This window comes from Pezoporus wallicus, unplaced genomic scaffold (assembly GCF_028554395.1).
Source record: "Pezoporus wallicus isolate ANWC-B61680 ecotype Strahan unplaced genomic scaffold, APGP_CSIRO_Pwel_v1 scaffold_7402, whole genome shotgun sequence".
NCBI lineage: Eukaryota > Metazoa > Chordata > Aves > Psittaciformes > Psittacidae > Pezoporus > Pezoporus wallicus.
The window spans coordinates 2,402,197-2,545,306 of NW_026641037.1; the positions used below are offsets into that span (position 1 = coordinate 2,402,197).

Here is a 143,110-nt window from a genome sequence, read left to right on the forward strand (position 1 = left end):
GTGTGAAAATTAAAAGTACACCAAAGAAGCAATGGAAAAAATATTAATTATTCCAGTGAATTAAAGTGATGACTTTTTTTCATATTACTTGCCTGTCTTCTGTGTCTTTACTTCATATGCACAAATCTGAGCATCCTGTCCAACAGCACTTTGAATTATTGAATTATTCAGAATATCAAATTATTTATTAACTATATATAAATAATAGGGCATAGCAATGCTGTGTGGGGGTTACGTGCAAGATAGCATTCTGCCAAAATACTGCTTGTCTGTATTGTGTGTTGACCACATAAGATTGTTGATAGAAGAGGGGGCCTTTATTAGGAGAAACAAACTCTTTGAAAAACAGATCCGAAAGTATGTGTTTTCTTAGTAGCTTGGAAAAATGTCAAGACTGGTACAGCCACTAATGAGGTTATACCATGCCGAAGGTTGGGATTCTTTTCATTGTCATATTCTGTTAAAACAACAAGCCACTGATGTACTGCAAGCCTAAGAAATATGCTGAACACTAAAGGCCATGTTTGCTGTGTTGAGTACAGTTACAATCAAGAAGATTATTAAAGCTGGAAGTTACTCAAAATGAGACTAAAGAAACATCTAAATTTAGGATGACAGATTTAAAATATTCCTAAGTAATAGTTAGGTCACTGGAAAACAACCAGCCACAACTTAACTAAACAGTAGGTAATACCACCTTGCCTGGCATAGTGGCAAGTTAACAGTCACATTTTTCTGTTCTTTCTTCCTGCTTCACCCTTGATCAGAGTTTCTTTTCACCATCCAGATGACATAAGCAAATCGTCTGCAGGAAAAGTAAGTTCTGTTTCAGTGTCACAGATTAGCTGGCTCCACGTCCCTGGACAATGAGATAATTTGAACAAAGTCCATGACTTAAATGTCTCTTTGGTCTTTTCTTAATCCCAAATAACAAAGTACAAGGCTTGTGTAACATGACTACTGTATAGAAAATGGGGAGGAAAAATACCCCCTGACACTGGACTTTCAGAGCAATGTGAAAGTTGTCCTGTTCTGAACCATCCTTTTGTCACTTTGAATAGTAGTGAGAGAAACTGCGAGAGAAAACTAATAGTTTTACCTAATGGTTAGGTTAGGTTTTCTACTTTAAAATATGAAAGGGCAAAGCTGTATGCATAAATCTGAAAATAGGAAACCTAATCATGTTCATTGTCTTGGTGAAGTCTTGTCTTGCCTTCACTAGACCCTGTGGCAAATCTTCTAGTAACTCTCATCAATGAGATCAAGCCCAAGGGCATCTTTCTGCCCTGAGAAAATGGGCCATTTAGTTGTTTGCTTGTGTGTGGTATTTAGTTGCATGAAGTACAGTTGCAGATATCTAAGCATACATAAAATTAAACATGTATAACAAAAGCAAATACCTGTTCTACATTCAGCTTAAAAGGCATCATCAGCCTCTGCTGGCTGGAGTTTTGCAGTGATGTGTACTGATGCGCAGTGACTGACTGCAGCCCCTGCTGAAACAGCAGAGACAGGTCTGGTCCTGTCTCTTTGTTACCCTGAGAGGTGGCAGGACATCTTAACTTCTTTTCTTAGTTTACTTGCACTCAGCTAAGAGGGAGCTTGTACAATACAAGCATTGTTCTTTTTCCTTTAGCAGAAAGTCGTCTTCCCTTCATCTTGGAGTGTTCTTTCTCTTACTGCTTACTTAGGTTTTTTTTTGATGGCCATTTGCCTTTCTCCTGGTTTTAGTTTGCTTACTCTCTGATCCTATTTTCTCTTTAGTTTCCTGTTGGCTTGGTCCTTTTTTACTCTTCTCTGTTTCACTGAAGCTATTAGTGTGAGGTGGATCAGATAATTCAGGGTTAAAGTAGACCCTTGAACTCACAGTATTTAATGGATTTGTAATTAGGCCATGTATCCCTGTGAGAATGGGCAGTCTGGGAATTTGCCAGGATTTACAGGGGGATTTAGTAGCCTACTAAGAGTTTCCAGACCTATTAAATTCCTTAAGAAGTTTTAAAGGCACCACTGATTTAGGCAAGGAAAGATTTTGAACTAGGGCATCTCTAAATGCACATGAAACTGAGAGATGAGAAGTAGAAAAATGCTTATTTTGCAGAGAACAAGGAAAACTTTCAAAGATTCTATGAATACAAGTGCAGAAGTAGATTTTCAAAATTATCTTGGTAACACATGGCTGGTTTAAACCATATGGTATGTGTTTTCTCTGAGAATTTATATTTAAGTATTTGATAAGACCTGATTAGTAGAATTCACATTACCCAGGCACTATGCATGTGTTATACTAGGTATATATGACTATTGCTATTCTCTGATCTTTGAATACATAATTGTGATTTGATAAATCATGAAGTGTCTTCGGGGGAGATCAGATAGTATCTGTTAAATGCCACATAACCTTGTTATGAAGTCCTGGTTTATTCTTGCTTATAACTGAGAACAAGTATGAACTTCTGTTGTTGTTTACTTTCCAGAGAAGAAGGGCAAAATGCATGCAACCTAAAAATACTTCTTCTATTTCACGTGTCGGTGCTTTGGATTAAGCTTTTATCTTGAGCACGACAGAGCGTAAGGGAAAGGAAAGGTAGAAAACAAATGGTCATTTTTGTCATACTAACACAAAACTGCTATTTTTTCCTCCAGGTTAAAGAGATCCAAAAGACAATTAGCTTTCTTCTGTTCATTCAATGACTACTGTGTAAAAAGACCACATAGCAGTAAAAATTATTCTGCTTATGTGTACAGCAAAGTGAGTGTATAACTTTCTTTAAATTTGACCTGTCATCCATTTTTGGAGTAGCAATGGATTTGACTTGTGAAAATTAGCACTAGGGTCAAATTCAGATTATTTTAACTGTAATTATGTATCAGCATCTCTGGTTTGGATCCAGACCTCTTATCTCCTGGCTGCAGCAATCTGCATGCACTTGTTGATGATAAATGGATTAATTCCTGTGAAATGTTAGTCTTGAAACTGCAGTGAGTTTAAGTTTAAATACAGTAACAAATTCAGCCGTTTCTGTAACCAGTACAACTACTAGCTCTGTTACCTCCCCCGTTACTTGACTGATGGCGTTCTGAGTACCAGAAACATGTGTTCCTAAAAAATGCTGACTGTTCTGAGTAGTGGGATAAACAGAAAAATACTAGAGACTTCCTTGGGCCTAATAGCTTGGGTTTTGTCTATATGAAGAAGAACAGTGAACTTTTATTCTCTTATTTATACAACCTCAGGGTAGCTCTGTCACCTGCGGGTAAAGTAATTCCATTGCATTCTTTGGCATAACACTATATTTATACCACTCATCATCCAACTTAACAGCAGAGAGTTTGACCTTCTTTAAATGGTATCAGCAGTTGGAGTTGATAGTTCATTGTGTTATGCTGTGAGTTCTTAAAATATAATCCAAACTATCAGTCTTGAGTTTCTGGAAAACAAATTTGCAGTTTAAACATCAAGCAGAAACTGCCCCTGCCTCTTTCTTCACTGAATTAGCTTTTGAAAGGCCAAGAGCTGCTGCAGAGATAACAAGGACTGAAGAATTTACAGCAGGTGGTACCAACTGTGCAAGTACAACTCCCAGCCAAAATTATCTGACACCCAGCTGTGGAGAAGCCTGGGGGATCAGAGAGTGACTCAGGCAGAAGTGAGAAGAGAGAATCCGGCTGAAGGACCAAGCCCATAAGTGTGGTGTTATTCTCTCTCACTCAGTGAGATAACCCCAGAGAATGCCATGTTAAAATTAAAAGAGACTTATGGTTTGTTGACCATTTGAGTATATTACTCTCATACCCCAAAAGAAAAGAAATAGCAAACAGCAAATATGAAGTTCTGTATCTGATGGTGAAGGATGCCTGGTGTAGCATGAGTGAGAGAGACTGGTAATGGTAGTGTGGGGCTCAGTGCAGCACCATGATAAGGCCCTAGTAGCTCCAGTGAGACTTTTAACTAAAGATACAAGTTAAAGGGGTTCAGGGTAAGACTTGAATCCAGTTCTGTCACAGCCCATGCTTTTCTGCATGTTCTCATATGCCTTGTAAGTTTTTATTGATGTAGAATACTGTTACAATTACCTTTTGACCTTCATTCCAGCAAGACTTCCTTCAGAAAAATATTTTCAAATGCTCAGAACTAGTATGATTGTTTTCCTTATTTTCATACTTAAATATTTTTGTCAAAGCTGTTATTCATTTATGTGAGTAAATGGTGCAAAGTAATCGTTACAAAATAATACAGGCCCTCACTAAGTGGCATGCTTTGTTTATTCTTATTCCATGTATATGTACATATTCTGTGTATTTTTTACAGCGTTCTGAATCTTTCTGCAGTTTCAAAAACAGCTTTCTCTAGTTAGTTTTCTCTCATTTTATTTGATACAGGGATGGTGTTTCTCTCCAGCAGTTTATTCTTTCTGTGGATGATCCTCACCAAGTACAGATGTTGAAAGGTCTTCCTGGTAGAAATCCATATTTGCCCTTTGGCAGTCTCCTGTGCAGCCTCTCCCAGGCAGCCAAGGAAAGACAGCTTATTAGCCAATTTGTTCCTGTTGTTAATGGCAGTGAAACCGGGGAAGACCTTGGAGGGAAGAGCTGTGCTAATCTTTCAACACAGACAGTACACTTCTTTGATACTTATGTGGGGTTTTTTTTTGGTATGCAGTACTGTAAAATGCATCTTTCAGGTGAACAAGCTAAGACCTCATTTTACAGAGCAGTACCTCTGAGTTGTTACGCTCCTGTTTCTGTCTCAATTGGTCAGGCTGTGTGTTGTAGTAAGGTGTATTTAGGTTAGTGAGTGAGCAAAGATTAATTTACACCATATCTATGTTCATTTGCGTTTGACTATCTTAAGAGCCTAGGGCAGTGTATTTGCCTGGTGTATATTTACACAGAGTTAGCTTTCCTTCTGAACACTAATGAAAGACCCTGCTGTATCTTGGATGGCTTAAGGTTAGATATCTCGGATAATCATTTTAATCGTTTTAGCTGATGTGGGAAGGTAGTGATACAGAAAAAGGATTTTACCTTTTATCTTACTGGGTGGGTTTTGGTTGTTTGAGGGTCTTTTGGGTTGCTTTTTTTTTTTTTTTTTTGGAAGACTGATTCTGAAGATTCTGAAGAAGCTGTCAAAGACAGTTGAATCTGCTGGAATGATAAATGAAAACATACTGGATCTTTTATAAGATCGACTATGTAGAATGAGATTAAGTGTGTGCAAGACAAGATTTAAATATGTGCTAGTGTGATCTATTTGGGATTTTGGCTTTGTTGTTTGGGGTTTTTTTTTGATGAGCTTATACTCGCTGGAAAAAACTTGCTAGCATGCAGATAAACCTGGAAACATCCTATGATAATTGTGACACTGGCTGCAGCTTCCCTATTGATAGTGTATTTAAAGTTGGAGAGGCTCATATTTTTTGACAGATACAGCGAAATCATTGCAGATACAGTAATCCTGATAGTAAAGTTAGGTGGAGATTAAAGGATAAGATTTCTCTTGTCAAGATAGTTTTTTAATTGTCTTTTATATGATTTAATGCAGATTAAAGGGAATAATCCAATTTGGGGGGGGATTTAAAAATTAACCAATTCTGCTTGAGCATTTTAGGAGATTAGAAGTCTGAATCAGCTGCTATCCAGTTAAGACTTTCACAGCTTTTGGAAGATGAATTCTGACTTTCCAGCTTCAGTTATTTTAAAAGTAATTCACAAGTTGATACTTTGTTTTTAATTTTCTTCTCATCTTGTGATGGAGAAGCACAGTAAGGTTTTACAGCATAATAATAATGTCTTCTGTATCAGGCTGTAATAAAACAAGAATGCACCTGAAGCTTACTTGTTTGAGCTAAGATACACAGAAAGCTTAGAAAACAATGAAGAGGGGAATATAGATATAGATATATATGGATATGTAATATTTTTCTAATGTTGGTAAAGCTCAGGAAGAGGTGTAATTCAGTGCATTTATTCCTCTTTGAGCTGTGTATGTCCCACACAAGATCGCAGCTGAAAGAAGTTGTGAAACTTTAAAAGTTCTGAAGAAGTTCTTTCTGAAGTTTTAAAAATTCACCTTCCAGATCATTTGCTAAATTTAAAAGAGTTTAGTTGCTGGAGTAGGAAAACCAGCTTGACTAAATAAACACCTGAGGAGATGACACCTTACCTGAATGACACTGATGATGCTGGCTTTCCTGTGTAGGTTTTGCTAAAAGAAAGTTAATGAATATGTTTATTGCATTTATTGCAGCTGTAAAAAAATCATGTAGAAAATGACAGTCATAATGTGTTAGTTACATATGTACTTACTTTTCATTTTGTTAAGCTGTGACCTGCTTTGTTTGTATGTATCTGTTTCAACAGAAAACTGCATTAGTACCTTGCAGTGAAATTATGTCTTCCTTGTGATTAGTTGATTCTCAGGAATAACTTAAAAATACTGTGTTAAAGGATCCTGGCACATTTCCATTTTAAATACTAAGAGCCCTCCTGAGTTATAGCCAAAGTAAGATATAAGATGGCAGCAAATGGAGCTTGTACATTTTTGGAAATACAGTCATTGTTATCTTTTGTTTTGAAATGCTGATATTTTACTCTTGCCAGAAAAAGCCTTTCTCCATTCTAGCTTTTGTGAAATTGTGCATGGTCACTGTATAATAAACACAGGCACTGAGAGACCAGCCAAGCTGCTAAACATCCAAGAAGTGGTAGGTGGGCAGAGGTATCCTTGAAGTCACATGATTGCCCAGAAAAGTTTTTAAAACAAAACTTCTAAGTTTGAAAATATTGTTCATAGTGGTTTTCAACATATTTTCTTTGTATTCAGCATGACATATGTTTGGAAACATGTCTCTGATTCTACCCCTGCATGTGAGCTTTTCTGCGTGTGTCCAAGTAAGTCTCACTTGAGCTATTTGTTTTTTTTTGTAGGGGTTGTTTTTTTCTTTTTTTTTTACATTAAAAAGAAGTAGTGCAAGAACGTTTAAAGTCTTGCAGAAGGTTCTAACATAGCATATACTTACACCATTTGTTCCTGGATGCCTGATCAAGGAGAACCTGCGGATGAAGCACTCCATAGACAGGTAGGAAAAGCCTCATGCGCACAGGCCCTTGTTCTCATGGGTGACTTCAACCACCCTGACACCTGTTGGAAGGACAGTACGGCCCAGCACAAGCAATCCAGGAGGTTCCTCGATTGTGTAGAAGACAACTTCCTTCTGCAAGTAATAGAGGAGCTGACAAGGAGAGATGCCATGCTTGACTGTGCTCACCAACAGGGAAGGGCTCATTGGAAATGTGACTCTCCAGGGCAGCCTTGGATGCAGCGATCATGAGATGCTCGAACTTGAGATCCTCAGGACAGTGAGAAGAGTGTGCAGCAAGCTCACTGCCCTGGACTTCAAAAGAGCAGGCTTTGGCCTCTTCAGGAACCTGCTTAGTAAGGTTCCACGGGATACAGCCCTAGAGGGCAGGGGGGCCCAAGAGTCTTGGTTGATATGCAAGGATCACCTGGTACAAGCTCAGGAGTGTTGCATCCCAACTAGAAGGAAGTGCAGCAGGAGGGCAAGGAGACCTCCTTGGATGGATAAGGAGGTGCTGAGAGAAATTCAAAGGAAAAAAGAAGCTTATAAAAGGTGGAAGCAAGGACAGGCAGCCTGGGAAGAATACAGGGATGTTGTCCGGGAAGCTAGGGATCAGGTTAGGAAAGCTAAGGCTAATTTAGAATTAAACTTGGCTAGGGATGTTAAGGATAACAGGAAGGGATTCCATAGGTATGTAGTGAATAAAAAACAGACTAGGGAGAACGTAGGCCCACTCAGGAAGCTCTCGGGAGAACCCTGGATTTGGAGAAGGCTGAGGCTCTGAATGACTTCTTTGCCTCGGTCTTCACTGGCAAAGGCTCTGACCACACCACCCAAGTCTTGGAAGGCAGATGCAGGGACTGTGAGAATGAAGACCTTGCGCCCACTGTAGGAGAGGAACTGGTTCGAGACCACCTTAAAAATCTGAATGTGCACAAGTCCATGGGTCCTGATGAAATCCGTCTGCGGGTCCTGAAGGAGCTGGCGAATGAAGTTGCGAAGCCGCTGGCCATCATATTTGAGAGATCATGGCAGTCAGGTGAAGTTCCCGACGACTGGAAAAAGGGAAATATAACCCCCATTTTCAAGAAGGGGAAAATGGATGACCCGGAGAATTACAGACCAGTCAGTCTCACCTCTGTGCCTGGCAAAATCTTGGAGCAGACTCTCCTGGAAGGCATGCAAAGGCACATGAAAATCAACAAGGTGCTTGGTGACAGCCAGCATGGCTTCACTAAGATAGAAATCCTGCCTGACCAATTTGGTGGCCTTCTATGATGGGGCTACAGAACTGATGGACAGGGGTAGAGCAGTTGATGTCATCTACCTGGACTTGTGCAAAGCGTTCCACACTGTCCCACACGACATCCTTGTCTCTAAATTGGAGAGACATCAATTTGATGGATGGACCACTCAGTGGATAAAGAACTGGCTGGATGGCCACACACAAAGAGTTGTGGTCAGTGGCTCAATGTCCGGCTGGAGACCAGTAAGAAGTGGTGTCCCTCAGGGATCCGTGTTGGGACCGTTCTTGTTTAACATCTTTGTCGGTGACATGGACAGTGGGATTGAGTGCGCCCTCAGCAAGTTTGCCAATGACACCAAGCTGTGTGGTTCGGTTGATACCCTGGAGGGAAGGAATGTCATCCAGAGGGACCTTGTCACGCTTGTGGGGTGGGCTGATGCCAACCTCATGAAGTTTAACCATGCCAAGTGCAAGGTCCTACACCTGGGTCAGAGCAATCCCAGGCACAGCTACAGGTTGGGCAAAGAAGAGATTCAGAGCAGCCCTGCAGAGAAGGACCTGGGGGTGTTGATTGATGAGAAAATGAACATGAGCCGGCTTCAGTGTGCGCTTGCAGCCCAGAAAGCCAACCGTATCCTGGGCTGCATTAATAGGAGCGTGACCAGCAGGTCGAAGGAGGTGATCCTGCCCCTCTACTCTGCTCCTGTGAGACCTCACGTGGAGTATTGTGTGCTGTTCTGGTGTCCTCAACATAAAAAAGGACATGGAACTGTTGGAACAAGTCCAGAGGAGGGCCACAAGATGATAAGGGGACTGGAGCACCTCCCATGTGAAGACAGGCTGAGGAAGTTGGGGCTGTTCAGCCTGGAGAAGAGAAAGCTGTGGGGAGACCTCATAGCAGCCTTCCAGTATCTGTAGGGGGCCTAAAGGGGTGCTGGGGAGGGACTCTTCATTAGGGACTGTAGTGACAGGACAAGGGGTAACGTGTTAAAACTTAAACAGGGGAAGTTTAGACTGGATGTAAGGAGGAAATTCTTTCCTGTTAGGGTGGTGAGGCACTGGAATAGGTTGCCCAGGGAGGCTGTGAATGCTCCATCCCTGGCAGTGTTCAAGACCAGGTAGGACGAGGCCTTGGGTGAAATGATTTAGGATAAGGTGTCCCTGCCCATGGCAGTGGGGTTGGAACTAGATGATCTTAAGGTCCTTTTCAACCCTAATTATTCTATGATTCTATGATTCTATTCTATGTTATTTAAGATGATGCAGTTTAACATGCTAGAATTACACTCTGCAGAAAAAAGTATTTCTATTTTTTTTTTTATTGGAATAATTTAAAGTACAAGTCCCACCTGCTTTCCATTAGAACTTGAATTCATAAATCATTTACCTGCTTTTGGAAAAAATGTATCTTCCTACCTTGTAAATTCTTTCTTCCTATTTAAGGCACCAGAAAATGGGTTTAATTAGGGCCTTATAAACATACTGGTTCTTCATCAGTCAGCTGCTGTTCTTACAAGGGGTTTTTATTTTGTTTATTCAATTTCACATGTGAGCTGCTGAAATAAGACTGAATGAGCTGACCATATATGAGGAAATAGTGTAATGTCATTGTCTGAATATACCTGGAAATCAAGACTGTCCAAGAGCAATGCCTATGATTAAATGGATGCTTTGAAATGTGGGGCACTGCCACAATAATATGACTGTCTGTTAAAGGACATACTTGTGTGGTAAAATTGTAAGTTACTTGATTATAGAAGAAAATGGAGAGTGGGATGCAGAGCCAAGCCCATTAATGGTTGTCCTGGGTTCAGCAGTAGCAGTCATTTTTCTCCTTCTTAGTAGCTGGTGCAGTGCTGGGTTTTTGACTCTCAGCCTGAGATCAACGCTGGTAACACCAGTGTTTTTGGTTGCTGCTCAGTAATGTTGGTTGCTGCTCAGTAATGTTGGTCAGTAACTCTGACCAAGCACTTTCTGAGTCTCATGCTCTGCCAGGGAGGACGGGAAGCCGAGAAGAAGTAGGGACAGGACAGCTGATCCAAACTAGCCAGAGGTATTCCATACCACAGCATGTCATGCCCAGTATATAAACTGGGGGCAGTTACCCGAAAGGGCTACATCACTGCTTGGTCGGGCTGGGTATCAGTTGGCGGGTGGTGAGCAGTTGTGTTCTCTTCCCTTGTTATTTCCCTTATCATTATTATTATTGGTGGTAGCAGTAGTAATTTGTGTTACACCTTAGTTACTGGGCTGTTCTTATCTCAACCCCTGGGAGTTACATTCTTTTGATTCTCCTCCCCATCCCTCGGGGGGGGGGGAAGGAAGGCGGGGGAGTAAGAGAGCAGCTGCATGGTTCTGAGTTACTGGCTGGACTTAAACCACAACAATGGTGTATCTGCAACACATATCTAGGATAAATCCCATTAAAGGCCTTTCTTCAAAGCATGTCTGGCATAGTTGGATTCGAAATGTGAAAACTTGATCTCAGAATAAAATTCTAATAAATTTTTAAGCAGGAAGAGTGGTTTGGGACAGGAGGTGTCGTGCAGCTCCTCAACCAGAAGAAATCCAACACTTAAAAGCTGAGTCTTAAGTCAACTAATACAAACTGAGAAATTAGCTCTTATTTACACGGTCCATTGATGAATTAATGAGATGGAGTTTTACTGATTTTTCTGCATGTTCTAGACACAACTATTAAAATACTGACTTGAGCCTTGAGTCTTGCAGTATGATGGAGAAGTAAACGAAACAAGCTGTACTTTGTTTAAAAAAAAAATCAACCAAAAAAGCAAGGTTTACATGGGAAAAAGGGTGAGGAAGCATGCCTCTAGTCTGTCAGGTTACAGCCTTCCTCAGTAAGCTGGAGGGAATCCTGGAAACTGCTCTTCTGTTTCACATACTTTAAAGTAAGTATGTAAACTGTGATTTCTGTATTGCAGCTTCCACCAGATGGAGAGAATACTTTTCAGAACCCTTTAGTGTTGCTACTAAATGGAGTGAAGATGCTCATCAAAGAGGTGGATCATTAAGAAACTACAGAAAGCAAAATAGTGACTGATCTGGAAATCTAACATGAGTGTTCCCATTCTTTCCCCTTCTAAGGTTATGAATACATATGTTTGAATACTAACCAGAGTTTCAGTACTATCTCAATTAGGTAATAAATAACACTTTTTCTTCACTTTTTGCCATGTGCATAATACAGACCACTTGAACAGCATCAACAAATTGAGATTTTTAGTACATAAAATAACTTCAAATCTTGTTTTCTTCAGTACCCACTTAACCATTTGGGTCTCTTGGTTTACTTAGCAAGAAAACGGCATTCTTTCAGAACTGCTTTTGTAGAAATGAAGGCTGCCGCTGAACTCTGCCATGCAGATAAGGCAGCAAGTGTAGAATTGTGATGTCCTGATGGATGGATATTATGGATATCCACATGGATATTATGCTAATAACTTTTCCAGGTAATTCAACTGCTCAATGGCTCCTTCAAAGAAATGTAATGAGAGGAAAGGCCAGTTCATTATAGTAAAGGAAGTTTTCTCAGCTGTGCTGTCCTAGTGATGACTGTAGAAGTAATCTTGCTGTGCAGCACAGCAGCAGGAGGTTTGGGAGAGTTGAGAATGTCAACTGTACCTCCTGAGATGAAACAGGTACATCTGAGTATACTTAAACTTTAGTCTTTGTAAAAGAGAGAAGGATTGTGTGCTCACAAGGGGAAGAGTTGGGTTGTTTGATGAGCTAGATCAGGGTATGGTGGAAGATGTACTCTGTCCAGTTAAATGAGATTTGCTTTGATCTGAGTTCTTGGGGGAGTTTACAGAGACTGCATGGGGGGAATATGTCTGAGAAACTTTCTTTTGGATTCTGTCAGTTGAGTAAAGCCTTTAAAACAGGAAAATGTAGCAAGGCTGTGTTTCAGCCTGGAGTTTTTAGCACTTTCTCTTCTAGCTCAACTATGTTAGGGCAGGTGGGCAGGAAAGTAAACTAAACTTTAGGGAGACAATACATCAGGTAGTAATTATACTCAGGATAAGAATGAATAAGAGTCTCTTCATGAAAAGTTGTTTGGCAAGTGATTTCACTTAACAGCCCCACTGCTTTATCTCCAGTATTTTGTATCAGTGTAGTGATGTACTGGCATCTCTCTGCCACTGATCTGTGCTCTGCGAGTGAGTTGTACTATCCAGGTTGCAGATTAAAAGTCATTTTCTCACAGCTATACGCCTACTTGCCAAGTTGCTTGTGTTATCAGGTGTTACTCTATTGAAGCTTCAAGCACAGTTCCTGTTCTCCTCTCCAGGAGACGGGTGATTAATTTCTGGTAGATTTTGGATGGAAAAAGGGCCCAGTGGGACATGAGGCGAGTTGCATCAATAGGAGAGATGCATATACAGTTGAGAAGCTGTTTAAGATTTTCTGTATGTAAACTTGGAGAGAAAACAAGGTGCAGTCTTGTGTTGCTCATGATCAAGTTTGAGGAATATAAAGAAATAGAAAACTTCATAATCTGTCCACATCTGCCATTCCTAATGAGCCCACTCTCCTAAATTAAAGGTACTATGTATGTAATTTGAATATATCTTATAATAATAAAATCTTCTTTTTGTTGTTCTTAAGTTTAGCAACAGTAATTTAGATTTCATATTTCCATCTGAAGTTAATTGTTATTCCTCATAGTTCAGGAGGAGCTGCCAATGGATGCCTAATCAAGAGAACTCAAGCTAAATTATGCTTCGTGGCAGTTAATCTTAAATTTTGTGCCAGTGTTCAGTAGAGATCCATCCTGTCCCATAAATAAGAACAGTATTATTCCTTTGGAGAAATTATTGTGTATATGAAACAAGATTTTTTTGGAGTGAAAATTTCTTCTGGCCAAAAGCCACAGTACTTTGCTTCTGCCCTTATTACTTGAAAATTGTGCACCTTTGGCAGCCATTTAAATGCATGTTCCCAACATAATAACTTTCCATACACACTTTTCCCTAGAATGACAGTTAGGGATTGGTAATAAAAAGTGCTATTTTAGGACATGGTGGGGGAAAGAAAGAAGTACTGAATTGTAGAGGAGTTAAGCAAAATACTGGTGCATTACTGTGCACACAGAAAACAAATCCAAAGCATGATAGCCGGTATTGGCACCCATCAGAGAATTCCAAACCCCCTTTGTAAATGACCAGGACTGTGTTTGCTCTGGTAACAGGCTTGGAGCCACACAGAAAATAAAAAGCTGTAAGGTATCCTCAGCACTCAGGCAGACATCTCCTGAAGAAAACAAAAAGTGTCTATCTTCCTGTGGTGCATTCTCAGTCACCTTTGTTACAGCATGTGTGCCTGATCCACTATGTGCAGGAACACAAACGTGCAATCACAAATTCATGTCAGAGGGCAGGATGTGTTTAAAAATGTAGGCATTCCAGATGGTCTCCAAGGAGTAGATGTAATCCATTTGACAGGAGAGTAAATAATAACAAGTAAATAATAACAAATAATAATAATAGCAACCCCCAAATAACAAGATCTTCTGGCCATTATTAACTTGAAGGGATTTGTACCAGCACTTCAGAGTGGATTTGAAACTTTTATGTTAATCATAATGAAAGAGCACAGCATTGATCCTTTTCATTGTCACAATGGCTTAATGTGACAAGTGTGTGAAAATCTTAATGAACTGCTGAGCATCAGAGTTCAGAAACCTGAGGAAGTCACAGAGTATAAACCACAGTTGTGCAGATAATGTTGACTACTGGTTCGGAATGCAGAGGTTTCAGAAAAATCAATGTCAGGCTTCAAAAACCAATTTGAAATCTTAAACCAAATGAGATATATTTGATGCTCTTATAGAAAGTCAAAATTACTTCTGATGCCCTTTCCTAGTCTTTTAGATTAACTCTCAGTGGTGCATGGCAGACGGTTTACCTTTGAGATGACAGGTACAGGTCATTATGGCTCCAGACAGGCCAAGTACAGAATTCTCCTCCTTCAGAAAACTCCATCAGGAGCTATGTTCATTTTGATACATAACTGTATTATGTTTTTCTGCAGTATTCTGTTTTCCATCTGGCAAATTACACCATTTAAAGCTGATAACATTTGGTCTAGGATTGCAGAAAGTTGCTTTGCAGTTGCATGAATTCTGTCAAAGCAGGAGGAGGTGCCACACAATTTGAAACTGTTCTTAGTGCAAGGAATAACTCTTAAAATCCCAAAAGGTAGTGCTAAGGCACCACAGAAATTCCTGAATGATTCTTGTGGCTGTGTAATCCCCCAGCATCACAAGGCTGAGACAGGAATCTGAGATTTTTATATGGCTGCTTTTTTGACTCTTCCATCCCTCCTCAGCCCCCAGTGTGCATTCTAGTGTATGGAATATGATCTCATTGTCGCTTTCGTGCCTCTGTTCTTTTGGGCATTGCAGAGTAACTTTTCCACTCTCAGCTGCTGTGGTTTTGTGGTGTTTATTATTTTGTTTGTTTAGCATTTATACTGTAGGTATCATAGCAGCTTGTTTATAATTGTCCTACATATTGTACACAGTTCAAGTAAATGGTAAACCCTCTTTTCTTGGTATTTGATGGTCAGACTTGGTAGTACCACTATGACTATCACATGAAAGACAGATGAAAAGCCACAGCGACTTCATCTTTGTGATGGATATTCCTGCAGCATTTTGTGGTTCCTGGGAGAAGGACTCAGACTACAATTTTTGGCTGCCATACACCCTGTGTTCTCCCTGCCACAGAGGACAGGATTTAGTTGCAGTTATTAAACCCCTGCTTCTCCATTCTTGTGTCAGTGATATATGGATCAGTGTACATATGTCCCAGATAGCAATCTTAACTGCCTTGCTCAGTTGTGGGGATGAGTTCATGTCCTAATGATTATCCTGCAAATAGTCCATTGGTTTCAGACAAATCATGTGGCTAAGGAGGTTGGGCAGTATGTAGAGTAAATGAAAGTTCTTTCCTTTCTGGTCACATTAAGAGAACTTTAATTCAGTGTGCAGGAAAGAACTGAGTGCTTTGATGGTAGAAACTGTTCCTCTAGTTGCCTCTGGTCGGGCTCATGGTGATGCTGTTTGGCAGAATAAATGTAACCACAGCTATCACCTCAGCTCCTTAGAGGTGGTGAAAGTTAGTGTCTTAAACTGCATCCTGTCAGTCACTGGTTTTTGCAAGGAATGTTCTGGTTTGAATGTCCTCATCTTAAAAAACAGCATATTTTATTGTATGACACTTTCATTTGCTAGTTGGTCCAGGGATTTAGATTATAAATAATAAAACTGTTTTGAGAAGACATACCTCATTATAAACAGCTATTGTATCAGAATAGAAATAGATGTATACAGATGAAAAGCTCTGTGGTACAGTTTGAACAGCAGATGCCACATGTCTGGATTGTTAAAAGCAAGCTTGTCTGGTAGTTACTGGGGAGTGGACTGTGCCTTCTAAGTGTGTAGTGAAGGTGGCCATCAGCCTGCATGTCCTGTGGAAAGGATGTGTAAACTCAGCTTCTGTGAGGAAAACCGTAAAAATTTTAAAGAGCTGAAAGAAATCAGGAATATAACATTCAGTTTTCCAAAATACAGTTGAAACTACTATATGCTGTGCATCCTGATTCAAGTTGGAATTACTCATTTTGAGTCAAATTCAGGATTAATGCAAGGTGGACATGCATTTGTTGAAGTTGATAGACTTGCATTCATTCTCACGCAATTTATTTTAATCTAGCAGCTCCAGTCATTGTAGATGTTTTATGGGGATTGATAACACTTAAGTCATAAATCTAGATTAAAAGCCCTAGGGTTGCTTGCAGAAATTTGTTTTGTGGCAGTGATGAAATGGCTCTGCTGTTGCTTTTTTAAGGGACTTCTTTTAGGGCTGACCTAAGCTAGTTACATCCCTTGTTCAAGTTATTTTCTAATTTCACATGCAATAGAGAAAGAGTGACTGAGTTGGAGTAGCTCTTAAGGAATCTCAGTGGTATCAGTTTGACTGACTGGCTTCTTGCTGTGAAGAAAATCTCACCTCTCTGTTCTAATGCCACTGGCTAATACTCGTCACCTGTAGGCCGCTGTGCTACAGCTAATAACTGCTGCTGCACGGTTGCACTAAGATGTGTTGGAAGAATTGTTCACTGCGTCAGCTTTTCTACCTCAGCTATGAATTTTGTTATAAAGAAAGATGTGCTTGGTGTCACTGCCATGGAAGAGCTCAGCTGGAATTTCAAATGCCAAAGGACATGATGACCTGCAGCATAACTGCTACTCCCAACTGTTTTACAGGAAAGAATAGCTTAAGATACACATTCACTCCTGTGCTTCATGTCTATTGCCATAGATGAAGAGAATGTTTTAGTATAGAAGACCTTGAGAAGGCAATGCTGATTTTAATTTTTTTTTTTTTTTTTTTTTTTAGAACTTCTGGTATTCTAACTAAACTGCTAATGACCCCTGGCTGCTCTTGTAGGCATGGTGCACAACGCTGGTCTTTGGAAATGCTTCTATTAGTTTTTCAGCTGATAAGATAGCTTCAGTCTGAACAGAACAAGTCAGATGAAATCTTACTTTTAAAATACACCTATAGATTATGTTATCTGCAATCATAAAATAAATAAAATACACCACTAAATAGAACCAAAGGGCAAATGTGACTAGTCAGATAAAATTAAGTGAGTCAGGACTGACATGAAAAATATGAAAGAAACAGCAAAACTGAGTAAAGTGTCTGAATTATGCAATATATTTGCTGATGCAGAATTGCCCTAATATTGACCTAAATGGATTGCTTTTTGTTACTCTGTTATTCAGACTTGCCATACAGTGAAGAATTCTAAAATGCAAAACTGAAGCAGACTTCTCAGTTTTCACAAGTTACCTTGTTGTGGTCAGTATCTGACAACAGAAATATGAATCATAAAGTATGATTCTTAAACAGGGGAAGTTTAGATTGGATATAAGAAGGAAATTCTTTCCTGTTAGGGTGGTGAGGCACTGGAATAGGTTGCCCAGGGAGGCTGTGAATGCTCCATCCCTGGCAGTGTTCAAGACCAGGCTGGACGAGGCCTTGGGTGAAATGATTTAGCGTTAAGGTGTCCCTGCCCATGGCAGGGGGTTTGGAACTAGATGATCTTAAGGTCCTTTCCAACCCTAATTATTCTATGATTCTTTTGCACATGTCTGAAATAAATGCAGGTGTTTGGCAGCAGGAGCATCACAGACCCCCAGACATACAGGCACAACAGAACATCTTTTGTTGAGCAATAAACGAAACCCTATTTCTTCCACATGCACCAGACAGAACAGCTGCAGCTGGTGTTGCAGTGTTGCTGACCTGGGCCATCGTTCAGCAAAAGGAAGCAAGTGTTTTTCCCTTTTTCTAGGTGCTGTGCAGCCATGAATGGGCAGCTCTGCTTTATAAGCACATGCTTAATGCAGGTCTCACAGTAAGAGGGCTCAGTGCTCTGTAGATGAGAGAGGAAGTGTTGAGCTTATACAGCACACACACATTTGTTTGCCCTAAATGATCACCAAAGGCAGGTTTTATACCCTAGGGAAAAAACTTTCCTGGATTCTTGGTGTTAGACGTCTTGTGCCATCAGAAAGTTTATTTTGTTCATTTAAGGAACTAATCTACTAATAGGTCTTGGAAAAAATTCAACACAGGAGTGATATTTTCTCACTGAATATGGATCACTATTCATACTCATTTTAGTCTGAAAATTTAGTCTGAAAGCTGAATTATTAACTTTTGCTTGGTGATTGCTTTGTACCTCAACATAAGAGATTCTTCCTTTGCCTTTCTTCTTTTTTCCAATGAAAAGACAGTGACATTGATAAATGGCTATGAACACCACAGTGCCAGTTTTAGGATTGCCTTTTTTTTTTTTTTTAAATCAGTACTCCATTTTTCAGCTATTATGGGGCAGTTTTCTTTATTCAGTTTGTGCAGTTTAGTTGGTGGTGGGGATTTGTTTTTTTTTTTCTAAAGGAAAAAATTTAATATATTGGAGTGGATTTCCATAAAGTCAGAAGCCCAAGGCTGTGGAGGAATGTGCTGAATTTTCATGTGCACACTACATTTCCATGCATAGATCAAATTAATTGTGTGCGTGTTTTTGCTTGGGGCCTTGTGCTTTCTCTTTTGGAACAGAGGGAGTATTTTATTTTGTTTTATCTTGGAACAGCTTTACATACTGTTGCCTACGGATCAGTTGGACCCTCTGCAGCTCATGTTTGCTGCGGGATAGTAGTAGAGACAGTGGGAAAGTCGCGAATTAGACTGTATTTATGCTCTGGGACTGTAATAAAGCTGAAGGTGCAATAGAGACTTGGTTCTACTGAGTTGAAAGTGCCTTTACAGCCAGACTGAACTCAAGCTGCCAACAGATTTTGCCGTGTCATCTTGGACCCCTTCTAAGAAAAAATGAGAGAAAACTGCAGCAAGGGTAGATGAGTTGCGTCACAAGTGATGCTCTTCCTCTAACCAAGCACATTTCACCTGAGAATGTAACCAAACAGTCCTAACATAGAGTGGTCCCAGGGATTTTCCCTCTTGTATTTGAAGGGCAGTCAGTCTCTGAGCTAGCATAGGTGTTCATGGTTTCTTGGCTTTTCTTGAAACACAGGCGTAGTCTGTCTTAACTTGTATCTGAAAGTAAGACCAGTAAAGAGTGTTTGAGGTTGAGTTAGTTTAGCAGAGGTAGAAGTGAGATCATAAGAATTGTTATACTGTTTTGGACTGAGTTCAGCATAGAATATAGCTATGAATGGAGAGACAGTTTCTGGTATTTTTTTGTTGGCACTGCAACTTTAATGGTAATATATCAGATGTATAAAAGGAATCTGAAAGAGCTACGTGAGAAACAAAGAGCATGAACTGCAGACACACCTGACCTGGGAGAAAAGGAAAGCTAGAGACATAGATATGGGGTGTCCCACATTGTAATTACGTGACTGAAGCTAGGCTGATTCTCTTTGCTCTCAATATGGTTTATTATTGTTATTACTGTCACAGTTACTGTCATCCAGTGTATTTTGCCAAGTTTAAACCACAGCATTGTTGGTAACAGAATTCAGCATGTTTAGATTTCTTTCTACTCGCCCACCAGGTAAATCATAGCTTGTACTCAAGGCATCCATGCTTTGGCCTTTTCCTCCTCCCTTTGACCAGCATGGAAATGGCCCTAGTGGGATTTGGCTGCTGAGCAGCAGGAGTTTGGAGAAGAAAGTGGTTAGTGTAAACCTGCATATCCTGTTTATCCTGACAGCATGCGCCGCTGAGAAATAATGATGTGGCCAAGCTGACCATAGAGAATGCTAGTATTTAATCACCCTTGTTGTTCATAGTGGAGCAGTGTTTTTCAGTGCTGGCAGACAAAGGTGGCTCATGTGTGGGCCATGGAATTAATAATTTAATGCAGATGCTCCATTGTTGTGCCTTGCCAGTAGGTGAGTGTGGTCTGAGTAGCATCATGGAAGGCAGAACACATCATCAAAGCGTGTGTTGTGTTCCTGGCTATATCCTGAGTGTTGGACTTGGCAGGCAATTTTACAAAATAAGTAGAGGAAGGTAGAGGCCCATAAAGTGATGCTGACATGTGTACTGTGTTTCAGCAGGCACCCTTGGGAAGAGACATTCATTCAGTTCCCAAACTTTTGAGATGTTGTGTAGAAGGAAAACACACGCAAATGACTTCTAAGCTTCCAGCTACATGCAGCAGTTACAGCAGTACTTGAATATAAATGCCAGATACAAACTCAAGGACAGAAACATCCCTGAAATTCTACCTACATAAACTGATGAAATCAGTGTATTTGCTTGGGCAGGAAAGAATTTCATGCACTTTTCTAAAATAAAACTGACTCTTCCAAGGCCCCAAGCAACTGTCCCTTCAGAATGTCACTGCAGCTGGAAAACTCTGAATCCCAGAGCCTTCCAATTTGGGTAGCTGTGAAATAGCCTCAATCTTGCTATTTGGTCAGGAGATTGCAAAGAGAACTATTGCTGTTATAAATAAGGTTCTACAGAGAATGGTGCTCTTCTCTTCCAGCTCCATAGGGTTGTGCTCTGTCGGGCAGTGTTACAACTAAGCAACCTGAAGGACTGGCACACCTGATGCATACCTGATGCATAAAGACACATGTTAGCTGTGTGTCAGGGCAACACTGTTCTTTGGGAAACAATACTTCCAAGTGATAAAAATGCAGGGAGAAGAGAGTTTTTTTAGCTATTTGCATTAGGAATGGCCAGTTGCCAGTTAAAGTAGTTGTATGAGAGTAAGAAATAGTTTGCATGCCATGTGTATATACGTTCAGGTTTAGTGTTAATCCCGACTTTGTTGTTTGTAGAAAGTTCATCTGCAATATGTTGAAAAATCACTTACACCTAGTATCCACCATTGGCTGGCATGATACCTGTATGTATCTTACAGAAAAAGGAAGTGGAAGAAATCAATCAGGATTAGGAATGGTCCTTTGAGAGAGAGAATTGTATTTAAATAGTGTAATAATTAATTTGGGAAGACTGCAAGGGGAATAACTGTAACTGTTCTTGGATTGTAAAATTTAAATTCCTTTCTTGGTTACACAGATAATGCTCCTCTCCTCCTTCCCACTTTCATTGTTACCTTCAGGGACTACAGCAAGTTTTTCTCGTTATTAGCTGATAATCTTACTTTATCTGGCTGAGGGGAATGCACTCCCTTCTTCTCTCCCTCCCTCCCTCCCTCCCTCCCCCCTTCCCTCCCTCCCCCCTCCCTCCCTCCTTCCCTCCCCCCTCCAGTGCTCTCTGGCTACAGAAAATTTGTTTGTCTGTTAATTCTCATTATTAGCTCCCCTATGTACTATGCAGTCTTCCTCTTTTAGCCTCCTCTATTACTACATTTTCTCTTGCCTTTGCTATCTCTTTCCATATACATACTCTGAAAAAGTTTGCCAACCCTGCTGTTGTTAATGTTTATACAAGCTAGTTCACGTGAACAAAATTAGGATGTTGTTTAGCCAAACTGTCTCACTGCACATTTTGATTTCCTAGATTTATGATAGAGCAGCTGTGGCTGAGTCCCATTTGAAAAACTTTTGGGATTTTTTCCTGTAAGTGTGAAATGATATAAACCCTTGGAATGGGAGAAAGGTTTTCTCTATCTAAAGCAGTAACAGTAAAACCTGTTTATGTTCAGGCTATTTGTAATACAGGACTGATGTATTCTTTCACCAATGGATTTCTACCTAGAAGAATTGACTTTCTGATAAGAATTAAACCTGTAGCTTCCTGTTTTACTACTTGCATATGGGCCATATTTTGCAATAAAACAAGCTTAGCAGTGTCATTCTACTTCTTCCCTCTCTGCCAAACTTCATCTGGGAAGAGTAGTGAAATAGAGTGGACACAGGGAAAAGTGATACAGAATTAATGGGAACGTGCTCTTCAGGCATTGTCAGCAGCAGTCAGGGCCTGGCTTGTTATCTAGACATACTAACCTGAGCTTCAGTTCAACAATACAGGAAATGGGAATGGGTGCTCTTAAAAGGAAACCCTTCTGACTTCGCAAACGTAGGTCTGTATTGAAACAAGCAAAGAATATACCAGGGAATATCACATCAGCTTGAAATGAACAGAAACAATAAATAGGGTTGATGATAAAGTAAAACTATTCCACCTCCTCACGTCTTTTAACAACTTCAGCAGCCATCCACTTATTTGACATCAGTCCTAGCAAACATGCAATACGTTTCTTATAATAAAGATATGTTTATCGCATGTTTTTGACAGTTTCTGGCATTGTCCCAGAATTTGAGACAGGTTAAGGCTCAACAGTGGTTGAGCAATTTCTGCTGATTCCTCAAGAAGGCAAGTGGAGGGAGTATTGCTGGACAGGCAGCATATAAATGTGTAGTTGCGTTTTCGCTGCTCACATTCCTGTGTTAGGAATGAGGGCTGTGCTCTAATCTAGAACATAAAGCTCACACAGTGGGTTTTTTTTACTTTCTTACGTGCTGTTATTTTCTAACCTGTCATTTCCACTTCCAAAAAGAATCAAATAAACACAGGCAATAGAAACCCACTTCTTGGCACAATCAAGTCTTAATTGTCATTGCTGGTGGTGGAGAATAAGAAAATAATACAAATATATGGTGAAAAGCAGAAAGTTCTCCCTCAGGATCAGCCATCTACCTACGTTACTTGTGAGTGCCAGTTTGTTTCTTAAGCCATTTGCCTGTTTGGTTAAAGAAACTGGAAACATCCCAAAATCCTTTGGTTGCTAGCAATCCCAGGAAATTCTTGGGAAGTTAACTTCAGAGGTGAGAGCACTGGGCCAATTTCCAGTAAATAATTTTGAGCCCAGTTGTTGTAAGGATTTGTGTCTCCCTAAAAACTCCCCAAACTGCCATTCTTCACCAGAAATTATACCTGATTATTTTAAAATTAGCTGAAAGAGGGAGGTCACAAGCAGTTCAGCTGCATACCAAGCAGGCCTGAGTGCTTGTGAATTGTGCATGTGTGTGGACAGTTTGCGCACAAGCCTGATGTCACAGTCACCATCTGACCAAAACTAGTCAGCACTGAATTCTGCCCTCAATTAGTTGAAGGAGGTTCCCTCTAGAAAGAGTTCAGGAGTGGACAGTCCAGGAAGATTTGATGTAAAGGACCATTTGGGGTTTTGTAGTCTTCCTTTGCCTAGCAAAGCATACTGTTGATATCTAGAGTAATTTAGGTCCTGTTAGAGGTCTGTTTTCAAGAAGAAGAGGTCTTAGAGGCTCCACGACTCCAAAGTGTTGACAGAATGACTATTCAAATTTGAAAATGAAAACTTTTTTTCAAAACTCAGTGTAACAGTTGTCATTTGAATCATGATGCCACATGTTCTGGTACTATTAGAGCTGTAGTTTGCATTAGTTTTGTAGCTTGGAGAACTGTCTGCTTTATGATACTGCATCATTCAGTTCCAATTTCTAGCTGTGTACAGACTTTTCTCTATAGCCCTCTCCCCTCCAGTATAAATGTGTGTTTGTATTCTGAGTGTGAAGGAAGGCAGGACTCAGCCAGAAGGCCTCTGAAGAGATTGAAAGGGTAGGCACTGCAGCTTCATTCCTTGTGAAATAGAGGGAGTGAGAGAGGGAAATTAAAGAATTTGGGGAAGAGGAGAATATGAGTCGTGTCTGGCTGGAGAAGGGAGGCTGACAGTGTTCTGAGTGAGATTGGGTAGAAAAAGGAAATCAAATTCTCAGATTACCTGGAGAGGTTTGTGGGGAAAGGGAGCACCAAACATTCTGACACTGTGAAGTTTAATTTACTACATGGACCAAGGGAGAGCTGGGCTGTGCTGGAAGAAGCTTGGCTCAGCATGGACCTAAGAAGGTAAGTAAGTTTCTGTGGGAATTCATAGAATCATAGAATAGTTAGGGTTGGAAAGGACCTTAAGATCATCTAGTTCCAAACCCCCTGCCATGGGCAGGGACACCTTACACTAAACCATCTCACCCAAGGCCTCGTCCAGCCTGGTCTTGAACACTGCCAGGGATGGAGCATTCACAACCTCCCTGGGCAACCCATTCCAGTGCCTCACCACCCTAACAGGAAAGAATTTCCTTCTTATATCCAATCTAAACTTCCCCTGTTTAAGTTTTAACCCATTAACCCTTGTCCTATCACTACAGTCTCTAATGAAGAGTCCCTCCACAGCATCCCTATAGGCCCCCTTCAGATATTGGAAGGCTGTTATGAGGTCTCCACGCAGCCTTCTCTTCTCCAGGCTGAACACCTCCAACTTTCCCAGCCTGTCCTCATGCGGGAGGTGCTCCAGTCCCCTTATCATCTTGTGGCCCTTCTCTGGACTTGTTCCAACAGTTCCATGTCCTTTTAATGTTGAGGACACCAGAACTGCACACGATACTCCAGGTGAGGTCTCACAAGAGCAGAGTAGAGGGGCAGGATCACCTCCTTCGACCTGCTGGTCACGCTCCTATTAATGCAGCCCAGGATACAGTTGGCTTTCTGGGCTGCAAGCGCACACTGCCGGCTCATGTTCATTTTCTCATCAACGAACACCCCCAAGTCCTTCTCCACAGGGCTGCTCTGAATCTCTTCTCTGCCCAACCTGTAGCTGTGCCTGGGATTGCTCTGACCCAGGTGTAGGACCTTGCATTTGGTATGGTTAAACTTCATGAGGTTGGCATCAGCCCACCCCACAAGTGTGTCAAGGTCCCTCTGGATGGCATTCCTTCCCTCCAGGGTATCAACCGAACCACACAGCTTGGTGTCATTGGCAAACTTGCTGAGGGCGCACTCAATCCTGCTGTCCATGTCAGCAACAAAGATGATAAACAAGAACGGTCCCAACACCGATCCCTAAGGGGCACCACTCGTTACTGGTCTCCAGCTGGACATTGAGCCATTGACCACAACTCTTTGTGTGTGGCCATCCAGCCAGTTCTTTATCCACTGAGTGGTCCATCCATCAAATTGATGTCTCCAATTTAGAGACAAGGATGTCATGCAGGACAGTGTCGAACACTTTGCACAAATCCAGGTAGATGACATCAACTGCTCTACCCCTGTCCATCAGTTCTGTAGCCCCATTTTAGAAGGCCACCAAATTGGTCAGGCAGGATTTCCCCTTAGTGAAGCCATGCTGGCTGTCACCAAGCACCTTGTTGTTTTTCATGTGCCTTAGCATGCCTTCCAGGAGAATCTGCTCCCAGATTTTGCCAGGCACAGAAGTGAGACTGACTGGTCTGTAATTCCCCGGGTCATCCATTTTCCTCTTCTTGAAAATGGGGGTTATATTTGCCTTTTTCCAGTCATTGAGAACTTCACCTGACTGCCATTATTTTTCAAATATGATGGACAGTGGCTTTGCAACTTCATTCGCCAGCTCCTTCAGGACCCGTGGATGGATTTCATCAGGACCCAGGGACTTGTGCACATTCAGATTTTTAAGATGGTCTCGAACCAGAGTACAAAGAGTACTAATTCATAACGGATACAAAAGCCAAGCTGAACTGATGCAGCAGGTATGGTGTGGTCCCCGATGACAGGATCTTTGCTTTAGGATATTTCTGCTTGAAAATTTGGAGATGTGAAGGCTACAAGCAGGAACACTGATAGAGATACTTACTTTTTTTACTATTTAGGCTTATAAGTAGAGATGGACAATAATAGTTTCCAGTTCTCATTTATTTATAATTTTATCTTAATCATGACCCCAAATAATAAATCTCTGTGTTACGCAGGAAAGGAATTCAAAGTTCAGAGAAGCTCATTTGGGCAAAGTCTTGCAGTGTGGAAAGTCGAACACTTGGTGAACTTTTTAATCGCAGCCTGATGCCTTAAGCCCAGGCCATTCTTCACTTTTCTTTTTGAAAGAAAGAAGAGCTGAAATGATGTCATACCTTCCTGGGCAAAAGAGCTGTTAGACTGCATTAGTGTCAGTTTAGCATGAGAAACGCTTTCAGAGCAGCTTGCCAGGAGACAAAATGAGTTTGATGAGCATTGTCTTTGGACAAATCAGCTGAGATCACCTTATTAGAGCAAGATGTCTGAAACATGCCAGGCTTGAGCAAAAACTAGAAGATGGGCTAGAGCAGGAGGAGACAACACATCAAAACAAATGAGTGTCGATGAGTCAGGGAAGGCAAAAGAGCTTTGCGTTGTATTGAGCCAGTTAGGCCCCTTGTGTGTGCTATAGAGGAGAGAATCTGAAGTTCTATTTGGCAAACTCTGTGAGAAGCTATTGTTATAGTTAGTACTACCACTGATAAAAATACAAATCATACTGTTTGTGTTCTGTGAAGGGGAGATGTCAATCCTGTCGGGTTCTCTTTCTCTGCCTCTTTCCACTCTCTGACAAATAGGCATGATTATAGAAAGATGCTGGAAGCTGCAGTGGGCTCAATCATATTTTGGCAGTGCTTCTAGGACATGTGACTTTCCCCTACATTTCTTTTTCCATAATGATCACTCTGTATATTCCTGACAGAAGTTTTTGGGCTCTGTGTTTGGTGTCACAAATTGAAACTGCTGAGACTGCCAAAATGGAATTCTTCCTTCTGCCCAGGTTCTGTGGTCAAACTCAAAATCCCTTTACACCACAAACATAATACTGTTGGCAGACTAAATTACAGTGCCGTTGCTTCCCAATTGATTTGAAATGTAGTTGCAATTTGTAGTGAAAGAAAGTGGGCAGACAGATCTGTAGTGAAAGAGTAATGTGGTCAAAGCACTACATGACAGTGGGGCATGAAATGTCATTTGAGAAGTTACTGAGAAGGAATGGGGGCTCATTAGGTGTCTGAAAATATTATGTGATCCTTTAAACATCTTTTGACCTTCAGAAAACACTTGAGTTCTCAGTGAGACTGGGAAGGCATTATTTTGTTATCTTCCTGTACCAGATACAGAATGCATGTGACCTCGTATCCTTAGGTGAAGATAGGCAATTTATCACTGAGGAAGATCACAAATTCGAGTTTTTCTTCCAGGCTGTACTTCTTTGCTTCTCACTGTGGGGACTAAAAAACACAGGGATTGAAAATAGTTCAACTGGTTTTTATCATTGACATACATGAATGCTCTGTCCAAGCTGCTGTTCAAGCTGGTATCGATTTCTTTAACAAAACCTTGCTGCCTTACTGGAGAGGCTCTTATCTGCACTTCCATGACTTCCATCATTAAAAAGTCGTGTTTCAAGAGCAAAGCTGCCTTCAACAATATCTGCTTGCATATATTGACAGCTATATACTGAAGTGAAAGGCCCTGTGAATAGTTTTACATATATTCTGACACTCTGGATAGGATTCACAATTTACTGCCTCAGTGATCCGTAGTTAAAAATAAACTCAGAACTGACTGACTAAGATTTAAATAAAAGGTTACTGCAACATAGCTAAATGAGTCCAGTTTAGTTTAGCATAAACAAAAAAAATTAACATAAACTAAGACTGTGACAGCCTAGCTTGCCTTGGAGCAACTTGTCATGTTGCCATAGCCAGTACTCCTCTTCTTACATTCCTGTTGCTCTGTTAAGTCGTGCTGCCCTTGGGGAGATCAAGAGGGTGCAGCCTGGCAAGAAGTATCAGAATGTCATAAACTCTGACACGAGGCAAATGTAGATAAAAAGGTGGAAGAATCATTTTTATTAGCAGGAGGCAGCAGAACCAATGTTGTGTTCTGTCTACAGCTCAGAGAAACACGAGGACATGCAGCACATGATTACCTGCAAGATGTCTTTTACTTCAAGTTTATCACTAGGTAGAAAGAGGCATAAAACAGGTAATGACTTAAGGGTGTTAGGCTGATCCTCCATCAAGGTCATCCTCTAAAGTTTTCAACAACCAATAGGACAAAATGTTATTTTTCCTTTCCTCTTTCTGTGCACCCTACAATGAAAGTAGGGGAAGAAAAGGAAAAACACTGTAGAAACTAAGTGTAAAGGAAGTGTGAAAATAAAATAAATACAGTTTCCATGGCTGCTTCAATGTGATTTTGTAGAAAATGCACAAATGTTTTCCCAGTATATCAGTATTTGACATACTTCTTTCTACATAATATAATGTTAAAAAATGGAAGAATTAAATAATGAAAGAGAAATTTCTAGTGAGGATGAGCAGAGTAGTTTCCAATTTAGCTCATGTATCTGTACATTCATGCTGGACCTTTGTCAACACACATTAAAAATACCTCATCAGTTTAACCCATTTACTTTTCTAAGAGAATCCTGGGAGATCGTTGCTGTTAAATGAATTAAGAGACACAGCCAGTGTAGAAAAGGAACCTTTAAATGTTTAATTTTTCTGTTGCATAATATACTGGGTGACACACGTGTTGTCTAAGAAGACATCTTACAAAGCAGTCACACACTGACAGTTGAAATGGAGAGTGATTTATGTGCTTGTGTACTTTCCATTGTGGGCATCCAGGTTTGGACTGAGTCTTGCAAGTGACTACCTGTACAGGGACTGCTCAGTGCAGGGAGTATTTATAGCATCTGTGCTGCCTTATTCTTCTGTGGTTGGTTGGTTGGTTGGTTGGTTGGTTGGTTGGTTGGTTGGTTGGTTTGTGGGAGTTTTGGCATCTGATCCAAACTCCATTAAAGGCTAGAAAAAGAGTTTCAGGCAGCTTTGAATCAGCCCATCGATGAGAGAAGTCTGCATCAAGCATCAAATTTTTGTTCCTAATCCTCTGGGAGTTCCATATATTGCAGACTTCTAAGCTGATGAAGGAGCAACGCTTCAGCTCTTTTGTGTTGCAGAGGGAATGCTCTTATGAACTCCTGAAAATAAGTGAGGCAAAGACCATAATTTTGTTACCACCAGAATCTATTTTAAAATGCCTAAATAAATGTTTCATATGCCAGTATAGCAAAATTATTTTTGTACCCAAGTACTTAAAAGGAATATATGCACTTGCATGAACTGGACATTTAATAATTTTCTTATATGCATTTTAAATTTGACAAACAGCAATGTTTCACTGTACGTTTTAAGGATAATTTTACTAAAAAACGTATCTAGGAAAGAAAGAAAAAAAATGTCCGCCAATTGTTGCAGCTTATAGTTCTTGGCCATTTTCATACTGCACTTAAAAACATCATACAGGTGAGCAAAATTATCTTAAAATATTATTTTCTTTAGTTTCTTCATTTTGATGTTTTTCTGTGCAGAGCTGCACACTGTATGGAAAATGGCACAAGGTATTCATCTGAAGAGGGAATGAAAGACTTTCTGGGTATGAACAGTGCATTTCTGCCAGCTGCTATTTAAGACCTACTTCAGAAAGTCTGACTGTATGAGACTGCTGTGGGCTGTTCTATTTTGACCCAGTTTGCTGCACTTTTGCTTTGGTTCTTCCCTTCAGGTATAAGTAAATACTTTCCTGAGTTTATTTGGGGTGTGAAAGAGTAAAACTGAAGTACTGACTGATGGGTGATCCACCCAGTCGTTCTGGTAATCACTGATGTCATTGGCAGGCAGTTTAAGAGGCATCACATTATGCTTGCTTCTACTTTATTTGAACTATAAATAGAGAACTTGAGCCCTTCTGAGTGAAATACTCCCCTTCACTGCCATTAGGTAACAGGTTTGCATTCTCCCTCTGCCACATGTCTGTCATAAGCAATATGCTTGTCCATGTGGATGTCTGTATCTATTGCAGACCTTTCACCAAAAGCTGAAGGACATTGCTCAGTGGGTGTTAATTACGTTGTCATAATTCTGAAAGTTAATCCAGTGCTTTCTTCTCTCCTTTTCTCTGTTTTCTCTGCCATCTCCCCCCCCCCAAAAAAAAAAAAAAGAATTCTAACTTTTGAGCCCTCTTCTACTGAAATCAGAAGTAGCTTTGTACCTGGAAAAGGTGAAACATCAGATCCTGAATTTTCTTGAGGAAAAAAATCCTAAAATAAACTTGCCATAGAAATCAGAGTGCATGGTAGTCCCACCTCTATAATCCTGCAAAACATTTTGAAGTCTCATGGTTGGTACCCAGTCACGGTGACACTTTCATTCTTTGTTGTTTTTCCTCAAGCTGGATGTGCTTGGCTCCTATAAAAATGAAAGAGTAATGAAAGTAGCTAATTGCAATGTAAAAAGCTTTCTCAGAGAATTCTGTTAACATATTTAAATCCTGGAGATCTGAGTAATGTCCAGCTTTCTTTCTTAATCCTGTGGAATAAGAGCTCAGACTTCCCAGGGTACACACAGTAGGACTTGAAGTTATATTCCAGTGACTTATTTTCAGGCTTCATCAAAACCTCAGTGTTTAGCTCACTCTTGATAAAAGTTTTGCGAAGCTTCATGAATGTTTTCTGTTCTTGAGCTCGACCTTAAGTAGGCTCCAGTAGTGATCTTTCTCTGGAAGGCAAAGACATTACATACTACAGAAGTGCATTTATTAAACCAGGTGTTTTATGTATGTTAGAATGATGCACATCATATAATAGAAAACTGGATTCTGTAATATGTTCTCATGGGAATTGGAGGACAATAAGTGGTATGGTATATAAATTATTATCACATACTTACAGAAGTCCAAACAGTACTTTTGCTTTACAACTATTGCCAAGAAGATTAATCTTGATTTGTGAAATACTTCCGACTTCCATTTTATTAGATTTTGGCTGATGAAGCTGATGCATTTGATATACTCCTGAACAAAGTAAAAATAAAAATTAAGGATATTTTTTGTATTATTCAATAAAAGACCACATTTCCACTAGTTTATATCACTGCAGTGAGATACTTTAAGAGAATAAATGGTTTGGTGGGCCTTGGTTATGTCATATTTTTATTATTATGAAGAATGGATTTTTATTAAATAAATTTTCAATTTTATAAATAGAGTATTGTAGTAGCGGTCGTGTAATACAACACTGTTCTGTATACTTTTCAGTAGTCAAAGTTCCTAATTCAGATATGTTTTCGTCGGGCTAAAATTCAGTTTGATTCCCTTACTGCTTTTATTTTACACTCAGTGGGACATGAATGAATATGCTTCAGGTTTTAGGGCAAAGAGGGAGCTAAGAACATCCACTGTGTATTGGGTGTTTCGGAGTTGAAGCAAAGCTTTTTTTTTTTTAATTGATTTGTTTTTCCACAATCAAGATTCAAGCCACAAAGGGTTGATTCTTCATTAATTCACTGAAATTTCAGAATGTAATGTCAGATCTAAACAAGTGAAGCCAGAAATCCTAGGAGGGGTGGGAATGGAATGACAGGAAAAGGGATGGTGATTGTGGAAGCCCCTAAAGAAGCACTTGATCCAGAAAGGTTGTGATTAATTTGAGGCACTGCTATTGTGTCATGACTGACAGTCTGAACTGAAGAAAGTCCAGGAATGATATATTCACAAAAGTGTGCATAAGATTAAGGAGAAACCTGTCTTCTCCTGTGAATTTGACCTCAGGTAACATCATGTCTCTCTTAAGATGTCAGCACTTCACCATCCTGCATGTGTCCTCCAGCATGGGGTGGCTGGCTGAGGTGTAGTCCCTTCAGCTGGCATGTACCTTCACTGGCAAGAGGTGCCAGGGGTGAAGTGATCTGTCAGGGCAGCCCTCTGGCCAAACACCAACAGCCTCTGCCTAGGAGTAATGAAGAGCTGTTCATTGTAAACAAAAGAAATTACTTGAGATGCCTCGAATAGTTAAGTGTGGGGAGGTTCAAATGCTTCCCATAAGGAGCCAGCTGAGCTAGCAGCTCTTCCCAGGAAGTTCAGTCTTCTCCCAGGATATGTAAACTGCCCCAGATTAAATGCATGGATCCTTGGGGTGAAGGCTTTGAAAAAAAAGAGTGCTGAGGAAAGAAGTTTTCTTGATTTTCCTTGTCTTCTGCATCTGCATATAATCAAGGGTTACTTGTACTGTGACGTTATGAAATGTGGGGGTAACTGAGCTGGCTTAGGTATTGGTGACAGCAAGATTGGACTGGAGGTTGTGTGGCCTCTCTGCAAGTGTGTTCCCACTTTTCTGTAGTGAGGTTGTGATAGAAACTCTAAACCAATCCTCTACACAATAGTACATTTTAAAATCAGAGCTGTGATCACAAAACTGTGAAGGTGAGCTGTGTTCCTCACGAATGTCCACCAGTCTTTGTGTTCGAAAGTAACACTTGTGAATGCTCCTTAATCAGAGAATGACTGGCGCTGCCAAGCACAGCAGATTCAGCAGACAGCCAATGCAGTATGCTCCAGGGTCTTGGCTGTGACATGGCTGGTATGCCAGTTAGCCCACAGTTGTGACTAACCACCGTCTGCATTCTTATGCAGCACAGATGTTGCTTGAATCTTTCATTTGAGGTCTTAAATTATTTAGTGTTGGATTCCTGTGAGGCCTCTCACTTGCATTATCATGTTTTTTAAGTGTTGCTTTATGTAGAGGAGGATGGTCTGCATTTCTGCTTTCTAGATAAACAGCAACCTACATGCAGACACTTAATTCTGACATTCCTTTCTTCTGATAGTTTTCTTTGCTGACTTCCTATTCTTGTAGGCTATGTTGATGGCACTCTTGAAGTGCAGATAGTTTGGCAGAGAGGAACATATTGTCTTGTCACCAAAGTGCAGTAATCACACTTAACTGTTTTTCATAATTACTTGTTAACTGTTTTGCATATATATCCTGAAGAGAGGACTTCTTTAAGAGTGATGTAAAAAATACAGGCGTGTCTGAAAGAACTGATTAATGAGGAGAGCAAAGAAGGAAATCTTAGGGCATAGTAGAAGGTGAGTGTAAAACTACAGTGCTGTAACTCAGCTGGTATGAATGTAATTTCCCCACTTACGCACATTTGCTTAGTGAGGTGTTGCACTCTTACTGAAAATAACATGTTGTGGAAAGTTTTAATTTCATTATGTTTCTTTTAAAAGAATTTGGGACAGTGTGATTGCCCTGTATTTTAAGGGAAGTTATGATACAATTATGGTACTGACTGTTCAATTTGATACATTGTCACGCAAGGTTCATATCAAGCCTAGTGATGTTTGAGTTGTAGCTGCCATGTGGACTACTACTACGGCTCTGACAGCTGTAACTGCAGAGAGGGATGATATGAATAGTTTGGCTACAAAACCCTTAATTTTGCTGCTCACTTGAATCTGTTCAGACAGTGTCAGTTCATCTTCTCTGCTTACCTTCCACAATTAGCTGTCACAGAAATTCTGGAGTGAATTTTACAGAGGGAGCAACATTCCCAGTGCCAGAATATTCTAGTCTTGTTCCAGAGTATTGCAAAAGGAATGTGGAAGAATTCCTGGAGAAAAGCTCTGTTGTCCTTATGGCATTTACTTACAAAAAGTTTGAACTTGTCCATTTACAAGGTTTTAATGAAGATGTGTATTTTTGCAGCGTTTGTATCGTAAATCAAGCATTTACTCACAAAATGTCATGATGCTTTTATTGGTAGCCATAAGCAGACATTGCTCGTTCAGTTTTGCAAAGGTGTTTATTTGTATAGCATTCTGCAAAATCTTTGAGAAAAGGAAAAATAAAAAATTATTGCTTGATTTGGGGCTTAACATAAGACTAATTCATTCTAGCTTTCTTTAGAAAAAATCTTTGAGTAAATAGATGCAAATATTGAAAAGCTACTGTATGGTACAACAAAGATTTACAATTCTAATTCTATGATTAAGTGTTTAATATTTAGAAAAAATTCTTTGCATATATTCTCACAATATATGTGAAGGAAGGAATCTTACTATTAAATAAGGAAACTGTAATGAACTGAGAAAATTCAGCTTTGCTGAAAGTTGATGGTAATGGTGTCACAGAATCATTAGGTTTTGAAAGTGACCTCTGGAGATCATCTAGTCCAGTCCCCTGCCAAGGCAGGGACACCTAGAGCAGGTTGCACAAGGTACTACAAATCACAGAGCAGACTGTAGCTCCTATTTAAATGAAATATGTATCACCAGATTTCATATGGGTACAATTACAGGCAAAATATCCACCAGTCTATAATTCAAATAAACACAGCTAACAGAAACTTAACAAAATAACTACTATAGGTAAAACAAATTTTCCCCAAATAGGGACTAGATTATCCCAGAAATCAAAATTTTGGGACATTATTTAGAAACAATGCAGAAGTGAAAGGCATCAGTACTATTTCTGTGATCCAGTAACCCCATTAGGACTGACATATGAATGAGCTATTTGTGGTGAAAACTATTACTCAGTTCCCTTTCTTTAAGTGCTGTATTACTGCATCCATAATATTCTGTGTTTATGGGCCACTATACAGGAATATTAACCATAGAAGAAAACACACATTGTATACTGACATTCTTGTGAAATAATGATAGCAGACATGCAAATTCTATCATCAAGGACGTTAATTGAAATGGACAGTTCAGTGAATTTGAGTCTTGAAGTGTCTTGGAATCTTGAGAGATTTTGCTTTTTTCCTAAATTATTACGTTCTTTTGAAAGGGTCAGCTGAGGAGAATAGGCGTAGTATGAAAGAGTGAACGGAACCTTGGCAGAAACCAAGTCCATATCTCTGATAGCAAAAGAGATTGTCACAGAATGCTGAAAGGCACATTTCTGCCTGATTATCATGGTTTTTACTGAAACTAAAATAATTATTCTGGTAATATTTCTAATAATAATTCTAAGGAATGGGCCAGATTCCTGTTTCCAGGCTATTTTTATACCTCTCCAAATGGAGCTCTAAGTGGGTGCAAATTACCTCTGTAACTTAACAGATGTAAGTGTCTGCATGCCATTATTAGAAAAATAATTTAAAAGAAGGGTTGATGGAGAAGCACTTGCACTACTAGCAGAGCTCACTGAAAAATTAATTGTTCCCAAATTTTTACTTTTTTCCCTTTCTAGAAAACAGTGGAGAGAATTTGATGCTAATGAAAGGCTGATTTCACAGCACTGGAGCCTAGAATTCTGTTAACATGGTGAACAGCTTTGGTGAGTATTTCTCTCACAGTTCAGTCCACATGCCTCTGAATTCTGAGTGTGTGTGGAATCTCTGTTCACAGCCCTGAAGTCCTTATTTAGCTTCTATTCCTCAAACAGTTTAAGATCAAAATCATCAGAAATTCTTTTGTGTAATATTTGAGTGAAAAATTCAGTAGTTCCTACTTCCATACACAAGATTTCTGAGCATCCACTGCAGCTGCCAGTGAGGGTCAGGCACGTAGCATTGGCAGTTAGCATTGTCAACATTGGCTAGCTTGAAATTGCCAGCTCTTTTTTATTTGGGTTGTGAAACAGCTGTTAAGGGGCAATGTTTTCTGGCAAGTTGTGATGAGCTGGAATTAAAAGGAAAGTCAGGTCATCCTGTTTTCAAATCTGCATACGTTCTCCTACACTCCAACACCCACATATGTACACATTCTTGAAGAAACCTCTGTTTGAAGTAGAATTAGTTTGCAGCAGCATGGAATATTTAATCAAAGTCAGTACTCACTCAGGCCACACATAAATGGGTCGAATTGCAGCTTGAGGTGCCTTCTCCTAACTGCGACCCTTGTGCAGAGGCATTCCCGCTATGGATAGTTGCTGCTGGAGCTGTCTGCACTAGTTCTTTGGCTCTCATTTCTGCAAAGCTGCCAGGTGCAGAAAGAAGTACATGGTGTAACTCTGACCTTGTCTATGTAACAGTGAGCCAGAGGGTTTCCTTTTAAGTCACTGTCTGCACAGAAAGGGAATCAGAAGGGCATGTAAAAGTTTTAAGTTTGCATATATTGGTAGGTGGGGTAGAGACCTTGGTTACTTATAGCTGGAATCCCACCAAAAAAAAAAAAAGCTGTGAGATATGATCTCTTTGCAGCGTAGTCTAGGGCACTGCTAAGGTCATCTGGGCTCATGCCTTTCTCTGTGTGATGCTGATCAGAATATGAGGAAACAGAAAATAACACGCAGTTGTCATCAGCAATTTTTCTGTCCTTGTAAACTGAGGACTGAAAATGCATCAGTGTTGACTAGCGCTGACTGCTCTTAACTCCCTGTTGGAAAATAACCTTGTGTAGCCAAAATGTTCATGGGTGGGTGAATATAAAAGAGTTTCCTTAACAATTCTTTATTGTCTTCCCTGTCATCTGTCCAGAAATGCACATCCAGCTGTCTCAAGTGGAACTACTCCCCCTTGGAAATTTGGGGTTGTAATGGCAGTGAGGCATTACTAAAGAATAGCTACGATACTTTAGAAGTATTGAATCCAGTCCTTGCTTACAAGCTTACAGTTTCTGTTTGCACTCTGCTGCACTGACCTCATCATCATTCTGGAAGCATTTTCCTGACCTGTTGATGAGGATTACAAAGCTTTGTCTTCCTTACAAACAGAAATGAATTAATGTCTGTAAATTTTGAAATCCAGTGATGGGAAAGACACAGAAACATAGATCTTCATTAATGTTGCTGCAACTGGAAGCTGCATATTTAAACTTGTAACACACTAATGGGTATCTGTGAAAGGTGACTAGAACCCAAGGACGTTTTCTCAGATGAGCTGGTGTTACATACAGTCTTGAAAGACGGAGTTCTAGAAATCCAGAGATTCTTTGTAGTGTGCTGCCAGGGCTATTAATTTCAAATAAGACTTTCCAGAGCTATCAAACATGAGATTAAAAGTCTTGTAATTGAGAGTATTCCTGTGATTCCAGCTGATTTAAATGTACATGGATACAATGTAGACCTTGGTGTTGCTAGTACAGATATTTGCAATGAATGGGCAGACTGCCTGGGGACTCAGGTGATTTTGCAGTTCACGCTGAATTTGAAGATGCTGTGACTGCAGGGCTCATAGTACTGTTTCAAAGTCAGGGGATGCTGCAGTCACCACAGTTTTCTACTTTGGATACTGGAAGATGAGAAGACTTACTTGAATGAGTCAAGTCGCGTGAACTTCCATTCAAAATGTTAGTGGTTAATTTTAGACTTCTTTTGAACTCCGGAAGTGAACTCAGGGATTCTACTTCTGCATTTAAGTCTCCGGTGAACCAAGTCCTGAGGTTTTGATTCAGTCATTGTTCATGTGTGATTCAGTCAGGCTCCCACAGAAATCGGTGAGAATCTCATAAAAATTACTCAGGATACAGTGTGTGTGTGCGCCACAGTTAAAGATGTGTTCTGTTTAAACCAAACTACGCAAGTCCAAGTAACTCCTGAGCCACTATGAAACAGTATGAAGGTATTTCAGGGAATGCTGACCACTCAGCTTACATTACTGTTATTCACACATTAGGGCTTTAAACTCATATGGAAGACAGGTAGAATCCTTCTTTGGAGAGGTAATAAGGAGAATTAAATCTTACTGTCTGGTACAGAAAATCTCTGTGGAAGAGAGGAATTATAATTATGTCACCTAGTCATTAGGATCTCCTGGAAGTACCTTTATGGGCTGTGGAAATTAATGAAAGGAAATGAACCTCTCCAGCTTAAGCATCAAAGAGCCCCCAGCGGCACTGGCAGACATCTTGCCATCCGCTAGCAGAGATACATAAGTCAGAAGCCATCTCTGCTTCCTAGCTCATTGCTCAGCAATGGTAGGATTTCATCCTGGAGCACCCTCTAGAGAGGTAATAAGCACTTTGGAAGTAGAGGCTTAGCTGAAGCCCTGTAGGGACATTATGATCTGTGAACACAGATCATGACATAAGGTGTCTGTTATAACTCATGACCTTTGGGGATGGGACGTTACTTTTGTCCCTTCACCAGTTACAGCCACTTCTTGCCTCCTCTCTTGCCATCCATCTGTTAACTGTCAGTTTTTCATCTGTTTCCCAAGATGGTCTCTCCAGCGGTGTCACTTCTGTGTTCATCTTTCTCCAACATGCTTGGTTCTTCTTACTCCATTTCCCTTCCATTTACATTTTGCGTTTACATGCCATTATACATCTCTTTTATAAATACTGAGGTGAATACATGTTAAACAGCATGTAACCCTGTTTGCTCCTTCTCTCCATTTGTTTTATCTGCTTTCACCTTTGGAAGGTTGTGGACAATCTGAAGGATGTGTTTGTGCAGTCCAGGAGTAACTGGGACTATTGGAGAGAATGAGAGGTTTCTTAGACCTCTGACATGATAAGGGCAGTTTTCTTCTTTTTTGAGGCAGTTGGCAGCAATGATCTGTGTGTGGATGAAATGCTGGAAAATATATAAGGGCTTTTAACTAGCGGTGCAGTTAAAAGTCAATTTGTACCAGACTTGCTTTATGTTTAAAGTTCACAATAACATGATTCAGTTTAGCAGCTTTAAAAATTGCTTATACTTCTGTTTTCTGCTGAATTCAGCAGAGGTGAGTATATGTATACCTGAGGAGCCCCCAAGTGCACACTGAGAAAAGAGCAGAGATACAGTTACTGTGCATTGTGAGGTGAATCAGCCACTCTTCTGGAACATGTCCACCTTATGTCTGAATCAATTTCCACACAGGAATTCACCAGAGATTTCTTTTTGCAAGACTGCCCCTCTAGGGGCATAGTACCCTCTAGGGATAGTAGTACTATCCTGTGCAATGCTACTTCTCCTGTAAAAGCAAATTTTACTGTAATTAAATTCCCAGGTGAGAAATACACAAGAGAGAAGAATGTGAAGAAGACAAGCAGGGAAGTGTTCCAAAATCCTTCTGAAAGCTCTTAGATTGCTTTTTTTTTTTTTTTTTTGGTAAAGCAGACGCTGACTAAAGACTGACAAATACTTGAGAAGAATTGCTCCACAGGCCACCTGGAAGTGCCTATGAACCACTGATGGTCTACAAAGAATTTAGATATCTTTACTGAGTGTTTATTGATTACTGCAGATGAGGAAGAATTATTAAGTTAGAATCTGGATAAATTTTATTTCTGATAGAACACACAAAAGAAGTTCTAGGAGATGTTTTTCATATATATATATATTAGCCTCTACCAGTTAAAATGTTTCACATATTTAGCATTTAAATTAGACATGATTTAATAACATGGCTTAGAATATCATTTGAGATAAAAGATGCAGTCTTTGAATCTTTTATCATCCTTTTTAAATCTCTTCAAATCCTAGTCAGTGCTTTAATAACTGTTATGGCTAGGTTCAAGCACATGCACAAATTTCCAAGGTTTTATTAGAAACAATTGCTCGTTTTCATAACAAAGTATAGAAAAACTAACAGGGTGGCCTGTAAGTGAATGAGAGACCATAAGATTCCTTGTTAAAAAGAAATAAACACACTGAATTGTTAAGAAAGCCTGTGTAAACTCATAAAGTTGAGATTAGACAAGAAAAATACTGACTGAATCACAGTGGCAAGTACTTCATCTCTCCAGTGGTCAGGGGATATTTTATAAAGAAGAGTGTTTTTTTCTCATTATTAAGGCCATTGTCTCTGTCTTGCTGCTTCCTCATGGAAGAGGCAGGAAAAGCCCTGCTCTATTCAGCCTGGTGTTGAGAGGCAAGATACTTAATCTGTCTTTAACTTTCATGTTGCAGCTGTGTCTTTTAACTGCAATTTGCAACTGATGTTTTAGTTAGGAAGAATATTAATATGACAGTATGTCCTCTTGGTGAGGAAAAGGTGACATGAGGCAAACAGCTGTTAAAAATATTTTGCTAGCGATCATGTCAGTAGATTTAACCTGTCAGACAAGACTATTTCTGAAGGAAAACTTAAGGGCATCCAAGCCAAATACCTTCTACTTTTGGCACTATTTCCTCGCTGTTTTGATTTTATGCTTAACAGTCATGATCACCAACCTAAAAAAATTAAGCTTTTAAGAGCAAAAATTGTGACACCACATCCAGTCTGGATCCAAACATTTTACGTGTCCTATGTGTTAATCCCACCACACAGAGTTTTCTTCATAGTTCCATGACAGCAGGTGAGAGTGGGAACATCCAGAGTGTTGTCTTTATTCCTCCTTGGGACTTGGAGGAGCACAGAGGCTGCAAGAGGAAGCTCTATGAGATACCCGAGAGCCATAAGGCAAGGAACTATGCAAATCCAGCTTTAAAAGCTGTCATTCTCCCCTTCTTCTTCCCATTCTCACAACAGGTTTAGCTCAGGGTTAAGGTTTATGCCGGTAGCATGTGAAGCTTCTCTGAAAAGATGAGGAAAAAACATATTAGTGAATAGTAGGTATTGTGCCAAAAGGTGGAATAGTTTCTATCAGACAAAGATCAGTGTGATTTCATCAGACAAAGATCAATGTGTTGCTGCAAAAAGGCCCAGAAAATTACCTATCGCATCTGCTTATCCAGAAGAATCAAAGCGCACCACAATAAACAAACATAAAGTAGGCAGAACATGCTGGTCTTAGACAAATTTCTTGTACTATCCAGGCTTATTTCAGTTCTTGCTTATGCTTAAATTTTGCCACAAAATATCCTCTGTTCTGTGTTCCCAGGAGGAGGGAGTTCATCTTGAAGTTCTGACTTTAGCAACTGAAAGACATGAGGGGTCTCAGAGACATCTCTGGGACACCTCCATTTGAGACATTTGACACTTCCCCTGGGCATCATTTATCTCCTGCTGAGCACCAAAAGCATGAGAAGCTGTTTCCCTTGTCAGAGCCTTTGGGGACAGGGAGGGAAGAGAGGTCCTTATTGACATTGTTCTCTTGAAACAAAAGGGAGTGCATTTAAAACAAATACTTTTTTATATTGCTAAACTCCCCCAGCTGCCTTCAGAACTTGCACAATACAGGCATGTCTTGATTTGGCAGAGATGATTTTTTAAGAATTGACTTCACGAATTGGTTTTGTTTTGCTCTTGCTAAGGGATGAGCAGTATGAATGCCACAGTGAAACAAAAGAAACCATGCCTTCAGCCAGATTGTCTTCTAACAGCCCTGCAAACCCACTCAAGCCAATGCAATAGAGCAGCAGAACTGAGAAAAAGAATGCTTTAACTCCACAGATCCCTGAAGTATATGTATGTATATATGTATAGGTATATCTGTTGTCAGGATTAGAGGGACAGAAGGTGGTTCACTGATCAAAGTATAGAGGGGCAGCATTCAAAAAAGGAGGGGGGTGGTTCCTAATCTTCCCATTCCACGTTTAGTGATCTTCCTTGGTATGCAACTTTATATAATGAGTCTCTGAGGAATTAGATCTGTTGCTCATGCAATAGTAACCTCGTAGAAGCTTGATTTTTGTTGCTTTGAAAATTCAAGTTCAGGAGTGAGAGTGAAGTTCGGTGTTTGTCGTATCTCATCAATGTATCAGTGAAGATAATGCACTGTGGAGTAAACCCTGTATGGTGATGACAGACTGCCTCTGACCTCAGAAAACCCACATCAGAACAGCTGGCACCAGGTCTTAGAATACAGGTTGAGAAATAAGTATGGAAGTTTGTTCTTTTGCCACTCAGTTATGTGTTTGGAAGTCAAAGAAGCATCATACTGGGCAAAGGAACTAGTCCCTGTGAAAGCATCTTTAATAACAAAATAAATGAATTTTTATAACTTTAGCAGTCTTGCTGACCTTAAGTGATGTACTTGGCTTGCTTCTTGTCCTTTTTCATTGTTGGAAATGACCAATATATTTCTTTAGTGTCTGTAGGGTGGTTTACCTTTCACTGCTTTGATTTCTTGCTGCAATGGAGATGGATCTGAGTTTAAGCATGGTTTCTGTGTACGAGAGGGAGGGGAAAAACTGAGCTACAGAAAATACAGTAATTAGGAAGATGTAGCCTCATATGTTTAGAAATATTTAGAAATGGACTGATTTATTTACATTTTGTCATTATGTGCTGTCCCTTGTGGTACCTGGGCACAGCACACATGAGAATAATCTGTAACTTTCAAGGGAAGACAGCCATGGTACCTTGATTGCTGCTAAACTACACAGGAAAGACATGAGGGGCGAAAAAAAGCCAAACCCCAAACCAACACAGTTTTTACCTTCCTAAAGCCTCTTTTCAGTCAGCGAACATAAACTTTATCCTTTGGCCTGTGAGTTAGCTGGGCTTTGTGAACCACAGTGTGACTTTCGATTAGTGAAAAGATCATCATCCCTTGTTTTCTATCAAGTGTTCGTACGGGTGTTAGTGTATTAATACAGGAAAATAGCTCCCTCTAGTGATAAGAAACATTAATAATTTCCATCTGTGCAACGCAGATGCAGTTGAATAACAGAAAGTTTGGAATCTGTGACATTGATTCCATGGATGTACCTATAGCTCATTCAAAGACACATTGACTTACATGGATTACTTTCATGAGCTTGCTTACATGACTTACTGATCTGGAATCTAGGAGTTCACTCATTGTTAATTAGCACAGTAGTGTAGTGCTTATGGATTTTTTAAAATAACTTAAATAGAATTTTAAATTTTATTAACATTAGGACAGGATTTTTAATGCTTTTTGTACTTTGTTTTCTTATATTTCCATGAACTCAGTTCCCTAGTTTTACTCCCTCCTACTGCAGAAGTAACCAGTAAATTTTTGCTTGTTTGCTCACTCAGTGTGTTGCTGTGGTTGAAATTGCCTGTAATTTTCATTCCTTCTTTTCCATGGAGCAGAGAGCCTAATCTGTACTCTTGGAATAGAACCACAGAAGCTTTGAAGGGGTCATGCTGAAAAGTACTGGGCATTCTGTGTGGTTACAACAAAGCAGCTAGGGGCACATAAAGAATCTGGATGTGATTAATAGTAACAATAATGGACAGAGTCAGGATCTTTTTTTCCACGGTCATCTTCCCTTTATGCAGAAAATCCTAGTTATTCTTAAAATGCCCCGTAATGCTGACTTTTAGGGGCCTTTGTTTAAAGCTCTCTGAGGGGTCAAAAATAATTTGCACAGGAAGTTTCACCCTTGAACATTGTAAGCTCAAATCAGTGTCACTTGTAAGGAATGTGTAAGTTTACACATGAGACTTTTTGGTTTTATTGTTGCTATTTATTTTTTTTAATTTCTTTTTCATATGCATAGATACAGATGTTGGTATGGTATTATGAGCAATACTTGTATGCTCATTCTCTATGATAATGGTACTTTTTGTCTTGTTTTTATTACTAACATAACAAGAATTATCACTGCTGGTGGTACATGAGGAAAAATATTGTGCTTGTCAGGCCCCTTCTGTGTGTCATGTCATGGATATTGGTTGTGTTATATCTGAAAAAATGGCTGTCTGCAACCCACAGGGGCGGATCTGTACTTAATTTCATTTCTTCCAATTCAAAGTAGTTTTTCATACTGCGTATACTTATTAGCAGTTCTTTAAAGCACCGTTAGTCTTTGTTGAGATTGCTGCTCTACATTTGTGGCGTGCCAATTGATTATTCACTGTTAAAGAGCAGGAAAATCTACAGGAAAAAAACACGATCAAACACCCGCTCTGGAAAATTCACAGAGGGACTACTTAAATTGAGCAGACACTGAGAAAGAAGGCATTTTACATTATACTGTGTCAAAATGTCATTTTTATTTCATTATATAAAGACAAACATAAGGAACACATGGTAAAATCACTTAAACCACTTCACATCAGCTATACTAACACTAATTCCAGAGGAAGCATTTTAGTAATCCTGTTGAACTTATTAGGACAAAAATTAACAGTGATTGTAGTTTTGTCTGAAAATAAGTGTACCTGACTCATTATGGTAATATAATATGTGGTAAGAAGAAAAATCTAGTTCCTGTGTTGAGCTAAGGAATATATTACTTAGTTACTGAACTAAGCTGGAGAGAGGGCATGTTTACTGCTTTACTGACACCACTTGCTATTTCTCAAGCCAACTTCTATGAATCCATCATGTGTGCTACCTTTTACACTGCTGCTGAGACAGGGGTTCTGTGTTTTCCCATCAACAACTTACATAGTGCAATGTGAAAGTCACTTTTATCCACATCCCTTTATTTGTGTGGAAATATCAGTGTGTTTAGGCCAACCAGTTGATCTGAGCAGCTTCTTTAGCTCTGTTGCTACTTGTCTTTTTTCGAAGTTGTTCTTCTTCTCCAGGCCTTTGAAGTAAAGCTTCTTCATTGAATATACATCCAGGTTTTGTAGCATCATTCACATGATATCACAGGCAGTTGTTCCATTTGTCTTGGCTGTATCACATGAAAGGTTTTTTTACCTGGGGAGATGATAATGCGTACAGGGTGTCAGATGACCATGACTGACTGGAAGTCTGCAATTGGAAAATTAGCATGTTTCTTTATTAGGAACGTTTTGTTAACATGACTATTAGCAGTGTTTATTTTCCACGGTAGTTTACCAGCTTCAGACCCTGGTTGTGACTGGAGGATTTAATTTAAAAAAAAGATGTCTCCAGCAGAGAAATGAACCAAACCTCATTCTTACCTTACTTACTGAGCCACATCTGTTCAGCCCAATTTTACTATTTAATCATGAAAATGAATGTGAGCTCCATTGTATCCAGTAGTGGTCTAAGACCTTAGTTGGGGTTACTGTCACTCCTGCAAAGAGCTGACTTACAGCAGAACTTGGCTTTTTTAGCACAGGACGTGAGCAAGATCTGTTTTGTTTTGTGAGTCATACCTATTTATTTTTCTATGTACGTGCCATTATCTAACATACTTCTGGTGCCAGGCTTTCTGCTGAAAGCAGCTAAGTCAGCTCAAGACATTTAGAGTAGAAAAGTTATATCAGCAGTATAAATTCACAGATTTATAAGATTAAGAGATACAAGAAGTTGGAAAACGAGCCCATATTCTGTGCCAGTAGTCCTGGCAATGCACAAAGAAAAGGACAAATGTGGCAATAACCTGATGCTCACCAGCTACCAAACTAGGAAAGAAATTCAAACAAATTGGAAAATGGCCTGTTCATCTTCTCACACCTCAACCACTATCCTGAATGTGCAACATTTACCTGTATATCTTCTCCCTGTGCTGGAAAAAAGAGAGCAAAAACTTACACCAAAATTTATAGACCACCTTAATAGCAAATTTAGAGTAGTTCAGGGTTACATTTCGTAAAGGGTAGTCATTCAGTATTCCAATTACAAGTTGCCAAATGCTTCCCTCCATCCTTAGTTTTTGCCCTTTTTTGGTTTGTTTTTTTTTTGTTTTTTTTTGTTTTGTTTTAATTTCCTAACAAAACTTAGTTAATTTAAGGAGTCAGGTTTTCCCTGTTTTGAGAAATCTCATTGCCTTTTCCAGATTCTGTTACAATTAGTTCAAGACTATCCCAAACTGCTTCCGGAGAAGAAACCTTTCTTTGGCTTCCGGCACTTTGGCTCCACTTCCCTGAAATGTTTTTAACAGCATTGTATCTCTTGACAGGATATAGGTTTCTAATTAATTAATTTATACATTAGTATTGCAAGATAGCAAGTCTAAAAAGCCAGTTTCTGGCATTCTTGCATGTACTGAGGAGCTTTTTGCAAAGACTGGGTTCCTTGATTTCAGTGGCTAAACTTTGGCTACAGAAGTTGTTTTGATGTTCTCACTCTGCTTTTAGGGACATTATCCTATGTTTGAGTAGATAAAAATAGAACAAAGCTACTCAGTATTGTCAAGAAAAACTAAACTCGATATATCATGACTCAACAAAGCAGAAGTAAAATATGCGTATATCTCACTAACCCTCACATGATCTCCAGCTTTTTGGCAGAGAGTTAGCTGTATGCAATGAAAATTAATGTTTCTTTAATTGCTCTGGTCTAACTTTCACTTAGAAATATACTGGGCTTTCTTCTCAGCATGTGACATCAACCTTGCTGTCTGCAGTCATGGAAATTTTGTGTAAGTGAAAATAAGAAGAGAGCTGTGAACCAGTCATCCCTGAACCAGTCATAAAAAGCAACAAATAAGGTACATATGAGTAGAATAAGAGTTAAAATTCTTAAATGTTGTCAAAAGAGACACTGTAAAGCTTTGATTTTCTTACTTTTGTCATACCAGAACCTCCTCTCACATGCTGCAAATTCTTCTATGTTGTCTGAACAATCACATTTGAAATGCCAACAAAATACAGCTGTTGAAACAGATTTGAGACTGAGTAATGAAAATTTACTCATCTTGTCCGATTATAGAACAGTAAGCTTATTCTGAGTACTAGTTTTGAGCTTCAGTCAGCTCTGAGGCTGTATGAATGAGTCACATTGGAGAAGAAACCCAAATATTCTTTGTCTGCTATGTCTTTGTAATTAACAGAAGTGTCATACTTGCTAAGGTGCTTTGAGAGCTCTTGTGAATTCCACAGAAAGGTGTGACTTGTCAGAGGGGAGAAAAAGTGTTTAATGCTTATCATTATGTGAACTGAGCCTGAAATGTTTACTTGTGATTGCAGTTTCCTTTTAGAAGGGATTCTTCACAGAAACTTCGCTTTAGTCACTCATTATCCATTGTCTCTGTGTCTGTGTTTTCCTTGGTAGCAGTGCCTGCATGTGCACATGATATCTCTGCCATTCCTTGTCTTCATTCTCAGTGGCACTAGAATATGCCATTCATTGTCCTTGCCATGCCAATGTCTTGTTCTCCCTCTGAAGCCAATGCTGTCTGCTCCAAGATGGTAAGAATGGTGTACCCTCAGTTGGAGACTGCTGCTTGATTTGCTGTGGCTGTTCTGCACCTTGTTTTTTACATTCCTGAGCACTGGGGGACACTGCTTGCTTGCCTGTTTCTAGCTGCACTATTGAATACAGTACATACTGTTTCTCTTAAACTTAAGGACCTGAATTCATGTTTTATTCCTCCAGGCAGTCCACAGCTTCTAAAATTGGATTAAAAGGAGACAGAATTATGCACAGTATGATCTTAGTTTATTAATAAAATTAGTGGGTCAAAGGTAGGATTAAATAATGTTGCAGTGATGCTGATGAGAAGCTAACACTTAGTTTCCTGTAGGCACTACTATTAGAACAACTGAATTTAGCAGCTGTATACCTAGACGAGATACAGGGACATGAGAGTAAGCTGCATTTATATGCAGTTAACCAACTGTGCCATACAACTTGTACCTAGTGCATAAGGCACAAGAGTTTTCTGCATAATAGAGCTGACCACCTTGTACTGTCAGTTGTTGTCAAACCAGACCATGCAGCTGGAGATAACACTCCTGTTTCTTTCAGAGGACCTTAAGGTTCTACTTTGAAGTGCAGAGCAGCTGTGAAATGTGAAGCAGAGGAAAAGCTAAGGCCTTGTGATAGTCAAGTAAGTTTGGTATGTTAATAGGATGTAAAATACTAACCAAATGCATTGGAACAAGTAGGCCAAAACTTCAGACCTTTGGTGTGTAGGTTTGGTTTTTCTTTTCCCCTCAGCTCACTTAAACCAAACACAAGTAGCCAAAACCAAAGTTGCAAGGAAGAAGGTTACATATGTGTATATTAAATAGCATAACTCTGACTGGCTGATGAATCTAATTTGCAGCAGATTATGCCTTGTTTTTATGAGAAAAGGAAATGACACTTCTGCTTGCCTTTACATAGTCTGCATAGAAGCAGTGTGTGACTGTCAGTAGCAACCAGTATTTTACCCTGCAGGAAGAGGGTAGAGAATATACAGACTGTAAGACCTAACTAGGAGACAAATGATACTCAAAAAACTGTGAGTTAAACTGAGAAACACATTTGGGATGGCAGCTAGTACTGTCATGGTACCAGGGCTGTGAACCTGTGTGTCCGTTCCTTTGTTTCAGGCCCTATTCATTTTTTCATTAGATTACTCAGCATATTATTCAAGCAGGGACTGAAAAATAAGGGGTTGCTTGTAAATAAGCAGCTGTGTGGTATTCCTACATTTTATTCAAGTGAGTCATTGCTCCTCATAGAATCATAGAATAATTAGGGTTGGAAAGGACCTTAAGATAACCTAGTTCCAACCCCACTGCCATGAGCAGGGACACCTCACACTAAACCATCTCACCCAAGGCTTCATCCAACCTGGTCTTGAGCACTGCCAGGGATGGAGCATTCACAGCTTCCTTGTGCAACCCATTCCAGTGCCTCACCACCCTAACAGGAAAGAATTTCTTCCTTATATCCAATCTAAACTTCCCCTGTTTAAGTTTTAACCCGTTACCCCTTGTCCTGTCACTATCGTCAGTAATGAAGAGTCCCTCCCCAGCATCCCTATAGGCCCTCTTCAGATACTGGAAGGCTGCTATGAGGTCTCCACGCAGCCTTCTCTTCTCCAGCCTGAACACCCCCAACTATCTCAGCCTGTCCTCATGCGGGAGGTGCTCCAGTCCCCTGATCATCCTTGTGGCCCTCCTCTGGACTTGTTCCAACAGTTCCATGTCCTTTTTATGTTGAGGACACCAGAACTGCACACAATACTCCAGGTGAGGTCTCACAAGAGCAGAGTAGAGGGGCAGGATCACCTCCTTCGACCTGCTGGTCACTCTCCTTTTGATGCAGCCCAGGATACAGTTGGCTTTCTGGGCTTCAAGCGCACACTGCCGGCTCATGTTCATTTTCTCATCGACCAACCCCCCCAATTTCTTCTCTGCAGGGCTGCTCTGAATCTCATCTCTGCTGAACCTGTAGCAGTGCCTGGGATTGCTCCGATCCAGGTGTAGGACCTCACACTTGGCATGGTTAAACTTCATGAGGTTGGCATCAGCGCACCTCACAAGCATGTCGAGGTCCCTCTGGATGACATTCCTTCCCTCCAGCGTATCAACCAAACCACACAGCTTGGTGTCATCAGGAAACTTGCTGAGGGTGCACTCAATCCCACTGTCCATGTCACCAACAAAGATGTTGAACAAGACCGGTCCCAACACCAATCCCTGAGGGACACCACTCGTTACTGGTCTCCATCTGGACATTGAGCCATTGACCACAACTCTTTGTGTGTGGCCATCCAACCAGTTCTTTATCCACTGAGTGGTCCATCCATCAAATTGATGTCTCTCCAATTTAGAGACAAGGATGTCACGCAGGACAGTGTCGGACGCTTTACACAAGTCCAGGTAGATGCCATCAACTGCTCTACCCCTGTCCATCAGTTCTGTAGCCCCATCATAGAAGGCCACCAAATTGGTCAGGCAGGATTTCCCCTTAGTGAAGCCATGCTGGCTGTCACCAAGCACCTTGTTGTTTTTCATGTGCCTTTGCATGCCTTCCAGGAGAGTCTGCTCCAAGATTTTGCCAGGCACAGAGGTGAGACTGACTGGTCTGTAATTCTCTGGGTCATCCATTTTCCCCTTCTTGAAAATGGGGGTTATATTTGCCTTTTTCCAGTCATTGGGAACTTCACCTGACTACCATTATTTTTCAAATATGATGGACAGTGGCTTAGCAACTTCATTTACCAGCTCCTTCAGGACCCACAGATGGATTTCATCGGGTCCCATGGACTTGTGTACATTCAGGTTTTTAAGGTGGTCTCGAACCAGTTCCTCTCCTACAGTGGGCCCAAGGTCTTCATTCTCACAGTCCGTGCATCTGCCTTCCAAAACTTGGGTGGTTTGGTCAGAGCCTTTGCCAGTGAAGGCCGAGGCAAAGAAGTCATTCAGAACCTCAGCCTTCTCCAAATCCTGTGTAGCCAGTTCTCCTGAGAGCTTCCTGAGGGGGCCTACATTGTCCCTAGTCTGTTTTGTATTCGCTACATTCCTATAGAATCCCTTCCTGTTATCCTTAACATCCCTAGCCACGTTTAGTTCTAACTGGGCCTTAGCTTTCCTGACCTGGTCCCTAGCTTCCCGGACAGCATCCCTGTATTCTTCCCAGGCTGCCTGTCCTTGCTTCCACTTATTATAAGCCTCTTTTTTCCTTTTAAGTTTTCTCAGCAGCTCCTTATCCATCCAAGGAGGTCTCCGGGCCCTCCTGCTGTACTTCCTTTTGGTTGGGATGCAACACTCCTGAGCTTGTAGCAGGTGATCCTTGAATATCAACCAAGAGTCTTGGGCCCCCCTGCCCTCTAGGGCAGGTTTCTGAAGAGGCCAAAGCCTGCTCTTTTGAAGTCCAGGGCAGTGAGCTTGCTGCATGCTCTTCTCACTGTCCTGAGGATCTTGAATTCAACCATCTCATCATCGCTACATCCAAGGCTGCCCTGGAGCATCACATTTCCAATGAGCCCTTCCCTGTTGGTGAGCACGAGGTCAAACATGGCATCTCTCCTTGTCAGCTCCTCTATTACTTGCAGAAGGAAGTTGTCTTCTACACATTTGAGGAGCCTCCTGGATTGCTTGTGCCGGGCCGTACCGTCCTTCCAACAGATGTCAGGGTGGTTGAAGTCACCCATGAGAACAAGGGCCTGTGAGCATGAGGCTTTTCCTATGAATGTAGAGTGCTTCATCCGCAGGTTCCTCTTGATCAGGCGGTCTGTAACAGATCCCCACAGTATTGTCTCCCATCACTGTTTTCCCTTTAACCCTGACCCACAAACTCTCTACTGAGTGCTCACCTGTCCCCAGACAGAGTTCCATACTCTCCAGCCTATCCCTAACATAAATAGCAACTCCCCCTCCCCCCCTGCTGGGCCTGTCTTTCCTAAAGAGCCTGTAACCTTCTATTCCAACACTCCAGTCATGGGAGCCATCCCACCATGTTTCTGCGATGCCTATTGTATCATACCCCCGTAGATGTGCACACATCTCTAATTCCTCTTGGTTGTTCTCCATGCTCCGGGCGTTTGTATAGAGGCATCTGAGCCGAGCTCCAAATGAAGCCAGGTCATTGGCTGGAAGTGGCTGGAATATCTCTACATTGCTCCGAGCATTTATTATAGGTTCTGGCAACTGACTGGGTGTGTTGGGATGGAATGATGCCCCCTCTTCCCCAACACATCTAGTTTAAAGCCTCCTTGACCAGTCTGGCAAGCCTCCTACCAGGACTGCTCTTCCCCATCAGACCAGCTCCACCAGCCCCCACTAGACCTGGCCTACAAACTTGGGTCCTGTGTTCAAGACTTCTGGGAGGGACATTTCTGACTGAAGACATTCTAAATGCATTTCTGACTGAAGACATAATTCTAAATGCTCCTTACACTGAAAGCAGCGCAGATGTCTTGCAATGTGCAACACCAAAGCTTATCTTGGGACTGTGTGCAGATGCAACACAGAACATGAAAAAGTCTTGTGGCATTTCAGCTTCTCCTTGTCTGATGATATGGAACATATATTTAGCAGTTGTTAGAGGTTGTCACTCTGGTCTGCTGAGCAGTTCCCTCTCTTCTCCACGAAACACCTGAAGTAATTCTTTTTCTCTAGCAATGCAAAAGTCAGAACAGTGCTATTCTTTTTTTCTTTTCTCTCCCCTCTTCCCCCCAGGACAACTTACAATAAACTGCAAATTAAGTGATTTAATTGAAATAAATGTTTATTAGTGGAAATAATGGTTGGTGTCACCCAGCACTGTGCAAAGCCTGGCACTGCAAAAGCCCGGAGACATCTTTCTAGTTGTACTTTTCTGAATGGAATTACTGTGTTAGTAAATGTGGGAGTGTTTGTGCTCAAGAGCACACCAGAACAATAAAGGAGTTTAGGAAGCATTATACCTCTTTTTCTCTTAGACAAAAATAGTTTATGTTTGTTAAGCTGCTTTTAGGAGACATGCTTTACTAAGCATTATGATAATCTGACTTTTGCAAATATTTCCATTACAAGTGGTGGAAGCTCAGTAATTCAGGAATATCTTAAGTGGCCTATTATGGACAAAACAGATAAGAAAACAGAGACAGTATTGGAAAATCAGTGGGGGCAAGTCAAGTAGAAGTAAAAATGTCCCCCCATATTATGTTTACACTAATATAAGCCCTGCTCAGTGTGTTTGTGTTAATGTAGAGAGAGACTATACAATTTACTCCCATACAGCTTGTGAACAGATGAGGAAAGATAAAAATATCCATCACAATTACTTCAGTGTTTCCTATCTGCAGTATAAGGGTAGTAAGTTTAATCTTGGTCTTAGAGAATGCAGGACTTTTTTCCTAGGGAGACAGTAAGGGAAAGATCTGTCTTTTTCACGAAACAGTAACAAATAATTACTCTCAGGGAAAGTTTCTGGTTTTGGAGTTAATTTGCTTTCTTTGAGATAATGGATATTCATAGAATCTATGATTTTTGATACATTTGCATAGAGCCATGAGTTCAAGTCTTTTGCATTCTTTCTTAATAACACATTTTCATTGCATGAAAAATTCAAGAATTTCCTTGGTGTTTGGACAGAATCTCTGTACATGTAGATCGTATGAAAACGTTTTCACTGAAACGACCTTGTCTTTCCTGGCACCTCGTTCATTCTAACTGTTAAATTCTGCGCTTATGTTAGGCTGTCTTTCTCTGTTGGTACAGCATTTATTCCTTATAAATGAAAATAACAACCTTCGCTATTATTATTATTCTCTTCTAGAAGGATAATTACTCAGGTCTTTTCAAGTATGGTGTTGAGAGAAAACTCTTTGACCTGCTTAAAACTGTATAGTAATTCCATTCCAACAATGTAAAACAATAAAGAATGGTATAAATACACAGTTACCATGGTATTGACTGTGTGTCACCCATACCTCACCTCTTCCCATGAGCCAGTTCTCTGATTTCCTGCCTGTTCTTTCCAGAACATGGGACAGGGGAGGCAGTAATGATGATCTGTATATGTGGCATTGCCAGGGAGGGACAGCTTTCCAAGGGCTGCTGTGTGTATAAACACCTGCTACTAGCAGATTTGATGAAGTGGTCAGCATATTCAAAGCTGTTGATCAAAAAAAAAAAAGAAGAGAATTACTCTGGAAATTACACAAGAAGAGTTTGAGAGGTGTCTGTGATATTTAGGATATATTTTGTGTGTATGAAAGCAACAAATGAGTTGGAACAGTATCTCCTCTGATGCATTTTTCTCAGCAGATACTTTGCAACATAATAAACTCCTATCAAAACTATTGAAGAATTGCATTATTGTCAGACTGCCTTATGTGGTGGCACAGAACAAGCCCAAGTTTGCTTCTCCTGTAGTGAGAGGTACATCATCTGACCCTAATATCTTTGATCTGCTAGTGTGCTGTTTCTGTGTATTTAGGCATCACTTGTACCAATGCTATGTGCCTGTATTTTGAAGGCTCTATTTTGGTGTTTAAATCCCTACCTCTCACAGTGCCACAGCCTGCCTTTGTCGATTCTTCAACTTCACTGAAACAAATGTCTTCAGCAGCTCTCAAGTATATAAAGCTATTAGGTCTTCTTGTTGCCAAGTAACACTTGGCACAGTGTTAGACCTGAAAGGTCTTGAGGTGTGTCTGCAAAGGGGGAGATGGGGCAGAGTAGCTGGAGAGTACTCTCTGAAGGAGATCTTAGTATCTTCCTGTTGCTGGCAAATCACACTTCAAATACACTACTATAGGGATGGTATGCAAATAGCTTATTCCCAGGGATATTGCTACAGTTCGTAATAGCTAGTGATAAATTATTTCCTGTCAATGAATGTTGAAGCCCAAAATGCAGCCCAGCACTTTCACTGACTGTGTTAGTGCAGCATATAGTACAACTTTCTTTTGATCTGTTTAACCTTGAATTGCTACCTAAATATTAGTATTAAAGAATAAAAGTGGAGTACCTGCCAAAACACAGTGTATGATTTTGGTACCAGGAATGTGTTTAATGACTCAGAATAATTTCAGTGACATTTGAGTGAGAAAATAATGGGCACTAAGATGTGCCTTACTCAGGCTTCGAAGAGTGCACAGCTTCTCAGTTCTAAGATCAAAAGGAAGTAACAGATAAAAGAATGCCAGTTACTTTAGGTTGGGAAAGGCTTTTCATCACCCCATCAGATGCTATTAGCATCTACTTCAGGACTGCTTCGCTGTTTTATGAATACATTTACCATGAATTTTTACATCAGAAAATAAACTGTGATTCTTAGAGATGTAATTATGTTGAGTAATCTGTGGGCAACATAAACTCCAGTGGCAGGGCTTGAGCTACTGCCATCCATTAATTTTGTGCTTCGTTAGATTGTTCTGCCAAGGAAGGAACCATACATTTTATGTAGATGGCTGAATGCTAATTTTATACTCCATCACACTGCAGATAGTTGTATTTTGCTACGGTGTAATCCAGAAATGACTCCAGCAGGTTCTCTGTAGTTATTCTTGGTACACTCAAACCCTGTGTTTCTGCTTGATTCTGAGAAGGCTTCTCAGAGGCTGTTCTCAGAATGCTGTAGAAGTTATTGAGCCATTGCTGAAAATTTAATTTAATCCTGAGTTCTTCTGAGGTCTTCAGTCTGACTAAAGGCCCCAGAATCAGTCTCAATGGGTAGAGCTGCCACACTGTGCATGAACTATGCTCTCTCCATGTTCTTTTATTAGAGAATTGTTCTTGTGAAGAAAAACGGTAGTATATTAAACAGCAGATGCCTGTGTGTATTGTGCAGTGTTACATCCTTCTTGTGTCCTGCAGATTTCCTACCTCATAGATTTGAAAATAATATTGATACACCCTAAAAGCAATTTTAACCACCATTCCGTGTTTCCATTCTGTGTTCCCTTGCTAAAACACAGCTTGATGTGCAATGAACAGCACAGAACATTTTTGGCAGTCATGTAAGCAAAGATGGAAATGCCTGCACCCAAGCACACAAACACACTGCGACAGATCCTTTGCACATTTTAATCACTGTAATTCTGCTGACCCCTGGGGATCTTTGCAGATTGGTCAGACAGTTTCTTACCTTAGTTTAGATAAACCTAGCACACTTCGTTTTAACTAAAATCTGTCACTTGGTATGCCTTTCCTGTTCTGATGTAAGAGCTGAGTAGTAGTATTCTAGTGTCATCTCTATTCTTAGTTCAACACTTCTGTAATGTATGAATTTCTTTAGTTTTTTTTTTAATGCTAATTGAAACATAGTTCTTCCTTTTGGTTGGAAATGTGTATGTTTCTCCTGAAGTTCTGTTAAAAAGCTATTCAGCAGTTTTTAAGTTGGCTGAAAAATTATACAAAAGATGCTCATAAGAAATGGAGAATAGTTTGGAGAGCCTTCTTCTAAAGTCCATTGTAACTGATGGAAAAGATTCATGTTAGCTTATGCTGTAAGGTTTCAACTGGCTTTTTTTGTAAGAGAAAATTGATTATAATTCTTATGCATAGAAGCAGGGTGAATTTAAGAAAAAGTTGTTGTGAAAGGAGAAGGCTTGCTTCATCTTAGAATTTCTGTTAGTAATATTTCCTTCTGTACATCTTCTTCTGCTCTTCCACAGGTAAGATGAACTTTCAATGTAGGGGAGTCTGTGTTTGAGAGAAGGCAGAAAATTCAGAAAGTCATAGCCAGAGGAAATATTATCTTCAGTGCATTTACCACAATAGCCATGGTGGAACTGGGCCAAATATTTGGCTTTGTGTGTAGAAGTTTCCAGTACTGGCTATGTTTGACCAAATTCACCCCAAAATCAGGGATGAAGCGTGATTTACTGGAATGACCTTTGGATCTGGAAGGCTCTTATGAGGTCTCCACGCAGCCGTCCGGTCTCCAGGCTGAATGGCCCCAACATAAACCATTTCAAACTACTTCCCTTCCTTTCTCCTCAGAAACTCACATGGAAAATTTTCTGCCACTCCTACATCAGAATTGAAACTCTAATGTTTATTCTTCCAGTCTTCAAGTAATCATTTATTTCTGATCCTCTGATGAACTCAAGTGAGAGGCCTCTTGTGCTGAAAGATGTTCTTTTTATCTATGCTGGAATACATCTTGTGTGATTTCAGAGGCTATGGACTTCCATTGTGATAATCCATCTCTTCCAATATCACACATAATGTGGTGTCTGTGGGAGGAGGAAGAAAATGTTACTGTGACACTTATCTGTCAAGAGGATTATTTGTCTTTCTTGATTACTATATTAGCTGTAGTTAATTATAAGTTAATAAGATTTTACATGTTTTGGTTTTTGTTGTAATGAAATAAATGTTTTTATACATGAAATAATTATGTTAATAATTATGTTAAATAGTGAAGCATGAATGAAAACAACATGAAAACCAACCACTTGGTCCTTCTGCCACTGGAATAAGTAAGGAAGTGAGCATGGAATATTGTGGTAGTTAAGTAGTGGGCTTGCAAAATAATCTGATTTGTGATTAGACAGAAGAAAAGTAATTTTCTGAATGAAATCAGAAATCAGTAATTTTCCATCATAGGCTTTTTTAGGGCATTAGGAAGCTAACTGAGAATTTGGTATTCTGCCAGATAAGAGAAGTAGAACTGCCTTGAAGCCCCTTAAATGAATAAAAGATGTACGATCAGGCCAAATGTGAAGAGCACAGTCCTGCTTTCCCACAGTACTCACACGCAAAGTACCATATGTTTTCTTAATGCCTTTTTCACAGGGTTCTGGTGGAATTAAGAGGGCAGTGCTGTCAAGGCTTTTTTAGCTCAGGGGCATTGTAATAAATTGAGAACATGCAGCTCCAACAGGTTACATGGCAGTGCCTTGCAGGAGCTCAGATGTGGGTCAGTACTCTGCCTTTACAGGCACCCTGTCATACCTGTCACAAGTGTACCCAACCGTGTCCCAAAATTGACAAAGCTTTTTTGATTCCTGTGTTTTCTCACAGTGAATGGAAGACTGCTGTAGTGCTTCCAGGAACCAGAGTCTGTCCATCTGCTGTAATAGCTATGAACCGCCTTCTAACTTCTGACACAAATTTATACTCCTTTCAATTCACTCCATGTGCTTTTTTATCTTGTATGTAAGTATTCAGCACCACATTCCTTGAATGTTGTCCTGGGTTCAGCAGTAGCAGTCATGTTTTTTCTTTTGTGTTAACTGGTGCAGTGCTGTGTTTTGACTTCTAGCTTGAGAACAGTGTTGGTGAAGCCGATGTTTTCGGTTGTTGCTAAGTGATGTTTACCTTGACCAAGGACTCTGTGAGGCTCATGCTCTGCCAGGGAGGAGGGGAAGCTGTGAGGAAGCAGAGATGGGGCGCCTGACCCGGGCTAGCCGGGGAGGTATTCCATACCACAGCACGTCATGCCCGGGGTGGGGGGTAACTGGGAGTTACCCGGAAGGACAGGGGCTTCCGGGTGGAACTCGCTTTCTTGGCCGGTGGTATCGTATTCTCTTCCCTTGTTATTTTCCCTTATCATTGTTTTAGCTGATAGTAGCGGTGGTGATTTGTTGCTGGACTGTTCTTGTCTCAACCCGTAGGAGTTGCACTCTCTCGATCCTCCTCCCCGTTCCTCCGGGAGCGGGGAAGGGGAGAGCCCCTGGGGGGGGGGGGGGGAGACGGACACGGACCTTGATTGTTGTCAGCTCGGCACCACACACGGGGAGTGAGTGAACAAGTTACCTGACTGGGTTTAAACCACGACAAATGTGCATATTAGTAATTACACCTTCTTTCAGCCTTCATCTTGGTAGGCTTAGTAAGCCAAGCTTCACTAACCGTCGTTCATGAAGTAGGCTTTGGATGCACCTGACCATCCTGTTAGCTCTCTTGCATGTATTCCTACAGGAGTTAGCTGTACCTGAATGTGTGTAATCAGAGCACTGAAGAGAGACAGTTGTCATTTTGCAGCAAAACCTCTTTTCCAATCCATCTTCTAAGTTACTTTGATTTAAACCTACCTCTGGTGATCAGTTCTCATTTTTTGACAGTTTATCACATGGAGAGTAATCCTGTCCCCTTTCGCCTGTCTTTGTCTCTTCTGAAAGATTCACATCCTTCTGTGCCTTTGCTGAATAACCCCAGTAGTTCATGCTGCTTCTACTGTCCCTGCAGTACTCGTTTCAGAACTTGTCACAAATCCAGTTTATATTTGTTCAGAGGTTTTTTCACAAAAACGCATACATTATTGTTCCAGATCGTATCCATAAGGCCTGGGGTTCAGCTCACGTAACAATAGGTACCCCATTAAGTCTAAGTGAGACTTGGGATCTCCTCATACTTTGAAAAGAAAGAGAAACAGGACAGAATAGAAAACAAGTTGATTGAATAAATGCATTCCATCCTGTCCTGGGTTCAGCAGTAGCAGTCATTTTTTCTCCTTCTTAGTAGCTGGTGCAGCGCTGTGTTTTTGACTTTCGGCCTGGGAACAGTGCTGATAACACCGATGTTTTTAATTACTGCTCAAATGTTTAGTCTGTATCTCTTGCACTGGGGAGCCCAGCACTGCACCCAGCACTCCAGGCATGTCTCACCACTGCTGGAGGGGAGGGATCACCTCCCTGGCCTGCTGGCAGTGCTTTTGCAATGCAACCCAGGCTGCTGTTGGCTGCATGTACCATAAAGGCAGCATTGCAGAGCTGCTTTCCAGCTAGTCAGCCCCCAGGTGTGTACCTATACCTGAGGACATTCCTTCCCAGATGCAGACAGGAATTTGTGTTTTCCCTTGTTGAACTTCATGAGATTGCTTTCTGCTCAGTACTTCAGCCTGTCAAGGTCTGTTTGGATGGTGGCACAACCAGCTGGTATATCAGGCACTCCTCCCAGTTTCGCATCACCTGTGAAGTTCCTGAGGGTGTAGTCTGTTTCAGGGTCTAGGTCATTAATGAAGAGGTTGAACAGTGTTTACCCCATCATTGACCCCAAGAGTACTGCACTGGTGAGGTGCCTTCAACTGGACTTTGTGCCACGGATCATGGCCCTCTTGGTCTGGCCGTTCAGACAGTTTTCTTGCTGGTCATGCATATAACCTGTACTTTGACAGGTTCCTTATGAGAATGTAATGAGAGAGAGTGTGAGGAGGTCAAGGGAACAGACATGCATGGCTCTCCCCTCTCCCTCCAAGCCTGTCTCTTAAGTGTAGAAGGCTATCAGGTTGCTCAGACTTGATTTCCCTTTGAAAATCTACAGTGCCTGCTCCCAGTCACCTTCTTGTCCTTCATGAGGATCAGAACAGTCTATAGTGAGATTCTGCTTATCACCTTCCATGGGCTTGAGGTGATGGACTAGACTCAACATTGCCTTCTCTGAAGAAAAGGGTAATTCTGTTTCCTACACAGAAACAAAAATTCCTTATACATAAGTTTCTTGTTTGTAGATTTCAGAGTGGTTGTTCTGGGGGTTGGAGTTTTTTTTTCCTTCCATAAACATCATTATATATGAACGTTCTAAAATATTTAGAAGCAGCAATTTGCAAGGAAGACTATTGCTAAATGTTGAAATTTTTACATTTTCTTTCTGCATTTTCAAGTGCTTTGGAAAGATTAAAAATTCATAAAGTGAAACCAAAATGAGTGGCAATGTAGTATGATATATTGCTTTGAACAGCAGGGCTCGAAGAAAGTTGTGCTATTAATATAGCTATTCTGTCTTCAGTCCATGAAATCCTTATGAAGCTTGAATCATGTGATTTTTATTAGTTACTTATAGAAGCAACATTTTGTTCAGGTTAATAGGCTTAGGCTATTCTTCAGTATAACAGGAACAAAAGCAATCATGGCTCATATTCACTTTTAAGTTCAAATTAATGAATTTCCGGGATGCTATTCCGGATCGTATTTGTTTTGAAACTGTAACAAGTGTTTAGAAATTCAGTGCATGCAGCATGTAGTGAGATGGTACAACCAGTTGGTCCCTCAAGGCTGGTTTAGGTTACTGAAAATCTTGTTTCATTTTCTGTTTTTTCATAGACTTTATTTATTCAGAACTATTTTCTTACAGATTTATTTGCATAAAATGCACGCCATAAAAGTTAGTAGTTGAGAAATTCATATATCTTGTCAAAAATTTGTTTTAGAATATTTTAAAAAGATAAAGCTTTTAAAACTCATCAATGTCCTTGGTAGTGTCCATAATTCTCTCATCATTACCAGCTGCTGGAATAGTACCCTCCTAATAGAAGAGGAATGATTCAAACCCAATGTTTTTATTGGAGGAACTCTATAGTAGCTCCTATTTTTGTGTTAATCTCTAGCAGTATTTTGATATTTCTTTTTTCTGTTAGTTTCTGGATTTTCTGTTTTTTTTTTTTTTTACCCTCATGATGGAAAACAGGCAGGCAAATAAAAAGAAATGCCAAATTAATTATTTCATTAATAGTCTCATTTTTTTTTTAAAGGCCTTCCCCACTACTCCTTAATAACTACTGAAATTTTACACAGAATTAAATAACTCGCTAGAATTCTTTTCTTAGTAAGTACCAGTGTATCTGAACAGTTTTTCTTTCTGCTTTTAAGTGTAAATTTGGAAAAAGGAAAAGAGAAACTGCTCACTGATGTACAGAGCATATGGACAATTTTTATTTGGCAACTGGACAAACAGCTGATGCTGAAATAGTTTTCCAGATACACTTCTATAGGCATTTACCATTAGACATCACTGAAAACAGTTCATATTTCTTTGTTCTGTATACATTCAACTTGGTATAATGTTCTGTTGGTGCACATAATGAAGGATTTTTTTGAATTATTTTTATTTTTAAATCTGTGGTAATTTTAAGCAAGATGGAAGCAGATGTTGATTCCTGTAAAGTAGCTATGGTAATTTTTACTGCGTTTTGTAGTATACTGGACTGGAGTAAAAACAAATAAATGAAGTAGGATCCACCTTATAGAATATTGTGATATCCCAGTAAATTAAACTTTGGGTTTTTTTTTTCTCCTGTTGGTCATTTGGTCAGTCATTTAGTTTGTCAAATTTCTGAAACTGAGAAATTATTTTGATTTAGGCTTTGTTTAGTTATCCTGTCTGATATTACAGATCATCCATCCGATAAATGAGTGCATCAAGGAACTGTTTATTAGGTACTCTGCCAATAGCAGATACAATTGTTAAGTATTCTAGATAGTTTTGCTTTTCAGTGGTGAGGTTGTGATTGTGTATTGCTGAATGTTGACACAAAAAGGTGAAATACTGTGGCTTCAACCAAGCAGCATGTGTAGGTAATACACAGAGGATAGCTGTGGAAGATAGAGCTACAGGGATGAAGTAAGACCTGGTATAAAGGAGCAGCACAGGTGGTCTTTCAGGACAAGGTACCACTAAACAGTGCGTGTCTGCTAAAGACCACTGCATCAGGTATTCTCTTGATGCTAACTCATTTTGTTGTATTGTCTGTATCTTGGTTACATATTCAAGAGCTGGGCCCTTTCTTTTGTATCCATGAATGTTAGAAATGCCCTTTTTTTTTTTTTTTTCTTTTAGTAGAGAATTAGACTGCAGGGCAGTCACCATAGATTTTCTACTGCCTGTCAGCTGGGCTCCGTCAGACAGATTCTACCACTGTGCCTTGCTCCTGTGAAAGAACACACAAAAGGGATGTCTGTGCAGTTTCCCTTAGGTGAATGGGCTGGCCAAGGTGCATTTGGGAATGTTGTGGTTTCAGGATGTGCACAGGATCTCTGTATTCCTGACACTGATGCTCAAAGGGAAGTTAAAGTGTCCATTTCACTGAAGACTCCTTATGTCTTGCCACAAGTAGACGTAAATGTTCACAAGAGCTTCAATAAATCCCTTGGTGGTGGAAAACAGTATTCCACAGATGACTATAAAGCTTCAGAGACTAGTTGCAAATTATACTAGATGTGCAAGGAGGAACAAAATGCCTGAGATCTCTGAAGAGGCTGTTTTAGATTAATAAATGGGACAACTGTTTTCTTTTTCTTTAGAACCCAGGTCTCACCCTGGTTGCAGTTGTTGGTATCTTTATTTTATTTATTTTTTTTTAGTGTAAGAAAATGAGATATAAAATAATTCTGTGCCTGATACAGCAGTTCTTGCTGCTGTTTGGAACTTGCTGTATATTTTAGATTCAGGTACAAGCAACGCACTCCAAGAAAAATAATTGGATCCTTAAAAATATGAGTACATAAAAAGTACAAGGTAAATGTATTTACTTTTGGCTGAAATACTGAACAGCGCAGTAGTGGATCTAAGGGACTGAGGCGGCTATTATCATACATTATCGTCTTGTGCTTAAAAGCAAATTTTTCTAATTGCTTTTCCCTGGTGTGAATGCTGATACTTTCAGCATAAACATGGAGTTGATGTTCCTTTACTGTGGTTGTACTTTATCACCTTATGTTCCTAAATGCAGGGTAAGCTACAAACCACTCCTGGACAGTGACTTTTGCCAGGCAGAGCAATTTCAAGATGAAAGCTTGTTAGGAGTAAACCAAGTGTTTGCAAGGAATGGAAAGAGGAATTATTTACAAGAAGATACTACTTCTTGGAGTTCAGGAAATCTAGGGATAAAAGATAATTGCAAAATTCGAATTGAGCTAGGTCTGGCAACAGAGACTGCTATTACAGTCCATAGTCATGTAGATGAGAAGAGCATAATGGGAGAAATGAGGCCATGACCCCAGTAGGAACTGAACATAACCAACTACATGATTTTAGTGATGTTGTGTATAGGGACAGAACAATGGTATAACAGGAACAAAATGTAGTAATACAGCATTGGAGAGCACACTTTGGTTTGGCTGTAATCTGCTATAAATCTAATTCTGTGGGATTTGTCCAGAACTTGTGCTATCAACTTTAAGAATAATGTAGCATACCAAGGCATGAAGGATTTGCTCTCTCACTACCAGTATCAATCATATGATCATTCAACAGACATTTAAAAGTATTTATGAATACTGAGCACTAATCACCTACCACCTACAGCTGCCTGTGGTGGACTTGGTCAGCAATACATTGTTTTCCTATTACTCTTTCGGCAGCTTATGTGAAAATGGCAGTGTTTTTAAGTTCAAGGATGGCAGATAGCCCTTTGAAGCCTGATAAAAAAGCTGTTTCAGACACCTCCTCTTGTGTCAGTGACACATACTGCTAATGCTTGTAGTACTAATGCCATTTCATTCCTTTTAAGATACTTTGGGTCCTTGCTGAGGCCCATCTCTGTTTAATTAAAGCTTTACAAAATGAAGCTGCTCTGATTAGCAGTTAACATTCCATATTGATTGAATCTTTGCTAAAATCAGTGTAGCAACTATTATTCAGCCTGCTGCTGGATATAAACAGTGTAATAATATTGGTTGTAATGCACAGCAGTGATGTGTCACAAGTGCTCCGGTATCATCAGCATTAGGTTTAGCCATCAATGTTTTTTTCTTTAATGCCACATTTCTTTGTGCTTAGGGATTTACAGAAATTATCACTACAGATCATCTCATATTTGTTTCAGAAAATGCTGTTTGGTTTCATGTTCATACTACTGTTTTATTAGTCTGTGTGTATTTAAGTGCAATTAAATATATGATTATTTTGTGATTTTATGTCAGAATATTCACATAAATTGGAATTTCCTGTCACAAAAAAAATGCAAGGTGATAGTAGTATAAATGAATTAATTACCATTTTTGTTTCATAGTGAACATCTGCACATGAATCACAAAAGACTTCTTCTGATCCTACTATTTCTGTAGAAGGAGTATTTTATGAGGAGCATGAATACAAGAAATAATTTCCTAAGCAAATTTGTGACTTTGAGAAAGCAGTGTATTTTGTAAATTCATAATGGACAGTTTCTCTGCTGGTGAATTTCACAGTACTGGAAATAAATAATAAGTTGCCAGTGGAAATTTAGTTAATATACAGCTGTAATGTTCTTACTTAATCTTATCCATGGGTCTTGACTGTGTACTTAGGTTGGAATACATAATGGCATCCTGAATCAGACTAATCTCACAGCTGTCAGCGTTTTCTTCTTCCCTCCTCCCTCATACCTGTCAGCTCTTTTATTTGCATATTAGCACACTGCTTGTGTTAATTATGATATTTGAAACAAGGAATGAGGTTGTGCAAGGGTAATGTTTGTAAATACTGTGTGGTAAAATTGGTGATATATCTCTGCTCTGGTTTTGTGGAAGAAGTACCTTCTGTAATGAATGGAAAGCATTGCAAGGTCAGAATCAAAACCAAGGATTGGGACCATATTTTGCCAGAGATGAGTCTCTGTGCCCTCTCAGGGGCATTCAGACCACATTATCATCCTCAGTGCTTTACTAACAAAAGAGCTTTGGGACTTTGCAGAGCTAGTTATTCTAAGAACTCGCTGTCCTCATACGCATTCCTGCCAAAATTTAAAGGCATAGCTGTAAATGTTCGGCACATAGGCTGCTTTCATTAAGGGTTGTGGTACAAAGAGCAGCGTAACGTGAAGAAGCTTGATTTGATGCTGAGACTGACTGCTGCTCACCTCCTGTTCCACTGCTTATCCCTGCTCCCTTTGTGCTGTGGTTTGCTTCAGCCAGTCTCGCAGCTGGGCTGGGTAGACATGTTAGCGTCGAGACAAACACATAACCAGTGGGATGGTTATATGAGGTGCTTTATTGAGGCGCCGGGAACCAGGGGTACGCACCCAAATCTGGTTCCGACTCCCGTCGCATCGCGTTCGCAATTTATACACTAAAAATTTCGTAACTAATACATATTCAACACAGATTACATCATTGACTAATACATATGCATCAAAGATTGCTACATCAATCTATTACGACATCAGCCTCCTTTGCGCTTGTGCAGCCCCCTCTGGTGGTCGCCCTGATGAAGTAAGGAGTCTTCCTCAGATGAAGTAAGAAGTCTTCCTCAGGTTGTCCTCTTCACCTTTTCTCTACTTGGCTAGGTCCCAATTGTCTTGTGGACGTTAGCATTCTCTTATCTTCACCAGGATGCTTCTGGTATGCCCTTTTTGACTATCTTAAACTTAGGTTCTGCTTGGGTAGAGTTTTACAATACATACACCCATACTCCCCTCACCATATACAGTTATGTTAGCTCTTGCTACCAAGACTACCATTGTAACATTTAGTTACAGAGTAACTATGATACAAAATGGCAAAGTTACAATGTCTTCTAATATACAAAGCCTCACTATTGATTTGTAAATTTCTCAAATATAATCATTTTACTATTTTATATGATTATTTTATTGTAAAAACTTCACCCTCTCTAACAGACAGACCCTATGTGCTGAGAGACTGAGGAGCTTAACTTTGGTTTTATTAACATGGAGGTTTTTTCATTTGGGAATGCAGATTTCTCGGCCTCATTGTCTTCCAACAATCATTACCCCTGCTGAAATAATCTCAGGGACCGTGAGCCATGAAGTACACATGCAGTTTTACACAGATGTACAGTTCTTGCTGACATTATTTGATGCTAATAGCTGCACAGTAAATAATATTGTGCTGGAGTGAATCTATAGTCTCATATTATGTGAGTGTGAATGTGTACACACACATGTAACTTGCGACCATGAGCTAATCTGCCACAGTAACCACTAACAGGTGTCAGAACCATCTGGAGCTGCATAGTGTGTTATTGGAGCAGGGAGAGGTATGGACAGAGGAGGAAGGGTATTTTTTTTTGCTGTTTAGAGTCATACCTGTAGGCTGACACAGGTTCAAACATCAACTGTAAAGGTATGTTTTTTTCATAACATTTACTTCTCAAATTAAAACAGGAAATTGTTAAAACAGCCATCTGGCCATATTCACTTGCAAACTCTCTTAGAGCCAACTCATAGCCTTTTCCACTCATGAATTATTGTTAATAAATTTTGCATCAGCGTAGTCCAGCATCAGTGTAGTCCAGCTCCATACGTCCCGAAGGATCATGCTTGCCGTTGAAGTAAAGCTCTTGCTTTAATATTCACTTAAATACCAGTTGCTTTGGAGGTGCGTCTCTTGGGATGTGTTTGGTGCTCATTGCAGCTGATCCCAAACGTCACTTTAGGCTTCCAGAGTTACTGTTGTTAGAAGTAGTCATCTTCTTGGGCTGTCAGTTAATAGTTTTCTAGTTTATCTCTCAGGTTAATAAATGTAAGCTAAAGAAAGTTTCGGATTTGCATTCATTTTTGCAGTGAAGTTAAATTTAGTGCTGCTTAAAAAAAAACAAAACAAAACAAAAAACCAGAAAATACTATATGAGCATACAAATCAGGCAGGTTTTATGAAGCTCAGTAAACATAAAGGAAGCAGCATTTTAATCAAAATGAAGAACTGCATCCTAATCAAATCTCGACACATGCATATTTCATAAGTACATTTTCTACAAGGCAAATACCATGTAAGGGATTGCTGTTAATTCAGTTGTGGATCTGCTTAACTTTTGCATTGCAGACTAGGCCCATCAGTGATAATGTGTGCATTTTGGTATTATTTTCCCTTGTCATTTTTCAACAGATAAATCAACTATTTCCCGTTCAGTTTGGTGGTGTGCTTTTGAAACAAGTCCTTGTTTTAACCTTTAGTTACTGAAACCATGCTGATTTCTGAGGATGAGATAGCACTATATGATAGGTAAAAGGAGAAATGAGAGAAAACAAAGCTTTCTATCTCTTGTATTACACACAAGAATTAAGCAAGACAAGTCTTGTAGACTTTCCATCAAACTACACAGTATCTGTGTGTGTGAGTAGAGGGCTGATCTATAGCAAACATTTGACAGGCTGTAGTAGAAGGCTTTAAAAAGGTAGAAAAGGACAATTGTTAGAGACGTTCTAAAAAAAACACTGGGAAAGCCCATCCAGTAACTCAATTCAAACTATGGAATATGGTCTGTCCTGCTCTATGTTATGTGCTAGCCAAGTGCAGGTAGGCTACAACATCATCTACAGCTTCAGATCTTCTGGAGATGGGTATCAGTCTGGACTTCTGTTCTTTCAGTTCTTCCTCATATCCCAACAGAAATGGGAATAGGCTGTATTGTGTAGTTTTAAGGTACATCTTTGAGAAAATCCACAGTTCACCTCGTGCACAGGCTTGTTTGAACTCTACACACTGCAGGGGATTTTACTTCCAAGTACCATCTTACCGGCAAGGAGCAGCAAGCAATTTTTTTCGAGCACTAAAAATGGATGTTCTTGCTACCATTCTTTTAACATTCCTGTCATTTGTCCACTCCTTCCCACTGAAACTTGGCCATCAGTATTTGTGTCTGCCTAAAGCCTTCTTAAGATGTTTGCTATGAGTAGATGCCTATGTAGTATTTAAAGAAAAGAAATTAAATATTTTTCATCTACTTTGTTGCTGAACTAGAACACCCCAGATATGGGGCTACTAAAACATTTTAAGAGACCTGTATGAGATCCTGAGGAGAGACAGTGTATGCCTGCTTGTGGTTTAAGGCTCAGCCAGCTAGGTTTTTGAGAGAATTAACTTAATTGAGAGAATTAACCTTAACAGACAGCTAGGTTTTTGAGAGAATAACAAATTTCCTAAAAATGAGGCTCGGCCCTTTCACATGAGTGGAGTCAGGCCAGATTCACTGGGCAGTTTAGCTACAAAATAATTTGCACGCTAGGAAATGGAGATTAAAGAGTAGCAAAATGGTTGGAGAAAATGGAAAGTTCAAAATTCCAGTTATCACTTTTACTGTTGCTTCACATTCCTGTAATTTTGGGTGATGTCTTGTTGACTGTGATTAAAGAGGATTTTCCCCTCTTCTACCTTTCTCACAAAAAAATTACTGACTGATGTAAATGAGAGGACTGGAGTGTTTCAAAGCTTGCTACTGGTATGCCTTGCTTCGTGTGCGAAGCAAAGTGCAGCTGCCTGGGATTGGAACTGTGCATGGCTCTAGCCTTTGCCCTGTGGAAAGACGAATTTAGAAAAGGCTCTTGGGTCTTGGGATTCACTGCATATCACAGCAGGACACCTCATTTATTCCTGGACTTTTAAAAACAACTGTGACTTTAAGTTGTGCATTAAGGCATTGTAATTAAATAAGACTCCATTTTTTTTTTTAACTAATGTTTAAAATGTATGTATTCATATGTATTCATATCCTTTTTTTCATGTATTCCTATCCTTTTTTACATGTATTCATATCTTTTTCACAGATGTATTCATATCCTTTTGCCATTTTGGCATCACAACACACTCTCAGAGAAATGTCCGAGTAAGCTTCAAATCCTCAGTCGTAAGTCTCTGCAGTAAGTTTGAATTTTTCTGTTTTTTTCCTCTTAATCATCCTTCTATGAAGCCTGACTATCTTGAATATTTCTCGTCTATCCACATTAGAAAATCGTGTTTACTAATATAAATCTTGTACCTTTTCTTACAGTTTCTATAAACAAGTGTCAGGGTTAGGAAGAACTTACCTCTTTGTGGAATGGTCAATTTTTGGTATGGTTGTCACACAGTTTAATTTCATTAGCAAAAGAGAACTGTATTCCTCCTCCCTGATGCACATACGTGAAAAACAGTCCAAACCTTGCAGTGTGTACTGAAATTAGTAACCTTGTTTATCTAAAAAAAAAAAGAATTCAGTAGGATGGTCCCTGAATCCAGGGTTGCAGGATAAGGCTATAACTAATTTAACCTAATATCTCTTTCTAGAATTGTATATATTGCATGATGTTGGATTGTAGTATTGTAATACTTTGTTATAAATTGATCTAATGGAAGAAGAATGTTACCAGTTACCGACCAAAGGTAACTGGAGGATCTCTTTGTGCAGATGAGCGTGTTTAAATCCAATTAAGGTTGTTCAGTGTCATGAAATATAGATTGAACTGAATGGAACATGGAAAACTGGAAAAGAGAGGAAAAGCTAAACAGAATAGGGAGAGGCAAGGGAATAGCAGAGAAGGTGACATAGTTTAGTGTGAGGTGTCCCTGCCCATAGCAGGGTGGTTGGAAATAGATGATCTTAAGATCCTTTCCAGCCCTAACTATTCTATGATTCGAAGGTGAAAAAAAGAGTAACAGGAAACAAAACAACCAACCAATGAACGCAAAAAAAAAAAACAACCAAAACTCACCCCCAAAAAACAAAACCGAAATAAAACCAACCCCAAAACAACACACACACGCGGGGGAGTGAGTAAGACCAAAAATCATTCAGAAGTAATAGAAAATCTCTGAGAGAACCACTGTAAAAAGGTGAAAGGAAGTGGAAGGGAAACAAGTCTGTTAGTAGATAAGGCTGAGAATAGTTTATTTTTCTTCCTGTTTCCTTTCCTGTTACCTTCCCTGTCTTCTAAAGGTTCCTTTTACTACATGGTGATGTCTTCTGTTTCTTTTTTCTCTATACCCCTTCTGTATTGTCTTCTAAGACTCAAAGTGCTGTCTGATCAAGGCAGATAGCTAACAGTAGCTTTTTCATTGCAGAGGTGAGCTGGGAGGGTGCAGAGTGGGTGGAGCGAGGCTCTTTCCAGTGGTGCCCAGTGACAGGACCAGAAGTGATGGGTGCACACTGAAACACAGGAGGTTCCCTCTGAACATCAGGAAACACTGTCCCAGTGAGGGTGACCAAGCACTGGCACAGGCTGCCTAGGGAGCCGATGGGGTCTCCATCTCAGAGACATCTGGACATCCACCTCTGGATGACCCTGCTTGAGCAGGGGACTTGGACAAGAGAGACCCCAGAGGTCCCTTCCAACCCCCACCAGTCTGTAAATCCTGGGGATGAACATGTCATCTGCTGTTGCTTTAAGTAAAGGTGTTAAATATTTTACTATTTTACATTAAAAATTAAGAAACAAATTATGAGCTTGACCTCGAGTTAGTTCTTACGTTGATTACAGTGTATTGTTTCAGCCCTGTGAGCTTACTGAAGAGGCACATGATGACCAGACGGTGAATGTCACGGGTTTTCCTCATTACGTCTGAATGAGTGTTTGCACACAGCTGAATTGGGGGAGTTTTTTAAGATTCCTTCAGAATTATTTTAGCAAACTGAAATTAACAGTAAAATGAATATAAGAAAAGCAAACTGCTATCAATATATGAAGAGCCTTTAAGCAATTTCTTGCACATCACTAACCATCAGACTGGGATATTTATAATATATCAGCTAAACCTCAATATTTAAGGCATTTAATTGGCTGAAAATCACACTGTGGGAAACTACATGGCCTAAGGGACTTCTTAGATGAATTATCACTTTTAAATTCCATGTATTTGCAGGAGAGTTTTCCTAGGTTGCTTACTGCCTTACAGTCAATATTATGAATTTATCTAGAGTGTTTTCTTACTTAAATTAATTAGTCTAAATTCTGTGTATTATGAAAAAATGTTTGCATAGGTGTGACTGTGGTTTTGAACAAACAGACTTTTTTTTCCCCTGTTACCACTGTTTCCAAATACTTACACTGGTTACTATTTCTCAGTATTTGTACTGGTTTAATTCACAGCGTTTTCTTAAATGATTTCACCAAATACGGTTTATATAAAACGACTCTTGGAAAAAATCTTGATATTCATCAAGCATTGGAGTGTTACCACGATGCTTTTTTGAATCTATGATGGTATGATACTGTGCTGTATATTTACAGACAGGTAGAAAAGATACGCTCTCTGATTTCTTTCATCTCAAAAATCTGGGTTATAAAGTAGGCTAACTACTACAAAGCCACAGGCTGCACAGCCATAAGAACTTGACTGCTTATAGCTTATTAAATAATACTAGATTTTCAGTAGTATCAAATGACTGCCTGTAGGTGTAAAAAAGAATAATTTCTCTGCCTACAGACTGAAAAATTCTGTGATCAAAATTATACTTCTAAGCAAAATGTAGTAGTCAAATAGTTAAGAATTACCAATTTACAGATTGGATTTTAATCAATTTCTGTTTCTATGGTGGTTTAAACTACCAGTTTTTAAGATGACTAGTGAGCATGCTATACTGTGTGGAGCCTTTCAGATTGTCTTGGCTGGATTTTTTTGTCTTAACACCTTCAGGGAAGAGAGTATCAAACATCGCATGTTGAGAAATAAAGAACCATTCCATTTCCAGAGTGACTGTTGATACTTTTCTGGCATTTGCAGAGCACAAGCACTTGTGGTCTGTCTTTGTCAATCAGATAATGCTGACATGAGACCATGCTGGGCATTGAGCTTACTTGAAGGAATAAGTATTCTCTCACTTGGGCATAATATGCAAGAATCTCATCACTTCATTTTGTGTCACATAGGTACAAAAAGAAGCAGCAGACTCTTCAGGTGCATGCATAATACATTCAACAAACATACTGAACTCTAGGCATGTGCTATAAATTGGATGTTAATCTGAGAATCTGTGATGTGAATGAGAGGACATGAGTGAACAAAGTACAAAAAACACTTTAAAAAGAAATACACAGTTCTCCAGAGGTTAAATCTGACACCTGAAAACTCTTCATGATGATTTAACACAAGGGAAGAAATGAGAGACTACAACAGTTTAGGCCACTGAAAAAAAAAAGTATTTCTGTCATACCAGGTAATGTAAGTGTTCATGGCATGATTAAGTGAAAATAAGTCTTGTGAGTCTCTGTGGCTCAAGGATCGTTTAGGTTGAAAGTGAAGCTGATTAGTCCTCATGATACAGATGTTATCTTCTGGTGCATGTTCATTTATTACCTATATGAAGTTTAATAGGAAACAAGACCTAGTTTAATACATGGTAGATAGGTTGATATTGCTATTGTAAAAAGCACTGTCAGTACTGATGGTGGCTTCAGGAGAAAAAGCAAGGGTCTGGGTAGATGCTAATGATACTGATCTCTCCATCTGCTCTTAGGTGCTGACCTTTCAACAGTCCCCTCTCCTTATCTCATCAGAAATGAGATGTCCCATTACTGTGTAAGGTCAGGGAAATAGAAGTCAAGGTTTCTTCTGTTGTTGCAAGACTAAACACACTGTGTCATGACTTAAGAAAGTTGTGTACTGTTATTGGAGGCTGCTACTACTCCTGGGTGTACTTGGGTTGCTAGGAGAGCCTGTGGTTAGCAGAGCTGGCCTGAGTTCTTCCAGGACACAGTGTGGGTGCAACAGGACAGAAACTGTGACTTCTGGTACTTTGGGACAGATGGAGCTTGGTAGCAGCCAGATTGTAAGCAGAAGTTGCTGGCCTGCTGCATTCCTGTAGTCTTGCCTTATCAGTCTCCTGTCAGTGATTCTGCTCTGATTTTCAGTGGTCACATACCCTCAGCAATGTGTAGGGGATTGCTTGACAAAATGACAGCCACTCTGTTGCCTCAGCAGGAGGATATGGTTTTCTGTAACATGCCAGGAATTGACCCAAACCATTGAACACTTCAGAGATGAAAAGTAGTAGTCACCAGAAAAAGTTCCCTTGCACACCTTGAAGTACTTTGCTTTCCTGTTGATTTCCCATTTTCTTTCACAGTAATAGGAAGGGTTGTGGTGCTTTTTCTTCTCAGAACAGGTAGACATTTGAATTTGATGGAGCTACCAGAACCTGATCCTTGCTTTCTGTAATGTGTATCTTAGTAGATAGTGGTAAGTAGAGTCAGTTATTTTAGAGACTTGACTGAGCAAATCCCATGTGTATTTTACAGAGATGTATACCATTCATGTTCATGTATAAATCTGAAACACACAGGAGTGTAGAACATAGCATTTTTAGCTTGTGATTGCAATCATGAATATGTTTGATTTTTCCATTAAAATTACCCACTGATATTTTAAAAACTGCTGAGAATGCAAGATTGATTTTGGAGGGAATTGAGACAATTTATTCTTATGTTACTATTAAATAAGTCAACCAGAAGTCTGCTCAGTATACACCTGATTAAGGGGCTGTGTACTGAGATGGAATACGGTTGTTTAACCACAGCTGTTTTCACAACATCTTGAAATTTGACTTTTCCAAGTTGATCACAAATATCTGTTCACTACAAAAATACATGGTTTGTGTGCACTTTCAGTCTGTGTTTCCCAGCTCTTTGAGTGTCACATGGTAGAAAAAGTATTGACAATACCTTAAAGCTCCAGATGCAATACTTTGCCTGGGCACCATGGCGAAGTGATTGGGATTTGGAGCATCTAGATGAGAGGCCTGCATTTAAATTCCCGTTGTGGCTGGTTGCATGAGTAGGTCCACTGGTGTTTTGAATACTTGGTCACTTTTGGTGTATAAATGCAGGCTTCAGAATTTTTAGCTCTTCATGCCTGATGCTTCCCCAGCTAGCCAGGCTGGCAGGACACAGGGCACAGGTTTTTCAGTGGCTTAGTGGGAGGTATTCAGACTTCCATCAGAGTTCAGAACGGCCCAGCTTGGTTTATGTCTGTTCTCTCCAGCATCTCTGTGCAAAGCTCAGGGGACTTGAGCAAGAATGAGATCACCCAGCTGCAGTGTTTTCTCTTGTATTGCGAGATTGGCTGCACTGAAATACGCTTTCCTGGGCTCAAGCCAGTGTAGGCAGAGTGTCGAGTGTCCAGTTATGGTTGTTACCAATAGCAGCATTAACAGAAACTCAGAACAGAAACCCTGAGAATGCGTAGTAAAGCTCTTCATCGGTCCCAGGGGGTTAGATAAACATGTGAATTGAAAAGATTCAGTGTTTGAAAATAATCGTTCTTCTCAAGCATTTTTTTTTTTTTCTTTTCTGAAACCTTTATTTCTAAGGGAGTAACGCACTGTTTCCATCTGGCCCAACGAATTAGGATTATTGCAGCAAGACTTTCCATAGTATCTTAGTATCTTGCTGACACACTGTGCCTAGTTTATATTGGCACTAAGCCTGAGTTCTGCAGTCCCTTTATCACAATTTGAGTCTCAAAAATTGCAGATCAGAGACTGGACCTGGCACTGCATTTGAAAGACGATTTTCTAAGTGTGATTTTATCTTGTTTGGAAGGTTTTTGTTCACAATCCCATGAAAATATTCATGCATTCTTTCTCTTGACCAGAATAATTAAGAAAATGCTTGATGCTCAGTGGTGTAGCTCTGCACTTCCCTTCTTGGGGGATCTTTTATTATTTCACAGTTTCCTAATCTGATAAGTTTTTTTATTCCTGTAAACTAGCAGTTTTAAATACCATCACTGGGAAAGACCAAACTGCAGTATCATAAGAAAGCTGCGTGATAAGTGCGCTGAAAATTCCAGGAAATACTTATACCTTTGTTGTCTTGTTTTAATTTTAATTATGATTTCTATAATTTGGTAGTAAAAATGGAGTTTTAAAAGCCTGCTGGGCTTTCCTGGCTAATATTTCACCAAAGCCAATAAACAAAGCCTCCCTGCTAGAACATGTTCAGAATTAAGCCAGAAAAGGAATTATGACAAAGAAGGTGGAATTTCCAAACCTAAGATTAATGTATTTTTATTTATTTGCTTTGTAATTTCTATAAACAAAGCTACCTTGCTTTGAGCAAGACAGAGAAAAAAACAGCTCCTCACTAATGCCATCTTCTTGAGGACACCACAGAAATATGCTGTTTTGTATTCCGGATGTTCTGTTTGAGATATACAAGTCAGTTGCAACATTCAGGTAATGAGGAGGTTTCTTACCTGAGACTGGCACTGAAAATCCTGAAGATGAACCTTCCCAAGATTTGTGTGCAGATATTCTGCAGCATGTATTAGAACTGGAATTTTTTAGTATTTGTTATATGTGAGGTGTAGCACATCTTTAGGGCTTATTGTAACTGGGACTAAACTTACTGCAGTTCTGAAACATTCGTAAATGCACTTCCTTAATTATGTCCAGTTCACTCTTTGAAAAAGTTTGCAGAATCAGCCTGTAACTTGGAATGTGCATTTGGAAATACCTGCTCCTCTTCCTACAATGCAAAAATAAGTATATGTTTTAGGGTATATCTTTATTGCCTATACGATGACTGTATGATTAAAACATCCACATAACCTATCGTTTTCTAAACTGGTGATAAAATTATCCTGCTAGTTTAGTCAGACTATTCTGAAGCCTCTGAAGCTCTTTTAGTATTCTTGTGGTCATTATATAGTAGTTACATGCAAGACTTCATAGTTTGTTTACAGTATTATCGTTCATTATTTGGCTTTATGGCTGTGTTATGAATTCTCATAAAAGGTGTACTGTTTTCAGAAATACAGAAGTGATGTAGGATCCTGTTACCTTTTTTCCTGTGTTTTTACTAAAACTTTAAAGTCATTCAGATACCTTTTGAAATACCAAATAAGATATAAAACCTGCATAATAAAGTAGTAAGCTCTTCAGTATCGCCTCCTATTAAGTTTGCTAATTTTTTATTGAAGTAGGCTGAGCAGATGGGCTTCACTGACTTTTGTATGGTTTCAGCTGGTGCAGTCTGGTAAAGACAGCAGGTTTACTGTGCTGAAGGAAACGAAGTGCTTCTCTCCTTACAAATGAAGAGGATCTCAAAAAATATGAATAGATTTGTGCCTCAGAGGTACAAATGTTAACTTTTGCAGATTTGAAAACTACTCTGAACTGTTAGGCAGTTCTCCATGTCTCATTCATTGCAGGTACTATGAGCAGCAAAGCCAATGAGATCTGACTGGGGGTGGCTACCGTCAGTAAAAGGATGAGGATCTGTTGTGATTTTATAGCCTTCTTTGCTGTGATGAATTTCAGTTATGATTCTTAAATGGCATTTAGCATGTTGTGTCATGGCCCACACTTTCTACAGATACTGTAGCATTTAAACTGACTCGCTTGTTACATACATTTTAAGGTGCTGATATAAATGATGGTATAAATTGACTTGGTGAATACACTGGTAGCCTTAATTTCCTGGTTCACTGGAATTACAAGCTTCCAGGGAAGCAAGGATACTGGTTGCTTGTCTTGTGTTCTGTGCTTTTATTTCCAATGGAATATAGTTGTGCTTGCCACCTAGGAATGAGCTGTCTGAGTAGAGCCCTATGCTGACAACGTCCCAAGTCTTGCAGCAGGAGCAACTCCTTAGAGCTGGGCCAGGTGAGGATTGGAAGAGTCAGAACAGGTAATTGTCTTGTCCCTCATTTTTGCTGGGTTACTGTGTCTGGCTTACTTAAACATCCTTAAACATTCTTACTTAAATAACTGTATCCTGGGCTGCATCAAAAGAAGCATGACCAGCAGGTTGAAGGAGGTGATCCTGCCCCTCTACTCTGCTCTTGTGAGACCTCACTTGGAGTATTATGTGCAGTTCTGGTATTCTCAAAATAAAAAGGACATGAAACTGTTGGAACAAGTCCAGAGGAGGACCACGAGGATGATCAGGGGACTGGAGCACCTCCCGTATGAAGACAGGCTGAGAAAGTAGGGGCTGTTCAGCCTGGAGAAGAGAAGGCTGCATGGAGACCTCATAGCAGCCTTCCAGCATCTGAAGGGGGCCTATAGGGATGCTGGGGAGGGACTCTTCATTAGGGACTGTAGTGATAGGACAAGGGGTAACGGGTTAAAACTTGAACAGGGGAAGTTTAAATTGGATATAAGGAAGAAATTCTTTCCTGTTAAGGTGGTGAGGCACTGGAATGGGTTGCCCAAGGAAGTTGTGAATGCTCCATCCCTGGCAGTGTTCAAGGCCAGGTTGGACAGAGCCTTGGGTGAGATGGTTTAGTGTGAGGTGTCCCTGCCCAACTAGATGGTCTTAAGGTCCTTTCCAACCCCAACTGTTCTATGATTCTATTCTGTGATTCTGTCTTCTTAAATCAATACCCAGTTCACTGAAGCATTTGTCGTGGCTATTAATATGCAAAAATATTTGGTTAATATTAGTCTCTTGTGAAAAGCAAGTCAGTATTAGAAAGATTTTTTGTTGGTATAGTTAAAAGCAGAGATAATGAGCACATACAGGTTCTTAATCTTCTAGAGGCAGAATTTTGGTTACAGAGCTTTCAGTCTTCGCTTATTAAAACTCTGTTTCATCCTAACTCCTGAGACTGAATTTCCTGGTCTGCTCATTCGGGTTTCCTTGAAGGTGAGTAGGAGAGAAGATGATAAGGAAGTAATGATGGAACGAGAATTGAAGGGCTAAGATAGCCCATTGCAGAATTCATGAGACTATCCAGCATGCAGTGGTACATGCAAACAGTATTACAAATGGCTCTTGCAGTCATTAATTTTGTTACTGTTGGAGAAAGTTCATATACGGGTGATTTTCTGCTGTTGGATCATAGCTGTGTCACTCAAAGGCATATGCCTTCTTCCCCCCCCCCCCCCCCCTTCAGAAAGGGATAATTGTTTCTTCCCAGCTGTTTGGATTGTCCAGTTAACTCTCTGCAGGCAGTTTTCCATAGCATTGTGGTATTACTGCTGTCCAGCTCCTGCTGGATTGCACAACATTTATTTCTCTCCAGTATGTTACACACATTTTGCAGCATCTAAAATAGGAGTGATTACTGAGCACAATGTTACGCTTACTGTATTTGTTCAGTGATTAGGTATGATCACCCTAATACAGCTGCATTACGAGTGTTCTACTGCTAGTAGAGCTGCACAGCAAAATTAAAAGCATTCATAGCGTGCTGTTCCATGAATTATGTCCACAGCCCACTTTGCTGTCTATTAGAGAGCAGTTACTGTGAAGAGGTGTACTGAAGAATTGCCTCCTTGCTTGCTGTCCGTCTCCTCCTAGCAATTTGGTGAGCCAGTGGCTGCTTAATAAAAGTAACATTGTGGAGTGTCTTGTCTCAAGAGAGCAATTACGCTACACCTAGCAGAATGTCTTACTCTCCATATTATCTAGAACTGAGCTTCTCTCCACTTTGGTAGCTGCACATTTTGCTACCATCTCTCTGCCTTGCTATCTGGTAGAGAAAATAACATCTTCCTGACTAGCACTGTCCCTTTCTTCTCTTTGTACACACTGCATGCTTAGTATCTCTTCCCTTTTGGCATTGCCATCCCAAAATTATTATTTTATAATTGATGGTTTGTCTTCTGTTTGGTCTCACTTTGGTCATTTCTAGAATAACAGCACATAGTCATCTCTGGTTAGCATGCACACAGCACAGCCCAGACAGTTGTATTCTCTTCTCCCAGCCATGTTGTTTATTGCCAGCCTCACTGCAGGGCTGACACTGTTTTCTTTTCCCATCAGTATGCTCTTTATGGGCTTCTGAAAGCCTTGTGGAAAGAGGCACACTATGATTATACATCACCCACGGATACTTTGGAGCTTACTTTTAGCTCCATTTGTCTATCATTAATTCTGTAATTCTCCAAAACCATTCAGTTCATTGCAGTCTCAATTTCCTGTCTGTATTTACAGCATGGAAGCAAAAACCTGAAGTTAGGAAGCTCTGATAATGGGCACTGCTTAATACCAGGCAATCTGCACAGAGAGGTGTTACCTCACAGAGGGACACACTGCAAGTAATAGTAACCCATTGGTTTCAAAGGGAGCATCTGCACAGCAAGATTTCTTTTGCTTGAGTTAGAGCTGGTGCGGTCCAGCCCATAATGAGCACATAAGTTAAATCACATTTTTAGGTTTAATGGAATTACTCCTAATTTACATTTGTCTAATTGCTCCAAATCAGTAAGCACCCTTTTCCTACAGCACAGCAATACAGCTGCAGCGGAAATGGATTAAATATAAGAGTATCTGCCTTTTATTAGAAGCCACCCTTGATTTAATTCATCTCAGGCAAACAACTAGATGAAATAATTAGCTGCAGTTTAACCATGTTCTATCTGAAAGTGATATCTGAGTCCGACGGACCAAAAATTATCATTAGACATCTTTTTAAAAACCTGTTAAAAAAAAAATCTAGAAAAAAACTAAAACATTTTCTTTCACATGCTTTTGAGGAATAAATTGTGAAGACATTAATGGAATTTTATATATATGCATTTCTGCCTGGCACAGTGGTTATATTGCCTTCTGAAATGAAATATTTGTACAGCTGCTGTAATAACCTTGTCTCTAGAGTGACAAAAGGAATCAAATACATAACTCAAAGCTTAGCTTAGTGCAAGATACAAAAATAAAATGTGACCCATACCCTAAAAAGGATAAATCTTTAATACTCCATTTATTGGTTGTATTTTATGAAGGTGAATATTTGATACTCTTTACAAGCATTTCTGAATTGTTACATGCAGTGTGTGTCTTAGAAGGACTTTCATAGCCTGTCGAGTAGTGCTGACTCTTTCTTTAATGAGACATCATTGTGCAGTGCTGTTTGAATTGAGGCCAGAGAGATTTCTATGCCTAATGTATTTTCTCTTTGTGGTCATTCCTTAGTAAACAGAATTCACACTAGAATAAGGAATATATGCCTGTATTGCAAACATTAGTATTTATTAGGAACCTCCCATAATTAAAGAAGCTAAAAGCAGAGAAGAAAGGGAATAGTAAGGATCTTAATCTATGAATTCAGGCCTGCCTTGACACAGTCCAAACCAGGAGACAGTATCAGACTGAAATTTCATTTTCTTTTCTCTTGGTTTCTGCAAGGTCATTACATGTGGCTTTTTGGCAGTGCTGTATTATTCCATTCTAGCACTATTTCTTCAGAAAATTTGAGAGAAGGCAGGTTGTGATAACACTGCCTACCTCTCTGCTCATGTGCCTGTCCTTGCCACCCTCAGACCTAGTTGAGCCTGTTCACGAATAATTTCAGGGAAATTGGGAGTGAAATTACGGTTGAAAAGATACTGTTCCTGTAAGTTTTGAAAGAGTGCAGAATAAACTCATCCTTCAGAAGAGTTCAGCGAGTATAATTCAGATTCATTTGCCCCAGCCACAAGAGAAGTTTTGGAGCTTAGATCTTAGTGAATGTTAGTCAGCTGGAGGCACAGCTGCATGGAAAATCGTACTCCTCTGTAGAGTTGCATGTTTCTTACTACAACCAAATTGTCTCTTTAGTTTTAAGATGAAACTGATCTTTCTGTATATATTTTATTGGAACTCATCAATCATGTTAAAGAAAGATAAATAATAAGGGAAGCTTGAATTCATCCCCCCCTGAGATCTTCAGTCTTTAACTATGAAATGACCAGAGGAAGGAATATTTCACCATATTGTAAGTTTTAGTAAAAACTGCCACAGAGATTGGCAAGGTGTAGTTCGTATGATAAAATACATTCTGTGGGAAGATAAACTGAAGTGAATAATACATTATTTGCCTTGGATGGGTATGGCTATAAATAAAAGTTACTTTCTTCTTAACGTCACTCATGAACATTTCATTCCAAATACAAATGCAAGGCACAGAATGGACTCCTTTTAACAAAGTGTCCAAAAAGCGACAGAGAAATATGGAGGCACAGCCAACAAAGCAAGGGCAGTAAAGTATGTGAAGAGGATTGTGCTAGGGGACTTTCAGAGAATTTGTTGTTGATATCTGCTGTCAGGGCTATTGGACATCCAGTGACTCAGGATACAGAACTAAGGATACATAATGACTCAGCATGCAGGAGAAAAATTTTCCAAAGTAGGGAAAATAATTTCCCAAACATCATTAAAATTGTTTCTAAGCACCCAACAGTAATGTTGCAAGAGCAAATGAAGATGACACAGGCAATGGAAACAGGGGATTTAAGAATGAAAATAACTGATCACGTGTCAGGAAGCACTAAGATATGCCAGAGTGAAGAAAGCTGGTTTCCTGCAGCTTAGCATTTGGATTAATTGAAATTTCAGCTGAAGCTTTCATTATGGTTGGAGTATTTATAAAGCCTCGGCTTTGTATTCACTAGTTTCTGGTGAAGAGGGAACTCTGCTGCAGCCTGCTGTGACCTGTCTCCTCTGATCAGCTGCTGATTTTCATAAAGCTTGTGGGAACTTCATAGCTTTGAGACCTTCAGATAGAGATGAAAATGATCATTTTGTCAAAAGAAATTGAGGGATGGAAAGTGAGGAAGAGAGGATCATCTACATGCATATATCCACACTCAGGCAGCATTCTCATGTGTTTCGTGAGGGAACCAGGCTAAAATATTTACCAAACAAAGGTAAATTATTCTTCTTTCTCTTCTTACCTCTTGACTGTACTTCTGATGAGACTCACACTGTTAATCTAATATTTAGAGCACTGTTCTTATTTTAAAGTTGACCGGCAGGTGCAGAGGTGACTGTGATTTGTGAATAGAAGGAAATGAGCCCTGGCCTTTAGCTGGCACAGAACAGATCAACAGTCAGTAGTACAACAGACCAGATAAATCATGAAAGCCAAGTTAAATCCTGTACAGTTAAAGGCCAGATCCATGACTGTGCCTTATGTGGAGGGCAGGATGGATGCTCCTCTTGCAAATTTCTAACATGAGGATTGGCAGTTGGTCCTGAGAAATAATGAAGAATCCTCAGAAGGGAGACAGCTGTGATGTGAAAGGGAGAATGGAGAGGCAAAGGCTCCTGGTCAGGCTGAAAAGGAGGAGCATGGCTTATCAACAGGTCCTGCACTGAAGACAGTTCTGTGGCTCTACAGGGCATGTAGGGTTGACTGGGGGAGCCAGCCTTGTTTGGGGCATAAGCCTTTCTGGTGCCATGGCAAGGCAGCTTGGAGATGAGAAATAAAGGAGGGGTTATTCATGTAAGTTGTCATTGCTGTTAGCTCTGATCATTGTATCGTGGGCTCTTGTCACACAATATAGCTGCAGCCATGCATTGTCTTCAACTGCCTGTTCCATTTGGGACTCCAGCACCTCTGAAAGTCTCTGCCTCCAACTCTGCCCTGCGCAGTCAGGAGGGAAGACACCCGGGCAGTCCAGCTCTTGGCTTGACGCAGCTGACGCATTTCAAAGTGGGAAGGACTGAGCAAAGATCGGGTTGTTAATTACACAGATTTCTATCTGACTGGATTTGTAATGTTACTCAGATAGCAAGTAATTGCAGCAGCCTTACAGTATTACCCTTAATCAGAAAATATTTGTCCTTCAACACCATTGTGTATTTGAACTCAAAGTGGTGCCAAAAAGAAAGGGGAAGCAGAGTCCAAGAGAATTGCATTGCACTTACCTGTCCACTTAACATCTGGGTGTGGGAAATTTTGTCACCTCGTAAGTTTCACCAGTATTGCACTTCCTCCGGAGAAAAAAACATCCATAATGTACCAGAATGCACTTGTCTGTGATTCTGTTCCTATGTTCAACTAAAGCAGACAGCATTTGAATCATGCGGAGAATTAAAGTTTTATAAACCCCAGACTGAGCTGAGATACCACAGAGACAGGCACCACCTGGCTAACGTGCATGGCAGGTACCTGTCATTAATGAACGCTTGTCAGTAAGTAACTATACAGCATCCGTGTGCAGTGTATGCACATCCACACACAGTGGGAGTAGGAATACAAAAACACAGAGCAGACACACCACTTCTGCTTCATCATCATAAAAGGCTGTTGCGGCTTTTCCCCTTGCTAAGCTTGTAGTGCAGAAGTGCAAAAGAATAAAAGCAGCTCTCTTGGTAGTGATACACAGCCCTGGAGCAGCCGTCGTGGGCTTTACGGGAATGACATTTACTGCTGACATCAGATCTGAGTGTTTACATTGGATTTCAGTGTCAGCCCTGGAGGTGTGGCTTAGCAGGGGCACTGTTTCAGTCTTCTGATCCAGCTGAGGCAGTTCCCTCCTAGAAGATACTCATTCCCCTTGGCTGTGCTATCCTGCTTGCATCTGACTCCTCCCTCCTGCAGCTCAGAGAAGCAGAGGGTGAATCCAGCAACTGTTTCTCCCTGAGCTACTAGAGCTTGAACATACCTGATGTTCTGCCTTCATTTCAACTGAACTCGTGAGTAAGGCACCGTGCTTGATACCTGTCAAAACCGAATGGCATGTTATTACCTGAAGAACCTGAATTAACCATCTTCCAGTACTGAAAGGATTTTTAAGAATTGCTTTTTTTTTTTTTTTTCCCCCCAGGACCTTTGATACTTCATTGTTGCCTGGTTTTTCAAGAACATGAGTTGTTCTGGTTATCAAGGGTGCTTTCACCTGAATATTTCTTCATCAGATGCCATGAAAGAGGGTGTAGGAAAACAAAGAAACTTGTGAAACAAAGAGACTTGCTGTGTGGAGCTAACAGTCTTGATTTCAGCTAGCAAAAACTTGGAGAGTCGGTGAGAAGGCAGAGAAAAAGATTTGCCAAGGACAATGTCGGTAACACCCAGTAATTTGTCACTTAGTGGGATGAGCTCCTTCACTGAAAATCATAGTGTTATGGATAAGCCTCACGAGCAGAGAACTTGGAATGTTTTTCTATTCTGCTTGACTTTTATCATTGCATTCACAGCACTTCTGGGCAGTATTTATTCACTAGTTTCCCTGCTGAAAATACAAACCAGAACCACGGTTTCAATGATTGTGACCTCTTTGTCAATAGATGATTTGATCAGCATTGTGCCAGTGATTATTTTCATGCTCACCCAGTGGTCAAGTGATGTCCTCCCCCAGCCTCTGTGCACCACCTCAGCTCTTATATATTTATTCCAGGGCATTTCTAGCAACCTGAAAGGATCTCTTATAGTTTCTTACAACTTTTACACCATCAGCAAAACTGAGACAATGAGCTGCAGCACTTCCAAGCAACGAGTGAACATGGTATGGGCCATTCTTACCATTTGGATTGTCAGTTTGCTTATCTGCATTTTGCCTCTTTGTGGTTGGGGCAAGTACATCCCTACCTCCTGGGGCTGCTTCACTGACTGTGCCAGTTCCTTCATCTTGTTTTTATTTATTGTCTACTCACTGTGCTTTTGCCTCCTCACAGTGCTGTCTGTTCCTCTAACTTACCAGCTGTTGTGCTCAGATGAGCAACAGCTATTACATGGTGATTACCAGGAAGTCTCTGGAGGCTATATCACCCCTGGGACACCTGCAGGCTGCGGTACTGCTATTCCATCTCTGTCACCAGTGGACCCTGTGGATACAGATCTGAAGCATTTCCAAAACACATGTCCAGTCTCGGAGGCAGTTTTTAGAAAAGGTGTGGCTGGAAGCAGTGCGCTTGAGCACCACTGCATGAGCAGCATACAGAGCAGGAGCTTCATGGTGGGCTTTGCCCAGAAACGATTCTCACTGATTCTTGCATTGACAAAAGTCATCCTCTGGCTTCCAATGATGGTAACTTGTCAGATTGCTTTTCTTTCTAGTGTTTACTTACATTTAAATGGGGTGTGAGTTGGTGTGCTGTGTACTGAAACAGATGAACAGTAGCCATTGCAGTTGCTCATCATAGTCTGTGCCAGCAAAAGTCTTATTAAGCAGGTCTTTGTCACTATGTGGATTTAACTGGCTTTCAGCGGGTTTGGCAGAGCCTGATTCAGCATTACGTTACCCTATCACTACATCATTTGTATCACCTGAATAAAGGGATGAATAAGATCCACCCTTTTGTACTGCCAGCTGTCTGACAAGAGTTCATCATCCTGGGATCTGTGAATTGTACTAAGGTAGCTCTTCTGTCCCTCATCACAGCTGTGAGTTGCCAGACTGGTTAAAAAAATAGGAGTTTGTTAGAAAAGTGACCTTTGCTTGCATCTTTTGAATCTCTGTAGCATGGGGGGAGGAAAGGGGAAGTTCTGTCCATGTGCATGCACTGGTATATTTGGGAATAGGTACATTCATGTGTAACTGAAGTCTGTTTTGAACACAGAAAATGAGTTTTACCCCTGTCTCTGGGATGTGTACAAACTCAGCATCCGAGTGTCTCTCAAGGGAAAGAGAAGCGTTATGGAGCATCTGCCACACAGCGCTGTGTGGTGCTAAGTTATCTCTCCTGTTCCCCGTCAGAAGTTAGGGTTCCTCAGTAGCACACAGGAGAGACTGAGCTAGCAGTGTCTGATTGTGTGTTGCTTTTTAATAGTGCCAAGCATCAATATTTAACTTAAGTAAGGGTTTTTCTGAGAAATGCAGAATGAGGAGGAGAGCCTCTGTCAGTGTGTTTTCTCCACTCTTCATTAGAAACCAAATTATTAGGCTCAACAAACACTAATGACAACCGATGTCTTTTAGTTGTGTCATATTCCTAGTGTGATGTTCTGTTTATTCCTGGAAGTACCTAATGTGCCTAAAGCAATTTAGATTTCAAAATGCTTTCTCTTTCAGATACAAATGGTTGTCCAGCACATCACTGGTTTCCAGAGCCTTTCGTTTGAGACGCTTAGTTTCCTGCTGACTCTGCTGGCTGCCACAGTCACCCCAGTGTTCGCCATGTCAGAACACTGGATCCACCTGCCCTGTGGCTGCATCATTAATTGCAGGAGGAATTCTTATGCAGTGTCTTCAGAAGAATTCAAAAGTAAGTACAGAAGGGTGACATGCCGCTGGGATTTATCTTGTTGTAGTAAAGAGAATAGGAAGTTAGTGTCCGTAGCAGGACTTTGTACTCCTTAAAATCATTTACCTGAATTATATAGATATTATTCATAACATTGTATGAGACATTAATGTGAGGCAGTTGGATGGAAATGGTAGATGCTGAGGCACAGAAGCTTGGCTGATTTTCCCATTTCACTGCCAGGTCTTCTAGCAGAGTCTGATGGACTCTGAATCCTAGCATTGCTCTCCTCGCCTACATTGGGAAAGATGTCTCTACCAAATTGTGACTTCGCTAATCAAATACATGGAACATGCTAAGCATGTTTAATGTGGTGGGGTAAAAAAAACATGCTTATTGCAAGCAGATTCTAAGGAGAGGAGCTATTGCTTGTACTAATCAGAAGTCCCAGCAACATAAATAATCAAATGGCAAAGGACACGATTTATGACAGGGGCCTATATATCAGCATGTTTATGCTGCTTATTGAAAGCTGAGGAACTTCAACACTGTTTTTGCCAAAAAATATTTCTGTCCATGTTTGTCATGGTTTAAGCCCAGCCGTAAATCAGACCATGCAGTCTCTGTCTCACTTCCCCCCTTCCCCCCCCCCCCAGGGATGGGAAGGCAAATCGAAAGAATGTAACTCCCACGGGTTGAGATAAGAACAGTCCAGTAACTAAGGCATAATACAAATCACTGCTGCTACCACCAATAATAATAATGATAAGGGAAATAACAAGGGAAGAGAATACAACCGCTCTCCACCCGCTGACCGATACCCAGCCTGACTGAGCAGTGATGTAGCCCTTCCGGGTAACTGCCTCCAGTTCTACATCCTGAGCAAGACATGCTGTGGTATGGAATACCTCTTTGGCTAGTTTGGGTCAGGTGTCCTGTCTCTGCTTCCTCCCACCTTCCCCTCCTCCCTGGCAGAGCATGAGACTCAGAAGGTCCTTGGCCAGACTAAACATGTGAGCAGTAACTAAAAACATCGGTGTTACAGCGCTGTTCCCAGGCTGAAAGTCAAAACTGCAGCACTGCACCAGCTACTAAGAAGGAGAAAAAATGACTGCTACTGCTGAACCCAGGACAGAAAACTTGACAAAGTTTACCTTGGTGTAGGAGAGGATATCAGACCTTCACTGGTAACTTTGGAATCTTCTAAAGCCCTGTTTTCATCTGGGCCTCCTTGTAAAACCTGCTGGAGGAACAGAATAGTCAGTTGGCAGCGACCTACAAGAATCATCTAGTCCAGCTGCAAGAGTGAAGAGCTAAATGCCCCTGAGGATCTGGGTGTTGTTTCCCATTCTCTGGAGTGCAAGTTTTCTAACATTGGTAGATGAATCCCTGACATTCACTGCATGTTTAGGGAGAAGGAAAGCTACTGAGTCCTAGAGAAAAGCCATTCTCTTTCAAGACTTCCACTTGCTTTGGACATATTATTTTATCGCAGAATGGCTTGTGCTGCGTCTGATGCCATTTTAACTGCTTTACTGGAGGGGATGACTGCAGTTTATCTCTCTAAAAGAGAGATAAATGTACAACAGACAGAAAAGTAACAATTATAAAATTATTTAAAATTGTGACTTGTAGATACTTGTGCTGAAGACTATTCTCAACTTTTAATGCAGGGACTGCTAAGGTCAGAATTTAACCCATAATTATTTATGATCTCTTGGGCACACAATGTTAAGTAGAGGCTGTATAAATGTATCCTCATACCTTTTATTTTATAATTTAGCATGAAATTTTTGGTGGGAATATTATTTTATTAATTAACTAATAGGCACTTTCACTTACTACATAAAGTAAGATGAAAAGGGGGAGAAGGAAAGAACTCAGGTGATTTGTGATCACCAGAGGCAGAATGAAAGAGTATAAACATTGATAGAGAATTTTTATTGAATTTTTCAATTACTGTGAAAGATTAGTTGGAGCATTGAATTTAGAATGGAGAATATTAAAAATTTTTTTATGAATAGAAAGTCCTCTGTTTCAAGCAGTAATTGAATAATATATTCCATGTTTTAGAATGTAATTTTCATTCTGTATGTAATCTCATTTTTTTCCTTGGTTTTGACTCTTTAATATGACATTTCTTCCTTTTCTGCTTAGCCAAACGTAGAGGTTTCGAGTTCAACCTGTCATTCCAGCAAGTTTATGGAATCTACAAAATCTCCCATGAAAATCACCACCACCACCACAGTGGGGATGATCAGTCTACATCCTGTCACAACCTCATGAGTGATGACAGCAATAACTCTAAAGAACCTGGGAGTAGAAGCACTGAACTTCCCCACTGTGGGACAGCAGCATTCAGCATCCTGGCCCTGGCGGAATGCTCCCAGGATGTCCCACCAGGACCAGTGGCCAGGCAGGAGTCCAGCAAGGATCGGGGCACCAACCTCCTCCTTCCTGACAAGTGGGGAACCCTTGACAGAGAAGAGGGCAAAAATACTGAGCAATCAGCTTTCTCTGAAGGACCAGAAAGGAGGCTGTCACAGGAGGAAAACCGTAAACCTGAACTCACAGACTGGGAATGGTGCAGGAGTAAATCAGAAAGGACCCCTCGGCAGGTAAAATACTTATTTGCCCTTATTTTTTTCTGATAATAAGAATTACCTTACAAAAAAAAAATAATTTTTGCTTACATTGAAATTATTATTAGTCTCATTGGTCCTTTTAGTTACTTTTAGTAAAAATCATACTTAGCATTGTATATTTCAGTAACTGCACACCTATTTGCAGATTCTGATCCTGCAATAATTTCTCACTTGCCATCTTAATCATGGGTATTTAATTATTATAATGACAATTTTGTGTGCACCTGCATGATCTCCATATAGTAAGAATTCAGTATGAGTTATGTTAATTTGTCATAATGAATAGGAATTTTCTTTCAAAAAAAAATTACATTTTCAAGAGTATTTCCAAGCATCTGGGGACTTTTTTTGTCATGCTAACATTTTGGGTAGGGGAAAGAAGAGAACTGCAAAGCCCAGCATGAATGGTAAGTCCCACAGAGAAATGCAGATTTCAGTCTGGGCACAAAGATTCCTTTTAGATTCAAGCAAAAAGATCCCAAATATTATATCATTCATCCTTTTCCTTTAGATTGTGAATAGTTATTGGGAAGAAGAAATTCTGAGAAATTTCTCAGTTTTCAGAAAGGAAAAGTGAAGGTGGAGCCTTAATATGTTAGCGCTTCAATTGAAAGACTTGGTAAAAGTGCCTGTAATCTCAGCTTGTGCAGTTCTTTGTGCAGAGGTTCTCTATCTCCTCTCTCATACTTGCTGTACATTGTATTGAATCCAACAGAGCTTTCTGCAGCTTGGGAGAAAGGGAATATCAAGAACTATAGGATTTAAGGACATGCCATCTAAAATTAATAGAGAGTGTGCCAGTCTTGCGATGTAACTCTAACCAAGAGGGGTGTCTTGCTGAATGTGCCACCATTACTACAAAAGTTGGGTCTTATTTTCAGTTATTGCAGGACTGTGGCCTGTTCCTAGTGCAGAGTCTTCATTTACCTACTCCTTGCCATGCTGATAGTGGCACATCAAAAACCATGGGATCACTGATTCCTCAGCTTGGAGGCATTTTGGTTCTTCTATGAGAAACATTGTTACTGCCCATATGGGAGGGTCTGTACTGGCTTCTGGCTAGAGCTGGGCTCAGCATTAAAGGACAGCTGTGAGAGAGAATTGCCCCAAACTGCTGTTTGTAGAATATCAGAATGAAACTGGATCCAGCAAAAGGACAGCTATTATCTCATGTAAGAGCATAGGCTTAAAGGAGAACTGACAAGCTTTACTTTTGTTTTCTATAATCAGTTTTTGTTTAAGGGGAAAAATGACAGAACAGTTACTGCAGGTTTAATGTTCTTAATGAATGGATGGATTGTTAGCCATTCCTTGTCACTAGGCAATGAGTATGAGGGTTTTCTGTCTTGCACAAACTCATGATTATGAACCAAAGGCTGAGAGCTGGCTTTAGGCACTGAGTGAGCCTGCAGTGTGATCTCTGTAGTGGAAATTGAAATGAGCAACAGCTGTTGATCCCTGTGGAATTTATGTGCTGCTTTCATCGTATAGTGGACTCTAAAAAGCATCTCAGAGTGGCCTAAGGACTGAGGAGAGGTAATATACTGTATTGTGCATTTATCTGCTCCTTCTCTCTGCAGCTTTCCTGTGCTATGGCATTTATGCTCCAGTACGTTATTTTGGTCTGCATAAATAGTGTATATTATGGTCTTCTGGCAGCATAGATGCATCCCTATTTTCAAGATAAATCAAGGTAGATCTGTATACATGTGCGTGCAGTTTTCATGTTTTCTAGGTAACAGAGTCCCACGTTCACATAGCTTCTGTAAATTGCCTCTGAGGCAATTAAAATGTCAGTTCTGCCTGCTCACCTTTGGAAGTTTCCCTTGGTGGAATACAAGAGGAGCCAGTATTGGCTTTCAATTTGTTATGCATAAGCAACCAGGACATATATGCAAAAGGACTAAACCAAAGAACGCTGAAGTAGTTTAAAAATATTTTATTACTATTTGAGTAATAATAGTAATATTATTTGAAGTTGACTTTTCATTTTATTTGATTACATTTCGGGAGCTTTTGTAGTATGTGGCAAAACCACTGTTTTTCTTCTGCTGTATTTGCACAGTGAGAAGTTCATACATACTGGCCATAGGAAAAAGTGTATTTTTAGTTTTTTTCTAGTACTGTGACATTAAAAGAAAGAAGATTTTGTATCTCTCTTCTGAGAAATAAACACTTGGTTGAAAACTTAAATGCTCAGGAGGATGATTTTATATTTGAGGAGAGCTGTTTCCTGCATTGTATGGAAGCAGTTATTCTCCCACTGTCCTTCAGAGGTCACACAGACAATGAAGTATCAGTTGCCTGTTAAAAGGCTTTCTCACCTGGAGTACTGTGTACAGTTCTGGTGTCCTCAACATAAAAAGGACATAGAACTGTTGGAACAAGTCCAGAGAAGGGCCACGAGGATGATCAGGGGACTGGAGCACCCCCTGTATGAAGACAGGCTGAGAAAGTTGGGGCTGTTCAGGCTGGAGAAGAGAAGGCTGCGTGGAGACCTCATAGCAGCCTTCCAGTATCTGAAGGGGGCCTATAGGGATGCTGGGGAGGGACTCTTCATTAGGGACTGTAGTGACAGGACAAGGGGTAACAGGTTCAAACTTAAACAGGGGAAGTTTAGATTGGATATAAGGAAGAAATTCTTTCCTGTTAGTGTGGTGAGGCACTGGAATGGGTTGCCCAGGGAGGTTGTGAATGCTCCATCCCTGTCAGTGTTCAAGACCAGATTGGATGAGGCCTTGGGTGAGATGGTTTAGTGTGAGGTGTCCCTGCCCATGGCAGGGGGGTTGGAACTAGATGATCTTAAGGTCCTTTCCAACCCTAACTGTTCTATGATTCTGTGATTCTAAGTGTCTCCACTGAAATAAACAGAAGCCTCTTTAAATCTGAGAAACACGTTTCCAGGTGGCGTAGTTGCATGTTTATCCCCTATTCAAGGACCACAGAAGATGGGCAGTAATTTTCCTGGAAGGCTTAGTTTTTCCCAAGCTATTCTGCCAATGTTTGAAGTAGTTGAATTTTAAAGCCCAAATGGGAGAGAAGGACTTGACCTTGCCTGGGTTATGAGAACCCTGCCTTCTGGAGCGCATGTTGACTGGACTAGGTAGACTGTCATACTTTTGTAGCATTTGCTATAGAACAATGGCTTCTGTTAATCTTTCCAAGGTGTCACATCAGTGAACTCTTGTCAGTACAGTCTCCCCCTGTTCATTAGAATTCTGGTATCTGCTAATACCTTGAACCCCAGCCCTTTCTCCCTCCACAACCCTGAGCTGATGCGGGATGCCAGAGTTTGGAGCACGATGAAGTCACAAGCCAAAGCCAATCTGCCTGGCTAAGTGTTCACTGGGTTCTGAGGGCTTAAATGTGCACTGTAGAACTCAGGAGATATTTGGCATTACAGTCAGTGGGAGTGGCATAAAAGCCTGTGTGAAGTCCACAAGACAGGAGCTGCAGAAGGCCGTAGGTTGGAAAGCACCTCTGGAAGTCACCTCATTCAACTTCATTCAGCTTCCTACTACAAGCAGGGCTGACTTCACAGCTAGACCAACTTGTTCTCAACCTTTGGTACATACATAGGGAAGAATCAGATGTATTTTATATCTAAATAAGGGAATCCCCTCTCCCTCTGATAAAAACAAGTTTATTCTTTGAGTCAAAGTAGGAATTTGTTTGATATTTCAAATTTAACTGATGATCCCTTTCATGAAAATCAAATGTTCACTCTTTTGCACTGTGTAGTGATGAATTACTGCATTTTTGGGGCAAAAGAAAATGATGGCTCAACCTGGTTTTAGTCTACTATTTCATGCTAACCCCTTGGTGCCATGTATAGTCCATTTAATAAAGTCAGTATGTCACTAGCTTCGTCCTTGCAGTGGGTGCTCTTGTGGCCATTTCCTTGTGGCTCTCCTTCCAGTAGTTTCCAGATGGTGTTTAAAAGCAAAAATAAAAAAATCCTTTTCCCATCTCCTGTGGCTGACATTTCACATTGCTAGACCTGTGACTTCCATTACAGAAGGTACAAGCTTTTCTGTGAGGCAGCTCGTAACGACTGCATGTGGATGGATTTATTTGTCACTTAGGGACGTGCTTCTTCACTGCTTGCACTACAAGGAATCCCAGTTCATGCTTTTCTGACCTCTTCCAAGTTACAACCCAGTGTACAGTTGCCAGGCATTAAGACTGCTATGGTCTAAAAGTTCAAGGCTTCTGAGTTACAGATCTTACTGTTTCTGACATTCAGCATGATTTTCCAGAGATTCAGAGTGTTGACATTTGGTTTGCTGCTGAAACAGAGCAGAATATGCAACCCCAGTAAGCATATTAAAAATAACTCTAATGCATTTCTCAGCTTTATGTTGGATGAAAAGATAAATTTGGGCCAAACATTAAGTAAGTTGAAAGCCATCCCTTTCATTTATCCTATCTGTAAGTCCCTAAGTATCTAAGAAAAGTCACTTTCCCCTCATCACTCTCTGTTTCTCACCTTGGTTAAAATAGGAGTCTTTCCCTAACGTGTATTAGCTGTGTACTTCTGCTTAAATTGTCAAGTAAGCTAGGCAACTGGGAGAAGGTACCAAACCTTAAAAAGAAATGGATTATTATCCTAACAGGATAAAAGTTCCTCATCTTCAGTACTTTCAGACTATAAATGCTTGATCACAGAAATAAATATAGATGTTCTATTAGAGTATTTCCAGTTTTCTTTTCAACAGGCTTGTAATAACTTGCAGTAGGAGGAAGAATAGCAGCATTTGCAAATGCATTTTCAGCTTAGCTGTTAAGTGATGTAGTAAATGTGTCCTTAAATGCTGAATTTCCACATAATAAAGTAGTGCAAGTAGTGATAGGATAGGAAATGACTAATGACTTTAGTGATGACTTTAAGCTTACAGAGGGGAAATTTAGATTAGAATTTAGGAAGAAAGTCTTCCCTGTGAGGGTGGTGAGGCACTGGCACAGGTTGCCCAGAGAAGCTGTTGCTGCCCCATCCCTGGCAGTGTTGAAGGCCAGGTTGGATGGGGCTTTGAGCAACCTGGTCTAGTGGGAAGTGTCCCTGCTCATGGCAGGGGGGGTGGAACTAGGTGATCTTGAAGGTCCTTCCCAACCGAAACCATTCTGTGATTCTGTAATTCAATCAAATCTAGAAAATACCATGCCAACTGAAGGTATCAGTTTAGTGCCTTTTGAAGAGTAGGGTGCCAGACAGTACATGTGATGCCTTTGATTTTCTGTTGAAGCTGTGTGCTACTTGGAAGATGGAATGATAGTAATGACGCCATAGCTGGTTGTCTCTTCATCATCTGTTCTGTGAGTGAAGAGTTATTCCATCAAAGTGATTTCTCTGGAATAAAAGTGGGATGAAAGGAGAATGAGGCAGTGGGTTTTATTCAATACCTATATAGACTAGCTGTAATTGAGAAGGAGAGAAAAAATGGTACTTGTCATTTCTAACTCTTGCTCAGCTGCATTTTTGAAAGATACCTTTAACATCTTATAAAATAACCACTGTATCTCCCTTTCCTAAAGAGATTTATTGTAAATATGTCATGTGTTTTTTTTCCTATGCTAATTGCCTTCAGGCAACAGAAACCTCTCCGGCTTGCAATATATTATAGCCTTTCTGAATATTTCTTTTTCTTTGACTTAATACTTCATATATGGGTTGCCTCAAGCAAACTCTTTCAAGAGACTCTCTGTATAGAACCTATTTACATGCCCTGCAAAGGGAAGTGAGAAAGCTGTGTAAATTTTTTCCCTTAAGAGGAGTCAGTACTGTACATCTGTAGTTGCAGTGGTTTTAGTGGTGATAAATACACAGGATCTTTCTCACTACAGGAAAGGTGTAAACATTCCAGAAACACCAGGCACAGCATAGAAGCTGAGTTATTAATAGACATGATGAGATTTGCTTTCCACTGGTCTATGCAACTATGCCCGTGCTAGTTTGCCCTGATGTTCTTGTTTGGTATCTTCCTGCAGGCAGTATTCCCTCAGCTGGAAAATCAATGTAGCATTTCACCACCATCTTCTAGCTTTACTCCAAGTGGGACAAAGTGGTGTGGCCCTTGCAATGCTTGCTGAGTCTCTGCTTGAAGTTAAACTGCAATTGGCACTCTGTTGAATTGCATTAGCAGGAGAAATACTGAGAGTAGAAACGTTTCCCCAGGAGGGCAAGGCTGAACATAGGCAAGCTCCCATAGCGCTTCCCCCTGGCTGGCACCCATCTGTGAAGCAGCTGTCATCCTATGCCTGCTGTTTATTCTGTCTGGTTCAGATAAATAAGCAACAGCTTTCAGATCTGTTGCTTAAACAGGTTTTAATGTATGCTAGATACAAGTAGACATGCACACATGGAACTAGAGAAAAGAAATAAAAATCAGGGCCATGGAGATGTAATGAGGATAAACAAACCTTGTGGAGCTGACCAGTGACACTGTGTCAGAGACTCTTACAGGAATCAGTTCTGCAGAGAGCTGCACTGATGGGTATCAGTGTTCCTTTTCTGAGAGAACAGACAATGCTATGAACAAAATCAATATCACACTGACCAAGGGATCCTTGTACCCTAAGGGATCATTGGCCCTACTGTCACTTAATGGAATATGAGTTAGAAAAGCAGTGCAATTTTGACCCCTTTCCTATAAAGCCATTACATTCTAGGCTGCTGTGTTCTCAATTTTTTAAAGATTTGTGCTGTTCTTCAACATACTTTTCTTCATTAGATTGCTCTAGTAAGCAGAAACACCAGTTCAGTTTAACGTTCCAATATCTGCAGCTCAGCAGAAAGCCTGGTAATGTGATGTTTGCAGATGAACCCAGAACTTTTTTGCAGGACTCGTAGTGCACGCCATGTCAAATAAACTTTATGGAGTTTGGTGAAAAGGGTAATGCCTGGTTTTGCAGCTATTACAATAAAGAGAATGTATGTTAGCAGTTCATCTGTACAAAGAGTGACTGCTTCCTGGTAATAAGGTAGTGGACAGAGCTAGACCAGACATCACAAGCTCTTGATTTCTGTACCCACCACATACAGCCTAATAGACCTCTTCTGTCTTCTGCAATACTGACTTCTTCAGACAGTTCAGAATGTGATCAGCCCTGTCAGTCCAGACTGTAAGTAGTAATTTTCAGACATTCATGGAGGGAAAGCTTGGGCAGATGTATGTAACTATGCAAAAGCGACGTTCTTTAGAATGTGATACGTAAATTGCTGAGTTGCATCTTTCTAAAGCAGGAAATTTCAGTTCTGTGGACACAAACACTGCTTTAGTTGAAGTCCAGGTGACAAAACCTGTATTACTTGAGACTCATGGACCCTGTGCAGTAAATTCACGGGGGTTGAGCTATCTCTACAGCTAGGAGTGAGGTGGTGCCTCAGCTGCAGTGCTGGTTCTGCTTTTAAAGCCTCAGGTAGCTTCTCCACCTGCCTCTCTGTATGAACTTATGTATGCACATAGACCATGCTCTTAGCCTTCAGCTGCATGATCTGTTGTTCCCACATTCATTATACCACAAAAGATAGAAATGCAGGACCCAGAATTAATTTGCCCAGATAACTACAGTGCTGGCATTTTTATACTTTCAGGGGCACAACTTCTCAGTTTGAATGTTCCTCTAGTGTAGATTTTTAATAATCATAGAATCATAGAATCACAGAATAGTTAGCGTTGGAAAGGACCTTAAGATCGTCTAGTTCCAACCCCCCTGCCATGGGGAAGGACACCTCACACTAAAGCATCTCACCCAAGGCCTTGTCCAGCCTGGTCTTAAACACTGCCAGGGATGGAGCATTCACAACCTCCCTGGGCAACCCATCCCAGTGCCTCACCACCTTAACAAGAAAGGATTTCCTCCTTATATCCAATTTAAACTTCCCCTGTTTAAGTTTTAACCCATTACCCCTTGTCCTGTCACTACAGTCCCTAATGAAGAGTCCCTCCCCAGCAACCCTATAGGCCCCCTTCAGATACTGGAAGGCTGCTATGAGGTCTAAACGCAGCCTTCTCTTCTCCAGGCTGAACAGCCCCTACTTTCTCAGCCTGTCTTCACACAGGAGGTGCTCCAGTCCCCTGATAATCCTTGTGGCCCTCTTCTGGACTTGTTCCAACAGTTCTATGTCCTTTTTATGTTGAGGACACCAGAACTGCACATAATACTCCAAGTGAGGTCTCACAAGAGCAGAGTAGAGGGGCAGGATCACCTCCTTCAACCTGCTGGTCACGCTCCTTTTGATGCAGCCCAGGATACAGTTATTTAAGTAAGAATGTTTAAGGATGTTTAAGTAAGCCACACACAGTAACCCAGCAAAAAGGAGGGACAAGACAACTACCTGCTCCGACTCTTCCAATCCTCACCTGGCCCAGCTCTGTTTCTTGTGCATGCCCCAAATATTTATCTTCATACAAATAATTAAAATTAACGCTGAAATTCTAATTCTGCATACTCTTTTTTTACCTGAAAGTGCAAATAAATTATTAGAAATTGTCATAAATTTCTCACACTGTATTGTGAAAACAAATGCACAGAATTACATAAGGACCAAGTCTGTACTTGTTCTAAAATCTTACTAAAAGCAACAAACATACAAGTCAAAATAGACACGCACTTCTTCCCAGTTACTTCTGAAAGATCAGCGTAGGATGCGAGACAGGTGTCCTGCAGGCAAGAATTTTGGTGGAAGCAGGACATGCCAGCCTGTTTCCATATTGAAGAGAGCTGTTTCTTGTAAAATCAGCTATTCTGCCTTTGAAGAAGACGATTTAAATGTAATAGATTTGAAACAGTACGTATTGACATGAAAAATATGGAGGGTTTTTAATAATATTGCATAAGTGCAGAGCATCTATCCTTCTTTAGGATGTCAGCGATTATACAGAAAGTAAAGCTCATGGCACATGCTGTCTGCGAAGCCCAGAAGTACGGAGAATGCTGGACTCATCTATGCAGCCTTAAAATGGTGTGCCTTCTGTGCTTCTGTCTGTGCTGCAGGCACATTGCAGGGTGTCTCTAAAGGTGCCATATGTATTATTCATGGAATATTAAAGGACTTTCTGTTGAGCTCACTCACTTCAGCCCCAGATAACCGAGTACAGAAGTTCTGGTACATAGATGGAAGCATTCTTACCTTAGATGCCTGTGTTGCACTTTCTGTTATTAATTTGTTCCAAAGAAATGTCTGTCCACATTGAGCAGGCCAATGACAAATGTTGGTTTTCAGGTCATCTGAGGTGAGCTTGAGCTTGTCCTAGCTTGTCCAGTCTTCTTGTACCCCGTTAGCGCTAAATTTTCTGCAGCCAGCCTCTCAAAGGGCGAATCATTGCAGTAATGAATTTTACTGCAGCTAATTTTTATTTGTAGGGAAATGGAAGACTAAGCCTCTATTCTAAAATAAAAAGAAAATACATTGTCTCTGGAAAGAAACATCAACATACTTACTGAAAACATTCTAAAAATAGAACTCTTCATCTAGAGCTGTATTCCGCCAAAGTAATTAGCAATGCAGACTCATTAGAGCTTTCTTTAGATTGCTGATATTTCTGTTTCAAAGGCAGCATGGCCCAATAGGAGTGGTGTTGGACTGGGACACAGCAAAACCTGCTGTCTGTTCTTAGCTCCACCAATGTGCTGTCCGCAGGCTTGGAAGAGTCACTTGCCATTCTGGGACCTCACATCTGAGCTCTCCGCTTCTTCCAGAGATGGAGATACACACTCTAATATGATCTCTTATTTTGCTGTAACACTAATATTACACTTACCTTATTCCAGGGCCTATGATTCATGACATTTGAAACTTAGGGCTCATGAGGGAGAGTCTACAGACTACCTTGGGCTTGAGTCCGTTGCTGAAACACAGGCGTGTAGAACCAGTGGAGCCGACTTAGGGAGTCCCACTTGGCCTCCAGCTTCTGCTTCAGGAGGATGTAGGTCTCCCATTAGGTTTTTTGTTATATTTGAAAGTTTTTGAGGGTATCCCAAATCCTCAGCGTCATCTTTGATGGCACTAGGCAACTGTGTCTGGGCAACTAGTTCAAATTTTAAATGTCTGAGTACACAGCCTTCTTGCGTAGTTAGAGAGGGTATCTCCTAACTTAGTTGCAGTGGAGAATCTTCCAAGCAGATTTTCTTTTTCCGCTTGATCATGTAGGAGTTCAGGCTCTTAGGGATTTCCTTTCTTCCCCCAGTTAACCTTTTGTTTCTGCACTGGCCTTATTGCAACAGCAGTTTATTGTGTTTAAAACCCAAGTGAGCTGTAAGCTACGTGAGCCACCATTCAGGTCATGTGGTTCTGAACAGTTTATCTTTGATTTCAGTTGCTAAGAAGTGTTACCTGGCTAAGGATCTGCTTCTGGAACAGCGTCAGCTTTGTTCTCAGGAGATGAAGTATTAATTGATAGCTGTCTTTGGAGAATGGAGTTGTTCATGCTTTCATTTAACTGCTGTGGAATCATCTACTCCCTGAAACAAAAGATTACCAGGAAATCCTGGTAACTGTGTGCTTATCCAGAGTGGACGATGGTCTTTGCAGGTGCTAAGTGCTGGAAAGCTGGGATGACTGAGTTTAGGGTCCTAGTAACAGGATGAATCCAGTTACACTTAATGTAAAATGTGAAAAGTATGTAGAAATGTTTGGAATGTTAACTTGTTAGCCTTGAAGAATTTTCTAGGCTTCTTCTAGCATAATAAATTATTGATCAGTAAGATAGAGTTTTAAATTATTTTGAACATCGCATGTAGATACATCAGAAACAGTGTTCGGAGTTGATTTCAGTGGTATATTTCTGACTTTTCTATAAAGTGCATCTCTGCAAATTGCTGATTAACTCCTGTAGACACTGAAGGGAAGCAGAGGGAATGCTGCATACCCTTGGGAGGTACTTACCAGCATGCAGAATGAGGTTCTGCTTTGGCAAGGGATGAAATTAAAATGTTCTTAGTCTACTTGCAGCTTAATACCCCTTTGTTAATATTTCACGTAAGTATAACTATTGCACGGCAAACCAAATACAAAAGCGTGTTTTTCTTTTGTTTCCGCCAGTTTGCAAGGAGAAATAAGTAACAGATTCTGTAAATGTTACCTTCCCCTTCCCCCTCAAAAAAGCTTTAAGGATCAAAAACTTATTTCTGCGCAGGGAAAGCTGCAGAACTTCTAGGTTCCGTAAACAGTCTTACTAGAATCATTGAAAAACTGCAAGTCAGTGGCTTTGGGGCCTTTTTTCACTGCTTTGAGCATTTACAGTTTGAAACCCTTCTGCAAGGGCCTGTTGTCTAGCCCATTGCTGGGGCTCGCTTTTGTCCTCTGCAGAGGCTGAGGCCTCCTCTGTGCCACAGTATCTGGCTCAAACTCTGCTCGGGGAGCTGAGTCTGAAACTACAGTGATTATGAGGATGGTTTTCTCATAGGCACAACTACTTTCTGTCTTCTGTGAAATGTGGAAGGTGGAAAATTTAATAATGAAAGCATTTGCTTTACCAATCATGCAGAGTTTTCTCTGTTCAGAATGTATCAATGCTCCTTAAGGAACAAGTACATTTTTTTATTTACTTCATTGTAATTTTTTATCTTTGCTTGTTAAAAATACATGTGCTGGTACATGTAGTTCTCCAGTGAAATCCCTGTACCAGATTCTAACAGACAGAATAGCCTCCAGCTGTCTCGGGCAGGAGCTGCACAGGGGGATGCCCTGTGGTAGGACATGATAGAAACAAACACTCTCCACAAGAAGTAAAACTGAGCAGAGGAAGGGCCAGCTCCTCTTGGCAGGAGCACAAGGCAGACATCATGGCATTAGAGATCCGGCAACAGTCCCAAGTGATGAAATGTGTGTGGATACATATTAATCAACTTTGAAAATTACCAACTTGCTGTTTCTGTGATGCAGATCTGCAGAAATCCGTCCTCCAGGGGAATAGCTCAGATTTAGTACTAGCCTGCGACTTTTATGAGACCCAGCAGATAATCTGTGGTATTCACTTAAAAGTGGCCTCAGCATAAAGAACAGTGATTTTGGCTTACAGTATTTTGACTGGGGAGCGCTGTGATTTTTTTTAAAAATTGAAACATTAGAGCATTTCTGAGTTGAAATCTTTCAATCCTAGCAGAAATTAAGAAATCAACTGTAAAAAGGTAAATATTTTATATAGATATATGCCATGTACAATTAATAAGTAAATACTTGTATGTATCTGTGCTTGTGTGCACACAGAGAAAGAGGCTCTGTAAGTGGATATAAGAACCATATCAGACTAAATTTTAAATCATCTGTGTTCAAGCAGGTAAGTATCTGATCTTTCCTTCAACTCTCCTAGTTGAGAGAAAGTAAGGTCTCAGAAGGACAAGTCTTGACTTTACAGGATCAGAATCATGGGTACCAAAGCTTCCTTACCTTATGTAATAGCCACAGGTGGCAAACTGGTATGGGGTGCATGACAGTTAGAAAGAATGCACTTCAGCTGTGAGGTGTCTTTGAGATAGTACTACAAATCCCAGTATAACTACAAACCTGATAAAATAAACACAGTACTGGAGTTGAGAAGAATTTCTGCATTTTGTTTAGGAATAATGATAATTATATATGAGTATCTAATACTTTGCAAAACTGCTGAGACACAACAGCTGCAAAGTGGCACTTTGGTTGAAAAGAGAGGGGTTTGTTTTGTCTCACAAAGGTCTTCATCTTTATACCAGTACCTGATTCCTGCATGCATTGTCAACTTATCATCAAAACATTGTCATTCTGAAGATGATCCAAGAACCAAGTGGCTCCAAGTTTTCTGTACCTTCCTAAAAACATTCATGTAGAAGTACTTTAGAAAGAGAATGCATAGCATAAATTGTGTGCAAGGAGTTAATGTGTGTATTTCTTTTAAAAAATAGGTTTTCTTTTAAATACAGAAACACAAAGTGTGGGGCAAAGTAGTGTGGAATAAGCCTGGTGGAGCAGTACCTTTGGAAAAAGCAGAGGCTGTGGAGAAAGATGTTCAGAAACAGCACCATGATTCTCTTTATTTTTTCACTGAAGTAAAAATGAATCATAACCTTTCTACAGTTGTGGATGCTTTTGTTCAAGCTAAAATAATGCAGAGTTGGGGTGCAAGAACCTGGATGGATGAAGTGAAAGCTACTGTTAAGTGTTACTCAAATTGCTTCCTCTTCCTACTGCTTCAGAATTAAATGACATTGAAAGTCTTAAATCAGAAAGCTGAACTGTAGGTAACAATGGAACAGTAGAAGACAAAATACTTCTTTACAGGATGTGCCAGTATAGTCTGGTGTGCTAATAGATTCCTATTTATTTCCATGGGTGTGTCACAGGAAGCAAAAATGGATATTTAGTAATCATATCAAGGACAAAATAAGGGTTACATTCTGTGCTCATTAGTAATAATATATACTGAAAGTAATTCCAGTAATAATCAATTTTACCTGGCTGTACATAAAACCAGAATTGTATTTTTTCTTCTTTTGGGCTGTTTTTAATCATGGCATTTTTCTATTGGGCTTCTTGACTCTAGAGCAGAGCTTGCAAAGCGAGCGCAAGGTGAGCAACAGCTCTGAACTTGGGAGAGAGCCTGGCTGCGCTGTTCAGTGCCCCGTGCATCGCTGAGGGCCAGATTGCATTCTCGGTCACTATCCCCTTTCTGGCGCTGGTGCAGAGTCCTTTCTGCTGCTCCGGCTGCAGAGGGACAGTCACCATCAGTGACCATAGTGTCTCCCCTCCAGTGTGGAGCACAGAAGTCTTCCCAGGGCTGTGGCGCTTCAGGACCAGACAAGGCAGTGTGAGTTCCCCGTAGGACTTAGCTGTGTATTCTCAGTTCACTGGCTCAGATCTCCCTTCAGGCTTTATTCCTGCCTTCCCCTATCATGTAATTCCAGGGTTTGATTTAATTTTCAATAAAGTGTGCTCAGTAAGTTATTTTCAGTAATTACTTGGATTTTTTAAACATTGAACATTTTGCACTGATGATGAATGGTTTGTTTCACACGCATGTACTTCATCAAAGCTGACGGTTGTCTAGTTTCCTTGCAATTCAGCTGCTGCACTGAAGATGTTAAAGCTGTGATTTGAAAGCTGCCTGCAAGGGCAGTGGTTACTAGTCAAGCGCCTGTTGCAGTCACGAGTGCGTGGCATTATGATGCACAGTTTGTGAAGAGGAATGGATTCCCTGTTTGTAGAAACAGGTGAAGGTGTCTATAACTGAGCAAAATTTCTAGCACAAATTGCATAGTTTACTGGCTTCCTGGTTAGGGACTGGGAAGTGGCCTAGAAGTGTTAGCATATCCTTTTCAGTTCTAAAAGTAAATACTGATATCTAAACAGAAAACAGACTTTTGGAAAGAGCCACTAAATGTGTGATGATGGGAAAATTTCTCGTTCTCCAGAACTGGAGTATTCATTCCAGTGAGTGAGATTGCTCATGTCTCAGACATACCCTCCATCTTGTTGACATTCAAGATGACACATCTACAGTGTTTTCTTAAGTAGTATGCAACCTTGCACTGAAGTAATCAGTTCTTATTTAACTTTTTTTTTTCCCCATACTCTTTAGATGTCTTTCTGTATAATCTAAGTGCTCTTTTAGGCTGTTCTTCAGACTCTGACCTTGATTAACAGCCAGAAACGCAGACACTCAAACAGACCCTGCAAAGGACTTCAGAGTGTTGAGTGCAGAAACTAGAAAGGGGCTGAAAATAGAGCCATAGGGCTTGTATCCAACAGAAACTCCATTCTAAATGTGTGTTACCAAAGTTGATAGGTATCCAGGCTCTATCCATTACAATATGCAAGATGCTTACCATGTGCCTCTGTACTGCTTAGAACAGTAGGCTTTGTCCACTTGATGTTACCCAGAGCTGGATTTGTTGCTCCAGTGGCCTTACTAAGCAACTGGGGTGGAAGATGGGTGGACAACAGCTTCCTCAAGCTGAGAAAACAGTTATTCTTACATCTTTTCTGGAGGAGTGATCCTCATTACTAATTACTACAGAAAATGTGAGGGCCAACACCTAGCTGAGATTTAAAAAAAGCTCCCGCCTCATTGCTTTGAAGCAAAGGCTGCTGGTGCTTAGCCTGAGGAGATCTACACTTGAGGGAGCCCCTGCACCCACCATGGCTCTGAACTCAAAACAGCAGCCAGGAGCTGCCAGTGAGCTGCTGTCAGCTAACATTCACCAATCTGGGACCTCTGCCTGCTCAATGACACAGCATGATAGCTGCCTCTGTAACTGCACGTTGGAAGAACACTTGAGGACCATTTTTCTCTTATAGATCTATTAAGGAGAGTAGTATAACTCTGATTTCCTTCCAGCAGGACAAGCCAGCTCCGAGGGTTTTGTCAGGTCAATTCCTTTGTCAAAGAGCAACATTAAGTCACAGTTTGGCAAGATTTTTCTACGCAATGGATCCTATTCCCTTTACATGCTTTTTAGTGAAGGTGAGGTGATCGTAGAATCACAGAATTGGTTTGGGTTGGAAAGGGCTTTAAAGATCATCTAGTTTAAACTGCCCTGCCACAGGCAGGGACACCTCACACTAGACCAGGTTGCTCAAAGCCCCATCCAACCTGGCCTTGAACGCTGCCAGGAATGGGGCAGCCACAGCTTCTCTGGGCAACCTGTTGCAGTGTCTCACCCCCTTCATAATGAAGTCTTTCTTCCTTATATCTAACCTAAATCTACCCTCTTTCAGTTTAAAGCCATTCCCCCTTGTCCTATCCCTACATAACCTTGAAAAAAGTCCCTCTCCAGCTTTCTTGTTGGCCCTTTTAGGTACTGGACGCTGCTCAAATGTCTCCCTGGAGCCTTTTCTTAAGGCTGAACAACCCCAGCTGTCTTGCCTGTCAGTGATGCGTGTGGTAGATTTGAAAGATCATCAACAGGTCCTGATAGCAACAGCAACACAGAAGACAGTACAGAGCGATTTACCTTGCTACCTGGCAGCTTTTCAAATACCACTCTCCCTCCTGTCTGTGTGTGTGCTGAGTCAGGTTTTGCAGCTGCCCTGGTTTTCAGTAGTCTTTTTTGTTGCACAATTTCCATATAAATTGATGCAGCTCTTCCTCCTGAACTGCCCTTTCGCAAAGTCAGCACTTCACTGCCTGCCACGGAGGCTGCTTTTGGCCAAGCTGTATTTTATTATGTATAGTACTTTTTAGTGAATAAGACGAAGTTTTCAAATGATAACCAGTGTCCTTCTCAGCAAGCAGTCAAAGCCCAGCTGCAGCAAAGCAAATGAGGATGGAGCAAAAGATGAGCCCTCAGTGAGATTCTCCAGAACCTGAGTCTGGTGTTTCTTTGCTGTGTGTGTCTATTTCTGCCATCACTTTTGTTCTGTCCAGTGTAAGTCACTGAAGGAGAACCTTCGCAGTTAAAAATGAGTCTTTATAGCGTGAGAGTGAGAGCCAGAATCTGTCCTGCAACACTATGGAAAAGAACATGTAACAACCTACCACTGAGTTAGCTATAGCTATCTACATAGGAGCAAGCTGTGTCCTCTGTTTACAACGCAGGCACTTGCAGTGATTTCTTTATGTAATGCTTTTATTTATTTACAGCCTCTGAAACAATATTTTCATTGCAGCTGCTAAAAATTCTTGGTTTGAGGATGACCTTTAGTACTGCAGAACTTTAACTGAATTTTCTTTCTCTGCCAGCTGAGGTTAAACCATGACAAATAATACCTGGCGAGTTGTTTTGGGAAGTTCAGCTTGGTAGCTAAGCCAGCTAACTTTAGGCACCTAATTAAGAGTCATTAAGACAGGGTGCCCAAGGGAGACAGGGTCACAGTGTAGGTTCCTGTGTTTGAACAGTCCTCTGGTATAATTTCTGTCATTTTGGTCACTGTGAGAAGCTTTAACAGATCAGTGTCTCCATCTGATTCAAGCAGATAGGAAACACTTTCAGAGATGCCTCTGAGTACTAGCTAGAGAGGTGCCTGCCAATGCAGGCTGTCTCCCTGGGGACTGGCTGCAATGAAACATTATGTGTAGACTATCCAGAAAAGTGTGTGTGTCCATAAGCTAATTGAGTCGCAGAGACTTTGTTGACGAGGGAGTCATGGACAACGCAGAGACAATCGATGTGATCAAGCGATTGCCAAATTTATTACAAAGCCTTAACTCCTTATATACTATTTCTTACATGCAGTTACAGTGATTTGGCATATTATGATTGGACACATGTCTCGAAGACCCTTAGTGATTAACATATAATTGGTTAAGCACAGGTGTGAGAACTCAACCTCGAAAGCTTGGCAACAGTCCACAGTTCTCATTAACACAGTGAATGCCAGCTTCTTCTTATCTTGCTTGCTTAAGCTTCTTTGAGCCTCTCATGGCCTTGCTGTATCTTTCAGGATTATTCAGAGTTTATGTACTAATTATGCATTCTCCCTTGAGAACACTGTCTCCACAAGACTTCACTTTTAATACTAAATGTATAATTATCAAACCCTTCTTTCTACTCTTTAAAGTCATAAATACAATAATAGTAATGATAATAAGTCATAAATATTTCTAAAATACTGAACGGAAAAGTCAGGAAAATAAGTTAACAAACTAAACCTAATTTGCTTATTTATAATGGATTCTAACTTCAAAAATTAACATGAAATAATGGTCACTCTTTTCCAGCGATCAGGTGGGGCTTTGGCTGTCCCTTTGTGTGCATTTCAAGGAACTGTATCTCTTCAGGCACCCACAGGAAAAACACTGTCTTTATCCACCTATGAGGTAAGCACTGAAGGGCAAAAAATAACACCCATGTCAAAGAAAATTGAAGTATATCGATCTAAAAGTGTTGGTCATGAGCCAAACCCAGAGGAGTCTCCTGATACATTTGCTGACACAAGTGTTAAAATTCATTTAGAGGTACTTGAAATTTGTGACAATGAAGAGGCCCTGGATACTGTGTCAATCATCAGTAACATTAGCCAGTCCTCCACGCAGGTAAGGTCTCCATCCTTACGTTATTCAAGGAAAGAAAATAGGTTTGTCTCATGCGATTTAGGGGAAACTGCCTCCTACTCCCTCTTCATACCATCAAATGATCCTGACAGCGGTATTAACATATCAATTCCGGACACTGTTGAAGCTCATAGGCAGAACAGTAAAAAGCAGTATGTGGAAAAAGGTGGTTATCAGGAAGAAATACAAATATTGAATAAAGCATACATAAAACGGGAAGAAGATGGCAACAGCAATTAAAAGGCATTTAATCTAGACATCTGAAATGATTTGACAGACATTGCTCCTCTTGACTCAAGTTACCCTAGCAGATACAGTGTCAAATGTTTTTTCCTAGCAGATAAATAAATTTTATTTGTGTACACTGTAAATTAGATTAAAACTTTTAATGATATATGGATGGTATAACAAATACTTCAGTGCTTCACAACTTTGCATAGTGAATTTCCAGTTATTTATATATTTATTTGAGAAACACATGCGTCAAAAAGGAATCATAAATAAAGTTTTAAAAAAACAGCTTTGATTGCTTGTTGGCACTGAGTGGTCTGTCTGTGGGAACCTGTGGAAACTGAGGGAGCAGCTCCACAGGTGTGAGGTTCTGCTCTTTACTGATGTGCCAGACCTGAAATATTTATCTTAAAAAAAATGTAGCACAAGCACAAGTCAGTTTATTTAGTTGACTTAAGTTGAGAATTAGAAAGTTCTGTAAATGGTTTAATTTTCTCCTGCTCTATCCATGATTTTTATGTTAACAACCATGTAAGTGGCCAGTGTATAGACCTTTAAATGTGGGTGGCTGCAATGTAAGCATGCACATTTTGTAAATACAGCGTTGTTAAACTGAAGTGTTTTTGTGGTTGACATTTCTTTGATCAAATGTGACAAATGTTGGTTATTTTATGCTGTCTCCTTTTTCGCCTCCATGATCTCTACCAAGTTAATACATTTGCCAACATTAAAGAATATTTGTAACTCAATCCAGATCAAGACAGCATTTGAAATGTTTGAAGAGCTAGGACATCAAAATTAGTTTGAATAATTCTTTATGTCCGAGTTGTCCCTAAGCAAGGAATAGCTTTACAATGTCCCCTTCTTCCTTAAGGCCCATGTGAAGCTAATACTTCTCTCAACAGAACCCCAACAGCACATGTCACTTGCAGAGAGTTGAAGGAGTCCCACTGTCTCACAGCAAGAACACTACTGGGTTTTATGCCATATATATTCTGTTAGTAAACTTGTCATCACTTCTCCTTGGGTGGATCCTCATGCTTCAGATCTGAGAGTTACAACTGATGTGTGACTCCTTAAGAGGAATCAGGAGCTATTCAGGGTGGCCAAACTTAGAGACTGAGCTTAGACATCGACCTCAGGAGAGTGCTCTGGTTACCTAAAGTGGGTCCCAACCTGTATCACCCTCAGGAGGAGCCTGTCTCTAGTGACTTATAAGGAAACTAGAACTAAGTATAAAGCCAAGATAAAATCAATAAATACTGTAATTTGTGTCAAATTCAGATAAGCAGAGGTGGAATCAATGGAAACAATGGAGCTCTCAAGTCTGACATGAAGTATGCAGCATATGCTTGAAATGCCACTGCATTTTGACTGAATGCTCTTTTTCTGAGGGTTTATCATTCATTTCAGTTAAACAGAGATAAATATACTCCGAGGACTTTCAGCAGTTTAATTAAAATTTACACTGTTTATTAAGGAATAGATTTAATTTCCAGTGGCACGCGTGACAACATAACCATTTAGGCATCTGCAGTCACCCTTTTTTTCATTTGGTGGGAACATACAAGAGAAAATAAGCACAATCCAATCATCAGGATTCTGTTATGGGTTATGAGCAGACAGAGCAAAAGGGCCAACTGCTGTGTCTGATCACACTCAGCATTTGATACGGAGGCATGAAAACAAGCAGGTGACTTGCCTTCTCACTTCACCAATGTAAATCGGACCTGCCATCACAATTGGTGGGGCTGTGCTGGTGTGACACTAAAGAAAACCAGGGTCAAAGTCTGCAGGTTGCTGTGATAGAGATGGATCACTCTGCAAGTTGTGCTTTCTGCATGCTGCCTTTCGAAGGTGAAAACAAGGGCTCTCATATGAATGCCTCAAGGCTTTTAGTTCCGCTAAGATGCTATGTTGTGTTTCGGATTTAACTAGAATATAAGGAACAACCAGTGGTAAGTCTATTGAATAAATCTCTATCCGTACACATAGAGCAGAGAAACACATTCTGCTTGCTCTGAAGATTCTGCTTTCCTTCATGTTCTGTTGAGGGAATGCAGAAAGTATCTTTATAGCAACAGGCACACTTGATCCAGATAAAGCTAGCAAAGTTGTGGCGAAGGATGCAGTCCAACACAACTTCAGTTTGGTCAGGTGTGTGTTTTTCTTGGGAGTGATTTCAACTATGTCAACAAGATTACGTGCTGATGTGTTAATCTCTGATGGATATGCTTACAAAAGGTTAATATTTGAAAGCATTAAAATTCTATATAGCTGTGACCCAAAGCTTGACCTAATTGTAGAGTGTTGTCTTGCAGCTGTAATAAAACATAGGTTTTATTTATGAATCTGTAAATTTGATAATGTGCAATGTCTCTTTATTTTTTTCTTTAAATGGCTCACATCATTAAACAACTTAGTGTCTGAAAAACCAAGTTGTAATTATTGAGTAGGTATCAGCTCCATGCACAGAGCATCAGAAAAATTGGTGTTTGAGAAAATTTGGTACTGGTTGTTTGTTCACAGAGGTGTCTTTGTTTATCATTAGGACTTAATTTTTGAAACCACTTACAGGAGCTTTCTAAGGATTTTTTTTTTTTCCTCCTCTGTTGTTTTCCCCCGTCTGACCTATTAATGTGTTTCAGTGACAGCTTGACATTTGAGGGCAAAGTATGTCAGTGACCTTTGGAAGATGACTTGAAAGAGACCTCCTCTCTGTTCAAACATCACAGCAGCCGAGTGAAAAAATCCCTTGGAAAATGTGACTTGAATCAGTGCCCAGGTTGCCCCTGCTCTTGGGATGTGGGTTGCTGAATAATAGTACAGAAAACAAAAAACTGGGAAATAATTTTTGAGATAATCTTTAGTCAGCAGTATATCCAGTGGGTCAAAGTTTCCTTTCAGTGGCACTCCTGTACACTAGGAATAGCATTATATTAGCAGAGTTATAAGAAAATAAATCTGTGTAAACGCAGGGCCAGGCCCTTAAATGTCTCAAAGGATTGTGCTTCTTGAAATAAAAGATAGAGCCAGATTCTGAAATGTAAATTTTTTTGTACTAATCTTGTTAGAAAATATATCTTACAGTGACATACCATTTCAAAATACAGTAATTTTATTAAAAAAAAAAATCATGTGCTATTTTACTTTTGCAGATTTAGGGTTGCCATATAGATTCTGGAACATGATTTCCCTTCCCAGTGTGTATCACCGTAATGATTTTCAGTAAGAGTGTTTGAGTTTTACATTCTTCTCTTTTAATGAATTTTGCAGATTTAGATGTATTGGAGTAGAATAAATACTGCTTTTCTAGACTCCAGCAACAGCTCTTACAAGAATTACTATACTCATATCTGTGTACTCCTGCACACTGTTTCATGGAGCAAACCAATTCTAAAGGCCTCCAGTCCTTGCACAGGCAGTCTTTACTCACAGAGACAATCCTATTGACTGCAGTGCTACTGGTTTGCAAGTAGCAAGATTTACTCACTGGGAGCTGTAATGTGGAATCCTCTTTTATTGTGTCTCCCCTTCTCAATGTTTACCTGACATGTTTAATGTTTCCTCATTAGGAGTTTAACTTCAAGGAATCTCTCTTCAAAGTACTGAAGGTAGAATACTATCTTCCATCCTCTTTGAGAGCATGCTGCTGCCTAGAGCCCATATTGTACAGGCTTTATGTCACAGCAGTGGGCTACTGAATGTGAATGTGGACAGTGCTTACAAGGTGTGGAAAAGGCCTGCAATATGCAAACCACTGAGATCACTTCAGGAAATACATCTTTTCATACATACTAGAAAATTATTTTTACATGAATACATTAATACATTTACTATGTTTCCAACATCTTAATCTACAAATCCACTAAAAATACCTGTTTGTCATGTCTTCTTTGGAATGTGTGTGTGTGTTTTGCAGTGTTGAGAAACATGGCTGAAATGCAGTAGCCACATGCATCCATATGGAAATTTTCTCTTGCACTAAAACCCCACTTATTCCAAATGTGTGCACTAGTGAGGTGTCCAGATACACTGTCATGAATACTGGATCAGTCAGAATAAATCTGTTGAAGTCACACAAGTGATTTCAGGTACCCTAGAGCATTTTTCTTCAATAGTTTTTAAGGAGATACAACAGACAAAACCAGCTTGCTGACAGCTTACTCAGTCATGCAGAACCCAACACAAGATGCAATAGCATGTCCAAGTCAAGCAGTGTCTGAGAGGCTGGGCACACACACTGCTGGTGGGATGTGTTACGGGTGGTGACCAGGGGCCATTTATTCCAGGTTCTGCTGGTTTCAGGTTAGTATCAGACACATCTGCTGTCCTCGCATACCGAAATAACGGAACTAGAGATGGTAAGTGCCGCAATTTATATTCACCTACAAGCTAATGAAAGGTGGAAGGCAAGCTCGTTTTTGTGGGCATCATGTTGTGCCACCAAACGAAGGTTCATACCAGAGCAGCAAGACGTGTTCTCCCATCTAGAATCCTGCCCCTTCCACCCTTCCCCAAGGAACTGGGCCACTCTCCCTAGTTAGGCCTTTGTAAGTAGGCCAGTGACATGTTTCAGAAGGGAATCTTTTAACATTTCTTGGATCTCTGAGAATTTGTGTAAATTTTCTTTGGCTCTTTTCTACTCCCTAGTTGGTTGTCACTGTGAGACCTGTGAAGAATGCTGTGAAAGTACTCTTAGTTGGTGTAGGATGACGCGTGGAAAGAGTCATGGAGCGTGCTTCCATAGTCTACATTTAGCCACAGGTGCAGGATGAGGAGAAGTAAAGAAGTATATTTGCTGCAGGATTTCTCATTTCTCTCTGACACTCCTTCCTTAATTTGCCTTTCAGATGATCTTCAAGGCGCTAGGATTTTGGTTTGCATGTGTTAACGCCATGGTGAAAAGCATTTCCATAGGCTTGGAAGAGGATAACCCTAGCAGCAAGACAAGTGGCTTCGTGGATGCATAAAGCATTTTGTGAGGGGAAAGGGAAAAAAGAAAATTCATATCTTCAACTCAAGCACCTAGTTCTTATTTCTTTACATAGCCAACTGCTGGGGGTTGTTGGGCTAAGGGCAGGTAAAGTATAAGCAGAGAAAAAAGGAGGAATGGGGAAATGGTTTCCTTTGAAAGAAGCAGCTCTTTACCTGAAACAAGTTAAAAATCAGCATGTAACACTCTTTTGGAGATCTGAATGTGAAGGATTTTTAAGTGAATATAAATCAAACCAACAAGGAAGCAAAGGCAAAATAATATGTAAAGAAATGAGACCAAACAAGCATTTACAGATGCACAATGATATTCAAGGAAACAAAAAGAACGTTAATTAACTGTTGAAAGAGGAATAATTCTGTGAATAATTTTATCTCATTTAAAAGGTTTAATGCTCTGGAGAACTTGGACAAATTATACACATACAGCCAGCAGGCCCACAGCTGGGGGCTATGTTAAACACATATATCCTATTTAAAGAAGAAGGAATGAGAAGACCCCCTCTGGTACACAGAGGGTAGTGATGGGGACTGACGTTTCCTTAAAATCCTGTCTGTCACCTCAGAAAGGAGAAGTCAGAACTCGGGTCTCTAAGCTGAAACGAGCGGAGTCATGCGAGATGCACTGGGATGACACACTGCGGTGAGTACATTGCCTCAGTTAGTCGCAGTTCTGCCTCACCCAGAGAGCTTGGGGGACTCGAACCGGCGGCCTACCGGCCTCGCCTACGCGGGCGGGGCGTGGAGGCGCGGGGCAGGGTGGTGAGCGGAAGTGAGGCAGTAAGAGCGAGCCGCGGGCGTGACGGTGGAGCCGGTTGTTGGGCGGCCATGAGCTACGAGCAGCGCCGGGACTGGGGCCGCGGCGGCGATGGCGGGCCTTCCTCAGCCGCGGGGGGACACGGGGGCCGCGGCGGGGGCCGCGGCCGCCACCCAAGCCACCTCAAGGGCCGTGAAATCGGGCTGTGGTACGCGCGGAAGCAGGGTCAGAAGAGCAAGGAGACGGACCGGCAGCAGGTGAGGGGCGGCCCCCTTGGGGCAGAGGTACCGCTTGTGCTCCCGGTGCTGGGGCGCCTCGTTCTGCTCACACAGCGCGGGAGGGGGGCTGCGGCAGCCCAGCCGGGAGGGAGCCGACTCAACGGAGCCCTTAACGGGGAGAGGGCGGCGGCCGGGCCGGGCCTCCGTGTTAGAAGTGAGTGCGTTTATTTATGTGTCAGGTACATGTTGATGAGAGTTGTTCTGCTTTTCTTTCAGAGAGCCGTCGTGCGTATGGATGAACGTAGAGAAGAGCGAATTGTGCAGCTCTTGAACACTGTCCAAACTAAAAATGAAAAAGAGCAAGAAGCCATGTCCTGGTGGTCTGGGGATGAAGAAGGGTAAAGAGAAACAGTTACTAATGCTTTTATTTACTTTGACTTGAACAAGCTTCGCACAGACTAACAGGAAGATACGTTAGAAGTTATTTACATGTAGCTAGTGAGTTAGGTTAACGAGCACTCAGTCTTTTCCACAGGTACTGCCATACTGAAACAGCTGGTTGTAACCATTGCTTGTAAACAGCAACCCTTCCAGGTTGTTGCTGACTTTGGGGTGTTAATTTCTCTTTAAAATTGTAAAAGCCTGTAATTGATCTCCAGGCCTGCTGTAGTAGATATATGGAAATTTTAAGCTCCACTGGCCTCTGGAACGACTCTTCCAGCAGTGGCATTTGACTTCATTTTTCAGTTATTGGAAAGTAAATCATCTTGAGGTATTTTCTGAGACTCTCTGAAATAGCATCTGCTCTTGTCACATAGAGGATTTTAAATAATAGCAATGAAATAGGTAGGCAGGAGTTTTACTCCTGAGTCCAGTGAACTGGGGAGTTTGGGTCTCCGTTTTGCAAATGATCTGGTTACAGGGCAGTGGTTCTGGCAGTGGACTCAGCAGTAGTTTTCTGGAATGTTTTGTTGCTTTGTTAGGTGCAAAGAATATGTTACACTTCTAGATCCAGATGTCAAATTTTTGATGGCTGGTGATTTTCAGACTTTGTTTTCATAGTATACACTATACTGTCATCGGCTGGTGGTCAAGTGACTCCTGAGTGTAATGTCTCAAATTCAGACTTAAGGTTTACTTTGGGTGCTCAGTGCACTCTTCACAGTGGCCTGGCATATCTTGGATAATCTTAGAAACCTCTGTTCTCTGCACTTATTTCAGACCTACTCCAGAACAACCCCCTAAAGTGAAAGCGGAGGCTGAAAAAGCTCCTGTAAGACAGAGACCAGCCTTGGAAAAAACATCTCTTGATCGGGATGTGGAATACCTCTTTGAAAAAAATGAGCAGGATACTAATTTAGATGAGCAACTTAAAGAAGACTTAAGAAAGAAGAAATCTGATCCTAGATATATTGAAATGCAGGTACTTCTCCATGTGTTAAATAGAAAGCTCTTAATTGGCTTTTTAATTTATTTTTTTTTTTATTAGATTAGCCTGAAAACATAAGTTCCTGTGGTTTATTTACTAGGAAGTTGTTGTGATGTTACATTTGCACCAGAATTTACAAAATGCTACCTGTCAGTAGCACAGTAATTTATTATAAAACAGACTTCTGCTTGCATAAAAGCTAAAATTTTAAGACTGTTGATTGTTTAGTTAGGTGGGATTTCTGTTTGTTTTAAACAGATTGCATCCCTGCATTTATGTTTAAAACTGAAAGCATCAAAATGGGCTCTGAAGGAATTGCCTCTCAAAAACATAGTTTATGTTGGTCTAATAGCCATATATAAAGCTGTTAAATGAAACAGTCTTTCTGTGAGCAGATGGTCCTTCTGTTGATCCAGGGCCCTGATCTTGCAACTGTATTTGTGCACCTCTTCATATACTGAGCTCTTGGTTTTGAGTAACTTTGCTAAATTAATCGAACTGAAACATTCTCAGAATTGAACATGTTTTCTAGTGGGCCTATATTTATATAAGTATTAATTGAACAATTTGTTGTTCAATTTGTTGTTATTTTACAGTTTAGCCTAGATCATAGGTGAAATTGCTTATATTACTTCAGTCTTGAAGAGGTGTTTAAAGATACGTAATGTTTTCTTTTTTCTCAGAGATTCCGAGAGAAACTCCCTTCGTATGGGATGAGACAGGTAAATGTGTATTTAAGTTGAAAGAATGCGTGTTTCTCTGCCTCTGTTGTAAGAAAGGAAAAAACTGTTGTGTAACTGGGACTAACAGGAAACTTCTGTTGCCTTTTATAAAGGTGATGAAGCCTCCTACGTTCTGACTCTGAGTTTGACTTCTTCCCTGAAAGTAGCTCTGGTTCACTGCTTCAAGATATGTATGAAGTTACTCTGGGGCTAGATAAGGATTTATGAGCAGGGGCAGCATTAGTTGTGGAAATGGTATTGAATGATTACATTTATGTACACTTTTTTAAGTGTAGGTGGACTTTCTCTGCCAGTTAAACTTCTAGAATGTTCCTAGTTGCTTGGATTTTGGGTAGAGTAATTGACAACTATGTAAATTGTCATGCTTTCTTTTTCTTACGTAGGTAAAATTGTGGCCTTTTGTTTAATATTTGCCCAAGTTAGAATTGAACAAAATGCTGATTAAACCTTTTTTACCCACAGAATTAGTGGCTGTACTGCTGGCTTTTACTGACATTAGTCTCCCAGTCAAAGTATAACATAAATGATAGTATGGGTTATTACTAATTGATGTTTATTCTTCATTTGATGTTGCCTATACGAAATAGAAATTGGGTATTTTGTTATGTTCTTTTTTGCAGACTCAGTGAACAATTAATGTGCTTTCTTTCCAAAGTTAATGTGTTTGTCATCATGTAGTCCTTCCCGTTAGTGTTTGTTTCTTAAAATAGTTATATTCCCCTTTACAATCCTTTGGATTATGGGTAGAGACAGGAGTGTAAGAAATCTGTTCCTGTTGGTATAAGAAATATTGAAATATTGTGCTGAAAATCTTTAGTTAGTGAAGTCTTGGAGTCCAAGAGGGAGAACGCTTGTTTTCAGTCACCAAAGACAAGCACGTGGCAGGTAGGAGGGAGAAAATTTTAAAAACTTATTTCAGGCTTTCATTTTAGTTATTTTATGTTGGTTTTGCACAGGATCTTGAGTATTTTAAATTAATATTCAGGTTCGATACAGTTTAAATCTCACGTGAAGCGCAAATGTGCAGAATATACTTCTATGTGCTTTAAACTTAATTTTTTTTTATTTAAACTTTTTTTTTTTTTTTTAGTATTACAAGAAACAGGTATCTTTTCTTTTAGGTGCTATGGCACTTTCTTCTAAGTTTACTGCACAGTAGCAGAGAATTGTCAAAATGCTTCTAAAATCTGTTTCAGACAATAAAGCATTTGTTTTCTCTTTGGAAACAGGAACTTGTAAACCTTATAAACAATAATCGAGTAACTGTGATCAGTGGTGAAACTGGTTGTGGAAAGACAACCCAAGTGACACAGTTCATCCTGGATGATTACATTGAGCGAGGGAAAGGGTCTACATGCAGGATTGTTTGTACTCAGCCTAGGAGGATCAGTGCCATCTCGGTAAGTGCTGCTTTGACAAATAGAGATACTTTTTGTGATTTCCTTTTCCTTCCCCCCATTAAATCTGAGGAAATACTACAGCCTTCCTTGCAGTCATTGAATGAATGAACGATGTCTCTACCCTCACATGTACTCATGCTAAGTTTAAAGCATTCAGCCTATAGCGGACAGTGAAGGTGTTTATTTTCGGTTGTCTTAGATTCTATTGCAAATAACAATTTTGTTAATATACACTACTTTGATATTTCATAAGTTTTGGTTGTTAAGAGAGTACTGGCACTGCAGGTCACTCTTGTGCCTGAATTTAATCAAAGCTTTTATCTGTGATTTTAACGGATTTGGGCAGTGCAAAAGTGAATGAAGGTAAACAGTAATGTTTCCAGATGGTTTAGTGGTATATTAAAGAAAGAATTTGTCTTAAGTTCACAGTGATTCTTGATAGTTAAATGTCAAATGATTATAGAGCCATACTTCCTTTAAGGCAAGCTCATCCTGCTGAAAGTGTGAGAGTATTGCTAATGCCTATATGGTTATGGTTAATATCTCCTGGGTCACACTCTTGTTCTCGGATTGCTGACGGGAAAGGCTGTTTTCAGTGGAGGGGTGAAAGTGATTTTTAGGGTGTTTCTTTGTTGTTTGTGTACCATCTTGATTCTAAGTAGTCCTTGCTGCTGAGTAGCTAAATCATAATCAGCCTTGTGGGGTTACAAAATTTCTTTAATGCACTGTTTTGGTTTTATTTATTTTTCTAAGGTGGCTGAGAGGGTGGCTGCTGAAAGGGCAGAAGCATGCGGTAGTGGCAAGAGTACAGGATACCAAATTCGTCTACAGAGGTAAGAGAGGCTCCTCTGGCAGTTTTTGTTCATTTATGTAAAGTGCTATCTATTACTCAAGCAAGAGAAAATTTGAGAAGTAGTTCTTAATGTAGATAACATTAAGATGACATTCTGATATTTTCTCCAAAAAGAATTCCTGTGGCTACCTGGTGTAGAGAATAAGGTTTTAGAAATATAGCACAAAGCTTGCGTGCAGTTGTATTTTATGCAGCATTGTAGCTAGCACCAAATCATACTTTGTCCAAGCCCTTTTTTCAGCTCTTTTAAAAGGTCCTGCTGTAGATAGAGATAAAACTGATGTTCCTAATCCATGAATTTCAAGGAAAAACAGAAATGCTAAAAGAGAGAATGCTACAAGACATATTTCTATGGAAAACTTAAGTATTTGCTACCTATTGTTACCTGTTGAGTAATCCCACTGGGATCAGGTAATAAAATTAGGTGGATTGACAAGAGTTTGTAGACCTAGTGCATAGAGAAAAGGCTATTACATTTGGAGTAGTCTATGAAAAACAAAAAACAAAAACCAGATAAATGTTGCCAGCAAATAATGGAATGTCAATTATAATTGCACCAAAACTGCTGGTGAGACATAACAGCTTAGTACTTTCAGTGTTTTAATTTAATACAGTTGTAGAATCATAGACTGGTTTGTGTTTGAAAAGATCTTAAAGCTCATATAGTTTCAGCTTCCTGCCATGGGCAGGGCTGCCTCACACCAGACCCGGTTGCTCAGAGCCCCTTCCAACCTACTCTTGAACACTGCTAGGGATGAGGCAGCCACAGCTTCTCTGGGTAGCCTCTTCCAATGTCTCAACACCTGCGCAGTGAAGAGCTTCCGTATATCTAACCTGAATCTCTCCTCTGTGAGTTTAAAGCTATTCCCCCTTGTCCTGTTTGAATTTATAGAAGCTCATTTATGTGTTTCTTCTTATAATTTAATCAATAATGTTATACTGCTGCATATTTTATCATCTGTGTTGAGCTAAGCTAGCTATGAGAATTTGGGGTCAGCAGATCCATGTGCAAGTGATGAAAATGTCTGGGAAGTCAGGAGTTCTGTCAGATGACAAGTAGTTCATAACCTGTCAGGAAAAGTGCTGTGACTGTGGGCTCATTCCTTTGTTCCTCCAGCTGAACTCTAGGTGAGCAAGTAAGAGAATGAGGCATACTCAGTAATGTCTGTAATGACTATCTACGTTTTGATTTTAAGCTTGTAAGGCACTATGTAAAACACAGAAGAGAATTGAGGAATTCTGAATGTGTCTCTTTCAGTCGGTTACCAAGGAAACAAGGTTCAATATTGTACTGTACTACAGGAATTGTCCTACAGTGGCTCCAGTCAGATAAGTAAGTTTTCCTGTTTAATAAGAAACTTAATACAGTTATGAAATGACTTGACTACTGAGCTCTTTCTAACAGTCTCGGTTGTTTTATTTTTAATTTTGCAAAGAACAAAATGCTTTACTTTCTGCTCTTCTCTTTTAGGAACTTGTCCAGCGTTAGTCATGTAGTCCTCGATGAAATTCATGAAAGAAACCTTCAGTCAGATGTTTTAATGAGCATTATTAAAGATCTTTTGAATATTCGTTTGGATCTGAAAGTAATACTCATGAGTGCTACTCTAAATGCAGAGAAGTTTTCGGAGTATTTTGGTAGGTGAAGTGCTTCCTATAAATGTTCCTCGTAAGTAATTTAGGCTTCTACAGTATAATGCAGTTCTCAGGTTTTAGGATTGATTTTTAGCAAGTGAGGTAATGACTTCAATTTTAGATAGTTGCCAGCTGCCGGAGATGCTTATTCCCTTCAGTGTTACCTCATCATGAGCATACACTACTTCTGTATGTGTTTGTATGGTGGAAAGGGGTTGTGGTTTAAGCCAAAAGGGTATTCAGAGTTTTCATATTATAATATTTACCGTATTTTGGAAGTCTTGGTCTGAGCGGGCAACCAGATTGAAGCACGGTGAACATGCTGGCAAACAATGTACTGCTTGCTACCAATGTTTTTTATTCAGCTCCCTGTGCTTTTTGTATTAGCCACTCTATTTGGAATTGAATTTGGTGTCTTCTGTGAGAATTTCAAAATAAATGAAAAAACCCGGTAGACTTGGCAACTATATTGCAAAAATAGTAAAAATTATTGATTGTCTCTTAGTACAGTATTTTTTGCCATTTTAAAACAGAGTTATGCCTTCCTCAACAGATAATTGTCCAATGATTCACATACCTGGATTCACCTTCCCTGTGGCAGAATATCTTCTCGAAGACGTAATTGAGAAGTTGAGGTAAGTGTATTATCTGAAACACCATTACGTAGTATTTTGGGTTATTTTGCTTTTTATGTCTTCTCAAAATTTACCTTGGTATAAATAACCTGTGCAAGAATTAGCTGTTTTTTGACAGAGAACCTTTCAAGGAAAGTTAAATTTTAGCATAATTGAAAATGGCATATAGCTATCTGGAAATGCTGGCTTGAGGAAGGGAAAGAAAAACAACTTGTCTGCCTTTCAGTGTGGTGAATTTTTGGCTTGAGGAGGGGGAAAAAAAACTTGTGTTTCAGTGTGGTGAATTTTTGGGCTACTAAATCAAGCTAGTCTTTCCATTTGCTCAGACTTTTTCTGCATATTCTCACCCTTACTGGAGTTGGTACCTGGTTTTATAGATAAGATTTCTTTCAGGAAAGAAGCGTAGTCTTATTTACATGGTATAGCCAAAGTGCAACATATTATCCATAGTTTGAAGGTGGTTTTAAAGTGCTGTAGTTTCAGAATTGACTTACATGTGTTATTTAAATGTAAAGGTATACTCCAGAAAACACAGACCGTCGGCCACGGTGGAAGAAAGGCTTCATGCAAGGACATGTAAGCAGGCCAGAAAAAGAAGAAAAAGAGGAAATCTACAGGGAACGATGGCCAGGCTACTTAAGGCAGCTGCGGGGCAGGTTGTTCTCGAGAGTTACTCTTTAGCATCAACTTTTTAGACACTTCTAAACTGAGAAACAGAAATAAGCGCTCTGTTCTATTACTGTGCTTTTATTAATGATGGGATAGTTGTAACTGTGGAAAACAGTAATGATGGAATTGCCAGTACCGTTGGCTGGCAACCGCTGAAGTGCTTTCGAGTTATCACAGAGAATTAGCTTCCTCTGCTTCTGCAAATTGTAAGAAGGCTTACAGCTGTGGAGTTGCTTGGTGTTGGTGTTGCCCATTACAGTCTTCACCATAACATTAGGCTTCTTCAGCTTTGGTCTTTAGTTCTCTTCTAATGAATAATTCCCTTCTTCAGTCTTTGAGAGTTTTCATAATATTTTAGTCCTGTAATCAACATAATAAAAAGTGTGCTGGTTTATAAACCACTCCCCACAAAAAATACCAAAACCAAAATTAAAACCCCTTTTTCTCAGAATATTTAAGTACTCCTCTCGGGTGATTTAAAACCAACCTAAATAATTTTGCCTCTTGAGCACCTAGTAGAGACTGTTTACTTGAAACACAGCATTTGACTACTTTGGTGATCTGGATAGGTCGATTAATTGGATAGCCTGACTGATTTCTCAGGAACAACATCTCACTGTTTTATTCCCGTCTTACCCTCTGCATTTGGAACTGTGTGTATATCTAGCTTGCAACAATAACGAATACAGGTGGCTCAGCTTTATCTCCCTTTTCTAAGGGAAAACTCCTCAGTGGTGTGTCTTCCTCTGGCCTGTCCCATACTCTGCTCAGTCCATTTGTGTTCCTTCCCTTTCCCACTATGTCTTTTGAAGCAGTTGGCAATTCTTTTGACACTGTTAACTTTCATGAATCAGAGCTGAACAGATTAGATGCTTCCTGTACTCACTGTGAGTTAGAGAGATAAACAGGTAAACTCAGATTAGTTAGGACATTGTTAATCTGTGGGGAGAGAGAGATTGTGTAAATGCTTCAGATGCTGTTTGGCCATAACATGGTAATTCTTAATGCTGGTATTCCAAACTGATGATAATTGCACTAAACTAAATCTTGAGAGCACATTGGAGGTACCGTAATTGAGCGGACGAAATAAATTGATTGGTAGTGGATTACATAGATGTGTGGTTGCAGAGCCTTATAACAGAAACTTGAGTGCATGGCTGTGTGTGTTACTAAGGTACCATTGTGTGTGCTTTTCATGCCTGCAGGTATTCAGCAAGTACTATAGATGCCTTGGAAATGATGGATGATGACAAGGTTGACCTTGACCTTATAGCAGCACTTATCAGGCACATTGTTTTGGAAGAAGAGGTACACTTCTGTCTCCTGTCTTCCCATTCTAATGATGTGACTGAATTGTGGTTAGTGGCTGTTGGGAATGTCAGAGCTGACAGTTTGGCTTCTCATGCAGATAGAATAATTTCTTGTTTTGCTCTTCTGAGAAGTAATCTAACAGCTGTAAGTATCTAATTACTATTTAAGCCCTGAGTTAAGAATGTGGTTAGTTGCAGTGTTTATTGAAACGATGGGATAGAATCTGTGTTTAAAGGGGAACACATGTCTAAGCATTTCCTTGAGTGGGGGTTGTGGGTATTAATGAGAACTATATACAGAAGAAACTTGGAAAACTGAGAACTACATTTGATTTACTCATTTATGGTGTCTTCTGAGCAAGGGGAATAAAAGACCCCGAATTCTTTCAATGACAGTATCTATGAGAGGTTGTTTAGTAGATAAAGTGGGAGAGATATCTGAAGGTTTGAGTGCCATTTTGATTCAGATTGGTGAACTTTTTTCTTTTGACTAAGTTTTTAAAGAAGCCTTCAAATTAATTACACACTTTAGTTATTTGATGGAAAATAGTATAATTAAAAATTAAATTTTAACTTCTAGTTCTTTCTGTGACCTTGTCTGTGTTTGTTAAAGGTAGTATTCTTTCTAGTAAAAGTTAGATTATGTGAAACAGGTGTAGAAAACTGTTTGAAGACCTCTTTAGTGTACAACTGTATCCCTGTTCTTAATTCCGCAGCATTGGCGTGAGGGGGCAAGAGCGATACTTAGGAAGCTGTTCACTGCCCCGTATCTACACTGTGCGGTTGGCTTTAATAGTTCTTCTGCTGGAAGCTGTGTCTAAATACAGCTTGGATGCTGCAAAGAATGAATTTTTGTACAACCTAGCTAAAGTCTAATCACATTTACCAAACTAGCTAGCAGAATCTTCCAGCTTCCAGCTTGTCAAGATTAGTAGTTAGTACAGCTGCATTAATAGTTATCTCTAAATGTGCCTTACCTTGTTATTTAGTAATAATATTATCAGATTATTAATGTGAGAAAGTTCCTAGAAGAAGAAGTAGCAAGCATAAGAATAGCATCTGTTACCATAGGTGTAACGTAGCTTCTTATAACCTGAAGTTAAAATGTTTGTTTCTGAGTTGGAAAAACATCTGTGGGAGGGCTGACACCATGTCTGATTCCTTAATGAGAATTTTTATTGTTAAAAGTATCAAACAATTTAGTATTGCAGATGATAGCTCAATTAAGGTGTGAGTAATAAGGAGGAGTTGCTGTTTTGTGTTTTGTTCTTCCTGTATTGAAAATTGTAAAACCTGTATATCTGTTTTATTTGCAGCTAAAAGTCTTCTAGTGTTGACTTGGCTGTGTTTAAAGACACTTCAGGGGAAACATGTTTAAAATCAAATATTTTATTATGTTCATATAAATATGTAACTCTTAGAGGAAACAAACTTACAAACTTTGCTCCAAATTCCAGTCAGCAAGGTTTCAAGTATTACATATCCAGTATTTCTGTATTAGTGTGCAAGTAGCTTGTTCTTTGCAGTTTATTCTGACCTCTTTTCCCTTCCCTTTTATGTATAGGATGGTGCAATTCTTGTGTTTCTTCCAGGCTGGGACAACATTAGCACGTTGCATGATCTCTTGATGTCACAAGTCATGTTTAAATCAGGTAAACCCAAAATTTTACATTGAAATTCTAGCATTGGTGTTAGTGGCAAACTCGTAAGTTTTTTATGTGATTGCTGGTATTGCACTGGGTTTGGTGTGGGGTTTTGGGTTTTTGGGTGTTTTGTTTTTTTTTTTTTCCTCCATTCTCCTGTTAAAATGATTGTAGTGTGTTCAGCTTTTTTGCGTTTATATGGTATCTTTCATCTGCTAATGGTAGCTCATTTTCCTCAGTGTAGGTGTGAACAGTCTGAGAAAGAATCTCAGACCTGCATCTTTTTCTGTTGTCCTTTCTTGTAGCTGCAGTAACTTCCAAACTAAACTCTCTCTTCATTCTGTGTTCATTTCCTCTTTTCTTGATTCTTCAGCAGCTTCTGTTTACTGTTTTGCCGATAGTTCTTTTAAATTCTGTTTATCCCTAGAAGCTTTTATTATAAGACACTAAAAATCTGATGCACATTCATTTGTCCTGTCTGCGTAACTCATAATTCCATCTGACTTGTCTAATTATGCTCTTGACTGTTCAGGTAATTGTTGTGCAGTTCATGTTGTATACATTCCACAGATAAGGAATTGAATCTGTTGAAAGATGAAGCAGTGACAGTTTATTTATTAAACTTCAGCAATTTTAAAATGGTTTGAGTCTTTAAAAATGAAATATAAATTACTGTACATAACTTCATATGCTTTCTTAAACTTGTCATCATAGCATAATAAAAAAATCCTTTACATCTTTTTACTTTATAATTTGCTATTATATACATATACCTATCAATTCTGAATAAGAAACAGAATACTTACAGCTTATTTTCTCTATTCTGCATAGTTTGATTTTCCCGTAAAATTACAGTTTCTGTGCTTATACTGTATCTTCTACTGATTTTTAATTTTCAGATAGGTTTATTATCATACCTTTACATTCATTGATGCCTACTGTTAACCAGACTCAGGTATGCCTTTCTTTTATTGTTCTACTTCACAACTACAAAAAACATTACTTAAGCATATGTTTGGTTTTGGCAAACATATAAATGGGCCATGGATAATTACAGGTTTTTAAGAAGACCCCGCCAGGAGTAAGGAAAATCGTGATTGCTACCAACATTGCAGAGACTAGGTAAATAGCTAGCTATACAGACCCAAACCGGCTCTATACTTAACAAAATAAATGAAAGTCATAATTTAAAGTATTAACCTGTTAATGCTTCAAAACATATGTTTTTTTGTTTTGTACCATTCATTTATAACCCATTACGTTTAGAAATGTTTATAGACTAAACGGGAGATTTCCTTTAATTGTCTTAAACAATTAAAACATAGATTTTACTATAATGACTTGTCTTTGTTGCACATGATAAATGTGACCTGCCTGTTCTCCCTATAGGCTTCATAACCCCACATGATGACTTTTGCTAGACCTAGGAGAATAAATGTACTTATTGAACTGCTGCTTAGAAACCTAATTCTGAATGAAATTCCAAACAAATTTTTGTAATTGTTGGCTCACAGTTTGGGAGGGGATAAGGAGAGGCTAAAACCCCCTTTTAAATCCTACATCAAGCTTGCAAAGATGAAGAGCTGCTTTTTTTTCTCTCTCTTTCCTTAAACAGCATTACAATAGATGACGTCGTGTTTGTTATAGATGGTGGAAAAATAAAGGAAACTCACTTTGACACACAGAACAACATTAGCACAATGGCAGCAGAGTGGGTTAGTAAAGCTAATGCCAAGCAGAGGAAAGGTCGAGCAGGAAGGTAAGAATAATGTGGGTAGTTAGAACTTAAGTTTTGTGGGGCTGAATTTCTTTAGTCTTGGAGCACATGCAGGCTGAAGATGTGACTTTGTTATTCCCGTGTTCAGCTGCAGATTCTAGCACAACTCCCTCTTGTACTTAGGGAAAGAATGGTTTCTTGTCTAGGGAACTGATTTCACTTGTGCTGTGCTGTGCTTCATTCTTGGAGAAGTCCTGATTTTTTTTTTACTGTGTTCTGCATGCCTGTTTCCTGTTGATGGGTCTGTGTTTCAGAAGGCTGAAATGTTTTTTACAGTTGAATACACCTCTGTTTCATTTCCTTGAGTTGTTTTGGAAAGCCGTTTATAAACATAATGTCATAGTGGCATAGAAAAAAACCTCATACAGTTATTTATTTAAATAATTGCAGAGTTCAGCCAGGCCACTGTTATCATCTGTACAATGGACTCCGGGCTAGCCTTCTAGATGATTATCAGTTACCAGAGATCTTGAGGACACCTTTGGAAGAACTCTGTTTACAAATCAAGGTAAACATATGAATCTTCAAACCTATTAATTATCTACTTTTCCATTAGAATAATAGGTTGAGAGATAATGCAACTGTGAGCCTGGGGTTGTATTCAAGTTGAAATTCTGTTACTGCAGTAGTAACAGACATTAAGCTGGTAATTGTAGCAACTTCTGCAGAAGGCATACTTGTGTCTGGAGGCATCAAGCCCGGGAAAAATAGGGCTGTCTAGTACAAATAAAAGCTGAAGTCTGTTAACAAAATCTTGGGCTGTGCTTCCTTTCCTCTCCACCCGAATATCATTCAGTCAGAGGAGCTTCAGTGGGAATGCCAGTGTGTCAAGGAATGTGATGATATCTTAAGAGAAATTTACTAAAAAGTAGTTTTAGGACTGACATGAGTTTCCCTTTTTAGGCAGTTCGTATGGAATTCCTTATGCGTGCCTATGGAATACCATGTCTGTGCATACTGAATGAAAAATAGATCCTTATGCTTCAAATGTCATCATTAATTTTATTTTATTCCTTAGTTCTTAATTGGTGAAATTCAAACTGAACCTTTTGAGTTATTCACACCTGAAATCAGTGTGGTCATTGCTTACTAAGTGTAGGTAGCCATCTTTCTTCAATTGCTGTAGGTTTTTGGTTGAGTGTTTGTTATTTTGTTATTTGTTTGTTTTTTTTTTCCTTCAGATTCTAAAGCTTGGTGGAATTGCTTATTTTCTGAGCAAACTAATGGATCCACCATCTCGTGATGCTGTAATGCTGGCCATAAATCATCTAATGGAGCTGGTAAAGTATTACTTAATTTACGTGCAAGGCGGTACTTGTTTATAACCATGTTACTGCATTGTTTGTTATCAGACAGTTCGGATTCTACAGGTCTGGACATTGCAACCCCATACTGTATTGTGTAGACTTTTATATATCTTCACTGAAGAGAGGAAATAATTTTGCATCATAAATGATGTTTATGGCTGCATAGAGTAGTTCCTTTCTAAATTATTCATAACATACATGCACCTTGATTGAAGTTCCCTACAGATAGTTACTAAACTCATAACTTCTGTATCACCCTGTTCATGGCTGCATCCACCAAGCCTTCCTATCCCAGTCAGATCAGTGAAGAGTTTGAGATACTTTTTCTGTGGGCCAGTAAAAGCTTATAGGAGACAGATCTTGTATGTCATTGCCCCTTTGGATGCTGGGGAAGGAGAGATTAATGACGTGTTTGTACCACTGGTATTATTTGTACAAATTGGTTTTAGCAATAAATTGAAACTTCTGATTCAGGTGAAGAGCACTATCTCGCACTGATGGTGTGATTCTATGGATGTGTAGGTAAAATTAAAATTCAGCCATACGTTTGGTGTTCTGTGACAATGCTATGCAGTAGTGAAGGGTAAAGTAAATGCAAACAGAAGGTAAGGGTAAAGACAATTCTAAAAGGAAGCTGGATCAGGAGAATAGGAAGACACTCAAATGTTAGTAATTCTTCATACTTTTGTCCAGAAAGACACTGAGCCTAGTAAACCCCACAACCAGCACAAAGCTGGTTGCTATTTTCTTGGCTCTAGTTAAGCATTTTAATTTCTTCATAACTTGCTTGATCACTTTCCTACCATACCTCATTGACAGCCAGCTACGTTCTTCAGCTATTAGGTTTTTGTTGTTCTCTAGGTAGACTAGTGGCTATTTCAAGGAAATCCTCTCCATTTCTAATACTGTGTTTACTCTTCCCCCCCCCCCCGGCCTGTTTTTGTTTGTTGTTTTTTTTTTCTTTCTCCTCCTTCTGACAGAATGCTTTGGACAGACAAGAGGAACTGACTCCACTAGGAGTCCATTTAGCACGATTACCAGTTGAACCACATATTGGAAAAATGATCCTCTTTGGAGCTTTATTCTGCTGCTTGGATCCAGTTCTTACAATTGCAGCCAGCCTCAGCTTCAAAGACCCTTTTGTCATCCCTCTGGTAAAGTTTCTAGGACGAGAATTACACGTCAGAATTTAAGAATCTCAGAAGGATGTTGGGACCTACTGAGATGCTATAATTTAAAATCACTTTAATCTTATTTTCATTTTAATTACATTTTTATTAGTGAAAGTTTGCCTTCATGTACTATGAGGTCTTGTCTACAGAATATTGGAAGGAGCTTTACTTTTCATTAGATTTCATTACATTTCATGTTGCATACAAAGTATTGCTGTATATATAATAATTAGGAAAACGGAACTGTTGTGTCATGAATACCTTATAGGTTCTAATTATTCTTAGGGCAAAGAGAAAGTAGCAGATGCAAGAAGAAAGGAACTGTCAAAGAACACTAAAAGCGATCATCTAACTGTGGTGAATGCTTTCATGGTAGGCATGTTTTAATGTTGTTTTCCTTCTAGAATTATAATTTGAGTGATATGGTTTATTCTAAGGAAGAAACTGATCAGTATGTGTTCTGTTGTATTCTGTATATATATATATTCAGTATATACTCTGTTGTATAGTGTGAAGGAATCTTATCTTCAGGCTCAGTCACCAAATTTCTTGTGATGTCTGTGAAAGTGACAAAGAAAACAATGTTATAATTACCTTGCTGTATTCTTGTTCTTTCGGTTTCTATAAAAACCTGAATCTGAAATTCTGTCAAACTTAGCTCAATTTCACTCCTCACATTGAAAAGGGAAGTTTTTGATTCAGAATGTTGTGAAGTTGTGTATTTCTGCTCTGTTCTGCAGATGCATAAAGGGTTCAAAGGATTTACTTCCTCTCTTGTAGAGAAAAATGTATCTGTATTGGTTGTTGACCTCCATGTTTTCATTGTCCTTAGTTGTTTTGGGTTTTTTTTATGTGTTCAGTCACAAACGCCTTTGAGCTATGGTTTTAATTTTTAGGGCTGGGAAGAAACTCGGCGTCGTGGCTTCAGAACTGAGAAAGACTATTGCTGGGAATATTTCCTGTCTTCAAATACACTTCAGGTAAAATCCTAACAGTTTAGAGGATGATCGTGTCTGTGGGAAAAATGGGAGGCCTTTTGGCACAGCATCATTTTGGGACTACTTTTGTTTCCTAGATGCTGCATAACATGAAAGGGCAGTTTGCTGAGCATCTCCTTGCAGCTGGATTTGTGAATAGCAGAGACCCCAAGGATCCCAAATCTAATACCAACTCAGGTAAATAGTGGAAGGAATTGGAAGATTTCTGATAGCTGAAATCTCAGTGTGCAGAACTGTTTGGTTTACTTTGCTGTCTTCTACAGATAATGAGAAGTTGCTCAAAGCGGTCATCTGTGCTGGTTTATATCCAAAAGTTGCAAAGATCCGGCCAAGCTTCAGCAAAAAGAGAAAAATGTAAGGGTTTGGCTTAATATTGGTTGTATTCAAGGCATTTTCTACATATTGGGTAGTTGGGCAAGGTGAAGCAAAGGCCTTGATTGCAGGAATGAATATCCTTTTATAGCTCAAGTCATGGTTGTGGGTTATTTCCTTTGGGAAGGGTAGATGAGGGCTTGGGATTGTTGATCTTTACTTTGTTTAACATTTGGGTACCTGCTAGCCTGAAATGATTTGTGTGACCTTATTGTGCCATGGTTAGTGTTACAGTGTATCAGTAACACTGCTGCTGAAGGAGCTGGACCATCAACAAGCAGTGGTTGAAACACAGTCCTTTCTTACTGTTTGGCAAGATTGAGCCCAGAAATTCTGGTCTGGTGTTTTGTCGCTTCTTATATTATCAGACTATTATTCTTATTAACTGTTACTCACAGTAATGGTACTCTTGTCTGAATGTTGGTACTGTCCTTTGTGAACATGATTAAAGAGTGAGCATAGATTTAAGGGTTGAAGATTTTGATCAGCTTCCTGGGTGTGTATTGTCAAAACAACAAGCTAAGAGGAATCATTATGCCTATAATTAAAAAAAAAAAGCCAACTAAGAAAACCCAAGTGTTTATTTCTGTGAAAGGAGTAAGACAGGTAGTCAAAATTACACTCAATATAGCATAATTTACACCTGTTTATACCTGGCGCTGCTAGTCAGTTGATAACTCTTTAATCATGCTGGAGTCGCCTGAAGGATGCAGGAAGTTCGGACACCTGATGCAAGCTGCTGTGTTGCTCTGTCTTTGCCGCATGGTGGAGCTGCTTGTGTGCCTGCTGCCCAGGAAGGCTGTTTTTTGATGCGCTAAGCAAGAGATTTGTTACAGTAACCGTTTTGCCTCTCTCACCCTAATTCAGTAACACTGCCTTTCGTTTGAACAGCAATGGCACTTGATTTTTAGGGGGGTAGATTTGACAAAAAATTCAAGCTTCTTGAAATATAGAGAGAGATGTCTGAAAATTTGTACTGTAGATTCAGTGGTAATCTTCTATGAAAAGGGTTAAAGTTTCTTTGAATGTCCCTGTATTTTCAGAATTTAGTGTGCTAGTAGAGAATTAGAGATTTTCTTGAGACCCGATTGTGCTGAACTTCCATGATCTTACTTCAATCCTAAAATAAAAACTTTTCTTTTTTTTTAAGGGTGAAAGTTTGCACCAAGACAGATGGCACAGTTAACATTCATCCTAAATCAGTTAATGTGGAAGAAACAGAGTTCCATTATAACTGGCTTGTGTACCATTTGAAGATGAGAACTAGCAGTGTATGTGGCTTATATTTGTGTAGTTTATTTTCACAACTCTTTAATACGATTGGATAAGGTTTCAAAGGAGATGTGAACAGTGCCTTTGTTTTGAAGCTCTCTTTTCTTGGGTCATTCCTTTTATATGCCATCAGGTTACATACTTTGTGATACTGCTAGTATCGTTCCACAAGTAACTAACTTCTGTGGCTTCGTGTTTGTGTTCTTTTAGTTTGGGTTTTGGAGGGTTTGGGTTTGGTTGGGGTTTTTTTAACGTTCTGGCAATAACAGGTGTAATTTTGGTTTTGGAGTTTTGTTAGATTTTGTTGGGGGGGGGGTGTTCCCCCATTTCAATCTAGTGTAACATTTGTGAATATGCTGATTTTTTTTTATTTTTTAATTTTTATGTAATATTTGGTTTGATTTTACCACTTGGTGTGAAGGACTGTATTCGGCACTGTTCTGCTACTGTTCAGTGTGATTTCATGTGCCTTTTTTCCCCACTGAGTCACTTCATAAATGTTTTGCAAATTTGTGAATGACTGAAAAACAATCTTATGGAATTCTGTTAGTTTTGTTAAGGGTTTCTGACGTCATTTAAGATGTTTTGAAGGGTGATTGAACAATTTTGTCTCCTTGCAGATTTACTTGTATGACTGTACAGAGGTCTCTCCATACTGTCTCTTGTTCTTTGGAGGAGACATATCCATTCAGAAGGATAAAGATCAGGATACCATTGCTGTGGATGAATGGATTGTTTTCCAGTCTCCAGAAAGAATAGCACACTTAGTTAAGGTGACTATGTTTAATAGTAATGTAGATGAAGACTTGGTGTAACACTGATTCTTCTTAGAGAATTCTGTGCTTGATATTCCTGAGTAGCTAGTGAGTTACTGCTGTAGGGAGGTGATAATGAAAACATCATGTTTTCCCAGTAAGCAGTTCAAGTACACAAAGTAAACAAAAGAGATCTAGTGAAGGTGTGTAGATAAATGCAGTAGTAGAAACAGTATTCTGAACAGTCTGTATCACATGGCAAACTGGGAAAAAGTAAACAGTAATGTGTTCCCTTATGTTTGGCCTGTGGAGCAGGTGAGCACTCTGGTTTTGTTTGTTTCCAGTATAATAGCTGTGTGCCTGCTGAGGTGTCAGGAACATGGTGGTGATGTTCAGCTGGTGCAGCTTCTGCTTGAAGAATTCATGGGGATGCTGAAAAACTGTAGAAGCTTCAGAAGAGAGTCATAGGATAGAATGATAGGATTTATAAACTTGTCTTGGTTGAGACATTTGAAGAGCTTGATCTGTATACTTCTCCTTAGCAGAAGCTGTAGGATGACTTGATCAGTGCATGAAATGTCCCCACAGATATGGAAGCATGAGGATGGGCTCTTAAGCTAGCAGTTAATCTTCCAGGAAGGAGGGGCTGAGTATAGCTCTGTTTAATACTAGATCTAGAAGTTGTATCTGAGGTTTGTTGTTTTTTTTTTTTAACCCAGATATTTTTAATCCTGAAATAGTTGGCCAGTGGATGTATGTATAGACTGTTAAAGGCTGTCACATCCAGAAGTGGTCATCTGTCATATAAGGAAATACTGCTCGTTTTTGAGAAGCAGCTTTTGATCTGAAACTAGCAATGTTCAAATGAATTGCTGGGAGAGCAGCATGTGTAAATATTAGAAGAACAAAGGCCCTAGGGCTTTGAACTTAGTGTAGTGATGTTGTTTGTTGTGTGTAGCTCTAATGGCCTCTTCTCTCTTTTCCTTTTTTTTCCTTCATTCCAACAAATACTTTAATTCCAGAATTTAAGACAAGAGCTTGATGATCTTCTGCAAGAAAAAATAGAAAACCCACATCCTGTGGACTGGAATGATATCAAATCCAGGGATACAGCAGTACTGACAGCGATAATAGACTTGATCACAACACAGGAGAATGAAAGTGCCAAAAACTATGCTCCACGGTTCCAGAGTGAACACTATAGTTGACACACTTTCATCTGTATTGATAAAGACAACACTCACCTTTTTGGGTTTTTTGTTGTTTTGTGTTTGGTTTTTTTTTATTTTTTATAACCTTTATTTAGATGAAGGAAAAACTTTTCTAGGGTAAGCTGGCAATTCCCTCGTGCTGAAGAGCAGGTATTTCAAAATAGTTGGTCATATCTGTATATGCATGGTATTCTGTGTTCCGTGTAGCTTTTTAAATAAGAGAAATGCAATGCTAGCAATGGTAGTTGATGTATGGTTCTTGTCCTGCTGTAGCGTTTTGTTTGTTTTTTTTTTTTTTTATTAAGACATCAGGTAACAGATTTGTAAAAACCCTGCTAAAGCACTGCTAAATAATTCTTAAACTGTTCTTGCTACCGGGAAAAACATCTCAAAAGACTCTTCTTTTTAATTGAGGGTGGTAATTAACTTACTGTGTTATTCCAGCTGTGCAGCAGTCTTCTCACCAACACTTCTACAGAAGGCAATTATAGCTTAATTAAACTGAACTTGAAAACACTTGTTAAGTTTGTGCTGTGGGAGGAAAGAGTCTTCCAATATACTCTCCTCTTCTGCCTTTCATCGCATTAAATTAATCTTTCTTTGCTTTCTGTGCCCATCTGTCATTGCTGCTGACTAAACTTTCAAGTTACAGAAAACATGGTTGGATAAAAGTAATGGAATACACTTTAAGGTTTCATTGCATTCTAATTTTTCTTTTCTTTTTTTTTTTTTTTTACCAGTCAATATATGGGTTATATAGTACTATGGTAGAGTCTTTTTTTCAAAGTGTTATTTCTGTTCTTAGTTCTTAATGTTTTGAATGCTTCCAGCTATGTAAGAACACTTGAATAGCATGGCTTGTGTAGGATTTTGCATAGAGCAACTTGAGAAACACTGTTCTGATCAAACTTGTGCAGGTGGCAGACCTGATGTTTCCTTTACAGGCTGGGGCTGGATCTGGGGTTAGGTTCTATTCCCCTGCTGCTGGAGGGAGCTAAAACAGGGGTTTTTAACTAGGCTGGCAGTTTACTTGGCAGCCCTGTTACCTGTGCTTTGCAGCCGTAGCTACAGTCATTTCTAGGTTTATCCTTCAGGAACAAAGCTCTTGTGTCTCATTTTGTTTGCCTGGAAGTGTAACCCTCTCCCTTTTTAGGTTTTGGGTTTGTTTCTTGTGCTTAGCAAAAATGCTCTTGACCACGAGGCTTGGGAGTACTTGTGACCCATACCCTGAAGAACACAGAACTGGTCAGGTGAAACTTTGCATACGGAAATGAGTCTTAGTGACTAGATTGTGCTTTTCATTGGGTTAACAAGGAGTGGAGGAATTTCTACATTTCTACAGCACAGCTGCAAAAAACCTCCCTTTCCCCAGTCACTTTATACTTTTACCCCCGGGGTGCTGAGGCTGCCATTTCAAACGGGCAGGGAGGAGGAGGAATATCCTGCCTTGGCCTGGGGGTGGTGGATGTGCTTTAAGCATCATGAAGGAAAGAAGGAGGCCGTTAACTTGGGAAGCTGGGAATTAGTGACAAAAAAAAAAAAACAACAACAAGAAAAGGAGGAAAAGGGCAACCAAAAGCAAGGGGCTTCCTCCTATATCTGTTGTCCCCACGCAGAACTGCTTTCCTGTCCTCCATGGGGGCTAATGAGGAAACACACTTGAGCCAGAAACAGCCGGCTGATGCACTGCTAAAGAAGATCTCTACTCATGCCGCTAGGAAAAAGCGGCAGGTTGTAGTAGTAGGGGACTCTACACTGAAAGGGACAGAAGCACTCGTCTGCCGGCCAGATCCCGTCTCAAGGGAGGTGTGTTGCCTACCGGGGGCACGGATAAGGGATGTGGCAGAGAGGCTGCCTGCTCTAGTAAGTCCCATGGACTATTAGCCACTCCTGGTGATACATGTGGGTGCTAGGGATATAGATAGTAGTAGTCTGGGGAACGTGAAGGACGACAGAGCCCTGGGGGAGGTGGTAAGGGGCTCTGGAGCTCAGATAGTCTTTTCGTCAATTCTCCAGGATACAGGGGAGGACCTAAAAAAATCGAGGAGGATTAGCCAGGTTAATAACTGGTTAAAAGGGTGGTGTCATAGTCAGGGGTTTGGGTGTCTTGAACACGGGACCCAAGCTTGTAGGCCAGGTCTAGTGGGGGCTGGTGGAGCTGGTCTGATAAAGAAGGGAAAGAGCAGTTTTGGTAGGAGGCTTGCCAGACTGGTCAAGGAGGCTTTAAACGAGATGTGTTGGGGGAAGGGGGCATCATTCCATCCCAACACACCCAGTCAGTTGCCAGAACCTATAATACATGCTTGGAGCAGTTTGGAGATACTCCAGCCAATGAGCCGGCTTCAGTTGGAGCTTCGCTCAGATGCCTCTATACAAACGCCCGTAGCATGGGGAACAAACAAGAGGAATTAGAGATGTGTGCACATCTACGGGGGTATGATACAATAGGCATCACAGAAACATGGTGGGATGGCTCCTATGACTGGAGTGTTGGAATGGAAGGTTACAGGCTCTTTAGGAAAGACAGGCCTGGCAGGGGGGGAGGGGGAGTTGCTATTTATGTTAGGGATAGGCTGGAGAGTATGGAACTCTGTCTGGGGACAGGTGAGCAGTCAACAGAGTTTGTGGGTCAGGGTTAAAGGGAATATAGCTATGGGAGACAGATGGACCACTCGGTGGATAAAGAACTGGCTGGATGGCCGCACACAAAGAGTTGTTGTCAATGGCTCAATGTCTGACTGGAGACCAGTAACGAGTGGTGTCCCTCAGGGATCGGTGTTGGGACCGGTCTTGTTCAACATCTTTGTCACTGACATGGGCAGTGGGATTGAGCACGCCCTCAGCAAGTTTGCCCATGACACCAAGCTGTGTGGTTCGGTTGATATGCTGGAGGGAAGGAATGCCATCCAGAGGGACCTTGACACGCTTGTGGGGTGGGCTGATGCCAACCTCATGAAGTTTAACCATGACAAGTGCAAGGTCCTACACCTGGGTGGGAGCAATCCCAGGCACAGCTACAGGTTGGGCAGAGAAGAGATTCAGAGCAGCCCTGTGGAGAAAGACTTGGGGGTGTTGGTTGATGAGAAAATGAACATGAGCCGGCTTCAGTGTGCGCTTGCAGCCCAGAAAGCCAACCGTATCCTGGGCTGCATCAAAAGGAGCGTGACCAGCAGGTCGAAGGAGGTGATCCTGCCCCTCTACTCTGCTCTTGTGAGACCTCACGTGGAGTATTGTGTGCAGTTCTGGTGTCCTCAACATAAAAAGGACATGGAACTGTTGGAACAAGTCCAGAGAAGGGCCACGAGGACGATCGGGGGAATGGAGCACCTCCCGTATGAAGATAGGCTGCGGAAGTTGGGGCTGTTCAGGCTGGAGAAGAGAAGGCTGTGGGGAGACCTCATAGCAGCCTTCCAGTATCTGAAGGGGGGCTAAAGGGATGCTGGGGAGGGACTCTTCATTAGAGACTGTAGTGACAGGACAAGGGGTAATGGGTTAAAACTTAAACAGGGGAAGTTTAGATTGGATATAAGGAGGAAATTCTTTCCTGTAAGGGTGGTGAGGCACTGGAATAGGTTGCCCAGGGAGGTTGTGAATGCTCCATCCCTGGCAGTGTTCAAGACCAGGTTGGACGAGGCCTTGGGTGATATGGTTTAGTGTGAGGTGTCCCTGCCAACGCAAGGGGGTTGGAACTAGATGATCTTAAGGTCCTTTCCAACCCTAACTGTTCTATGATTCCATGAAAGTCCCGCCTGCTGCGGGCAGGGTGGGGGACGGGCCCTGGCGTTGGCTCCCGGTCGTTGCCTGGGCCCCGGAGCCGCCCGCGGTTGTGTGGGGATGAGGGGGACTGTGAGGACTGCGGGGACCCGCCGGGACCCGCCAGCAGCTCGTCAGCAGGGAAGCGCGGCCCACTGCCGGTCCGCCCGCCTCAGGGCGCTCTGTAGCGAGTGGACGTTGGAGGAGGCGGGAGCCCAGGACGGCTCGGAGCCGCCGAAGGTGAGGCTGGAACTGAAAGGATTAAAAAGGGGTTAAATGAATGATGATTTTTGTGGAACGGGGAATTAAATAATCAGGGGAAACACGGGGCGTCTCGCAGGGAAGGTGCAACCGGTAGAGGAGGACGCAAGATGGCGCACGGAGCTGAGGGAAGAGCGGTGCTCCTGGAGCAGGCTGTTGGCTGCCGGGGGAGCAGAAAGCGCTCGGTGCTGGGTCACTTAGCACAGCACGGCGGGCTGCTCCGCGTTACAAATCTGTGGAGTTTTGAGGAAGAATTGGCAGTAGCTCTGTTACTGGCAGGTCTGAATTAAAAGTCCTGAAGAAAATAGAGGCTGGCCAGTGGTATCGGTTTCCTTCATGTTCTTGTTTTTTTGCAGTACTTAAATGATGTATGAATTTCTACCTAGTAACAGAAAAGGCAAAATGAAAGGGTGGCAATAGCAGAGCCTGGGTAAGAATAGCAATGTTGGTTGAGGAAATCAAAGACAGATGGCAGTTTTCTCTACACCCTCCTTCACAGTATCACAGTATCACAGTATGCTAGAGATTGGAAGGGACCTTGAAAGATCATCTAGTCCAATCCCCCTGCCGGAGCAGGAACACCTAGATAATGTTACACAGGAATGTGTCCAGGCGGGTTTTGAATGTCTCCAGGGAAGGAGACTCCACAACCTCCCTGGGCAGCCTGTTCCAGTGTTCCGTCACCCTCACTGAGAAGAAGTTTCTTCTCAAGTTTAAGTGGAACCTCTTGTGTTCCAGTTTGTGCCCATTACCCCTTGTCCTATCATTGTTTGCCACTGAGTAAAGCCTGGCTCCATCCTCGTGACACTCTCCCTTTATATATTTATATACACTAATAAGGTCACCCCTCAGTCTCCTCTTCTCCAAACTATAGAGACCCAGCTCCCTCAGTCTTTCCTCATAAGGGAGATGCTCCACTCCCTTAATCATCTTAGTTGCCCTGCGCTGGACTCTCTCCAGCAGCTCCCTGTCCTTCTTGAACTGAGGGGCCCAGAACTGGACACAATATTCCAGATGCGGTCTCACCAGGGCAGAGTAGAGGGGAAGGAGGACCTCTCCCAACCTACTAACCACCCCCCTTCTAATACAGCCCAGGATGCCATTGGCCTTCTTAGCCACAAGGGCACAGTGTTGGCTCATGGTCGTCCTGTCGTCCACTAGGACCCCCAGGTCCCTCTCCCCTACACTGCTCTCTAACAGGTCGTTCCCCAACCTATACTGGAACCTGGGGTTGTTCCTGCCCAGATGCAGGACTCTACACTTTCCCTTGTTATATTTCATCAAGTTATTTCCTGCCCAACTCTCCAGCCTGTCCTTGCCTCAGAAATGGTGGAGGATTAGGATTCCGCTGTGGTAGTAAGGCCACCACCAGAAGAAATGCACCCTGATGTGGTCGCATGTCAGCATAGTCAGGTCTTTACTCCGAAAGTGACTGATGTGTGAGCTCTGATATTGTACTTACCCAGCTGTGCTTCAAGTGTGTGGCTTAACATACACTTCTGCTTAAAAAAAAAAAAGTATCAGAAACCTCTGTGTTCTTCAGAGTTTGAAATGAGCCTTTTCCAAATGCCAGGTTTTGCACTGTTTTTTGGTAGCACAGGGATGTTTCAGGTATTGCTCAGCCTCTGGCCTTGTTTCTCTGGAGTGGGCTGGGGGTGCAGGAGCAGCTGGGAGGGCACACAGCTGGTACAGCTGATCCCAGTGATGGCCTACACTGACTGTGTGGACATATTGCTCAGCAATAACAGATGTAGACAAAGGAGGAAGGGGAGACTGAGTTGTGGCATTTGTCTTCCCAAGAAGCCCTGAGGCTGGACAGTCATGAGTGGCAGGGTGTGTGGGATAGTATGGGCAAGTATCTAGGTCAGTGGGCCCCTTCAGTACTTTGGAATTTCACCACTGAACAACTGCTAAATCCAGAAAAATTGGTAAAACACTTAAATGAGGTGTGTGGTCATTCTGGCCACACCAGAGACGGACAAATCATGGCAACGTGCTGGGGCTTGGCCTATGCTTACAGGGCCTTGTTCAACACTATCCAGCACCTTCAAAAGGAAGAAAATGTCGGTGGATCTGAGGGCAAAGCAACAGCACAGCTACTCCAGCTCCAAGTACATCAGCTTCACCACCCCCAGTGACAAGTACAGTTGCTACTCAAACTTTGGCTGCAATGAACAGCGCAGCTACCCCAGTGGCAAGTAAAGCAGCTACTCAAACTTCAACTGCAACAGACAGCACGGCTACCCCAGCTCCAAGCACAGCAGCTACACCACCCCCAGCAACAAGTACAGTTGCTACTCAAACCACAGTGATAATCACTGCAGTCAAACCAGAGGATCACTTCGTACCAATATCGGTTGCCCCTGTACACAAGAGAAGGAAAAAAGAGGCAAGAAGGGTGAAGTGAGATGAAGAAACAATGAATTCACCACCCGGTCCAGAATCTGATCAGGAGTCATCATCACATGACAAAGAAGAAGAAGAAGAGATAACTTCTTGACCTCGGACCTCAACCGAGCTGCGGAATATGCGAAAAGATTTTACCTGTCAACCAGGGGAGCACATCATCACCTGGTTACTTCGATGCTGGGACAATGGGGCCGATGGTCACGAACTAGAAGGTACAGAAGCCAAGCAGCTGGGATCACTTGCTAGAGAAGGGGGTATTGACAAAGCAATTGCAAGAGAGAAAAAGTCCCTCAGTCTTTGGAGGCGGCTCTTGGCAGCTATGAAAGAAAGGTTTCCATACAAGGACAATGTTATGAGTCATTCGGCCAAGTGGACTACTTTAGGCAAAGGCATCCAGTCTCTGAGGGAATCAGCCATCGTAGAGATGATCTGTCACATCAAGCTGAATAATGGGGATATACCCATAGAACCAGATGAAGTTGAATGTACATGATGCATGTGGCGAAAACGTACACTGAATGCGCTGTCATCATATGCCCATTCATTGGCAACAGTAACCTGGAATGACATAGTACCACTAACAGTGGATGAAATGGTTCATAAACTTCAAGGGTTCGAAGACAATCTCACCCCTTCCATCATCTCAGCTGTGGAAAAACTGTCCTGGGATCTCAAACAATTGAGGGACGATGTATCTGATTTATCCAGCTCCTCACGTGTACCAACATACGTCTCAGCTGTTAACAAAAGGCGTCCTATTGTTCAAGAGAGGAGATACAGGAGGTATATGCCACGGGCTACCCTATGGTTTTACCTGCGGGATCATGGAGAAGACATGACAAAGCGGGATGGAAAACCTACTTCAGCTTTGGAGGAACGGGTGAGTGAATTGAAGAGGGGAGCAAGGGCCAAGACTGATCATCCCATGAGAGCTACGGCTTCAGTCTCTGGTGAGCAGTTTCCCAGATGGAATGGAAGAGCTGATTTTACTCCAGCTCCTGTGATAACGAAGAATAATCCCTTTCACCACAACTTAAGTGTCCAATGCTGTGATGATTATTAGAGGGGCCCTGCCTCCAGCCAGGTGGAGGTAGGGGACAGTCAGATTTACTGGATTGTGTGGATCAAATGGCCTGGCACATCAGTCCCACAGAAGTATAAGGCATACCGGTGCATACCGGTGCAACAGTGTACCCTGATGCCATCAAGCTGTCAAGGGGTGGAACCCATCTGTATTTCTGGAGTGACAGGAGGATCCCAAGAGTTGACTGTGCTGGAGGCTGAAATCAGCCTGACTGGGAGGGAATGGCAAAAGCACCCTATTGTGACTGGTCCAGAGGCTCCATGCATCCTCGGCATAGGCTACCTCAAGAGAGGGTACTTCAAAGACCCAAAAGGGTACCGATGGGCTTTTGGTATTGCTGCTTTGGAGACTGAGGAAATTGAGCAGCTGTCCACCTTGCCTGGTCTCTCAGAGAATCCGTCTGTTGTGGGGTTGCTGAAAGTCGAAGAACAACAAGTGCCAATTGCGACCACAACAGTGCACCGGTGGCAATATCGCACCAACCGAGACTCCCTGATTCCCATCCATCAGCTGATCTGTAGACTGGAGAGTCAGGGAGTGATCAGCAGGACCCGCTTGCCCTTTAATAGCCCCATATGGCCAGTGCGAAAGTCTGATGGAGAGTGGAGACTAACAGTAGACTATCGTGGCCTGAATGAAGTCACACCACCATTGAGTGCTGCCGTACCGGACATGCTAGAACTTCAGTATGAACTAGAGTCAAAGGCAGCCAAGTGGTATGCCACGATTGATATTGCCAATGCATTTTTCTCAATTCCTTTGGCAGCAGAGTGCAGGCCACAGTTTGCTTTTACTTGGAGGGGTGTCCAGTTCACTTGGAACCGACTGCCCCAGGGGTGGAAACACAGCCCTACCATTTGCCATGGACTGATCCAGACTGCACTGGAACAGGGGCAAGCTCCAGAACACCTGCAATACATTGATGACATTATTGTGTGGGGCGATACAGCGGAAGAAGTCTTTGAGAAAGGGAGGAAAATAATCCAAATCCTGCTGAAAGCCGGTTTTGCCATAAAACGCAGTAAGGTCAAGGGACCTGCACAGGAGATTCAATTTTTGGGAATAAAATGGCAAGATGGACGTAGACAGATCCCCACAGATGTGATCAACAAGATAACAGCAATGTCTCCACCAACTAATAAGAAAGAAACGCAAGCTTTCTTGGGTGCAGTGGGGTTCTGGAGAATGCACATCCCAAGTTGTAAGCCCTCTCTATCATGTGACCCGGAAGAAGAATGATTTTAAATGGGGCCCTGAGCAGCAACAAGCCTTTGAGCAAATTAAACGCGAGATAGTTCATGCAGTAGCCCTTGGACCAGTCCGGACCGGGCCAGATGTAAAAAATGTACTGTACACTGCAGCTGGGGAGAACGGTCCTACCTGGAGCCTCTGGCAGAAAGCTCCAGGGGAGACTCGAGGTCGACCCCTCGGCTTTTGGAGTCGGGGATACAAAGGATCTGAGGCCAGCTATACCCCAACTGAGAAAGAGATACTGGCAGCCTATGAAGGGGTTCGAGCTGCTTCAGAAGTGATTGGCACTGAAGCACAGCTCCTCCTGGCACCCCGGTTGCCCGTGCTGGGCTGGATGTTCAAAGGCAGGGTCTCCTCTACACATCATGCAACTGATGCTACATGGAGTAAATGCGCTGCACTAATTACACAATGAACTTGAATAGGAAAACCCAGTCATCCAGGCATTCTAGAAGTCATCATGGACTGGCCAGAGGGCAAAGATTTCGGAACGTCACCAGAGGAGGAGGTGGTGCGTGCCGAAGAGGCCCCACCATATAATAAACTGTCAGAAAGTGAAAAGCAGTATGCCTTGTTTACTGATGGCTCTTGCCGTATTGTGGGAAAGCATTGGAGATGGAAGGCAGCTGTATGGAGTCCTGGACGACAAGTTGCAGAAACTGCTGAAGGAGAGGGTGAATTGAGTCAGTTTGCCGAGGTGAAAGCCATCCAGCTGGCCCTGGGCACTGCTGAAGGAGAAAAGTGGCCAGTACTTTACCTCTATACTGACTCACGGATGGTGGCAAATGCCCTGTGGGGGTGGTTGAAGCAATGGAAGCAGAGCAGCTGGCAATGCAGAGGTAAACCCATCGGGGCTGCTGCACTGTGGAAAGATATTGCTGCCCGGGTGCAGCCTGGTTGCCCCCTGGTTGGTCAACACCAGAGGATCTGCCAACAGGGCTGGCCCAGCCCAGTCAGAACTTTTACATATTGTAGAGGGGGACAAAGTTCCCGTGGTGCATATGAAGAATTTGCTGGGGAAGACAGTCTGGGTTATTCCTGCTTCAGGTAATGGCAAACCCACTCGTGGGATTGCTTTTGCTCAGGGACCTGGATATACTTGGTGGGTAATGCGGTGTCGAAGTCCAATGTATGAACCTCATGCGGGAAGATGGGGAAGTCCAATTTCATTTTAGGGGAAAACAGCCAGTGAACTCAATTGTATGCTGTTGCCTGCTGTGTAATATTTTTATAGCTCATCAACTAGATGTCTTCAGGTCACCAGCGACTGGCCCTGACTTCCCTCCAACCATCATCCCAACAGAGAATGAACTTTGATAGAACCGGACGAGTTCTGCAGTAAAGGAACAACCAGCATCAGCAGACAACGATTCAATACTGCACACAGCCTTTCCTGCCCTGAAAGATTGTTACAAGAGATGGAACCTGACATCATGGACCAAATGGACTCGGCAGCATTATAGGGATTGGTCCATGTACTAAGAAAATTATCTCTTTCTCTTGGTCTGAGTGTGTATATGGATGTATATATGTGAGAGAGCGATGGTGTATTGAAAATGTGGGATCTGAGCATGACGTGAATGGCATGGAATAAGGGGTGGATACTGTCCTGAGTTTAGCAGTAGTAGTCGTTTTTCTCCTTCTTGGTAGCTGGTGCAGCGCTGTGCTTTGACTTTCAGCCTGGGAACAGTGCTGATAACACCGATGTTTTCAGTTGTTGTTAAGTAATGTTTACTCTGACCAAGGACTTTGTGAGGCTCATGGTCTGCCAGGGAGGAGGGGAAGCCAGGGGGAAGCAGAGACAGGACACCTGACCCAAGCTAGCCAAAGAGCTATTCCATACCACAGCACGTCATACCTGGGGGGGTAACTGGGAGTTACCCGGAAGGACACAGGGTCTGCTGGGTCAGACTTGTTTCTCGGCAGGTGGTATTGTATTCTCTTCCCTTGTTATTTTCTCTTATCATTGTTGTCATTGGTGGTAGCGGTGGTGATTTGTGTTTGTACATTGGTTGCTGGACTGTTCTTGTCTCAACCCGTGGGAGTTGCACTTTTTTGATTCTCCTCCCCATCCCTCTGGGAGCGGGGAAAGGGAGAGCCCCTGGGGGGGGCCTCAATTGCTTCCAGCCCAGCACCACTCACTGGGAGCGAGTGAACAAGCTGTCTGGCTGGGTTTAAACCACACCACCAGGAAAAGAATATGTTGGGTGAATGTAGCCTATAGATACAGAGTTTAACGTATGTGCATGTAAATATGATGGTGCACGGTGTTTGCATTTCCTCAAGTTGTGTAGGTTGACTAAAGTGGTGCTACTTTTAGCTCTTTATTTTCAGCAAATTAGCTTTGGGTAATAGAGAACAAATGTATGCTTTGACATGAAAGTCAAGAAGAATAGGGCATTATAGCATTTTTTTTAAGTTTGCCAGATAAAAGTGTTCTATTTATTGTGTCACAGGGATGATATAAAGCATGAAGATTAATGATAGTATTAACTGTTATTTAGATGTGTCATCAGAGTACTTGGAAATGCTGAGTCAGGTGGCTCTGGTTCTGAAGGGTGCTTGGTGGCCCTCAGGAGCTCACAAACCCCATGTAGGCATCTCAGCTCTTCAGGATTGAGTGGGTTCTTTCCCCTGGCAATTCTGATACTCTGTATGGTCTTGGCTTCAGTGAGGAGTAAATATAAACTGGGGTTTGTTCTCAGGGCTAGTCCTACAGCTTGGACTTTGCGTGGTTTCTGCCCACCATAAATAATGAGTATCTAATGGCACTGTGTAAAATGAAACTTGATTCAGGGAACTGAGTCTTTTACTTTGGTCAACTTGCTGAAGACCTCATTGGAGGAGTCATGCAAGGAAGTGGTACAAATTCCAGGCTCTGCAGAAATGAAAGTTAATTCTGTGGTAACAAACTCCTAGCTGTATTCTGTCACTACTGAGCTGTTTAATTAAAAAGGAGATACTAGTGTCAAGTCTTCTTCCTTGGGCATGAGGGAAAGAGAGCATGTGCGTGTGTGTTTGTGCACATGTGCCCACTGATTAGTGACAGTAGTGAAGGAGTTCTTTAGACCATTTCCTTTGTAATGGAAGTACTTACCTTAGAGCAAGTCAAAGATGACTTGGTTTTGCTAATGCAAATATTGGGGAGTTGCTTTGTACTGCTTTGGGTTTTATGTTTTTTTTTTCCCCTTCTAGCAACAACAAAAGAAACTCTTAGCTTTTGAAAACTCGCTTGTACAAACTCTACATAAATTGCTTGTCAGGCTGTCTTAAATTTCTAAACCCTCTTTGAGCTACAGTGGAATTTAGAGTGAAAGTCAAAGATTTTAGGAGCTCATGCTAGGTATCGGTGTTGTGCCTGCTAGATGCCTCTTCCAGAAACATACTGATGCTACACTAAACAGATCTGCAGTGCAGTCTTTAATTCCTATGCGTGGGGGTGTCATGTAGTTTGGAAAATATAGATTCAGCTGCTTCCTTGGAAAACTCACTGTTCTTCAGGAAGTGCTTCTGCAGCAGCTAACCATAAAGTAACTTTTTTGTGTATATATATTTTGATCCTTTTTGCAGTTGTGGTGAACATAAAGGAATGAAAGTGTAGCTGCTGCACCTGCACTAGCAAAGCAGTTGTCCCCTCTCCTGGGGTTCCTGGATCACAGCTGGGGCCAGTGGGGAGGCCCAAGCTGTCAGCACTGATACAAGTAATGGTCATCTTTGCGTATCTATACTAAGTTATGCATTATAAATAACTGCAAAGGTAGCAGAAGAGTCTTACGTTCCTGACTGTTTTCCTACTCATTCTCCTTAAATACAGTCTCGGAGATGAGATGCTCTCCCAGGCATTTTATGCCATTTTCCAAGTTCAGAGGTACGCATGTAAGTTGGATCTGGGACATGC

At 40.7% G+C, this 143,110-nt stretch overlaps 2 protein-coding genes across 5 annotated transcripts; both read left to right on the forward strand.

Annotated features, from left to right (window-relative positions):
- The first annotated feature begins 19,454 nt into the window (after positions 1–19,454).
- On the forward strand, positions 19,455–106,926 carry GPR149 (G protein-coupled receptor 149). 3 transcript variants are annotated; one of them, XM_057421716.1, is made up of 6 exons: positions 19,455–19,565; positions 34,663–34,749; positions 82,953–83,305; positions 84,290–84,482; positions 86,619–87,079; positions 104,740–106,926. In XM_057421716.1, the coding sequence occupies exons 2-6, from the start codon at positions 34,734–34,736 to the stop codon at positions 105,310–105,312; spliced, it is 1,596 nt and encodes a 531-aa protein (XP_057277699.1). In that variant the 5' UTR covers positions 19,455–19,565; positions 34,663–34,733; the 3' UTR covers positions 105,313–106,926. The 3 variants fall into 3 exon arrangements, with proteins under 3 accessions (XP_057277699.1, XP_057277697.1, XP_057277696.1); XM_057421714.1 differs by lacking the exons at positions 19,455–19,565; positions 34,663–34,749 and having other exon boundaries at positions 81,934–83,305; positions 104,740–104,838; positions 106,178–106,926; XM_057421713.1 differs by lacking the exons at positions 19,455–19,565; positions 34,663–34,749 and having other exon boundaries at positions 81,934–83,305.
- Positions 106,927–111,071: 4,145 nt separating this feature from the next.
- DHX36 (DEAH-box helicase 36) lies at positions 111,072–131,058 on the forward strand. 2 transcript variants are annotated; one of them, XM_057421688.1, is made up of 25 exons: positions 111,072–111,312; positions 111,550–111,671; positions 112,495–112,696; positions 113,386–113,424; positions 114,675–114,845; positions 115,599–115,678; positions 116,957–117,031; positions 117,170–117,336; positions 117,887–117,968; positions 118,484–118,624; positions 119,843–119,945; positions 121,512–121,599; positions 122,490–122,545; positions 122,648–122,712; positions 123,206–123,349; positions 123,758–123,875; positions 124,549–124,647; positions 125,655–125,828; positions 126,132–126,218; positions 126,743–126,826; positions 126,922–127,021; positions 127,108–127,198; positions 128,367–128,487; positions 129,109–129,261; positions 130,266–131,058. In XM_057421688.1, exons 1-25 carry the CDS (start codon positions 111,127–111,129, stop codon positions 130,449–130,451), a joined length of 2,934 nt encoding a protein of 977 aa, XP_057277671.1. In that variant the 5' UTR covers positions 111,072–111,126; the 3' UTR covers positions 130,452–131,058. The 2 variants fall into 2 exon arrangements, with proteins under 2 accessions (XP_057277671.1, XP_057277672.1); XM_057421689.1 differs by lacking the exon at positions 126,132–126,218.
- The last annotated feature ends 12,052 nt before the right edge of the window (positions 131,059–143,110 follow it).

What these genes read in the sequence shown, in the direction of transcription:
- GPR149 (XM_057421713.1), top strand. Translation starts at nt 82,337, where the DNA reads ATGTCGGTAACACCCAGTAATTTGTCACTTAGTGGGATGAGCTCCTTC. An exon ending in TCCTCTGGCTTCCAATGATG is followed by an intron (nt 83,306 to 84,289) that starts GTAACTTGTCAG and finishes TTTCTCTTTCAG; the next exon opens with ATACAAATGGTTGTCCAGCA. An exon ending in CAGAAAGGACCCCTCGGCAG is followed by an intron (nt 87,080 to 104,739) that starts GTAAAATACTTA and finishes ACTCTTTTCCAG; the next exon opens with CGATCAGGTGGGGCTTTGGC.
- DHX36 (XM_057421688.1), top strand. Translation starts at nt 111,127, where the DNA reads ATGAGCTACGAGCAGCGCCGGGACTGGGGCCGCGGCGGCGATGGCGGG. An exon ending in TACCAAATTCGTCTACAGAG is followed by an intron (nt 115,679 to 116,956) that starts GTAAGAGAGGCT and finishes TGTCTCTTTCAG; the next exon opens with TCGGTTACCAAGGAAACAAG. An exon ending in AACTCTGTTTACAAATCAAG is followed by an intron (nt 123,876 to 124,548) that starts GTAAACATATGA and finishes TTTTTCCTTCAG; the next exon opens with ATTCTAAAGCTTGGTGGAAT.